The sequence below is a fragment of the Periplaneta americana genome, chromosome 6 (genome assembly GCF_040183065.1).
Source record: "Periplaneta americana isolate PAMFEO1 chromosome 6, P.americana_PAMFEO1_priV1, whole genome shotgun sequence".
Taxonomy (NCBI): Eukaryota; Metazoa; Arthropoda; class Insecta; order Blattodea; family Blattidae; genus Periplaneta; species Periplaneta americana.
The window spans coordinates 60574869-60705468 of NC_091122.1; the positions used below are offsets into that span (position 1 = coordinate 60574869).

At 35.2% G+C, this 130600-nt stretch overlaps 2 protein-coding genes across 4 annotated transcripts; one reads left to right on the forward strand and one right to left on the reverse strand.

The window, feature by feature from the left end:
• Positions 1–15913: 15913 nt before the first annotated feature.
• Positions 15914–109109, reverse strand: LOC138701362 (histone deacetylase complex subunit SAP130-A-like). 2 transcript variants are annotated; one of them, XM_069828181.1, is made up of 18 exons: positions 108987–109109; positions 104762–104895; positions 89380–89536; positions 87175–87345; positions 85777–85885; positions 77382–77602; positions 74135–74250; positions 66575–67711; positions 60450–60594; positions 56658–56945; positions 48492–48710; positions 48255–48353; positions 46934–47048; positions 44179–44451; positions 41691–41779; positions 39453–39685; positions 30796–30909; positions 15914–16281 (listed from the first exon to the last, which is right to left on the reverse strand). In XM_069828181.1, exons 2-18 carry the CDS (start codon positions 104876–104878, stop codon positions 16132–16134), a joined length of 3753 nt encoding a protein of 1250 aa, XP_069684282.1. In that variant the 5' UTR covers positions 104879–104895; positions 108987–109109; the 3' UTR covers positions 15914–16131. The 2 variants fall into 2 exon arrangements, with proteins under 2 accessions (XP_069684282.1, XP_069684283.1); XM_069828182.1 differs by lacking the exon at positions 48492–48710 and having other exon boundaries at positions 15993–16281.
• A 732-nt stretch (positions 109110–109841) lies between these two features.
• Positions 109842–119978, forward strand: LOC138701363 (ferredoxin-fold anticodon-binding domain-containing protein 1-like). Of its 2 annotated transcripts, none has more exons than XM_069828184.1 (3): positions 109842–109973; positions 117304–117503; positions 118403–119978. In XM_069828184.1, the coding sequence occupies exons 2-3, from the start codon at positions 117326–117328 to the stop codon at positions 119929–119931; spliced, it is 1707 nt and encodes a 568-aa protein (XP_069684285.1). In that variant the 5' UTR covers positions 109842–109973; positions 117304–117325; the 3' UTR covers positions 119932–119978. The 2 variants fall into 2 exon arrangements, with proteins under 2 accessions (XP_069684285.1, XP_069684284.1); XM_069828183.1 differs by having other exon boundaries at positions 109842–109942.
• Positions 119979–130600: the final 10622 nt, after the last annotated feature.

Genomic DNA, 130600 nt, shown 5'->3' on the forward strand with positions numbered 1-130600 from the left:
CCAAAGTTTCAAAATGCTTTCCTGTAAAATTATGATTTTGTGGCTTGTGACTATCTCTGACGCAACGCCTCAATTATAGAAACACAAGCAAGGCTACTATCTCGGAATAAAAGTTACTATTCATTACATATTATTCTAAAAAACAAAAATCTATCGAGAAAAGTTAAAACAAATGCATACAAAACTATAGTAAGGCCTAGTGTGATGTAATGGAAGCAAAACTTTGATGCTTACAAAGACGGATGAAATACAAATACATGGAAAAGGAAAGTGCTGGGAAAGAATTTTGGCCCAGTAAGCGACAGAGTCCCGCAACCTGTGCTGCACTGCTCAGTGTTTCATTATCCTCGCTCGCTCGCCTGCCGCCTGGTCTTACTGTCCCTAGTTCGCAACTTGTATTATCAGTGATAAATTACGTTCCATGCTTTTGGCACTTTTCCCGCTGAAACTCCCTTTGCTACGGAGTTTTATCTTTGGGGAATAAGTTTCTTCAGTAGCAAAGCGAACCGACAAGGGAGAGAGCAGCAAGAAAACACCTAGCGGCGACAGAAGTAAAGAAGAGAAAGGGAGTAGCAAGAATACATCTAGCGGCGACAGACTGAGTGAAACCAACAAGAGGAACAGCAGTAAGACGACATCTAGCAGTTAGGAGCAAATTCAAACAGCAAACAGATGAGCAGCACCACCAGTGGCCAACACTGATACTACGAGACAAAGAAAACAAACGAAGCAAGGAGATACAGGGGAACAAGAGGAGACATCCACTAGCAAAGAAAATAACATGACGAGATCAACAAGAATAAGAAGTACTATCAACACGTCGGATAGCGAAGATGACAGAGAAAGCGATCAAAATACTGTCCTACAGACGATATTAAAGAAATAAGAGAAATCAAACAACAAAACACACACTTCAGGGAAGAAACAAAAAATGAACTGGTGACAATTCGAACAGAGATTAACAAAAGAGACGAAAAATGGGACAACGACAGAAATAATCTAGACGCAAAAATCACGAACATTGAAAATGAAATAGATAGCAAAATAAAAGTGTTTGAGACAAAGCTACGGGAATATAGAAGAAAACTAGGAGAGAAGACAAATGCTTTATGCCAACAGAAATGAGTCGTAAATATGAATTTGGAGTAGTCTTCCCTGTAAAGAAAGAAATGAAGCTGTTAACGAAAGAATTTGTGTGCTTCAAGTCAAAACTAAATTTGGAAATCTCTCCATATTAAACGTACATGCAACTACAGAAGAAAAATACGACATAGATAAGAATGAATTTTACTAAGAAATGGAGAGAATATATGACAGTATCCCAAGCTGTGATATAAAAATGGGATATATGCAAAAATTGGACAAGACTGGGTAGCTAAACAGTCTTCATCAAACAGCCAGCAGTAATGGACAGAGATTCATCCAATTCATTATAAGAGCATGATAATCACATCAATAAGCTTTCCACACTAGAATATACAGACGGCAATATGGATCTCACCACATAGAAATTCATCAAACTAGAGTGACAAGATAACTGAATTAAGATGTATTGGGAATGTATTAGCTGTAATAAGTTATAGGAATGCCAATTGTGACACTGATCGCTATTTGTTATGTGTTAAATATAGAGGGAGGATAGTAAATAAAAATAATGGCAGTATTCACTTAGGTAAACTGAAAGATCCAGCAATATGTTCCCAACCATGTATACAGGACTAATGAAAGAGCATTACACATGATCGATGAGAGGAATCAAGAAATAGAAATGATGGAATATAGCAGATAATTACTGAGAAGGTGTGGGAAACCATTTAGACATACTCGGCACTGAAAAGAAAACTAAAATACAGAATGTGAGGAGATACAGTAAAACCTCGTTAATCCGGACCTCGTTAAACCGGATATCGCTTAATCCGGACAAGTATTCTTAAAAAATTATATTTGTTGAAAAAAAGTGAAAAATAAATGAAAATATTCTCGCATGGCGCAGCTTAAGTTTCAGGATACTATATTCGTATTTCCAGAGTTGTAAATGTATCCAATGACCTTGTCCTTGACCACCACTGCCACCCTCATCCGCCTGTAATGCAACTTTCACCCTCCACCCTTGTGCTATTACAAACCCTGTAAGACTTCGACTCAGTTTAACACTACAGTAGTACAGTACAGTATTCTCTCTTCTATACAGTGTTAATTTAAATTGGTGAATCAATTCAAGGTGGACAATGTCATTCAGTAAACCAGCTGCTTCGTCCGGAAAGCGAAAACATAAAGCTATATCTTTGCATGAGAAATTAAAGATCATTGAAAATCTTGAAAATGGTTCCGCTGTTGCCAGTGTTTGTGCAGAGTACGGAATTGCTAAACAAACAGTTTCCGATATACGAAAGAAAAAAAGTGAACTGTTGTCATTTGCTTTGAAGTGTAATGTGGATAAAGAAACTTGTCGAGTTAAGCGAATGCGGGCGCCAGCAGACCAAAAATTGGACGATGCAGTGTACAAGTGGTACGAACAATTTCGTGCAAGTGGAATAGCAGTGAGAGGAGTAGAAATTCAAGCTGCAGCCGAACGCCTGGCAAAACAACTTGGTGTAAATGGGTTTACGGCTAGTGCCGGCTGGCTGTTTAGATTTCGCAAATACCACAACATAGTGAACAGAAAAATGTGTGGGGAGAGTCTAAGTGCAGATGCAAGTGCTGTAGAGCCATTCAAGAAAAAACTGCATTCTATCATGAAGGAAGAAGGGTTAGGTTTAAATCAGGTGTATAATGCCGACGAAACAGGCCTGTGTTGGCGAGCTCTGCCTGATAATACACAAGCATCGAAATCCATAAGAAATACACCTGGTCGCAAGATCAGTAAAGAACGTGTCTCTGCATTGTTGTGTGCTAACGCCGATGGAAGCCATATCCTAAAGACTGTCATTGTAGGCAAGAGTAAACAGCCAAGGGCTATTAAAAACATTATGTCTAATTTGCCTGTCCATTACTACCATTCTAAAAATGCTTGGTTCACAGCAAATATCACATCTGATTGGTTCCATAACTACGCTGTGCCAGAAATAAGAAGACATCAAATGGATAAGTCAAATACTGAAGTGAAAGCCATAATCTTATTGGATAATGCACCTGCTCATCCCGATGAAAAAAAGCTTTGTAGTGCAGACGGTAAAATCAGATGTCCATTCTTATCTCCCAATACAACATCGCTAATGCAACCAATGGACCAAGGCGTCATCTATACTGCAAAGAGGTTGTATAGAAAGAGATTTCTGTTTGAAGTCTTTGAAGTTGAAGAATCTACAGATGGTGAAGACAGAAGAGCAGAAAAAACACTGCAAAATATCAAGTCATACAACTTCAGGTCTATGATTTTCAATTTTGCGGCTGCAGTGAAAGATATAGCACCTTCTACTTTGGCCAATGCATGGAATAAAATTTTGTGTGACAAGTGTTGAACTCGAGAGCAAAGGCACTGAATTAAAGGACTATCATGAAGCACTCGTAAGAGGTGGTGAGAAATCCGTCACAGTAGAAGAGATTGAGGACTGGTTAGACAATGATGAAGGTGATCCCGGCTACTGCATAATGAATGAAAACGAAATAGTGGATAGCGTAAACGACGATCGAGATTATAAATCTGAAGATGAGGATCCAAATATGGAACTGCCAAAAATGAAATTAAGTGAGGTGAAAGAACATTTGAATTCAGTGATTAATTTCATTAAACGAAGTGACAATAAACAAATATCTGCCTACTACTGTCACATGAGGCACCTGCATGAACTTGTAGTGAAAGAAATGTGCGAGAAACCTCAAAAGAAAATTGACAGTTTTTTTTAAACCAAAGTAACAACATTATAATGGATAACTTTTAATAATTACACAGGTACTGTTCTTTATTATGTTATTAGTGTATATGTACAATTTTTTGTTCTTAGTCAGGAAATATACAGTAATTTTTTCTCTTATTTCTGTTAATCCGGACAATTCTCAGCCCCAATTGGTCCGGATTAACGAGGTTCCACTGTACTGGGAGAAAAGAATAATGCTTATAGACTGTGGTTAGGAAGACCAAAGTGCAGGAGAAATCAGTATGAAAACTTACAATAAGAGGTCAACAAAATATATTGACACAAGAAAAGAAAAGTCCTGGATGAAAATATGCAAGAGATACAAGAGAATTTACAAGATAATAATTTAAGAAATGCTTTCTCACTAATTAAGAAGTTAAAAATGGAGTTTAAATCACAATTAAATCTATGTATGAGTAAAGATAATAAAGATTACCTAGAAATTCAAAAGAAGTTAAAACTGCATGAAAGGAATTATTGGAAGAGCTATTATGTCATTCACCAGTAGTATTCATTCACTGTTTTCTGCCCAAGGGCAGGTTTTTCACTATAAACCCAGCGTTTCCAATTTTCTCTTTTTTCTGCCTTCCTCTTAGTCTTCACATATGATCCAATGTTAATGTTATCTATCATTTCGTATATTCCTCATTCCCGAACTTCACTCCTCATCACCATTCCTTTCAGAGCATACCTCAGTATGCAGTTTCTTCTTAGCCAGTGACCCAGCCAATTTATTTTTCTCTTCCTGATCAATTTGAGCATTATTCTTCCTAGCGGAGCTTCATTTCTCATTCTATCTGTCCATTTCACACATCTCAATTCTTCTCTATATCCATACTTGAAATGATTTTGGTCGTTTCTCTTCATTTCGTCGTAATGTCCATGTTTCTGCACCATACAATGCCACATTCCACACAAAGCACTTCACTAATATCTTCCTCAGTTCTTTTTTCAGAGGTCCGCAGAAGATGCTCGTTTTTCTATTAAAAGTTTCCTTTGCCATTGCTATTCTCCTTTTGACTTCTTGCCAGCAGCTCATGTTCCTACTTATAAAGTAGTACTACTTGTTCTACTGCCTCACTTCGAATTCGCAAGTTTACCTTCTTTACTCTTCTTCCGGTGACCATGGTCTTCGTCTTGTTTGCATTTATTTCCATCCCATATTGCTCATAGCTGTCATTTAGCTCCAGTAGCATATCTCTTAGTATAATCATCTCTTCCGCTAATGTCATACAATCAGCAAATCTTATACACTTTATTCTTCTTCCTCCTACTATCATAACTTCCATATTTGAAAAACAGTTCTTCACTAAATCCTCCAAAAAGATCAGCCATTTTCAACTGGTTTGCTGCGAGAAAATTAAAATAATAAAGATTGTCGTAGCAAGACTGGAAAAATAAATGTAAAAATAGTAGTGAAAAAAAAAAGTGAGCCCACAAGAGTCAACTTTCAGTGAAAGTGGTACAAATTCAGTAAAAACAGCATAGATGTGCGATCGGCAGAGAATGACTGATGTGTAGCCAGGGTCTCCAGATCAGTAAAGTAGAATATTGTACCGACCTTGAATTGAATTTGAATTTAAGGAAGGGGGCACTACAACCCATCACTGTGACCTTATTAGATTTATTGCACTAATCCTCAAGCTAGGCGCATTCATGAACCCACAGCAGCTGACTACACCAAGGTTCCAAGCATGCAACCTCACTCGTCCTAAGGCCAGCTCCCTCCACGCACTGCCAGCTGATGCTATGGAATGATGACGAAATGGAGAAATGTTGACAGAATGATGTAGATGTCCAATATGGGGAAATGCAAGAAGCCACAAGTGTCACTATGGACCAACCTTAAAAAAAAAATTATTGTATTTTTCTTGTACAGTAAAACCCCGATAAGACACTGTTCAAGGGACCGGGTGTAAACCACATATTAGGCAGGTATACTAATTTTGACTTATATACAGTATCTATTAGCATTTTTCTTTATTGAAATACATTATTCATGAAAGGTAATACAGTATTACTCCATTATGTAATTACTGTACTTTACGTCAAAGACATTTACAATATGCACTGTACTTAATTCTTTTGGAAAAAAGTCATTTGTAGTTGTCTGCCGTATGCGTGTTCTCCAAGTCCTCATATTAGCACAATTCAGTTTCCTGCGATTATATTCTCCCAATGACGTCGCAACTGTAGTGATTGAGTCGCGATTTTTTATCATCGTTCTTAATTCGATGATGGATTCCTAATAAATCAGAGAGTTGTTTCGGAGTACTCGTCGTACTTTCGTAAGATTTCCAATTTTTCTGGCACAGGAAGCACTTTTTGTTTAACACTCATTGTCACTGTAATCACATTCACAGACACTTCAATACACTAAGGACAACAAACTGCCCAGCAAAAATTTCCAGAATTTTATTACGGCCGAGTGAGGAATGTTGCTTGAGAGAGAAGGTTAGCAAGAGGGTGAGGTATTGTAACTGTATGTAGGCTTTAAACGTGCAGGTAAAGAGTCGAATAAGAGAGTGTAACAAGAGGGTGGGGTATACTAAGGTATGAAGTATGAAGGTTTAAATGTGCAGGTAAAAGGTCGAATACCAATACTTTTCAGGTTAATGGCACCAGTGAGTTCAGTGACCAAGATGTTTCATTGCTGTTACAGTACATGGCTGAAAATTACATCGAAAATATTCCACAAAAACAGCGTATTGTGCGGGACTTGAGCGCAACAAACGGGGTATTTTATAACAGCGTTATATGTGAAATGTGCAGGGACCGGACAAAAAAAGCGTATTACACGGGATAGCATAATAAGCAGGCGCATCTTATCGAGGTTTTACTGTATTTATGAAAAGAATTCGTTAGGAATCAGTGGTTTAGGTTATGTGAGTATGCTGGGGGATTTTAAATTACAACTTTGGTGCGCCGCATGTTGGAAAATGCACAGGAGCTGTTAAATCTACTCCAATATCTGCAATGGAACAAATAGTTCATCAGTCTCCTACTGGATATGAACTACAAAAGGATGCTCTTATACAATTCGAAAAATTGATCAGACTTCCATTTAGCAATTGGGAAATAAGAAACTTCATAGTTAACTTTAAATCTCGGGAAAGTTTTCTCTGTAAAGTACATGAAATTAAGAAAAAGTTATATCCCCCAACAAGTAAAGAAAATCTAATTCATAAAACTAACCATACACAAGCAATATAAACACAGTATTATCTGGATCTGGTTGAAGATACCAAGAAAAGGGTCACTCCACAAAAGATGTCCTAAAATTGCTAGCATTGGAAACTATTCATAGTAGATTCCCTAACAAAGAATAGCTTCATATTTTCACTGATGGATCCCTTCTGTCCAATCAAAATAGAGCAGGTGCTAATGCTACATGTCCACTTTTCTCGTTTTATAAATTCCTAGATTATGGAGTTATAAATTTTTATGGAGAAATTGAAGTCATCTATTCGACACTGTTGTACTGGACCTCTCATTTTCCACAATTGTCATGGTCAGTGATTCTAAAGCAGTTTATTACTGATTACACTGATCGTTGGAAAATTATACACCATCTGACAAGTTTAACAAAAGGATAGTTTTTTAATGGGTACCACTACACTGTAGATTAACCGGTAATGAAGCTGCTGACCATCTTGCTAAGAAGGGAAGTAAAATCTTACAAAACCTCATGTAAACTTATTATTTTCAACAATTAAAAGATTTTTTTAGTAGATTATTTTACGATGCTCTATCAATATCTTAGGTTATTTAGCGTCTGAATGAGATGAAGGTGATAATGTCGGTGAAATGAGTCCGGGGTCCAGCACCGAAAGTTACCCAGCATTTGCTCACATTGGGTTGAAGAAAAACCCCGGAAAAAACCACAACCAGGTAACTTGCCCAAACCGGGAATCGAACTCAGGCCACCTGGTTTTGCGGCCAGACGCGCTGTTATTCCACAGGTGTTGATGTTAAAAGATTAATCAATTCGAAATATCAGGACATAAAAATCATACCATTTCCTCGAAATTTCAAAGAATAAAAGTGGGAGCGTCTCAATGTGCAACAAAATAGAATTCCTGAGTATCCAAACGAAAGTGCAGTTGCATCCTTTCGATTACTTGCAGAGCATGACTGTTGTTAAAACACTTGAAGAAAATTGGAATTTTTTTCACCACTTTGTCCACTGTGCAGTCTTAAGGAAGAAATGGCTCAGAATCATCTTTAGTGATGCCCAGCCCTTTCCTCTAAAGCCACTGTGTGTGAGAAATATTGGAGAGCAAGAGAGTTAACACTTTATCACAAAGAACTCGGCATTAGTTAACATAAGATTACTGAATAGTCTCCTCTTTTTTCAACACCAGTTTTCTTCAGGATCTCCGTAAGTTTATTCCAATCCACTCTGTCAAAAGCCTTTTCCAAATCCACAAATAACTTACTACATACACTTCTTTATTTTACTTTCACTAATTGTTTGCAGCAGTCCAATTGCATCTCTAGTAACTTTTCCCTTCCTGAAGCCAAACTGCTCTTCTTCCACCTTAGAATATAAACGTCGATTCACTATTTGTAAGAGAAGCTTTGCTGAGTATGATATCAGGTTTATAGTCCCATTTCTTGGGGTTATTTTTCTTCAGTACTGACAGCAATACTGTTGCCGTAAAATCTTCACCCAAGCATTTCACTAATTCAATGGACAAGAAATACGCAAAAAATATGGAAAGTTACTCTAATGAAGCAGTAATAGAATCACCCACACTTGAAGAACTCACGCAAGTCATTCAGCGGAAAATATTAAGAAGAATATTTGGACTCATACCTGATGTCACCAAGTGGTAGAGGACAAATATGATGAAGAATTATATGATCTATTTAAGGACCCTGGGTGAATGACAAACAGTCAAGTACCAGTCATTAGAAAAAAAAATTAAGGAGCCTGATATAACTCACATTAATCTAAAAAGACTACGGTAGGCAAAATATATAATACTAATGGAGAACAGAATAATTCGAAAGAATTTAAATGGTATATTCCATGGAAAAGCTAAAACAAAGTGGGAAGGTGTTAGTAGAGATGGCCGAGTATTATTGGGCCTATGAGGTTGGAGAAGGCAAATTGATGACAGAGACATCTGAAGATAAGCTACTGAAGAAGCAAAAGGCCTGATGAAGGCTGTAGTGTCAATGAAGAATCTATAATATGGTACAGCAATAATTATATATCCAGAACACAGCAACACAACACAGGCTATCAGCGTGGCTCAGTCAGTTAAGGCACTTGCCTGCTGGTCTGAAGTTGCGCTCGGGCACGGGTTCGATCCCCGCTTGGGCTGATTACCTGGTTGGGTTTTTTCCGAGGTTTTCCACAACCATAAGGTGGATGCCAGGTAATCTATGGCGAATCCTCGGCCTCATCTCGCCAAATACCATCTCGCTATCACCAATCTCATCGACGCTAAATAACCTCGTAGTTGATACAGCATCGTTAACCCCTTCAGACCTGAATTTATATTAAAAACAATTGAAAAAAAAAACTGGTCACATAATCATTCTGGGGATCCAAAATTCCCAAATCAAGCCTTCACAGAAAATCAAAATTTGGGGACAATTTTGATCCCTGGGCCCCAAAATTTTAAATTTATTTTTAATTCAGGTATAGAAATGTTTCAAAAATAATATTCTCCATTTCTATCACATTGAATTTTTTAAAATATTTAAAAGTATCGAAGACATTCCAAAAAAAAAAAAATGTACACTATAATGTACATCAGGCCTGAAGGGGTTAAATAACCAACTAAAAAAAAAAAACAGCAACACAGGGGACAGGCAGACAGATAGATAGACATAGGAATCCTGAAGTCAGGACCTCTCCAAAGCTAGTTTAACACTTTAGGTCTTAAACTACTGCAGCTACTGCCAGAAGGGAGAAGAAAGTAGGAACACTGAGTAAAGAGGTGGGAATCCACAACTTCCATGGTCAATAACTTTGCAACTTTTGAGGATTTTAAAATTTTTCTTTCCTATACTTTGCTTTATATCATTCACTTCCATTCGAAACAATATCATGAATATCAGCGATTCTAATGTGTATTCTCTCCTTTCCAATCGGTCACAATTTTACACAAGTTGTGTCATTTCACTTAATATAACTAATTAAAAGGCAATTAAAAACACATATACTGAAATACGAATAAACTATTTTTACAAATTCAGGCTGTAACAGGATACTGTTATAACAGTAATATTAAAATTGTAAAATATGACTCAAATAAAATAAATTGCTATAAATTTATTCGTACACTCTCCAACATAATGAAACATTCATGCTTACAAATGAAAAAGGCACTCTACTTCTTTTAAGTAAACAAGTAAATCGTTTATTTTATACTTTATCACGATGGTTATCTAGCATCTGAGTGAAATGAAAGTGATATTGCCAGTAAAATGAGTCCAGGATCCACTGTTGAAAGTTACCCAGCATTTGATTTTAATGGGATGAGGGAAAACTCAACCAGATAACTTGTACCAACCAGGATTTGAACCTAGGCCCACTCTTTTTTTGGTCAGGCATGCTAACCGTTACTCCACAGCGGTAAACTAACAAACTGAAGAATTTAGGTGTCTTGAGGACTATTTTTAATGCATACATTTATACAATTCAAAATTAAACAATGGGGGGAGGGAAGTAATTTTGACTAGCACAGAGATATGTTCAAACAGTCAATTTAGCAAGTATTTTATTTAATGTTTGAAACAAATATAATTGTAACAAAAACTATTAAAAAAAATCAGTGTTATTCCTGCAACTTAACAACCCTGTTAGAGATTATTCTTATTTCAACATAAGTTTAAAATGGAGGGAAGTTACAGAACAGGGTCATGCTTTCATAGTGACACAAAGTCATACTTCTACAAGAATAAACGTTCGGGCACACTGAACATATGTATTGTAGCTATCAGAATTTCTTTTTCAATAAAGAAGGGAGGGGCAGGAGAATTTGATGAGGTCGAGGTAAAGTAGTCTTCATATCTCAATCCTATCATTTTTACTTCTGAATACAACACACATTTCTTGTAATACATAAAACTTTGTATATTTTCTTCATGCATAAAATGGTTAATTACTGCTACACATGTGATTTCTAGTCACTATGGTTGCTCATTCTTTTAAGCATCCAAATAACTATTTATGTAACACGTTGAAAAATGTGTTTTGCACATGAGATGTGAAAATTGTAATACACACTTTTCACAGGTGCTGTATACAAGAATTTTTAGACAGCCGTCAAATAATAGTAACCCTTCAATTGTCATATCGGTTTCTTATAAAAGAATGATCCATTTGACGCTATTAATATATCATATATATTTTTTATGCCACCAGGTTGTCTTTTGACATTTCTGATCATATCTGACAGTGGCTTCTGACGTTGGAGCACCTGAAAATATTAACATGATATGATAGCACGACCATGTATGATTATGTGAAGCTAGAGAGGTCTTAAATCTAAACTTAACTTAAATTCCAGACCATGGACCAACACAGGAACAATTTTCTTTAAGAAAAATTGTTACCCTAACCGGGAATCAAACTTGGGATATCATGAACTGTAAGCAAAACTCTGACCACTAGATCATGAGGTTCATTGCCATCGGTCCCTTTCTTGAGCAAGATTAATCCAGTCTCTACAATCATAATTCACCTCCCTCAAATCCATTTTAATATTATCTGGATTCGCCCATACGTGCTACATGCCCTGCCCATCTCAAATGTCTGAATTTAATGTTCCTAATTATGTCAGGTGAAGAATACAATGCATTCAGTTCTGCATGTGTAAATTTCTCCATTCCCCTGTAACTTCATCCCTCTTAGCCCCAAGCACCTAACCAAGAAAATTATCTTGGAAAATGGTTGATTCAGAAAATTCTGCAGAAGCTGTTCTGTTTATGCTGATTCCATAGAAGTCCAAGAGATCATATGAAAGAACTTACGAAAAGTTAGGAAGTTGGTGTAAAGACAAAATTGTCTACTTTTACAGAAAAAGTGGTTTTGGCATATTTTTCGAAGGTACACAAGCCTTCTACTTAGTGGAGTATCTATTTGATGCTTTGAACTACAAATTATCTAAACAAAATTGTGGGTATTGATAAATATACCAATGTCATTGCATTTGTGAAAATAAAATTGGGTGGTTATAAATAATTACAGAAGTCTAGAACATTTTCGAAGAGAAGTTGAAGGATTCATGACAGAGACAGATGATGAAAGTAGTGTCCATACCTGTGAAGTAACGGTTCGCGCATCTGACAGCAAAACCAGGTGATTCGGGTTGGAATGCTGGTTGCGGAAAGTTACCTGGTTGAGGTTTCTTTCAGGGTTTGCCCTCAACCCAATATGAGCATAGTGCTGAATATTGGTGTATCTGGGGTGTGCAGAAGGGAGAAACTCAACTCTTAGCATGTGGATGACACTGAAGATGTTTCTTCTTTCATTACTATCCTCGATATAAAAAACCAATATGCAAAGATTTAATAATAGGGGAAGATATAGTTGGAGTGAATTTTTTGAAAATATGCAAACCTATGTACGTCTTTCCATTACACACAGATATTCTAAATGTTGTGTGCAACCTTTAGGCATAAATATAATTGGTTGTGCACCTAAAAAGTCGCTGATTTCCTCGCCTTCCCAATGCTGGTGAATTTACAGATCACTGCTTTCGACAGTGCTCTGATAACTTCTTGAATGATGAAGAAGCTAATCAGCGAATACTCAAGATACATGGAGATTGGTATTCAACTTCTGTTGCTGAAGGATACATATAGAATTCTATCGAAAACATGAGCCTAGAGAAAAAGGAAAATACACCCAAGAAATTAAAATTCGCTACAAGCAATAATGAGATGCAAGAATTATCTTCAGCTCCAGGTCATATTCAAGTGCACCAAGAGGGTGGGGGGAGGACTGTAGGTTACAACTCCAAATGCTCAATTCTCCATTTTGAATAACTGTATTGTGAATACTTAAAATATATGAATAGTTGAGAAGTCAGTTTCTTAATATTTCCATTTCTACATACTTTTAAGCATATGTGCATAAAATAATGTCATTTCGAAACTAAAATGAAAATAAGTCACTATTTTGGTATGGCTGTCTAAAAGAACTATATGTGATTATCTACAGTATCTTGAATACTGTGATACACATCTGAAAAAAATTATTCTGGGGGAGAGGTATAAAAAAGAGCAAATTTAAAGACTATCAGATTTCACTATTTCATGTGCAACAGTATTTTTGTGGAACGAAATAAGTCAACATCTAAAAATTCTTGAACTGAAGAAGGAAACAATTATGCCTTTAAATACATAGAGTAAGACACAAATAATTAAACAATATAATTTTAACTTTTACTAATTAAATTTATGTCATGTTTCAAATCTTACTTAATACACTGTACATATTTAACGTTGTTTAAATAAATAATTTTAAAATCAAATAAAAGTCTGCATTTTGACTCGTACAGATTGGTTTCTAACTGGAATATGGCATGTTATGCAGCGATCTACACACTATACTATAAAAGTAAGTCATAAAGAGTTACAGTTTTTTATATAAATTTACATTAATTGAACTGAAAAGATTGTTACCTCTTCAATTAACTGAATGCAAAAAACTAAAAATGACCTATTCCGTCCTGTCCCTTCTATGTGGCATATCTAAAAAAACAGATATTTGATTAAAGAGCTTCGACAAAATGTGAACTTGGAATTCTAATTTGTATTAATAAAATCGTCTTTTAACAGTTTCCCTTAGGTCACATTTTCAGAATTACAGATAAGATCAGTGCAATCTCTGCCAATGAGGGATAATGTATATAAGAATAGCGGACTTTGGTCCACTCTGTTTCGTCCACATACCATAAAACATTGTATGCAGTACTAAGGACGACAGAGAGATTCAAATACACAAACTGCTATCTTCATTGCATCCTGTTAAAACGGAAGCTAGCCTAACGACATTACTAAAGCTTTTCACACTATAGAACAAAGCATGTATTAAGCTATTCAAATGTTGTGTGTCTAGAAAATATCTTCAATGATATCTTTATGATTGCAAATGATACAATCCACAGTGACATGAGAATATGTTTATACTTATTTGAATGAAATATTCTTAACCCAATTGTTTAGTCACAGTAATTTTTATTTACGATATAGAAGAGCTCATATTTGTTTTGCAGTAGTGCAGAACAGCACTGTGTACAAAATATGAAATTTAGTAAAAAATGATTATGAATGACGCAAGAGTGGTGAAGAACTTTCAGGTATTTGAGAACCATAAAAAGGATAAGAAAAATCCCCTTTCATTGGAAATTCCCCATCATTATTACCTTAGGAATAATCACTATTTTTTTAACTCTCGTAAACATCACGTTGAACAATTGAAAGTACAAAATGATATGAAAGGGACTTTCTTATTTTGTATTGGATGCATTGATGTCACAGAGATGATTTAAGGCAAGAATAAGATTTTAGCTGAGACAATAGGCAATTATAGAAGAGAATGGGGAGAATATTGTTCAAGAACGGACGGGTCAAAGTTTCTGAAAGTGACCTCTCCAAATTGAAGAGATCTAGACCTAATCTTTAACAGTTTGATGTTGATGTATTGGTCTTTGATTCTTTACTCATATTTGAGATATTTATCATTTACTGTACATGAAGTTCATACTGCACAATAGTTTGCTCGTCAGAAAATAAAAATATTATTCTTTAAAAGGCAGTGTAATCAGAAAACGTTATGGTAACATTTGGGAAATTCATAAGAGATGGTAGAATGTTTTCTGAATGTAACATAATGAAGTCCTCAAAAACCCATGGTTTACAAATCTGTCAGTAATAGTGATATTGTACGTTCACAAAAGATGAGATGACCTGTATTTCTAGTGAGCAGAATAGGCCTTGAAGTGTCAGTCCTTGAAGAAAATAATAATCATGAATAGCTGTCATGATTATCTTTTTACAGTATTTTATCAGAAGTAACTCTTATATTCATGTGGCAGGGAAGTATTCTGTATCACATTATGTATCTCAAACCCAGTTTTTTATATCATTGTAGGAACTGAAATATATAATACATTTAGTTAAAATGGAGAATGATATCTTTACATGAACCTTTACTCTCTTCTGTACATAACAGGTGTGCATCCTTTGGGTTAAGTAATATTAACACAAATAAGTTCAACAGAGTGATATATTTCATCTGTGATCAAAATATGATAGTAACTGTTCCTATATTATTATTTTAATGTGAACTTAATATAATATATATAAAAGAAGACATTTGAAATCTACACACATACAAACTTTCATACACGCTATGCATTCATGCAGTAGATACAATGAAAGTTCAGGATATAGTGAAACAACATTAGTATATTTTTCATTAGGCCATTTCCACACTTACGATAAATTTATATGGTCCCAATTCTATTTCTATAAAATGTGTATATTTTTTTTAGATACTATTTATTTAGTTAAAATTCATTTTACCTTCACTGACATTAAAATATTACTAATGAAGTTTCACTATAGATAAAATTAGATACATACACAGATACATATGAGAATACTCTATTTGAACTTACACATTATTCTTTAAAATATCAAGGAAGATATTTAAATCTATGTGTAAAGATTAATTTCTAAATTATGTTATGAGTTGCCAAGCAATCAGTCATTCAGTGTATAGATAACTATATACATAAAAAAAAAAAGTTCGCTGTATAAATAAAATCTGTACTATCCTTAATTTCACATCTGTGGGACATTATGGCAAGTGCTCTCCTTTATCTTTTCTTTAGAAATATACTTACAGTATATTTTAACAAAACTACAATATAAAAATTACAGTGCTATAGTCTTTACATTAAAACCAACGTAAAAACTAGGCCTCTGAGAAGCATGTTATGTCACTTTCAGAGTAGTTCCCACAGTTTTAGTGATCTGAAGTTTCAATTTGTACGAGATCTGTCAGGTACAGATTGGTTAATTCTGAGCCTGATTTGTTTTTCTTTATTATTTTTAAATTATTATTCTTGAAATGTCAAGTCGAAAACTGTGAATAGTATTTCATTACACATACTAAAAAAGAACAATTTCTCATGACTAAAATTCTATGGTTCGGATATAACTGTTTATATACAATTATTAAACTCATGGTTTGCTGAAAATAAAACGTGTTCGAGATATAAACAACACTGATGCAGGAAAGCTACGACTTATCCCGCTTCTTGAGTGAGCGTTTATTTGCACACCGACTGATAATGTCTGTCACATGACTCTTATGGTCGAAGATCTTCATAACTTGGCTTTTGGCCTCCTGCATCTGATCTTTGATTACTTTGCTCCTTTGTATATTTCCCTGAAATGAATGGAATTACATCAATTAAAAAGACAAAGTGGAGACGAGTTATTATGGTATTCACGTGACTCTTCTGGTTGTAGCAACACAAATAACAAAATAACAATGTATTAAATATTTGTACAACAGTTTATACGGAAAAACTGAATTTTGTTTGAATTTTTTTTTCTTGTTAGGAGGGAGGGAACATGCCACGCACTACGACCTGAGGTCTATTGTACACCCCCTATATGAGATGAGTTGCGTGCCCAACGATCCTCTACGCACACCGACCTAACCACTTGATCCCCTTAACGACCGGTCCCTACAGCCAACAGAGTCCATGTACCACTCCTGCTTCGGCAACCCCCTCAAGGCTCCCTTAACGGTCTGAGGCAGAAGTCCTCCCCCGAGAAGGTCTGCCCTGGGTTCCTTTGCAGAAGCCATCCACCATCACATGAATATAATCCACGGAGGCTGGTCGAGAGAGCCAGCAGCTTCGGAGGGCCGCCTGTAGAGCGATCTGAAAGCCAGAAGAAGTAACGGGATGATGAATGACAGGATGATAGGTGAGGAAAGGAAGTGGCGAAGATGAATGGGGTTCCAATCGCCTGATAAATTTACCTGATATTCATCCATAGGATGAGGGAAAAACCCTGAAAAAACCTCACCCGGGCAACTTATCCCAACCAGGGATTGAACCCGGGCCTGCTGGGTTCGAAGTTAGACTCGCTAACCCCTCAGCCACAACGATGGACTTGTTTGAATTGCAATTTAGCCTTATTACATTCATTGCAACTTATTTTCTAAAATATCATTTTCTATTAATTTTTAAATTGTTAGATTTTTATTACCATTAATATTGTACAGTGCTTACATTTTATCTACCTCTGCTTCCTTATGGAACCTGTGTTACGCATACCTGCTGATAGACAGTGTGCAGTAATAAGTTGAGTTTCAGTGCGGTTAAGTGTGTTGTGTGCAGTGTTGACTTTATTACTCTGTATCTGCTGTTTGAGTCATGGTTCAGAGATTTTCATTTGCTGTAACTTTATTAAAGTACGAATCACCTGCTCAGTAATGGAGAGAATTTCAAGAAAGCTTTCCTGGGGTTGATTCACTTGATAGGTCTACAGTTCTTTTCGGAATATGTATTATATGACTTTCTTGTGTTAAATTCTATCGTACCTGGTTTACATGTCTCGACTTTTTATGGGTCATCTTCAGAACTGGTCACGACCAGTTCTGAAGATGACCCATAAAAAGTCGAAACATGTAAACCAGGTACGATAGAATTTAACACAAGAAAGTCATATAATACATATTCCGAAGTGATACAGTATTAAAAGTTGTGTAATCAAGATGTATATATCTACAGTTCGTTCAATAATATAAAATAAAATAACAGGATCAGTGTTGGACAAGAAAAGAAGACAAAGGCGCAAGTGTTTAACTGAGGAAAAGTTGAATGACATCGGTGCTTGATTAGAACAATCGCCGCTAAAATCTCTCACGAAGTTAGCACAATAAGCTGGGGTAAGCCATATATCAGAACATAATGTGACAGAATTATCAAAATTTCATCCATACGAAGTTACAGAAGTGCACGCTCTAGAGCCAGAGGATCCACATATGAGAATTAATTTGCAACTGGAATGACTCAAAATGAAGTGGTATTTAATAAAGGCAATGGTGCACTCACAGCGATAGATAAGTGCTTGAACAAATGGCAGAATATAGAGATAAAAAAACCTGTTTAATATTTATAGAGCTATGGTAGAATCGAAAATATTGTATAATATAGAAATTTGGGGTAATGATTTATCTAGATATGATAGAACTAGAGCTAAATTTTTTTTCTAGGAATCCCGTGGAATGCCTCTAACCTAGCTGCTAGATTCGAAATGGGGGTAGATAGTATTATGGGAACGATACTAGTAAGGGAAATAAAATTCTTAGGTCATATTTTGGAGAAGGAAGACAGTGCCATTGAAAAGATGTGTTTGCAGTTTCTTCGGGACACGAATTTGAAATCCAACTGGCTAGAAGATTTAAAGAATAAGGTGAGTAGATTAGGTCTAAGATGGTTATGGGAGGAAATTGGAGTAATGAATTTAAATGTAGGCCTAATTTGTAAAATGGTAAAAGAGAGGTGTAATGAAACTACGAGACAGGAATTATATCAAAATCAAAATGAATTAAGAACATTAAGTAACTATAATTACATTAAAACGTCATGGGAACAAGAAGAATATGTCAGAATAAACAATAGGAAATTGAGGATGGGCTTAGCTTGGTGGAGACTAGGAATATCGAAATTGAAAAACAGGAGGGTACCATAGAGATGGATATCTGCCTCCTTTGCGGCATGAGAGAAGATGCATTCCATATATTATTAGAATGTCAAGTAACTGCCAATACAAGGAAAAAATGGTTAAATAATACATTTTTGAATATGAATAGATATGTAGCATATAAGAAAATATGTAATATAACTAATATAAGAGAGTTAAATAAAATGGGCGAATTTTTAATGATAGTGAAGATGAAATGAGAAGAGAAAGTTATTTTTATTGTGTAAGCATGTAAATCATGTTTATTTATCACGTAACGCCAATATGTATCCCAATGTGTTGTTTTTTTATTATTAATCTATTTTTTTGTGTACATTTTATTCAATTGCCGGTTTCTGGTTTAATTATGTGAATCCTACTTAATTCTAATGTAATACTAATATGTATACTAATGTGTTTATTTTTATTTTTACTCTGTACATTTTTTATTGAATTATCGGCTTCTGTTTTTATGTGATTCGTATTTGATTCTAACAACATTAATAATATTCCACTACGTTTATTTTTATTTTATGACGTAAATTTTTATGTAACTACCTCTTTTGATCTCATTATGTACCCAAATTGTATCAGAACGCAATTACTTAATTCCGATCCAGTTGTATGTTCAGCTATGTAAGCAAGTTTTAATCCTGGTTGAGTGTAAGAGAAGGCTTTATGGCCTTAACTCTGCCAGGTTAAATAAAGCCATTATTATTATTATTATTATTATTATTATTATTATTATTATTATTATTTAAAAGTAATGGTGTATTAAATTGATCTTGTAGTGTGTATGTGTCTGGGGTAATATAGAATTGTAACAGGTCTGTCTTACAGATATATGACAGATGAATAAATATATATCATATCATATCATATCATATCATATCATATCATATCAATTTGCAACTGGTTTATTTTAATCTGTACATGATGGTGATGAGGCATGGTTTCATCTGCATGGACGAGTTAACACTCAAAATAATTGGTACTGGTCAGAAGATAATTCACAACTTATTCATGTAAGTCCATTACATGATCCTAAGGTCAATGTAAGATGTGCATTAAGTGCAAAATCGGCCCTACTTTTTTTTTTTTTCACAAAACAATTAATGGTGATCATGCATTCACATCAAATCAATCAATATTCCCATCATTTCTGCGTGGAACATAGGGCTCTCAGAAAGCTTCTCCATCTGACTATTTCTGGCCAACACCTTAATCTCACTCCATGTCTTCCCCATCGTTTTTGCTTCTATGAGAACAGTTCGTTTCCATGTTATCTTGGGTCTGCCAATTCCTCTCCTGCCCTGTGGATTCCAATCCAATGCCTTCCTGGCGGGGTCATCTGGAGGTCGGCAAAGTGTATGTCCCAGCCATCCCCACTTCCTATGCCGAATTTCAAATTCAACTGGTTTTTGTTTAGTTTTTAACCATAGGTTTTTGTTGGATATCTGGACCGGCCAGAATATTTTTAATATGTTTCTCAAACATCTATTAATAAAAACTTGTGGTTGCTTGATAATAGTTTTAGTTATTTTCCAGGTTTCACAGCCATATAAAAGCACGGATTTTACATTTGTGTTAAAAATTCTCAGTTTAGTATTTATTGTATAGGCAGCACTCTTCCATATAGGCTTTAGCAGCCCAAAGGCATATCTTGCCTTCTTTATTCTTACTCTCACATCGCTATCTGTACCACCATTCTGGGAGACTATACTGCCTAGATATGAGAATTCCTTCACATTTTCAATTACGCCGCTGCTTAGAGTTAGAAGAGTAGGTTGATTGGTACCTATGCGCAATTCTTTGGTTTTATTAATATTGATTTGAAGACCCACCTTCTGTGCTTCCTTTTCCAATTGTTGCAGTTTGGCTTTCATATCTTTAAAGGAATGAGCTAAGAGACAGATATCATCCGCATAGTCTAGATCTTCTAGTCTACCGGAGAGCCCCCAACGGATTCCTCTAGGGGAAACATTCACTCTTCTTAGAGTTGCATCTAAGACCAGGTTAAAGAGGAGGGGTGATAACACGCAGCCTTGCCTTACACCTATGCCGACATGAATGACTTCTCCAATGTTATTCTTATGAATTACTCTGCAGCTGGCATTCCGATATAATTCTTTAATGATGTTTATAAGTTTGGTGCATGCACATGCACATATATTATTATCTAGTCATCAAGTTTACTTTTTCAAGCGATATTTCTAGATTTTCTCTAAGCTTTACCACTTCTTGTGTGAATCCATTTTGGGTCTTTAGTGTAAGTGTAGATTCATTATATCTATACCATTTATTGAAATTTAGAATATGAATATGACAACTTATCTGCCCATCAAATTGTGAAGAAGTATGCTCAGTGAGGATGGTTTATCTCAAATGTGCAAAATTTGACTAACAAGATACAAACAACTGGCAACATCAACCATAAAGCTAGAAGTGAAAGACTTTGCTCTGTTCGAATTCCAGATACAAATTCAAATATTCACAAGACAGCATGACTTATAGGAGGGACCCTATTTTATGGTAATAGCGATATACTGTAAGTGAAATTTTCTGTAAACCCTGAATTTTTGCATTTTTGGGTATTTATTGTAAAAAATATGCCATTTGCAGTGAATTTATAAGCGTGAAATGAGTATTTAGGAAGAAATGTCGCAAAATAAGAATGCAATACATGCGAAACTGGCAAAAGAAAAATATTGTGATTTAGGTTTTTAAAATATTAGTTCATATAAATGTATTAGAGAGGAGCGCTTGTCAGTGTATCGTCACATAACTGTGCTGGTGACATAGGGTTGCCAACCCTCCCATTTCCCAGGATCTCCCATATTTGTCCCTAATTTTTAACTGTCTCTCGGCTCCTGTATTTTTCTTCTCTTCAAGCATGTTTCTCCCTTATTTTTGCATAATGTAAAAATTGTAATTCTAAACATTTGATTTTGCCATGCATGATAATGATTTATACGATAAATTTTGTTGTTCAAGAGATGCATTAAAATGTGCAGTTTTTATAGAATGTAATACTTGCCACCCGTTTAAAATCAGAGCACGTTAATGGTATAAATTTGGAAAAACTGACGAGTTTTGTTCTAAGCATACCAAGTAGTAATGCTTATACAAAGAGGATGTTTCACCTCATGAATAATACATGAATAATAATTGAACATATGTTCAAAATAGGAGCACGAAACATCTAATCAAATCAGAACTGCAAACTGCAGTCGACTTCAACTATTACAAGAGACAAAATCTGTATCAAAATACACTTAATTTAAGCCTAGCTGTCGATGTGTACAATAAAGTTCAATAACTTCAAGGGAATTGTTCCTGAACCGGGTGCTGATCCCGGGACCTTTGGCTGAATGCACCAATGATCTACTGACTGAGCTACCCAGAAACCTCACTCGACAATCTCAATTTTTTCCTTTATATGCACATAATTCGAGTGGTCTGAGAAGATGCCAGAAACCCACACTGAGTACACACAAACTCTGTGTGACTTGTCAGGCGAAGTTCCTGGGTAGCTCAGTCGGTAGAGCACTTGTGTGTTCAGCCAAAGGTCCTGGCCCCAGAACAATTTTTTTCTTAAAATTATTCAAGTCTTCTTCACAAGGAGCTTTATCTGAAAGCCAGATCTGCATGCAGAATAAAGTTTTTTTTTTTCAGTAACTGAACCGAATAATTTGTCTATTTTCTATGCAAAATTTTGTCGATTCCTTAGTCTCCCGTATTTTCTTCAAAAAAAGTTGGTAACCCTATAGTGACATCACACAGCTTGGTTTGTGGTTGCAGCATGCTATGGTGTTCCCAGATCATGTCTTTTTTGTCGAGTGTGTTTTCATATGGTTGTTAGTAGGTTTTTTTTTTCCTCCACCAGATACAGATTTCGAAATTTGATTGAAATACCGAAAAGTAAAGTCCTATGTAAAGAAAGTTGCAGGTATGACAATGATGATCTTGTATCTAATGTTTTTTAAAGTTTGCATGAAGATCTTGGAGTCTGCTCAGAGAAGTTTCTCAACTACTCTAACATCGTGACAACAAATAGGACAAATCTTCACCCTGAAAATGTGTTTATTTTTTGGACACAACATTTAATTCTTGCTTACAAAACTTCTTAATACTGTGTCTTATTTTATGATAATTAGTCATATTAATCTGTCAGCTTACTTTATAATATTTTTTATTTTTCTGTTATTCTACAGCATACAATTTAAGAAAAAGTTAAAAAAAGTAAAGGAGGTTAAAAAAAATGTATTCATTGTATAGTGACTTAATATCAAGAAATTAAGATATTTTTCTCTGTGGCTAGTTTTTGTTTTTAGTGACTTCTATCTAAATTTAGACATACCTATTTTATTTCCTAGTGCCAGTCGGATGAAATGTACAGGAACAGTCATTCTCCACATTAAATGTATAGACCATTTCAGATGACAATCTCAGGATAAGGGATACAAAGCAATTTTTTCATTTGTATAATTCTTCCTTCATTGTTTCTTAAAACTATCATAAAATACTTTTAGTTGTTTCACAGTCTGTGTAGTAACTTCTGGAAGGGAATTGTACTTGCGAGCCAGTTTTTCCCCCTAGTAGATTCTTCATGATGAACCGATATACACATATCATCGGTTGTCTTGTTTTTAATTATATTTGAATACTAGCCGTACCCGTGCGCTCCGCTGCACCCGTTAGAAATAAATATAAAGTAATTACATAATTAAAATAGGACATTTGATCCAGGGAACATTCGTGTTTGATAGAAGGATAAATCGTTTAATATGTTACTTAATTTAAATTGCATCCAAATAATTAAAATGCGATCATTTTGGTCCAGAGACACTCATTTGGTGCAATGACAATTCCTTTAACATGTTTCTTAATGTTTATTGCATGCAACCATAGTGTACTGAAGATTGACATCATTTAGATTTAATGTGTATATTTTATTTTACTTGTTATAGGTTTCCATTGAATTATGGTAATAACTTAATTTTAACCATTGTTTTCTACGTATTCAGTAAATGGCGCTTGGCCCACTATGGTTCTGAACCCTTCAAATATCTTAAATTATATTATATTATATTATATTACATTAAATCATATCAGAAGTTACTGTATTATGTCCATCTAGAGAAACTACACTTTCCAATGGTGGAATAATAATTAATTATACAAATCGGTTAATTTAGCTTCCGATATTACTTCATACAAACACAGAAATATTCTCTGTAGGCTATCTTTCATAGCTTTCGATTGTTGCTGTCCAAGGCCCCTTATAGACGAAGTCATTTGTTTTTAAATTCATTACACGGCCTTAGATGGCAGTTATTTTAATTTTAAAACTCATTTATCTCATTAAATATCAGTCCTATCAAACTTTTTCAAGGAATAAAACTTATCGCAAATTATTTTTAAAGAAACTTTTGTTATGTAACATTTTTCACAAAAATGAATAATAAACGAGATATTTCGATTCATTTAATTCAGGCCCCCATATAACCCCCCTTTTAAATAGTGTATTTTGAATGCCATATAGCCTAAAATCTAAGTTACAACGAACTTAATTTATATTCCAATTTTCATCGAAATCGGTTCAGCCATTATTGCGTGAAAAGGTGACAGACAGACAGACAGACAGACAGACAGACAGACATACAAACAAAAATTTCAAAAAAGCGATTTTCGGTTTCAGGGTGGTTAATTATATATGTTAGGGTCAATTATTTTTGGAAAATCGAAAATTACCAGAAACATTTCGGCTACAAATTTATTATTGGTATAGATTTTGGAAGCACATCTACAAATATTTCCGTCTCTATATTGATATAATTAAAGTTCCTAGCTAGTTTTATTCTTTCCTCCACTTTCTATATTTTGTAACCACATTCCTTCATTATGCAAATGATATAAACTGGCACTGAATTTATGATATAATAGGCTGTGGTTTCATAAAAATTTTGTGATATAGTTATGAAAAATTCATTGAACGGGTTTATTTATCCGTAATGAGGCAATACTTACTGTTCATTAAATGTTAAGAAAATATAGTTGGTGAACAGTTCACATTTTAGTAAATTGTTAAATATTTTATGGTATTTTGAATTGTAAAGATTGTTTAACAGAGGTGCATCAATGTAAATAAAGTATGACTAAACAGATTAGCACCTTTTATTTTACTCTTAACGGGCTACACAACGTTTCATTTAACATATCACTCACTGCCTTTTTTTTTCGTCATTCATTAAATAGTGACAGCTCCTTATAATATCGAACTCGCGATTTTCCTTGTATAGCTCTTTGCCTTGTTTGTTCTGTTTCTACCAATACTTCGTTAGGAATTTCAATGCGATCCATTTCTACAAATTAATCTCAGACAAAACCATTTGTAGTAAACACTTTTATTTTATTTTCCTACCATAGTAACCGATTATGACGTTTTCTCTATCATAAGGTTTGTTTCAGCACGGTTCAGAATCGATTCTGAACTGCCTGCTCATGCACAGTAGCCCAATGTGTTTTCCAACAAGACTAGAACAGATTCAAATAATGAATTCCCAGTTCCCTGCCCCAACATGCTTCAGAACTCGTTCAGAACAAGTGAAATTGGTTCTCGATTAAGAGCAGAACTGGAAATTCTGAACTGTTGATGCATGCACAGATGGTTTAATCTGAAGTTATGGTTAAAATGCATCGACTAGGCACGTTAAAATAAAAAAATAATCGAACATGAATGATTTGGAAGATGATAGTGATATATTTTATGATGAATTAAGTTCGGAAGATGAATATAATTTTAATATGAGAAGAAACTCTGAAGGCCTTGAAAAAACAGTTCAAGAAATGTTCCAACAACGTAAAATCTCGAACTACTGGGTGTTCAGTTCAAAATGTGTCATGGCTCGCTGTATGCCGTCATGTGGCTAGCCGATGAGCCTAGAGAATTCAATCTTCCTACACTTCCGCAGAGGTGTATAACCTGTGAGGCAGAGAAGTTGCCTAGCAAGTATGGCGTTCATTCTGAAGAGTACGTACCGATACGTATGGTAACACCGGTAGTGGCAGGAATGTGAACTGTTTGGAAATATGTACTGTCGGGATATGGGGAGAGGGTTAAGACGATTACTTACGTATTTGTTGACATTAACTTCGATAGTCAACATGGACACGGAGCATTTGATTTGTGTTGTGGAATGTTACCGTACGCAACCGATGATAACAAATACCCTGCGTACGACTTGCCGGCGCAAAACACAGTTCGAAAGAGGTTATGGTAGCACACAGACCGTACAGACCGCCATCTATTGCTACGACGTTCAAGTTATACCATACACGTTCTCAAGTTCAGATTGAAGAATGCCTTAGATAATAGGCAACTTCTCTGACATATAAGCTGAAACTCGCTTCAAATCGGTGACCCAACAACAGTGACGTCATGACACACTTTGAAATGAACACCCAGTAGTTCTGACACCCTACACAACTGGTACATGCATCAAAAGAAGTTCGGTATTAGTTCAGAATGCATTCTGAATTGCTTGCTGGAACAAACCTATACTTACTTACTTACTTACTGGCTTTTAAGGAACCCGGAGGTTCATTGCCACCCTCGCATAAGCCCGCCATTGGTCCCTATCCTGAGCAAGATTAATCCAGTCTCTATCATCATATCCCACTTCCCTCAAATCCATTTTAATATTATCTTCCCATCTACGTCTCAGCCTTCCCAAAGGTCTTTTTCCCTCCGGTCTCCCAACTAACACACTATATGCATTTCTGGATTCACCCATACGTGCTACATATCCTGCCCATCTTAAACGTCTGGATTTAATGTTCCTAATTATGTCAGGTAAAGAATACAATGCGTGCAGTTCTGTGTTGTTTAACTTTCTCCATTCTCCTGTAACTTCATCCCTCTTAGCCCCAAATATTTTCCTAAGCACCTTATTTTCAAACACCCTTAACATATGTTCCTCTCTCAAAGTGAGAGTCCAAGTTTCACAACCGTATAGAACAACCGGTAATATAACTGTTTTATAAATTCTAACTTTCAGATTTTTTGAGAACAGACTGGATGATAAAAACTTCACAACCGAATAATAACAGGCATAGTACCGGTAACTGATTAAGATGTTTCTCAATTGTTATCTTATCTACAAATACTCAATAATTTCTGTTCCAGCAACATGCAAAATTCAATTATTAATTTATTTTCTCTTAAGATATACAATTCAAAATACCATAAAATGTTGTACAATGCACGACAAGAACTCAACATGCTTATTTGGATAGTTAATATTTCATTTGGGTTGATTTACTGAAGCTTGGTGAGACTGGCCATAAGATAAGAGTTTTTCTATTATTACATTTCTCAGATTCTGTCACAGTTTCCACAGGAGTTTCAAATGAAGGAAAAACAAAATTATTTTCATTCAAAAGGGAATCAAGCTCAATGCAAAATCATACTATGGAGATGTCATAACTCAGATGTTTCCAGAAATAGAAGATGCCATGCCAAGTTATTTACTTTACGCAAGATGGGGTATCATCTCATCAGGCAAAATATGCTGTTTTCTAATGCCAGGCGTTTGATAATAAAGTCATTTGACCTCTTGCACTCCAATATTTTTCAAAGATATTATCATGGTCAGCCACTGAAGCACAGATTTTGAGGTATTCCGAATCCATTTCTTGGTTTGAGTTGCACAATGGGCAGTTAGGGGACTGATATATTCCAATTCTATGCAGGTGTTTGGCCAAACAATCATGGCCTTTTGCCAATCTAAATGCAGCTACAGACGATTTTCGTTGTAAATCGGGATCAGGGAAAATATACAGTGGAATACCTCCACATGAACTGTGGTAATTTCTCTAGTGCACAATTTATAGTCATCCTGTTGTCCAGATCTTAATCCTATGGACTATTTTGTGTGGAGTCAACTGCAGAAGCCAGTTTACTAGAAGACAAGAATTCGTGATCTTGAACATTTAAAACAATACTTTAAACTTAACAACGAACTAAGAAGAGAAACTGATAAAGGTGAAGGAAGATTGGATGAAAGAGAAATGTAATGAAATAGAGGATCTAGAGAGAAAAGGAAGATATGATTTAATGTACTGCGAAATAAGATGTTTGGACTTCAAAAATAAGAAAAGAAAATCCATGTGGTTGATAGAGGATGAAATCGAAAATGTAATAACAGACAGACCAGGTATACTGAACAGATGGACGAAATATGTAGAAGAGACAGGGATGACTTGACTATAAAAGACGAAGCAGCCATATCAGAAGACAAAAAGGATTTTCTATTTTAAGGGAAGAAGCTGAGCTAGCTCTTAGGGAAATGAAGAATGGGAAAGCAACAGGAGTTGATGAAATCCCCACTGAATTAATGAAATGCTTGGGTGAAGACAAGAAAGAAATTCTATCATTATGCAACGAAATATATGAGAAAGAGGACTGGCCTGAAGATTTTACGGACACAGTATTGCTTCCAATACCGAAGACAAATAATGCAAAGAAATTAATTGAGTTCAGAACTATCAGCCTAATATCACACTCGGCGAAGAGTTTTCTGCAAATACTGAATCGAAGTTCATATTCTAAGATGGAAGAACAGTTGAAAGAGGAGCAGTTTGGCTTCAGGAAGGAAAGTACGAGAGATGCAACTGGACTGTTACGAACAACCGGCGAAAGATGTCTAGAGAAGAATAAAGTGTATATAGTATTTGGGATCTAGAAAAGACATTTGATAGAGTGGATTGGAATAAACTGATGGGGATCCTGGAAAAAATTGGCGTACATTGGAAAGCTAGGAGGCTGTTCAGTAACCTTTATATGAAACAAGTCAAAGTCAGGATAGGAGAAGAAATGTCAGAAGGAATTAAAATAGGGAAAGGAGTACAAGGATGCCCTATATCACCAACACTGTTCAACATCTACTTGGAAGGTTTAGTGAAAACTGTTTTCAAAACATGGGAGGAGTGATAATAGGAGAAAGAAGAATAAAGTGTGTAAGATTTTCTGATGATATGGCATTGTTAGCAGATGAGAAGATGATACTAAGAGATATGCTACTGGAGTTGAGTGATAGCTGTGAGCAGTATGGAATGAAGATAAATGCCAAGAAGACGAAGACAATGGTCATAGGAAGAAAAGTAAAGAAGGTAAACTTGCGAATTCTAAATGAGGCAGTAGAGCAAGTGGACAGCTTCAAATACTTGGGGTGTACTATAAGTAGTAACATGAGCTGCTGCCAAGAAGTCAAAAGGAGAATACTGTAGCAATGGCAAAGGAAGCTTTTAATAGAAAAAGGTGCATTTTCTGCGGACCTCTGGAAAAAGAACTAAGGAAGAGGCTAGTGAAGTGTTTTGTGTGGAATGTGGCATTGTATGGGGCAGAAATATGGACATTACTAAGATATGAAGAGAAATGACTAGAAGCATTTGAAATGTGGATATGGAGAAGGATGGAGCGTATGAAGTGGACAGACAGAATAAGAAACGAAGCTGTGGTGGAAAGAGTGGATGAAGAAAGAATGATGCTGAAACTGATCAGAAAGAGAAAAAGGAATTGGCTGGGTCACTGCCTTCTGGACGGAATGGTGAATGGGAGAAGAGTTCGGGACAGAAGAAAATATCAGATGATAGATGACATTAAGATATGTGGATCATTATGTGGAGACAAAGAGGAAGGCAGAAAATAGGAAAGACTGGAGAATGCTGGGTTTGCAGTGAACGACCTGCCCTTGGACAGAACTCTATGAATGAATGAATTGACTGTTGGGACCAGCTCCATCAAAGACTTCTATTAGCAATGGAGAAGATGCCTACAAATGGTTGTTCAGGCAAATGGTGGCCATACAGAGTATAATTTTTAATTGTGTTCATTTGAAAATTAATTAATTCTTAATTAATAAATTCTTGTATTTCGAAGCAATAAACTGCCTCCAAAATGGATTTTGTTTTTGCATCACGTAATATTAACTTCCCTGAGATTTTAAATGAGCCTCAAATCAAGGTAATAAATATGTCTTGTTAATCTAGAAAGTCTGCTCTTTTCATTGGTACATTAATTATACAGAAATGTTACGTATTTCAGAAAATAAAGCCCACCACTGTGTATATATGTAAAAATGGGAGAATGATGGTATACATTTATGACGTGTGAAAGAAACCTGTCTCTGAATGAGAGAACTCCAGATGAAATCTACCGACCATATCTTTGACTATGTCAAATATCCAGCTCAGACAAAATCTCCCAACTAGGCCCATTGGACCCGTCGACCATCAGCAGGTGTGGTCCTCCAGACTTTCTGGGGGTTGTGTGTGGATGAAGTAGCCACCAAAACGTTAAAATATGGTGTTCACTTAAATCGGCTATAACTTGCCATTTAGAGGTCAAATGACTTTATTGACAAATGCCTGGCATTAGAAAACAACAACAACATATTCAGCTCAGATGGGTAACACAACGAGTGTACAGGTGATCTATGTGCATGTGAGATTTTTATTCATCCTCCATCTGTAATATATCCAAGGCTCCATATGAACTTGCAGAGCAAAACTATTCTTAAATATGAGTAGTTAAAATGTGTAAAATTCAGTATTTCAATAAGCAAGAAATTAACTTTTGGAATGTTTATAAAAACCTATCATGATGGAGGGAAAAACTTTAATAAGGAAATTCTCTTGTTTCCCACATACACGTGCGTTTTTCTAGTACTCAATTTTTTTTGGTAACTTTATAGCATCTATTAGATGCTTTATGGTTGTGCTAACAGATGGAGTTACTTGTCAACAATGTGACGCTGAAACATGTGTTCAGGTTACTGCCCAGAGACAGTCCTGATGTATTTTTATATTTGTGATGATTGGTTAATTAATATTAACCCGGCACACTCACAATCACACTCACATTCATACTAATTTCCAGACTCTAAACACCCAGGGAATTCCTCTTCAAGAAAAATTCACCGAGAGCTGAGCCCGGGAATCGAACCCGGGACCTCTTAATCTGGAAGCCAGCATGCTGACCAACAGACCACGGAGGCAGTCAAAGAACTCAAATATTTTTAAAAATTGTGACAATTTCTAAATATAATTTTCATTTAAATAACTTCATATACTGGTACTGTAAACTTCTCAAGGGTACATGAAGCAAGCTACGAAATAATGTTTATTTGTAAAAACTTACCTTGATAAGCTCATTGACTCTATTAACATCTTTATCAAGTTCCTTTCCAGTCTTCTTCTCCATCACTTTTAGCATGGCTGTCAGTTTTTCGAACACTTGCATCTCAAGATCAGACTGAAACGCATTAAAAATACAAGTGTTACTTACATCTTTGGCTCCACTCAATGAAATTTCAATTTAACTTTTCTAACTTTGCTTATGTGATTTCCTTTTCTTTCTCTTCACTTGTTTTCCACAATGAACACCTCTACATCCTGAATTTTGGGAAAGAGGAGAAATTATGCCAGCTTATATTATTTTACGCGAGTGTATAAACTTTATTTACTCAGCTTCCTCCAAGTGGAGACTGCCTAAAAGATAAAGTTTACTATGAAAAAGAGTAAACAAATACAATGGAAAAGCGAAAAAAAGAAAAAGGGGGAAAAAAATATATATATATACTGTAAATAAATGAAAACGATTAAACAAATCATCAATGATACCAGTAGAAACTTCAATTCTTCCTAGTATCTATCATGTTATCAAATGATTGCAGTCGTCTATTCAGTCCACATTGCAGGACCCAACTTATGAGTGTGCAGATCGCCACAGAAAAGAGATCAGTTTATTCAAATGTAGAGATGGTTTCTTAGGATTTCTATAGATCCCTTCACTTCACTTCACACAGAGAGACTTCAGTAACAAGAATTTGTCCTAGACCAAACTGCTTGCAAAAATGCGCCAATCTTTTTGCGAAGATCCCTCTAACCCCAAACAGATAAGCGTTAAATATGAATTTGTTCAAATGATGATTCCTCTGTTATCAATCATGTACATTATTGATTTATCAGTTTCAAGCATTTCCATTTATGTATGCAATTTGTTGGTATATGTTACATCCACTGTATATCTTAACACCTGGTATATAATGGACAAAAATAAGCAATTAAGTTCATAATAAATTACGTTCTGAATAAATTTTGACTCCTAAATAAATGAACAAATATAGTATCAACTATGTCTCTCCATACCTATCTTTCAGTAGAAAAAATAATTTACATTGTTAAGAAGAGGTACAGATTTGACCTTTCGCATGGCTCTTAATGAACAACGAATTCACAGTTCTAAGATTCAAGGGGGATGTCTATTCTGCTTGATTGACAGTAGAGTGCAGGATATATAGGTAAAGGATCGAAGATCATATCGTGGGGTTTCTGCAAAATCCCAGTAACTCCAATTTTTCTGAAAATGGAGTTATTATCTGAATATGTAAAATATTATGCTCCATCATCTGGAAAACCCCACTTACTCCTGTGAGATATAGTTTTGAAGTTGTAGTCTAGGTCAGTTTTCAGTAAGTCCTAAAATGACATTTTATTGCCAGGGAAAAACCTTTAAAATCACTTAGTGAATTTTTACAGAACTTTTATATAGTTTCCTACAGCCTCTTATACAGGGAGAATCCTGCAAGTCCATCAACACTATTGATATAATTAACATTATTAAGTTTTGCTTTTTAACAGAAATTGGAACGTGTCTTATGCATTTCTTGACCAATATTATTCCAGATAATAAAGTCAAATAGGTTTCCATGTTCTCAGATATTTGTGGAGGACAAAACCGAATTCAGCGTATTGTAGCACTTTTAATGTACAGTCTTAGAAAAAAGTTTTGTAGCACAGATACTTTAAAAGTCTCAGAAAGGAGGCAATGCATGTTTATAATCAAACAAAGTATATTTAGGGTAAGCAAGCCCTCCCTATACAGCCCATGTTAAATTTTAAAATTTCAGGTGCACTTTATTCTGGATGTATCTGAGGTACAAACTCCAATTTTTCAGGGATTATTTAATATACATTTATCTTTAATAATACGAACTAGTTTTGATCAAATGTTATTAGTTTTTTAATTATTAATTTTTTCTAAATGTTTAATTTTGTGTTTATGTTCAAAATTTGAAAACTCAGGTTCTAAGTAATTTACAAAAATTTCCTTTCATATTATTATTAGTTATGTTCTTCCTAATGTACATTCCAAATTTCATGCATTTATCTTTAATGGTGTTGATGTAACGTGCACCAACGTTACAAAAAATGTACAATTGAGAAAAATGGAGTTTAAAATTTTGGCAAATATTCTCATACTTAGGTGCACTGCTAGGACATTCCAGCACCATAATCTGGATCTTCTGTGTCCTCATGGCTTCTCTTCTTATTCCTCTTCAATTTTCTTCCTTTTTGATGCGAAGAGAGTCTAATTCCTTCAAGATGTTATGGTATTGAAGCCTGGTTCAATCCTTAACTTTTGTAAGACTTCGACTCTTCCAATATTTCCATCATTGGATCATATGATGGCATCTCTTAGTCCTAATCTAAGTGTACTGACACTACCAAAGACTGTTTTGGGGATCCTGCATCACAGAACACGGTTAAATGCTTCGTTTGTATTTTGAAACTTACTGTGCAAACATTTTTTTAGCAACTCTGGATGGTACAAGTCTCTATATATTGGTTTTATGGCAATAACAGATTCTGGTAAACCATGGTGTTTATAATGAGGTACCTTTCTATTATATTGGCACCACGAATTGTCACCTTTAGGGCACAGGTCATGTTGGGGATGATCGTCAGTGGAGAGTCCGTGAAAATATGTAGCCCATACTGCACTCCTCATATCCTGTAGACTATGCAAATTATTTCTTAGGGCTTGATCATAGTAATTTTGTAATTTATCTATCATCCCATCTGTAAGTCTCTTTGATCTCCCAACACCTTTGCCATCTGAAAGTTTCTTCCCCACTAAATCTTTCTTGAGTTTGAGAAGCCTGGAACCCATGCGCTTTTGTACATGTCCAATGCACTCCAGTTTCTTCACAGTACAATCGTCCCTGATTATATGGTTTACTTTCCACAACTTTTACAAAATCATTACTGTCTCCATCACCTAAGTACTGCTTTTATTTTACACCATGAGTCTGGTTGGAATGTTGAAAAATACATACAGCTCCCTTTGCCTCCATCAAAATTCTTTACACAACCTTCATGAGTCCCTAACTTTTTGCATGTATAACAATATTTTGATAGCAATTCTGAATCTAAAACTTTGCCTGTATGAACTGAAGTAGCTACCACAACTCATGGTTTGACATGTGGTGTCTCTTATGCCATGTTCCATCTATTGCAACTGGAATCTTATCATCACTGTCATTGCATTGCACTGCTTCCTTACATGCTTACATACTATCTTTGAGACACTATCAGCTGATTCTTGAATATGTCCAATCACCTTATGAAATTTTGAATGAGGCTTAGACATTCATCATGACACACAATCTACCAGCATAACCTTTTCCAATACAGCGTAGCCCATATATGAATCTTGTATTCACTTCATATCCACTAGCAATAACTTTTGATGTTTGAAAAGTGCCTTCCTTTCTGCACACTGCACACACTATTACTAATCATCTGGCAAGTCCTTTTCGTTTCTTTATGTCTTCTTGAATTGACAGAGACACATTCACATTTACATTTTGTTTTTGAGATAATGCTTTTGACATCAGTTCCAAATCCACTAGTACATAACCAGATTTTAACATGTTATTTTCACAAATATTAGACTGTTGCATTTCACACATCTCATCAAATAATTCTATGGAAGATGAAAGTTTCTTCTTCAATAAACTAGAATTTGTAACACACTTACCGGCTCTGGTAGTTGTTACATTTGCTTCACATGGTGTTCGGTCAAACCTCTTCTGCACTAAATACATTACTAACTTTTCCATTACTAATTAAATCACTAGTAACTTCCTTCTTTCTTGTATAAGTGTTCCCAGTAAACTTTCTCTTTCCAAACTTCTGATTTCTTCCCATTTTTTACCTTCACAAATACAAAATAACAAATATTTATGTTTACCTCGCTTCTCGTTTCCTTGGAAACCAAACCATAGATGACCATGACCAAAGAGAAAGTTGACAGAGGCATCAACAGAAAATATGAAATTTCTCGCAAAAAACAAGAGTTAGTTCATAAAAATATCTTCAACAGTTTAGGAAATATATCGAAAAACATTAATGTCTGCAAAAGTGGGCATGGTCAGAAAAGACATGCAATCAATTATATGCTCATTAAAAATCCAATTTTGGTCCGAATAGATTATAAACCGCATATTCGCATTCAAAACACTTGAAACACCAATAAACACCGGAAATCCAAAAATCCATATTTTGAACCATAAACGAAGGCTTGCTTACCTTCATAAACAATGCATTTGCTAAATATCCATGTCGGGGAAGTACGAAAACTGAGGTAGGGCCTAAATGATAATATAGTGCAAAACATGCATGAATTTCATCTGTGAGGAAATGTACCATACTGTATAACACCCCTGCACAAGCAGCGGGGAGCTGTACAGGTCGCTGCTAGTAGCTTCTGTATTATTAGATTCAAGGCAATATCCAATATGCACTTACCAGTACTTACTTACTTACAAATGGCTTTTAAGGAGCCCGAAGGTTCATTGCCGCCCTCACATAAACTCGCCATCGGTCCCTATCCCGTGCAAGATTAATCCAGTCTCTATCATCATACCCCACCTCCCTCAAATCCATTTTAATATTATCCTCCCATCTACGTCTCGGCCTCCCTAAACGTCTTTTTCCCTCCGGTCTCCCAACTAACACTCTATATGCATTTCTGGATTCGCCCATACGTGCTACATGCCCTGCCCATCTCAAACGTCTGGATTTTAAGTTCCTAATTATGTTAGGTGAAGAATACAATGCGTGCAGTTCTGTGTTGTGTAACTTTCTCCATTCTCCTGTAACTTCATCCCGCTTAGCCCCAAATATTTTCCTAAGCACCTTATTCTCAAACACCCTTAACCTATGTTCCTCTCTCAGAGTGAGAGTCCAACTTTCACAACCATACAGAACAACCGGTAATATAACTGTTTTATAAATTCTAACTTTCAGATTTTTCGACAGCAGACTGGATGATAAGAGCTTCTCAACCGAATAATAACACGCATTTCCCATATTTATTCTGTGTTTAATTTCCTCCCAAGTGTCATTTATATTTGTTACTGTTGCTCTAAGATATTTGAATTTTTCCACCTCTTCGAAGGATAAATCTCCAATTTTTATATTTCCATTTCGTACAATATTCTGGTCACGAGACATAATGATATACTTGGTCTTTTCGGGATTTACTTCCAAACCGATTGCTTTACTTGCTTCAAGTAAAATTTCCGTGTTTTCCCTAATAGTTTGTGTATTTTCTCCTAACATATTCACGTCATCTGCATAGACAAGAAGCTGATGTAACCCGTTCAATTCCAAACCCTGCCTGTTATCCTGAACTTTCCTAATGGCATATTCTAGAGCGAAGTTAAAAAGTAAAGGTGATAGTGCATCTCCCTGCTTTAGCCCCCAGTGAATTGGAAAAGCATCAGATAGAAACTAACCTATACGGACTCTGCTGTATGTTTCACTGAGACACATTTTAATTAATCGAACTAGTTTCTTGGGAATACCAAATTCAATAAGAATATCATATAATACTTCCCTCTTAACCGAGTCATATGCCTTTTTGAAATCTATGAATAACTGATGTACTGTACCCTTATACTCCCATTTTTTCTCCATTATCTGTCGAATACAAAAAATCTGATCAATAGTCGATCTATTACGCCGAAAACCGCACTGATGATCCCCAATAATTTCATCTACGTATGGAGTTAATCTTCTCAAAAGAATATTGGACAAAATTTTGTACGACGTCAACAAAAGTGATATTCCTCGAAAGTTACCACAGTTGGTTTTGTCCCCCTTTTTAAAAATAGGTACAATTATGGACTCCTTCCATTGTTCTGGTACAATTTCCTTTTCCCAAATAGCAAGTACAAGTTTATAAATTTCGCTATATAATGCACTTCCACCCTCTTGTATTAATTCTGCTGGAATTTGATCGATACCTGGAGACTTGTACTTTTTCAGATTTTCTATCGCAATTTCGACTTCTGAAAGCGTGGGTTCGGGTATAAATGGCTCAGCAGTTTGTGTTTCAATTTCGTCCCTATCATTTCTATTTGGCCTATGTACATTTAGTAGTTGCGCAAAATAGTTTTTCCATCTGTTTAGGATTGATGGAGAGTCTGCAAGCAAGTCACCATTCTCATCCTTGATCACGTTTACCCTTGGCTGATATCCGTTCTTAAATTCCTTTATACCCTTATATAAATCTCGAATGTTTTTATTCTTACTATTTGTTTCTACCTCATTCAGTTTTTCCTTCAAGTAACCTCTCTTTTTATTCCTAAGTGTACGACTTGCTTCCCGTCTTTCATTGAAATAATTATCTCTCTTCTCCTCAACTGGATCCTGTAAGAATTTCAATTTTGCCTGTTTCCTTCTTTCTACTACCATGCAACAATCTTCATCAAACCACGGTTTCTTTTTCTTAGTTTCATAATAACCTATGCTCTGCTCAGCTGCAATTTTGATACTATCTCTGACATTTTCCCACACGTTATTAACATCTAATTCTTTCTCAACTTCGTCGGAACTTTCTAAAGTGGCAAACCTATTCGAAATTTCGACCTGATAATTTTGCTTAGCTTCCTCGTCCTTTAATTTCAAAATATTGAATTTAGTAATATTAACTTGTTGCTCTACTCACTTGGCTACTGATAATCTTTCTCTTAATTCTCCAATCACCAAATAATGGTCAGAATTACAGTCTGCACCCCTGAAAGTTCGAATATCTACTATACTAGTATGTCTCCGTTTATCTATCAAGATGTGATCTATATCCAATATGCACACTTCTATCAAAAGAATTTTATGCAAATGATCGAACAATAGTATGATTGATCGTCATATGTAGGTGTGTGTATGTATAAACCAGTTCTAAGGATTATTAACATGTAAGTTATTAGTTCCCAGAAGCTTAATAATGTTATTGCGAACACATGTTCATAATAAATAACCCAAGTGAAAAAACTACAAGAAACTTTTTGGATTCCCAATAAAGTTGATACAGTGAAGTACTCTTTAAAACTGAACAGTTATGCATATAATCGACATTCACTACATTATGTTAATTGCACACTACATTATGACAGTGGATATTTCAACATTCCAATCTTACACATGTGGAAGAGGACACAATATTTTTTAAACTACATCTATGCCCTGTACATCAACATCAGTTAGTGTAACCACCGATTAAAATTGCCTCCTAATCCCTGGTTAAGGATTTTTACGGTGGATCGACCTCAGTTAGGACTCATATAGCAGATTAACCACGGTAATCTCTAACCGGCCATATTTGAACAGTTAAAGAAAATAACCAGTGATTAGTAGGCCAAGTAAAACAAAATGGCAGCCAGATGATTATTTCGAAGACGATTATTATTGTACAGTTCTTGAATTACTTGAATAGAGATGATGGTGAGCGTGAAGTTTCTTTAGTGGAAAGAGAATGCTTATGAGGAATAGCGACAGAAAATTTCAGAAGGGATTTTGTTTATCAAAATCTAGTGTCATTTCTGCTGCAACAAATAGGGCACTTAAAATAACACAGAAACAGTCTTATTTCTCCTATGGATCAGCTGCTTATATTACAATTCTATGCAACTGATCTTTTCTGTATTTTAAGGAGGAACACTCACGTAGGTATCTCTTTTTCTACATCACTGGCTGAATGAAGAGAGGTTATGGATGGATCTTAGGATAATGCACTGTTCCCTGTATGAATGGGGTTCTGGATCGTACATACATTCGTACTAATCTTCTTCATCCTTTTCCTTTACGGATATTCCATCTTTTTCATATGAAGAGTCCACTGCAAGAATAATGGATGTCACTTTCTTGTCGAAAATGAACCAAGACTGTCAATGCATAGCTTAAGACATATAGAATGTACATAGAGAGTTATATGGCATTAACACTGATAGTCATTGTTCAGTAATGATCGGAAAATTTCAGTTAAGCTCTGAGCGCTAAGCATTTCAAACTTTAAATTGCTTCTCTTGCAAAATGTATTCCAACTGACATCCATCATTCTTGCAGTGGACTCTTCATATATAATATATTTAATTCTATCAATACTTCAAACTCACTTGGGATATAGTCATAATTGCATTTAATTTTCAATTTTGTACCATTTTAACATAACAGCACTGAAAAACAAATAAATGCAACTCGCGAACATAACAGCACTCAAAGACAAACAAATGCAACGCGAAAATATGGGATACGTTTGTTTCCATGCAGAATGGAGTAAGCACAATCATTTTTACATGTTGACTATTATCTTTGCAGAGGAATGGATGCTTTCCTTTAGTCATTTTGTAGAAACAGGGTATCATCATAGACTTTATACTGGTTAAATGAGATGTCAGCAAACCATGTTTAAGAAATTGGTGATTATGAATGGTGCACAGAAATTATATTTTAACCACGGTTACTGTTTAACTGTCATTTCGTAATCTACGATTACTGTATTTTTAACTGATGTCGATGCACTTCACCACTGGGATGTTTAAAAACTGGAATTCATAATATAAACCTGGATCATATGTAATCTTTTCTAAACACATAGCATGCATCTTTCATAACATAAAAGAATCACAAATATGTTATTTCAATAAAGACGTCAATTATGTTACTCACAAGATCTTCCATCTGTGTGCTGAGATGATAGATTTTCCAACCATTTAGCTTTTGCAAAACTTGCTTTTGGTTAGCAAGGTCTGTCACTGTGGGTCGCCGTTCATCCTTGGGCTTCACATCACTATAGCGGAGATAATGATTATGTCTAGACTTCCATGTGTGTCTATAGCTATTAATCAGGGAAATGTTGGGACGTTTTGGTATGTAGATTTTCTCCTCGTACTCTTCTGACACTGAAATATGAAACAAAGTTAATGTCAGTAATGAATTATAAACTCACACATATATTATTATTACAAATATTTTAAACGTATTATTTATTTTTCAATGCAGAGGCAGACAATTAAAAATTTTGAAATAAAAATTTTGAACTGTTCTGAGATCACTGCCTCTTAACATGAATTTACAACAGAAAATACACACTTTAATACTGAGCTCACATATTATTACATAATGGTACATATGAGTACAATTTTTACAGTGGTTATAAACGTAGCATGATTTTGTTCCAAATATACTGCTAAGAGCTGACGAGAAGAAGAGTGGAAGGAATGCATGACATAATACTAGAGTCATAACATTTCTATCGCATGCATAGTAGTACTACATGTCCTGAAAATATTAGTTGCATTTCTAATTTAACATTTAATGCGAAAGAATATTTTTTTAACCGTTAACTGTTAACAATAAATTAAGTTGTAAGTTATTCTCAAAGCATTTAAGTACTTGAATTTAATTTTCTTCCATTACTTTATTTAGGAATTCGACAATTTAAGAATAATTTAATCTACAAAAAAATTGTGTACATTAATGTATTAATAGTATATAGTCAATAAGTTTACATTGTTATACTTTATTACATGAGTAACAAATATAATATATGCATAACATTTTAAACGAGTTTACATTGTACGAATTTCATATGCTATTTTTTTTGTACAACAGAATTATAAAAGGATATTGATAAAATGTAATAAAATAAATATTAATGAATTAATATCGATTTTATAATAGATAAATAAAATTCACTAAAGGTATCTCGAATTATCCTCTTATCAAAATCGTCCAAATGAACATTTCTTTCTTCTTGGCGTTTTTTGTGTTTCCCTGGAGTAGAAATGGAAGTCTCACCAGCATCAGCACCTTCTCTATGAATTCTTGTTACTGAACTGACTGAAATATCAGTGTAATGAGATATTCGTAAATTTGCTGTTTCACTATGTGGCTAAGTTTCCCTTGTCGTGCTTCATCACAAGCAAGTATAACCCTTCTAATAATTTCCTAGGCCTCACTGTGTATTGTTTTTCCTTTTTTTTTTTTTCCCTGTGGTTCCATTATAAAATACTGTACACCTATGCGAAATTAACTATACGACTACTAATATTACCATTAACTTAGTTATTTTGACAAATAAAACACAATCTTTATAAACACTGTGATGAAAATGAAACAATATCAGTAACTGCAACACATGGACGAATAAAACACAATCTTTATCAACACTATAATTAAAATGAAACAATATTAGTAACCCAACACATGGATTCATAATACAACTGTGCAAGAGCAAGAGCACAAGTTTTGTGAATGATTAATACAGTTCAATGCATAGTACCACATGTAGCAGGGATTCGCAGCGATAACAGCGTCCCTCTCCTCATGCCCCACTCTCCAACTCGTCAGCTCTAGGAGTACATATATTCTGGTGAAGGCAAATAATGAGCAATTTATAATGAACAGAGAACTGACCCAAATCACAACACAAATATGAGGGTGTAGCTTTGTGAACACAATAACTCTTAAAATTACGCAAATCATGCATCACTAAATAAAATTTAATGTATATCATTTTATCGAGATAAAATAAAAGTACTGAAGGATGCGCTGGAAAGAATGGTGAACAGAAGAAGAGTTCGAGGTTAAAGAAGATATCAGATGATAGACAACATTAAGATATATAGATCATATGAGAAAACAAAGAGGAAGGTAGAAAATAGGGAGACTGGAGAAAGCTGGGTTTGCAGTGAAAGACCTGCCCTTGGGCAGAACACTAAATCAATGAAAAATAAAAGTTCTTTTCTGAATTCTTACTAAAGTGATCATAATGATTTACTTTTAGCGAAATCTGAGTATTTAAAAGTTGAATTGCTTTAAGAGGACAATGAGACATGTACAGATGTATCTTCTTTCAGTATCAACAGCATTTAAATTTATTTTATTTTTCCAAACCATACTAACCTTCTTTAACTTCTTTCTTGATTTTTTCTTCTGAGATGAATTCCATTTCATCTTCACTAAATTTTGGTTCATGCAGCTCATTACCAGTTCTGTAATTTGATGAACACAGATTTAATTTATCGCGGTTTTATGAAAAGGGAATAGCTAAATTTTAGTAATGAAATTGTTTTAGCCAAAATATCAAGAATATATAGTTTATTTTATAATAAGTTGTATGCAACTTTTTATAGTCATCCTTTTAGATTGGATTTTAAAATATGTAGATTAATATTTAATTCTTACATATTTTTACATTTATGTCTTGCAATTGAGGCGGTAGCCGGAAAAAGGACCCATAAGCAAAAGTCATGTTTCGAGAAAACAATGATTGAAAAGATTTATTTTTATGTAATTGCGATTTGAATGCACTTTTATCAAAATAACAATTTGTATATTGTTACAATAATATTTTTCTACAAGTTTTTGTTAAATAATGCATTCTGACTTTAATAGTGTTATAAACATATATATTTTATTGGAGCATTTTATAGGCTCTTTTTCCAGAGAAAAAGTTTATTTAATCGAAATACTTTCAATATGATTATATTTTAGCAGAAATTAAACATCAGCATTAAACAACGCACATTACAGACATTTACAAGTTCGTAATTATTTTCGTAAAATATTTCTTACCTGTATCTCATAGTTACGTCATAAATTGTACTGAATATATAAAAATCAAGAATATCTGTTGTGTACAGAATGCAGATTATTTAGTATTAATCTAGAATGGATTCAGACTCATTTCAAAATTCATCTTCAGAGTGCAGTTTACACTTTAGTGCACATCCTGGATAGACTCACACTCAACTTTGAGGATCATCTTCACTGATGTTTGCTGTGTTCCACAACTACGCAAAAGGTGCATGGATTCATTCAATTAGCTACCCTGCCTTCTGTTTACAAAATACTGAAACGAAACTTCATAAGCAAGTAGATTTTAAAATGGAAAATCGAATTAAACATTCTCCTGAAAAAGGGCTTGTAGATCTAAGGACACATTTTTCGGCTACAGCTTCAATACATGCTGAACTTCATATTCGCACAACTGAGAATGAACAGTGTTTAAGTATGATTTCACGTAAGGATCCGAAAATATTAGTTCAACTTACTAACCTAAACTATAACAAAAGGTAAGTTATTAACTGAAACTAAAATAAAAATGTGCTAAACTGGAGAATTTGCTACAGTAGCTTTGAACTGTGCCGTTACGGTTATGACCAAATTGAGCTAAATACACAATATTGTCAACATAAGGACATGACGTTGATCTGTGGCATCGTTAGAAGAAGCAATTTGTTTTTTTTTTCTATCTACCTGCTTTGTTCTGAACATTACTGAGAGATTGCACCACTGTTAGCGACAAGATGTATTTGCTTAAATATTTCGAGTAGATCACGTGGCTTAGGTGAGGGTCTCGCGACAGGAACAGTTTTACTTTGGCGCATGCGCGGATCTCTCACGCAGTAGCAGCATGATCCTTATTTGAATTTATTTTCGTGTGTATATTCCAGATCAAATCAAGAAGATCCCTTCTTGCTCCGGTTACACATCTTGCATATTTTACCAATGTTAGGTTTGGTTAGTTTAGGTTTTTATTAACCAAGTCCACGTATGCGCAGACAACCAAGATGATCCTGTCGGTCATGACCCTTATGACAGTTTTTGTTTCATAATATTGTTAAACAATAATATGATGAAAGCGGTGAATAATTTCATGAGCACTAAACGTTTCCTTCGTAAAAGTCGAGATATTTCCTGTAAGCCACAAATAAAATGGCAACGAGGTAATAATTACATACTTAACACTTTGGTGAACATTAACCAGAAATTTACTTTCCTTTATTTGAATGATATTCCCTGAAACACATGTCCCCCCCCCCTTTATTTCGTTGTGATAACTTTCAGATCTTACTACATCTGCATTTTCTTTTGGTGCATTTAAAACACCACAGTTGTACTGCATAAACCTTACACTTGATTAATGGAGTGAATTATTTAAGAATATAGTCGCGAATTTTACTACCATCATTTCGATTGTCCTTTGTTTGACACGGCTCAGTACGGCCCGGTAACTAGTGGCCAGCGAACGTCTACTACCTATGTTGGTTTACCGTGCATATTATCCAGTTGTTCCTAAAAATGTCTTAGTAATCATTTAACCTGTTGGAATTGTGTATTCTCATTAACCAATGCTCCTGACGATATCAACTGCCTCTCAAGAAGGCAACTTAGAAGCAGAACACTTTACTTGTTAACTGACTAACTTAGAACTGGAATTCAACCAGTCAAATCTGCATATTATAAAAGCCATGCAGAATGTATAAAAAAAAAAAATATTACAACTTGTTTCTGTGAAAAAATCTTCCCTTGACATGCTGATGCTAACTATATTTAATATCTACATGCCAGTGTAAAGTATTAAAGGAATACTCTGTGATATACTTACAACTGTTGCTTACGAGGTTTTTTGCGGGGACTCATCTCAACTGGAGGCCTTTCCCCTTCTTCTACAGGTTCCTGCTTTATTGGAGGCAAGGAATCATCTCCTGCTTCACCTAGTCCAGGAGAAGAAGTAGCTGAAATGGTGGTAGAACCACCCGAAGAATTACCCCCATTACCACGGGAGTCAGGACGTCTGGGTGACGGAGGAGAAACTGGGGCCCCACTACTTAATGCTGCTAGAACTGGGGCCAAGTTCTTCTGCGCTTTCATAGGTGACCTATCAAAACATGTAATGTTTTGATGATATTATATACAACAGAATAATAAAGAATGTACACTTAAATAGTTTGTGAAAGCTCCCTATCTTTTATTAGAAATAATGTTAGGAATAGTTTTCAGATTTGTGTGGGGCATTATTAGAAATTTTACAATGCCATGCCGTTACTTTCACTACTGTAGTGGGGGGGAAGTAAATCCCGAAAAGACAAAGATGATTATGTCTCGTGATCAGAATATTGTACGAAATGGAAATATAAAAATTGGAGATCTATCTTTTGAAGAGGTGGAGAAGTTCAAATATCTGGGAGCAACAGTAACAAATATAAATGATACTCCGAGGAAATTAATCACAGAATAAATATGGGAAATGCCTGTTATTATAAAATATAAAAATTGGAGATTTATCTTTTGAAGAGGTGGAGAAGTTCAAATATCTGGGAGCAACAGTAACAAATATAAATGATACTCCGAGGAAATTAATCACAGAATAAATATGGGAAATGCCTGTTATTATAAAATATAAAAATTGGAGATTTATCTTTTGAAGAGGTGGAGAAGTTCAAATATCTGGGAGTAACAGTAACAAATATAAATGATACTCGGGAGGAAATTAATCACAGAATAAATATGGGAAATGCCTGTTATTATTCGGTTGAGAAACTTTTATCATCCAGTCTACTGTCGAAAAATCTGAAAGTTAGAATTTATAAAACAGTTATATTACCGGTTGTTCTTTATGGTTGTGAAACTTGGACTCTCACTTTGAGAGAGGAACAGAGATTAAGGGTGTTTGAGAATAAGGTGGTTAGGAAAATATTTGGGGCTAAGAGGGATGAAGTTACAGGAGATTGGAGAAAGTTACACAACGCAGAACTGCATCGCATTGTATTCTTCACCTGACATAATTAGGAACATTAAATCCAGACGTTTGAGATGGGCAGGGCATGTAGCACGTATGGGCGAATCCAGAAATGCATATAGAGTGTTAGTTGGGAGGCCGGAGGGAAAAAGACCTTTAGGGAGGCCGAGACATAGATGGGAAGATAATATTAAAATGGATTTGAGGGAGGTGGGATATGATGATAGAGAATGGATTAATTTTGCTCAGGATAGGGACCAATGGCGGGCTTATGTGAGGGCAGCAATGAACCTCCGGGTTCCTTAAAAGCCAGTAAGTAAGTAAGTAAGTGGGGGGGGGGGGGAAGCTTGTAGTAAAAATAATAGTAGTATATAGTGAGGGTCACACAAGAACAGTTCCTAAACAGCAAATATTGCCGTCTTGTCAGTGTTGCCAACTGTTACCAGATATCACATGATCCTACATACTAAATGACTTATTTACTTACTGTACTTTATGTTGGAATAAAAAAAAATAGAATAATTCAATAATTTGTAACATATTTTCGTAGGCAAACTATACGAGAAAGGGATCAACATGTCAAGTATTTTGTTTGGCAATATAAAATTCATTGGTTTGACTAAACAATTGACTCACGAGACCTAAGCTAAAAATGTATCTTGTTTGACCACATGAAATTATTGTACTTACTCCGAAAACTTACCTGACTATAGTCTTGAATTATAACCACAACACAAAACATTAAATAACTATTATGTATTAATATTAATTATTAGTATGTTCAAATTCCACTAGCTTCCAGTAACCGGCTCAGAAATCTAGTACAATTTTAATTTCATGGAACTCCAGTACCGACAAATATTGTCGATATTTGTCTCAGCTGCCAACATACCAGTTACAAAATCACTACCATTTGTAGTATTTGTCGGTATCGAAATTCGAAACGAAGTTGACAAAAGAAAATTCAATCTGCAAATTAGAAAAGCACCACAGTCTACTAGCATATGTAGTAATTGGGAAAAATGGTTAGGTTTCACCCTTAGGGTATGAAGTAAGCTGACCCAGACTATACACTAGGTTTCTTTGAGCAGTCAAAGGTCGCACCATAAAAGACAAAGTAAAAAAAATGACACAGAATTAAGTATATGAAAACTTTCCAACGAAAAGAAAATCTGGTGCAAGACTATTTGGTTTTGCAACAAATAATTGATGACTAGATAACAATTAAATGAAATGGCCTTAATCTGCAAGAAAATAAGAGGAAAAATTGAACGAAAGAAAACCTTTTAATAAGTACAATTTATATAATGTAAGATAATTTGACATGGAGAATTGTCATGGCCTACTTAAGTACACAGAGATTAATCTTTTCCCAGATGTATTTATTATACATCTACTGCAGTCAAGTTCCAGTCCGTTCTGCCAAAGGTGAATCACTCCTTCTCTTTTGAAATTCAAAAGAGAATAATCTTCTCACATCTCGGATATTGAGACAAGTTTAAGTGTACTTAAATATCGAAAAAAGGGATAACAGTGTCCATTTTCAATTTAGGAATTACTTTTCCTGAAAATTTATGAAACTACATTAATTACAAGTACATAAATATTTAAAAGTGCTCACCCTTCATTATCCCTCTTACGTAGTATACTCGGCCTTGGTGAAGCATTTGGTTTTGATGTTGGTTGAATTTGATTACTTTGACCCAGTACTGACCCCTCTGCCTGGACTAGAGTACCTGTAAAACAATTTGATGTGAACAAATACAACGAACTATCGTATGTACTTTGAAATGTGAAACATGAAAACAATACTTGTTAAACCATTTATAAACAATTAAATCAAAGTAACGCATTTCTTTTGAAATATATGGTGAAAGTGAAACAATGTGAAAGGAATTGTTCTATGTTTGATTTCTTAAAAGCTTGCCTTTAAATCAAATCAAGTAACATGAAGACATTTCGTTCAATCCTTTTAGAATTATTATATGTTAATGTATTTTAAAATCCTGAGACACACTTGCAATTAACAGAATTGCAAAAATACTCCTGCCCACTACCATTATTGTCATAAGACATCATTTTCTCGAAATAGTCAATTTACCCAAATAAACAATTTTATACATCGTCATTACATAACTTTTAACACTATATCACTTTGGAAAAGGTATTATGTGTCTTTCACGTGTTAAATTTTGTATTACATTGTTAACATGTTTCAGCCATCTTCAGAACTGGTTGTTGCTGGTCTTGGCATCTTTTGTTTTGTTTCCTGTGGGGATGTGTTTGTGTAGTGTAATGTGGAGTCAAAGAGTGTGTGTGTTCTGAAATTGAGTTGTGTGTTGAGAATTTCATTTGGATGTGTTTTTGTATGTCTGTATATTTCATATTGTTCTAATGTGTTTCGTTTCTGGCTTTTTGGTTGGATGTGTAGAATTTCCATGTCTGTGTTGATGTCTCTGCAGGTGATGTGTTCTGTATATGTGGAAGTGTTTTGTAAGTTTCTTATGGCTGTGATATGTTCTTTGTAACGAGTTTGAAATGATCTGCCTGCCTGTCCTACGTAGAAGTTGTTGCAGGTGTTACATTTGAGTTTGTATATGTCTGTGTGGTTATATTTGTTTGTGTGTTGAGATGTTTTTGTAGAGTATTATTCGTTCTGTATGGGATGTTGTAATTTAATTTCGTGAATGAGATTGCAATCCTGTGTGTGTTTTTGTTTTCGTATCTTAGTAGCCTATGATGTATTTTTTGTGTTCTTGTGTTTGTGTTGTATTCTTATGTTTTTTGTGATTATGTTTTGTCTTCCGTATTATATTGTCTATTATGTTGGGGTTGTATCCGTTTTCTTGTGCTATGAATTTGATTGTGTTTAGCTCTTCTTTGTAATCATGTTGGTTCATTGGAACAATTTTAAGTATATTCACTGTTAGGCAATTACTTACCTTCTGTTACAAACGATGAATGAACAGGCATGGAAGTTCTGGAAGGATCAACAACCATAACAGGATTAAATCTCACTGGCTGGGTTCCAGTTACAATACCTATCAAATGAAAGAATAAAATTACACATTAGTAAGCGGCTTAATTTTAATTCTTGTCATATGATATACTGAATAATGTTAACAGTGCGTGGTATATGAAGAAAGGAAAAGTGAACTCTTGATTCATGATAATTTTACCATGTACTTGATGTGTGGTGACACCAGGTCGTAATGCCGGTGTGGTGGTGGTCTGCACAGCATATGGGCTTCCAGGGTTGTAGGGTCGAGCCACCAAAGAGCTGCCCACACCTGCCACCTGATAGCCACTAGAGGTTTCATAATAATATGTGGTTGGAAGTGTGTATGTTGGAAGTGTTGTGTTGCTTCTATCAACAGATGCTTGGGTTGAGGTTGGTGCTACAAACATACATATAATCCTTCAGAAAATATGCATTTCGTGAGAAAAAAAATGCAAGATAGATGACTCAGATCCTTGCATTATATATTAAATTCTACTTTCTCTGTTGCCATTATATTTAAGATTTTTTTCCCTGCAATGCAGAATAAGAAGCTCGACTCTATCATTATCAAGGGGCGGATGTTGATGAAAAGTCATATTCTTATTTTTCATATTAAGACGATGCCTATTAATATAGAAATCCTTTCTATGTTAGTATCAAGTAAAACAGTAATTTCTTATATTGCATTTTTTGACGTTTTTGAACTAATAGATCATTTTTATATTTTTTTTTTCGGCATTCTTTGGTTATTTTTAATATTATGAAGAACTTTTAGATCATTTAGACTGCATTTTACTTACAGAACTCGACGAACACCTCAAGGTCAACACACCACTAATGGAAGATACAAACTCAGATAGATTGAACAAATATTTCTGTGAATCTCTTCTTAAAATTGCAAAAAAGCACATTCCACGAGGAAAACCAAAAAAATACACCCCATTCTGGACAGAAAACCTGAATTTATTGAAACAAGATAGAGATAAAGCAAGAACCAAAGCAGAACATTGCAAAACACCAGAAGATACTCAAGATTGGAGGAAGAAGACTGCCATTCTTAAAAAAGCAATCATAACAGCAAAAAAAAACAGTTTCAATAAATTTATTCAAAATATTAATTACAGAACCGATAGCGCTAAAACATATAAATTTCTGAAGAATATTTCCAATACACAGGAAAATACTAGCCAACCTATTATTCATAATAACAAAACACTAACAGATAGTAGAGATATAGCAAACGCATTTAATAAACACTACTCTAACTCTCACAGATTACATCCCAATATCAAAAAAACTGACAAATTTATCAAAAGAGAATTACATAAAAATAATAAAAACAATATTACTAATACAAAACCTGAAATATTTAATCAAAATTTTACTTCCAAAGAATTAACTCTAGCTATACAAAATGAAAAAACCAAGAAATCTCCTAGCCCCGACAACATTCATTCCGAATTTTTGAAACATCTGGGGGAAAAAGCCAAGTCTGTACTTTTATCCATTTTCAATTTATCATGGAACACCTCAATTCCTGCAGCTTGGAAAAAAGCAATCATTGTACCAATTCACAAAAAAGGGAAATCTGCTCATGATGTTAATAGTTATCGACCAATAGCACTATTAAGCATTATAGCAAAAACCATGGAGTCCATGATCTCCAACAGATTAACTTGGTATTTAGAATCCCAAAATCTTTTATCACCAAGACAAGCCGGCTTTCGACAACTACACTCTACCAACGAACAAGTCATACGCCTCGGCCAAGAAATAAAAGACAGTTTTAACAAGAAAGAAGATACCTTGGCAATATTTATTGACTTTCAGTTAGCATATGACTCTGTTTGGAGAAATAAATTATTACTAAAACTCCAGAAATTAGGTATCTCCAGCAATATGTTCAGATGGATATCAGAATTCCTTAGTCAAAGATTCATTGCCACTAAATTCAATAACTCACTTTCTAGTTACAGACAAACATATCGAGGTCTACCTCAAGGCGCTGTCCTTAGCACAACTTTATTCAATATTTATATAAATGACTTACCCTCCCTATTAGAGGAATCAAACATGAAAACAGCACTATTTGCAGATTATATAGTTTTGTGGATTTCCGGATCTTACAGACATAGAGACAAAATTCAAAATTTTGCTCTTAAAGCTCTAAATCAACTACATGAATGGAATACATCAAATTTGATGACACTCAATTTAAGCAAAAGTAACTACCAAATATTTTCACTCGGTAAAAAAGAAAGAGAATTCAATATCCAAAACAATGGCCAACACCTTCCTAGGACTTATGAATCCAAATATCTTGGAGTTATTTTCGATAGTAAGTTAACATGGAGCAACCATTTGAAATACATTTCTGAAAAAGCTCGTAAAAGATTCTCCCTTCTAAAAAGACTAGCAGGAAAGAAATGGGGATGCTCTAGGAATACTTTGAACACTACATACAAAATGTTTATACAGCCAGTGCTGACATACTGCGGAGAAATTTTAATTACTTCACCTTTCATAAACGACATAGAATATGTTCAAAACTAAGCTCTCAGACTCATTACTGGTGGAATCAAAACAACTCCAATAGATTCTATGAGATTCCTCACTAATATTAACAGCATCAAAATGACAATAGAAGAAAAAGCACTGATTCAATATGAAAAACTTATCAGATTACCAGGAAACAATTGGCATTCATACAGTCCTCTCTGTAGATTGAAAACTCAAAAAAGTTTCATATCCATTGTTCAAGAATTAAAACAGAAAATCAATATCCCGAATTTAAAACAAAACTTACAAATTGAACCAAACCCTTTAACTCTATTAAATATAGAATATAATCTAAATTTAACAGAAGAAATACTGAAATCAGAAGTAAACACTGAAATAATGAAACAATTGTCTTTAGAGACAATTAATATTAGGGACCCTCCACAAAACTGGCTTCATTTATACACTGACGGATCCTTGATCTCCAGAGAACAAGGTGCTGGTGCAGGTGTTACGTGCTGTCTCTTCTCACTTTATAGATCTCTTGGATATGAAACAACAAGTTTTGATGGTGAAATCATTGCAATAAGTGAATGTCTCAGGAATCTTCTATGCCACATCAATAAATTTAGGAATGCAGTTATATTGTCAGACTCCAAAGCAGCTATTCTATCAATCGTCTAAACACACACCTTCATCTCAAACAGCAGAAATAACTAAAATGCTCTCTCAATTAATATCACTCAATAAAAGAATTGTATTCCAATGGATACCATCCCATTGTGGAATCCTGGGAAACGAGAATGCGGATGCTTTAGCAAAGAAGGGCACCACTGCTACTTACAGACCTGTTACTAAATCTATGTATTACTCTGTGAAGAGATTTATTAAATCTACATACTTAGACTTCAACAAACAAAATTTGATAACTCAATCCCAAGGGAAAAAATGGAACTCTCTGCATCAAAATCCACAGTTAATTCCCGATTTACCACGAAAATCGTCTGTAGCTGCATTTAGATTGGCAACAGGCCATGATTGTTCGGCCAAACACCTGCATAGAATTGGAATATATCAGTCCCCTAACTGCCCCACTGTGCAACTCAAACCAAGAAATGGATTCGGAACACCTCAAAATCTGTGCTTCAGTGGCTGGTCATGATAATATCTTTGAAAAATATTGGAGTGCAAGAGGTCAAATGACTTTATTGTCAAACGCCTGGCATTAGAAAACAACAACTTTCTCCTTTACCAATAGATCTGTTAAATCATTTTCTAACCAAATAGATTAGTAGTAATTACCTACTGAATAAGTGAATATCAGTGAAGTTTGAGTTTTATAGTTTGGAACAGACTCTAACAGACTCTAAAGTTCATTCCTCATTCCACTGAAGGCTTCACTTCACACAACGGAAGTAATATAAAATGCTTGACAACAGCTTAGTTTAAGTGAGAATTTTGACCGCTACTGTTCTTTTGTCGGTACGAGGGTGTCTTTAGAATTTATGTTTGGAAGGAAGGAAACTTTCACCATGTCCTGGACAAGACGTTGTGTCCTCAACACGGTTTGGAAGAGATGTCTATTGTAGTACACAGTATTTTTAACACAAAGATTGCAAGAATGCATGCTCCGCCCACAATTTGCTATGTCATTCACACTCCCTCACCTATAAGATCTGGTAATAAAGTGAAGCATGGAAAGAGGAGGAAACGGAGAATGAAGGCATTGACATGGACCACCCCTGATTGAAACACATTGTAAACCCTCATTAAAATCTATAGTTTTCCCTTAAAACCTTTATTTTGTTGCATGTTCTTTTCCTTTAGCTTAGCCTAATTCCAGGAAGTTGCCTCCCCTCTCCGAGATTTGCAGGGCAGTCATTGAAACAAGGTAACTAATTTTTAAGAAGCTGTGGTCTGAGTACTGTGAATAATATTTAAATGTCATTTTCGTTTAATTATACGTAATTTTTTCATTAGTTTAAGGGCATTTTAATGACCATTTTAAGTATATTTTTAGATCAACAACATCCGCCCCTAGTCATTACTAAAAAAAATATACGAGACAGAAAAAGATGAAAATATTAAAATAGACGCTTCCTAATTTTACATTAATCAACAGCATTAATGCAATGATGTACTCTTTAATGTAGAACAGTTAAGCAAGTGTTCGGCATTTATTACATGTCTATTGCAAGGAAGAGAGTCTGAGACTGTAAAAATTACATCTTATGGAACTATGAGATAGGACATGCCTGGTATGCAGTCTAACCAGAGCAATAGCTTCTCTATGAGGGCTGTTAGGAATGATGAAAAGGTTTTTCAACGTTTTGTTTTTCATTCCATTTTAAATTTCTTTTAATTCTACCTTTCATTAACAATGTATGAAGAGTGAAAAAAGATCTGTAGGACACACTTTGTATGAACCTCTGTAGAATTTCGGCACTTTACTCTGCCAGCTGACCCTGCAGTCTCATTGCCTATTACATTACAGTGGGAAGGAATCCATTGTACTGTATAGCCACATAAGATATTTTACGAGATCTGTTTTCTCGTTAGTTAATGTAGTGCAAAATCCATATATTGCTTCAAATTCAGGTAAGTGGTAAGTAAAATGAAAATAAATCACTATAGACTATTCCTGCACACATACTTTTATAAACCTTAAATATGTCTGAATAAATGTACAACCATTTGAAAGATGTCACCAATCTTAATAAATCTCAGTTTCCTCGTTTTGACTAAAATTACTCTTACGATATTTTTAACACAGATTTGTTCTGCCAACTGACCTGCTATGTCACTGCCCATCACATTACAGTGGGAAGGAATCCACTGTATTGTATCGCTAAGTAAGATATTTTACGAGATCTGCTTTCTCTTAGTTACTGTAGTGCAAAATACATACAGAGTGATTCACGAGGATTTACACCCACTTTTGGAGCATATTTCTGAAGACATTCTGAGCAAAAAATGTCATGTAAACACGTGTCCTAATCTCAATATTTTCAGAGCTACACTAATTTAATGTTGTTTGCAAAATATCTTTATTCTTTAGTTTTAAGGGTAAAAGAATATTACAGATAAAGAATGAACTATTCAGGAGTAGGTATCATTTCTTCAATTAGCTAGTATTCTGAAACTAAACATGTGTTGTGAATTCCATAGTTGCTTTGTACACAATTTTTTTTTTCGATTTTTAACAGCAAAATTACATTTTTATTACTCATTTATCACAACAATTGTTACAAATCACGCCACTCTTGTAAATTCTTCAAGACTGTACACTGGGATGCATAATTAAACCGTAAACAATCAAGTTCCTAAAGTCGTATGATCTGTAACAATTTTTGTGATAAGTGCATAAGAATGATGTAATTTTTAGTTAAAAATTGGAAAACAAAATTTGTACAAAGCAATTAACAACACACTTTTAGCTTCAGAATACTAGCAATTAAAGAAATGATACTTCTGAATAGTTCATTCTCTATTTGTAATATTCTTTTACCATTAAAACCAAAGAAAAAAAGGTATTTTACAAACAACTTCAAATTAGTGTAACTCTGAAAATATTGAGATTAGGACACATGTTCATATGACATATTTCCTCAGAATGTCTTCAGGAATAAGCTCCGTAAGTGGCAGTAAATCCTCGTGAATCACCCAATATATTGCTTCAACTTCAAGTAAATAAATTATGGTTTATTTAATGACGCTCGCAACTGCAGAGGTTATATCAGCATCGCCGGAATTTTGTCCCGCAGGAGTTCTTCTACATGTCAGTAAATCTACTGACATAAGCCTGACGCATTTACGCACACTTAAATGCCATCGACCTTGACCAGGATCGAACCCGCAACCTCGAGCATAGAAGGCCAGCACTATACAAACTACGCTACCAAGGGCGACCAATTTCAAGTAAGTAGTAAGCAAAATGAGAATAAATTACAATACTCTCTTCCTGCAAACATACTTTTATAAACCTTAAATATGTAAAATTGATGGTGTTGATAATTAGTATTGAAGTAATATAATCCGACTCTATTTCTGCTCAGTACTCTGCCAAGAAAATTTTGCTATTATAATGTTTTGTTATACTGTAAAACACAACACTTCATTACTTCACTCCAGTGAGCTACTTTGTTTAGAAAAGAATTTCAAATCAACTGTTAAATATCACTCAATTCACCTAAGATCAAAAAGATAAGTCTAATCTAATAGCTGTTTTCTGTTTGGCCACCGTATCTAGAAAATTTAATAATACAAAATCGAATACTAGTGGGTAATTCCATAATTATGTCAACCAAATTCATTACTTTGTTTAGAAAAGAATTTCAAATCAACTGTTAAATATCACTCAATTCACCTAAGATCAAAAAGATAAGTCTAATCTAATAGCTGTTTTCTGTTTGACCACCGTATCTAGAAAATTTAATAATACAAAATCGAATACTAGTGGGTAATTCCATAATTATGTCAACCAAATTCCCATTTTCTCAAAGTGGTTCTAGACAATTCCTGAATGCTATACCAGAGACTTTAATGTCTATATTTTATGAAATCAAAGATAATTGGCCGTATTTTTGCATAAATCATATGCTGGCAGCACTGTGAACTGAAGATGTTTGGAAGTGAAGACATATGACAAGGATGATACACTTCATGTAAAATTCCTTCGGCATGAGAGGAAGTCCAAGAAATTCTTTTCGCCTCCTATTGGTGATGAGGCTGATATTGACAAAGACCAGGTTATAAAAATTCTACCAGAGCCACAATTTGATAATAGGCTTAAACTAAATTTTCAACATATCTAGTTTGATAATGATGTTCTTTAATTTGCAAATGCATGTAATTTTGTAAATCATATTTGGAATATGTAGTGTCTGTCACAGTTTGTATGTCGTGTCTGTCACGAGAATAGGGCTTAATATATACTTCATAAATGTTTCAAATGAAAAACTATCTGTAGCATATTAAGGAAGGATATTCTACCTTTCTATGATTATAATACTAACAAAAGAAGTTGCTAATATTGGAAGATATAGTACATTGTCGGACTTCCCTTTAATTTGTGTTCCTTTTTCTGTCGTGTCTGTCACAACATTACTTGTACTTAGATATCTGTAATAAATAGAGATTGATACTTGCTCCTTACATGAAAGTGTAGCTGTGTACATGCACTTTGTATCTGATATAGTTTAAAAGTCTGCTAATGTTATGTTGAAGTAGAAATAAATCTTTATATTTTTGTAGAGAGTCATTTGTCGTGTCTGTCACAAATGGAATTACCCTAGTATAAGTAACAAATTCTAAAAGACAATCAGATTTCTGGTCGAAAATTTATAAAATTATGGCCGAGAAAGACAAAGCACAATTTCTCAAACTTTTTTTGTTATTTAACGACGTTGTATCAACTACGAGGTTATTTAGCATCAATGAGATTGGTGATAGCGAGATGAGGCCGAGGATTCGCCATAAACTACCTGGTATTCACCTCACGGTTGGGGAAAACCTCGGAAAAAACCCAACCAGGTAATCAGCCCAAGTGGGGATCGAACCTGTGCCCGAGCGCAACTTCAGACTGGCAGGCAAGCGCCTTAACTGAGCCATGCCGGTGGCTAATTTCTCAAAATCACTAACTATAACTGAAATCATGTTTGCTAATTTATTATTATTATTATTATTATTATTATTATTATTATTATTTATTCAAAGAAAAGAGTACTAATTTAAATCATATTTATTAATTTATTATAATATGCGCAAACAAAAGAATATTGATTTTTCAGGAATTAGCCCAAGGTGTCTTACAACTACATGAATTAAAAACTAGAAATTGTATTACCAGGTGAAGTTCTATGTGAAGTTTGGATGTACACACTTGTTGCTTGAGAAATTGCTTGCTGAGTTGCAACAATGGTTTGTTGTGGTTGCTGCTGTCCTGTCTGGGGAGTCTGGATTGCGTGTACAGGCAGTGTAACTTCAGACACAGAGTTTGTCCCAATCTGTTCTCGACCCATGCCTACTGCCTGTGGAAACACTTTGGCCACAGGAATAGTAGATGTGGTAGCCACTGTGACAGGTCTAATACCCGACACGCAGGTTGTAACAGTAGTTGTTGCTGTGTACGCTACTGTAAAAATATCAATTCAATTAATTATTACTATTAGAATTACTACTGTTAACAATGACAACTAAGTAGTACTAATAGCAGTACTGTATTAGGAACTAAATGAGAAATCAGTCGGGTTTAGTTGGGTCTGATTTCCTGTACTAACAAAGGAATGATGCTAGCAATGAGCACGGCTCCATTCGCTTAGAACTAGGTAGTTTTTTTGGACAATATTATGACCATGACTAGCCACAATGAGTAAAATTCCGCCTTTTAACCTTCAAGAAAGACTTAAAACTGGAGAATTATTTCGCATACCAACCCTGTTTGCGAGTAAAAAGCAAAATTTCAGATCAATTTCATGTGTTAGAGGACAAAGACAAAACTGTCATCCCAGGATTCACTCTGTGTGTTAAATGTAAGCATTATAAATACAAATTTGTAATTTAAAGTGATTCGAAATTCCTTCTCAGGTAGGATATAGAAAGACTGAAAAACAGTCTCAAATACTACCATAAACTGGGGCGAAGTTGGCTGCCGGGATTGAAGTTCGTTACAAAATGGAGAGAATTATTTTACATGAATATACAGTGAAACCTTGGTAAGACGCTCTTCAAGGGACCACATAAAAATAGCATATTAAACGGGACTGCGCATTAGCGAGAGTGGGTCATTTTTGGATTTTTTAAATTTTAACACAAAGGTATGAATCAGCATAAACATTTGTTGAAGAAATTTGAGGATTAAATACTGTAATTATGCAGGATAAAAGGTTATTTTATTTTCTTTCCTTTCAGAAAATGTCAGAACAAATACACTGCCTTATCAATTAAAGTGCCCCTTTACTAAAAAAGTAAAAAATTGTTTTCTATCTTGCACTTGATCCAGCACTATGAATAAATTCCATTTTCCACACGATTTAAATTGGAAGTGACATCAGTAATTTGACTACTAGAAACATTAACGACTCTACGAATCACAGACACCACAGAAATGGCTTCGTTGCAAGAAGGATTTGGAATGTCTTACCGCTTCCACTTCCTCTTTGTCAAGTCTTCACTGACAATGCAATTTAAAACTGCCAGTAAGGACAGGCTCTGAATACAGTAGTCTTGCAGGTACTAAAGGGTCATATTCCATTGTATTATATTCACCAAAGACTCGTACAAATCCTTGAATATGCGGGCACTAGTGGTAAATGTAGAAGTCCAGGAAAATTTTCTCAGTATCTTTTAAAGTACGATATTTTTTAATTTTCAGCAGATGAAAGAGTGTATTAAACATGATGATGAGCATATTAAGTGGTGGATTTTACATGGTTTTATATAGGGATGTCAAGGGAATGGGCAAAAAGAGCATATAATGCAGGATAGCATAATAAATGGGCGTGTATTATCGAGGTTTCACTGTATTAGAATAAGTATATCACATTTAACATTTTCCTTTTGAGAAATTGTTAATAAAACATTTAAAACATTGGGGGAAAGATTATAAAGGCAAGACAATTATAAAGCAGCAATGTGAAATAATTTTTCAGCAATCTCACACTATTACTTATTGCAGAACACAGCAATGCTAGAGTCATATTTGAAGTCAGGTGTCAGAATTCGGTAGAGATATACCCAATTGGATATAGACCTGGCTGTGCCGTTGTCTTACCTGACAAAATCCGACTGATGCAGACCTTTGGTAAAGATTTCTGTGGTCAAAGCACTTGGACTAAATGACCTCAAACATTTCAATATCATCTGCATGACACTAAATAGTATGATGTTATAACACTTGTAACTACATGGTATACTAAAAAGAGCACTGCACTCTTCTCAGGAATCTTTACTGATGAGTAGAGCTTGGAAGTTCAGGCATTTATTTTGGCAAAAAAAAAAAGGGTGGGGCACTTTAAATGTGAGAAAGAGGCAATAAAAATGAAAGAATAGGCAAAATAAGATGAACATTTTATACTTTGAAAACTTTAGATTTTTAATTTTATTGATCGATCATCATACCAGTAAATCATCGTAAATCTGTGACTAGGAAATTAAGAGAGGAATTAAGAAATGCAGAATTCGAATCATGGAAAGTAATGCCTGGAAGAGGCAGAGGTGTAGAATTGTACAGCCAAGTAACTAAAGCCAACGCCTGGATTTTTAATAAGTCTGGACTATCTACATCTGAATGGGTAACCTGCCTCAAAATGAATGCCAATTTAGCAGCAGTTAGAGGAGTACCTGGTCGCTCTTTGGACAGATCTCGGTTAAGACATGGCTGCCCGGAGACTGAAACCCTTGCCCACATCCAAGGTCAGTGTAACAGAGGTTTACTCCTCCGAAATGCCAGACACCATCATATTCGATCCTTAATTGCAATTGCTTTAAGAAAAAAGTCTTGGATAGTAGAAGAGGAAGTTTTTTGCCTTGCTACTAATGACTCCTCTAGACGTATTGACATCATAGCATATTCCCAGACTACCAAGAAAGGATATATAATTGATCCTATCATAAGGATTGAAATGGGGAGTAGCCAGCCGGAGGATGTCAATAAAGAAAAGATCAACATTTATCTGCAACAGTTGATTACTTCAAAGCAAAATACCAGCTTGAAGACATTGAGGTGATTGGTCTTCTTATTGGAGCTCGTGGTGTCATTCCCAAGTTCTTTGAAAGCTTCAGGAAGACTTTTGAACTACCACAGACACTTACTGCTGACATCATAACTTCAGTTTTGAAATGCTCTTGCCAAATTTTGAGTCATCATATTCACTCTATTTATTTATTTTTTTTTTTCTTTTCTTCACTTTATAATTCATATATGTTTATTTTAATTTTATTTCTATAAAATTTATGTATACATTTAATATTGTAAAATTCATGTAGGAGAGTATACTGAGTCCTTCTGGGCTACCTCCAATGGGAGGCAGTTATTATAAAAAAATAAACAATTCAATTCAATTCCACTATGTCCTGAAACTTGATATTCCCAGCATTTTGGAACTACATACAATTTCTTCATCAGGGCAGATAGGTAAGATTACAGAGTCGCCTATTCTTTTGGGCTCCTTACACCTGGCTAATCCAGATGACTGAGCCATGTATAACAAGCCTAACAGAGTAGGCGACCTCTCTGGTCATATCTATCTGCCTGATGATGGAACTTGTATGTAGTTCTGAAACATTGAAATATCAAGTTCAGGACAAAATAAAATACTCAAAAGCATAAATTATTCTGATCACAGTCACCATGAAAGCCTAAAAATGTATAAAATTTACAGCAGTTTCTCCCTTACATAGAAATTCTACCTCTCTTATCATCACATTATCAGCATTAATGAACTGTGCCATACAGATAGTCCTATCTACAAAATGAAATTAAGCACTGCCAACAGAGTCTAGGAAAGTTTAAGTGATCATATCTGGAGGAAATGGTAACTACTTAACCATATATTCTACTAGATTTCATATAAATATAAGTAAATATATGTATTATCACTTGTATTGCAAAACAATGTATATAATTGATTGTTCTTACCAGTTCTAGTGGCTCCTGTGGTGATAGCTATAGCTGTCTGTAGAGGAGTCACATTATGCAAGGACTGTGGCAATTTTCCAGACACTGAACTCACTGGAACCTGTGTGATCTGAATGGGAGGTCCATGGGCTGGCTGTGTTATAACCTGCGATTAATATCCATTCTTAAATTAAATATGATACCAGTATGTTGCTAACACCAGAAAAAAAAGTTAGACTGTGAGAACATTTTTAAACATAAATCTAAAAACTAGTACAATAATTGTGTGTGTTTGTTCATTACGAACAAATTAAGCTTTTTATTTTTTATAACTGACTATATAATCATATTTCTTGTTAACACAGAACTCTTTTGCAAATCTAGTCTTTCAGGTGAAGCTCCCTGTAAAGCAGATTTGATTAATTTCAAGGGAAAAATTGTTCCGGGGCCGGATATCGATCCCAGGACCTCTGGTACGTTCAACCAGAGGTCCTGGGATTGATACCCGGCCCCGGAACAATTTTTCCCTTGAAATTATTCAAATCTGCTTTACAGGGAGCTTCACTTGAAAGACTAGATTTGCATAATATGTACGTTACTGTGTACGTTAACAGAAAACCACAATTCCAAGTCACACAGAGTTTGTGTGCACTCGATGTGAGTTTCTGGCATTTCATCAGCCCACGCGAGTTGTGTGGATATAAAGGGAAAAGTTGAGACAGTGTCGGGTGGAGTTCCCGGGTAGCTCAGTTGGCAGAACCCTAGTACGTTCAACCAGAGGTCCAAGGATCGATACCCGGCCCCGGAACAATTTTTCCCTTGAAATTATTCACAGTCCTCTTTTTTTTTTTTTCTTGGTATCTATATAATGTTTTCAATATATGCTAAACATACGAAAAGAAGATGGGTAACAAAATGAACGAAGTATGCTAAAAATATGCAATAGGAAATCAACATTTTCATAAATTTCCTGGCCTAGTGATATAAAATGAATTTTCCGAACACCCAGCACTTCAACAATTTAATACAATAATTTTCCTTTAAGGAAAAAATACTAACATTAAAAAAGCCCAAGACACTATATTATTCTTAACATCTGAATAACAATGATGCTGGTATCAAGCTTTCCAGAAACAAATTAGTTAATAAAACGTCAGTGTATAGGGACACTATAAAATGGTGAATAAAATAAATAAAAGTCGGTAAATAAAACTACTGTAAATCATGAAGAAAAAGTTTCAATTCAAACATGGACATAACTTTAAAAAAATGATAATAACACTCATTCTCCTACATTATTCCTTACTCTTCATTGCATACTCTTGCTGAAAATGTGGTATATATTTTTACACATTTCTTCTTATTGTGTTAGTGTGTAACAAATCTAAGCATTGTGTATGTACAACACAGAGATTTTCATTTTTCACAGCTGAGCAGCCATACTTTCCACATGATAAAACACGAGACATTTTCGTACTTATTTTGAATGTTTCATTGTCGAAAATAAAATAAAATAATGGAACTTCGTGACTGATGAATGTACGATTCATTGATACTTATAAAAAAAAAATTGTGTTAAACATAAAAAATTGTCAAATTCGTAAAAAGGGGGGGGGGGCAAAATTCACAAATTGTGATTGTAAAGTGTGTCCACAGAATGAGTCTCGTTCAGACCTATATAATTTTAACTTTCTCACTCAATTAGCAGAAATTTGCGAAAATTAGATCACCTTTGTCATATATTTTCTTGTGTACAGCTTGTCTTGTTGAATTCACTACTTTGCTGGAGATAGGGTTGCCACATTTATAGGTATGAAATAAGGAATGCTTTTTATCGACATCAAGTTTGCTGTATTTCTAACTTGATGATGCCATAGTTAGCAATTTTTTTGTTACAAAATCATTTTATAAAATTCACTACAGTTTTCATCATAATATAATTATATAAAGTGCGTTTTTTTATTAATTCTACAGAACTCCTATTCTTCCATTTCTCCACTTACTACCCATGATTGGAAATATTGTCTCTGTAAATGCATTTAATGGGAACATGCTTAATAAAAACTTAATTACAAATAAAGTGCTTTTCAATTTTTTTTTTTAACCAATTAAACCTACAAACTAAACCCACCTTTTTGGTACTGTCATAACTTTGATGTTTTCTTTCAGTCATTATGCTACCTCTGCCTCCCCAGAAAACAAATCCTTACGTAGGTAATTGACACAAACTTCATATACATGTTCATATTCATTTATGCAGGCCTTATCTTCTGGAACAACTCACGTAACTTATTTAATGTTTGCATCACTTTATAACCAAAAAATTGGTCCACCATTTCTTCTAATTGAACTTTCACATTTTGCATTACACTATACACTTCACAAAAGCCAACTGATTTTTTTTTACATTTAGAAATTGATTTGTGGAAAATTTCATGTAATAAAAAATGCAGATATAATTCTGTATGAATTTGTTGCTCGTTTGATTTTGAGGAACCCAAAAAGTGTTTCCAAATGAAAACTGGACAATCATCTACATTTTAAAAGTAAGATATTACATAGTTGGAAGATTCTTTAACAATCTTTCAATAGCAGGTTTTATAGATAACCATCTTGTTGGCACATGTCATAACAAGTTATATATTAAGTTTCAACAAACTCAAAGAACGCTTTCAATTTTACAAATCTGACTTCTTCAGGTAAAGCTAACTTGAATAATTTCAAAGAAAAAAATTCCAAGGGACCTTTGGCTGAGCACGCCAACACTCTATCGATTGTTAGATCCTGGCTCAATTTTCCTCTTGTATCCACATATCTCAAGTGGGTTGACAGAATGCCAGAGCCCAGCATTGAGTGCACAATGTGTGACTTATATTTGTGGTTTATTGTTATCGAAACAATAATGCGTATTACACAAATCTGGCTTTTTCAGGTATAGCTCTCTGTAAAGTTGACTTGAATAATTTCAAACGAAAAATTTAAGTCACACAGTAAGTGTGCACTCATTACTGGGCTCTGGCACTCTGTCAATCCCCTTCAGGTATGTGGATATAAGGGGAAAATTGAGCCGGAGTTTGGTATAGTTCCTGGATAGCTCAGTCGGTAGAGCATTGGCGCACTCAGCCGAAGGTCCCAGATTCAATACCCGACCCTGGAACAATTCCCAGGTGCTCATATAAAAGGGATTAAGTATGAATTGGCTAAAATGGGATAAGTACAGATTTGAACCCTCCACGATACTTCTACCTTGTGTTAATGGGGTTAAATCATTCTTCCATTGATGATGCAGTTACAGTGCTTAGTATTTTGTGACAAAGGGGTTATATTCAGTGTCAAAGGAGAGAAGTTTACATATCTTACAATTTGACTTTACACGAGCACCAGCGAATTTTTCCCTTGAAATTATTCAACTCTTTCAATTGTTTAACTCTTTTGGCTGAGTTTGAAAAATAATTGAATATTTTAATTATTATCATTTCAATATCAAAAGACATTGAGTTCGTGCCAGATTTATAAGCACTGTGAAGAATATGTGTGCAGCTTGATTCAGGGATTTTGGCCCTGCAAAAAGTAAGTAGATAGACTAAGAGCGAGTTACTCATCACTACTGGCAGGCTGGGTCACACAAGTCAGGCCGTGCATCATAACATCTAACACTTCCTTCGTATCATGTTGTGGTACACTTCATCTTAAAAACACAATATTCTTCCACACCTCCTGTTACTAACCACTACGTCTGTTGACTAAACGATGTCATGATGACTTATATTTTCTTGACATGAGTGTCCCTCAGCTATGAGCATAGATATTATTTCCATTCTTCCTCTTCCCCTCCTATGCACATTTGTGATTAAATGTCTTTCTTATGACGCAGCACACAGCTCACTCACTAGCCAAACAACAAAGGACAGGGGCCAATAATGTTGAATCGAGCTGTACAACAGTCTCATTTTACTAAACTAGGATTTTGTTTCCTCTAATGAATATATAATATACAGAGTTATTTTTCCCGTAGTTCGCATTAGTGTTATGTGTGGCATAACTTCAAATCTGGGATAATTTTGAATCATGATTTGTAATATGGGATAAAATTTATTCAGTCACTGCAGTTGCACTTTCATCAGGATCTTCATAAAAATCGAGAATCCTGTTACAAATATCTACTTTCGCAACACAATATCTAACAGCTACAGGAAAAAATTTTTGGTTCCCCTTATACGATGAAACAAAACCCATACCAAAATACATATTTTCTTGTAAATTATATTTAACACATGTTAAACTTTTGGGTACTAATATACGTATATTTCACCAAAGCCTCGCACTGTCTTTCCACAAATGACTATTTGTTATTGCAGAATCTATAAACAATTGTGGCAAGAGTTTCACAGTGCTATCTGTACTGACATAACTTAGATGGTGTTTTACAACATGATAGGCCAGTGTAAGCTTCGATGCACTGATCTGAAAGGCACATAAATTAGACACATTAACATCTGCTCATTACATTCTGTAAACCTATTTCAATTCAAAGAATATGAACTATGAGTACCTCGATTTACTTTTTCTGACTCTGAAGAGTTTTTCTTGAATAAATTCTTCATTAATGTGGCTTGCAGTGATGATTTCTGCCTTTCCTCACGTAATACACTATTGAAGCGCTGTCTGACATCTGTAATTCCTTCATGAGAAATAGAAAAGCCATCCCCTGCTTTTCCTACACAAATTACACATTTCACTTCATACTGGTTATCAGTTACTGAGCGCAATTCAGGAAATTCTTTTTCCCAGACAGCCCGATATTGTTGTAACCTTCTCTTTTTCTTTGCGTGTTCACTATTTTGACTTTCTTCATCATTATTTGTTCACTTGTTCAAGAACTTAACCATAATACACACACAATATTCATAAACTTCGCACATGGTAAACAGACACTCAGTACCTACACTTAGTACAAAGTAAGTACTTGCACGCTACCTCATGCTACTCAATCCACCAGCCAAGTGGACTACAATCATACTTTCACAGCTCTATGAATACCTATCTTGGTATTACCACTATGGATGTAACGTAAGTATCAATGCAGCACGGCATGCCTTCAATAAATTCTTGTGTGGGATATAAAAATGAAATATTTGGCATATGGTTTAAGACTTCCATTTTATACGGAACAAAAACAGAAACACCATATTGTTCCAGGTAAAACTGTAGCCTGGCAACACTAGCTAGAGAGTATTAAGTACCCCAAATCCATCTAATTGAAAGAAAACGTTACTTTACCATTTTAGTTAATTATAACTTTCTTTTTAGTGTATTCTGAAAGATGAATTTTAAAGCTGTAGTGACTATGGGGGAAAATATTATAGATGCCACTGTGTGGCATTAATTTTTCTTAAGTTCAGTCAGTCATGGCAGGTTGTGCCACACATGCAACCAAGTACATCAAACTCCTGCATACTTTGTAGCTCCTTCAATGACCACGTAATTTCCAAAGGCCTGTGACCACTCAGGTCACCAAATCTGACTTCTGTTTGGGGGATGGCTAAAGAATGGGTGTACCAGAAATCTTCTCAAAACAACAGTTACAAGAGGTCGAAAATTACTATTTTATCCATAAACACCACTGCATTCTGAGAGAATAGCAGTTTGGTGTAGGCACAATGTTCCTTGACACCTTTTCCTCGACAACATAATAATAAATACAGTCGCATCTTAAAAAAATACACATGCACAGTCTCTCTTGCTACGTAACCTTCTACTACATGGCAGGAGGCTGGCCGTTTTAGTTTCACCACTAATAAGGATATTGAAATGGAATTTGAATGGGAGTATGTTCGTTGTGTGAGAAATGAAGAGGAATGTGTTTGTAGTGTGTTTCGTGCTAATTGCAACATAGAGTAGTGGTCTGTCAGTTTGTTTTCTGCCACAGGTTTGATAGCAAGTGAGACACACCATGTATGTGCAACTTTATTTTTTCTACTATTTTATCTGTCCTGTTAGCTAATACTAAATTGAAATCTTTACTTCAAATTTTTTACATTTTTCACTTATTCTAGAAATGAGAATATTAAACACTGTATGTAACTAGTTTCCTTTGAGTTATTATCGACTTATTGTAACTCATAGGACAGAGAAGATCAACATACCTTAGGTCCTAAACTCTGATGAGCGGTGACACTTCTGTTACTAGAAGTCCCAAGTTGGTTGTGGGTAGAAGGTTTGAGAGGCAGGCTTTGATTTGTGTTCGAGACAACCACTGGGTGGAGTGACACAACACCTGCAGGGGGAAGGCCAGAACTGGGGACTCCGGATGTCACAGTCAATCGTGCTGGAGCTGCAAGCACCGTTGTGCCTTGATGCCCTGCACTGGGAGTGATGGAGGAGTTTGATGAGACAGTGAGACGAGCAGGAGCTGTAATCAGTGCACTCTGTCCTGAATTCGAAGCAACTGCAGAACTGGCAGACACTGTGAGACGGGTCTGTGTAGACAACACTCCAGCACTCTGTTGCACTGGTTGGTTGGCTGCTGGTACTGCAATACGAGTTGGTGTGGCAAGCACAGCTCCTTGCGAGGAGGAAGCTGCAATGGCAGTGGGAACAGTTGATGATACTGCTTGCAGACGTGTCTGTCCTGACAATACCGCATTCTGGCTTGCCACCGGGATACTGGAAGTCATAGTCAGTCGTGTTGGTCCAGTGAGAAGTGTCGCTGTTCCCTGACCAGATGCAAGGACCGAGCTAGGCAGTGTGGTGATGCGGGCAGAGCTTGCAATGATTGTTCCTTGGCCTGCAGTCGATGCAGTTGTGGTGAGACTCACCGTCTGACTAGAACCAGTAGCTGCTACAGTGACACGTGCAGTGCCTGGAGCAACTTGATTAGCAGTAGAAACAGCCAAGCGGGCAGGAGCTGCTAATACTGCTGTATTGGATGCCGGTCCTGGACGCTGGGTAGTGGTAGCAGTAAGGACAGCTCCTTGTGTAGGAAGACTCGTTCCAGGAATGCTGGATAGAGTTAGTCTAGCTGGAGCTGTCAGTACTGTAGTGGAACCTTGCCCATTGCCTGTCGTGGTCATGCCCTGTGACAGGGTCAACGGGTGGGGCTGGGCAGCGATCAGAGTGGTTGGCCCCTGACCTGCACCTGATGTGACTGGAAAATGAGCTGCTGTGGATGTCAGTGGATTGCTGTATGTGAGAGGAGAAGCCTGTGTGCGGGCTATTGATACTCCAAGTGATGACTGCACTGAGACGCTGGGTTTGAAATAGCTCTTATCAGCAATGTGCAGCTAAAAACAAATATACACATGCATATATCAACATCAAATACAATCACTTGCAGGACAATGGGGCTATAATAATTCCATATTAAGATTTTAGAATGTTAATCACATCATTTTAATGAAGTCTCAAGTTGCCAATATGAAAGTAAATAAAAATAATTGCAAGACAGAGAAAACTTAGTAATAAAATATAAAAATGGAAGCTAAATTCAATATAATTTCACACAAATAATGTATTTACTGTAATCTTTACTAAATATAATGTTTTAATCGAGATTTATAATTAAAGATCGCTCAGAACACGTAATCCTAGAGTGATCTTGAATTATAAACCTTGAAGCAACAGATCACAAGGACGTCCTGTGTAGAGATGGGTCAAAAACTTCTGTAGATCGTAACAGTTTTTATGCTCGACCATGCCGAAATGTAGTAATTATACACCTGGTAGCAGACCTTTAATGCATGTCATTAAAGTACACCTACTCATTAAAGGTCAGGTCTTTCAGCCAATGACGACTCAGGTTACAACTGTTCAGCCAATGACAGGTCAGCTTTCTACCGTTATAAAACCGCAAGTATCGATTATTCTCGGATATGCAATCGAAAGAGAATTAGCGAAAAGTCACGGAGGCTGGAAATCCAATACTGTCGCAGAAGGTTATGTTCTGTTACTATAATAATTAGCGTTAATTGTAAATAATATTCAAATAAATTCAATTTGTCATCTCATTTTTCAATGTCGAATTCAATAATCAAGGTTATAATATTATAATATTATCAAGTTTAACGGGACTACATCAAGGTCAATGACATTATTGTTCCTCGGAAAAAATCAATACTTTCGCGTCTGCGCACATCTCACAATTCACGACCTAGAACAAGGTCACTTCCGATCTTGTCAGTTACAAATAAAATGTATACATCTGAATACCGGTAATTTCAAGTTAGAAATATGGTCGAGAATAAAAAGTCGTATGAAACTCGCCTATAATGGTAATTAAGAAGCTCGTATGAAAATTATGAAACTCACTTGCGCTCGTTTCATAAATATCCATACTCGATTCTTAATTACTATCATTATAGGCTCGTTGCATAATGTACTATTATAGAATTATAACCTCTTAGTAGGATGACGATGATGATGGCAATGTTTTAAAAAAACATGAGTGACATTAATCATAGAGATATGTCTCGTTTTCATACAAAAGATTTATTTCAAATCCCAGCAGTGTCATATGAAATTTGTGGTGGACAAAAATTATAGAGTAAAACTCAGTCTTAATGTTCCCGTTTTTAAGAAATAATTTGTTCAGAAATAATCTGTTAAGTTTTTTTACTTGGTTATTTAACGACGCTGTATCAACTTCGAGGTTATTTAGCGTTGATGGAATTGGTGATAGCGAGATGATATTTGGTGACATGAGACTGAGGATTTGCCATAGATTACCTGACATTTGCCTTATGGTTGGAGAAAACCTCGGAAAAAACCCAACCAGGTAATCAGCCCAAGCGGGAATCGAACCCGTGCCCGAACACAGCTTCGGATTGGCAGACAAGCACCTTAGCCGACTGAACTATGTCGGTGGCTATCTGTTAAGACAAGCCACATTACCATAATAATAATAATAATAATAATAATAATAATAATAATAATAATAATGAATTAAATCCAGCTTTTAAGGAATACTTTTCAAGTAGATTTTGTGATAATGACGCCTGAAGTATCAAATCGCCTTTCAATAATCAACAGTACCATCATAATCGATAATGCATCTCAATCAATAGTAATGCGGCACCACGTGGTAACATTATTCTTGCTTTGCGTTGCTTTCAGAGTGGTTTCTTTGCTTGCTTTGTTCTCGCAAGTTGTGTAGATCCTGTTTCCAAGTTTTTTTTAATGCACTGTTATAATGGTGACTAAACGGAAAAAATTAACTATCAACAGAAAGTGAAAATAACAATAACAAGGGATGTCGAGGTTAATCCTCAAATAACATTTTCGTATATGGCAAAAGGCATGGTTTGTCAACTACTTCATTGTGAGAAATAATGAAGGAAAAAGAAGAAATTTTCAATTCTTTCAGTGTGGTTCGGGTTCAATTGAACAGAAAAAAAATCGTGCCTCATCATTTAAAGAGTTAAATATAGTGTAAATAATAATTATAGGCCTAATTATATAATTGTAATGTTTAGTGCCATGTTTGCAGTTTTTCTTGGAAAAGGTAAATGCGGTAGCTTCCCATTGCTTTCCGCACACCAGTCTCTCTTCCACATCTTAAAAGATCCCAGGGGGCCCCAATGTGGAGGCGAGGAGAGTGAATTTGGCTAATTAGGCCCTCCGAACTTCACCAAAATATACCACAAGGGTTAAATATCAGTTCTATCACGGTTTTTGACAACACCATATATATATATATATATATATATATATATCTATCAATGGCCAAACTCTTAAGAGGCTTAGTCTATTCAAAAAATTTGAGTTATTATACCTAGTAACAGTAGTCCTGAACTCTGAACTCTAGGTGTGATAAGTACATCATAATATATCAATATCATAATGTTTATATGTGTATGTTTTAATTCATTACTTTGTTTTAACGAATTTTAACTAATGTAAAAATAACATGTTATGTAATCCATAATTGAGCACATAATCATCTTTGTTAATAGAATACTTATTGTATTGAAACTCTAGTAAATTCACAAATACCAAATCTGAATTAATGCATTATAGGTAATTTGCATATAGTTCATTACGAAGTATATAGAACTACGCAATTTCAATTCATCAAATGTATGTTAATATGTTTTGAGTATTTCCAATTAATTATTTAACCTATTTGTATATGGGAACGTCCACCATCAGTAGTGTGACACATTTTTTATCACTGTATGAAATTTAACAAGTTATTTCTTATTAATCTCATTTACCAAATGTATATATATATATATATATATATATATATACTCTTTGAGAACTTGCAAAGTTGTGTACAATATTTTGTTAATAACAGTCAAACTTAATTAATCCTACCTTTATTTTTTTACATGTCAATAGTGTGACAATTTTTAGAGTCATATGAAATAGTAGAAAACAATGTGATATGTTACTGCAAAATTGAAAATGTTGGACTAATTACAGTGATTGAATACACAAATATGAGTCTTCCAATGTATCTTAGTTAATGTTTTGTTTAATTAACTACAACTGTTTTAATTATAAAAAATATTTCAAAATATAATGTGCGTCAGTAGTGTGACTTGCAATTGCATTTTCTATTTGATGTGCAAGACAAGTGTTCTTACAACCAGGGACACACTCTTCTTTACTTGTGATGAAATGGACGCTTTCTCTGCCTCTTACGGACTTCAGGGCGAAGATACTCTTCCAATTCACTGGAGTCCTGCGGAAAATATTTATATTTGATCTTATAGGCTGACACAGCAATCACATGATGCATTTTTTGCGTGCCCGTAACAGGTAGAACATTTTCCCAAGCTTTATCCAGTTCCTGCCTCACAGAATTTATTTCCTCACTCTTAACAAGAAGCACATTTACTTTGAGTGTGCTACAGGCTCGAGCAAATGTTTCAGCATCTCTCACAGTTACCTTTCTGGCTCTAACCAAGTTCCAAACATTTCGTTTCACTAGAGCACCAATACCATCAACGGCATCTTTGCCATGTGATGTGGCAAAGAATGTCCAAGTCTGATTGGACAGATTGAAATGTTCTTTGAGAAGAGTAATGTTTGAAAAGTTATATTTGCACTTGAATTGTCCAGCACACCCATCAGAAAATATGTGAACATTCTTCATCTCTTCATTTTTCTTTTGATGGTCAGAAAATATGACACGTAAAAACTGAGCAACAGTGTATCGGTCATGCGATTTATTGTCAGACACAATGGCATAGCTTTCACTCTTGCAATCACCATACCACAATACTGCAGTGAATACTGCTACTTGTAGATTATTCCAGTGTGCCGACTGTATTTCGTCCTGGTACTGACAGATGTAATTCTCAGCAAAGTCCACCTGCAGTACCACAGATGTAGCACTTGCATTCTGACGAGCTTCACTGAATGCCATCTGTGTTTGCTTTTGCAGGAAAACGTGAAGGAGAAATTTCGGAATCATAATTTTTAGCCTGGCTAAGGCTTCAGTCAGGTTTTCCTTAATTATACAGTTTTCATAACGATTGTCACTCACCATCCACTGTCGAAATTCAATATTTGGATCATCTCTAATTTCTTTATCCAAAAATGTTGAAAGTTTATTAGAACATTCACAAACTGAGTTCATGCATCTATAGTTGGATTGGTCACAGACATGTATTTGTATGAAGTCTTTAATGGATGCTCCAAATCCTGGCAGGACACCTGAAATCTTCTCATGAAAATTAGAGAAATTCTCATCGATGCGGCATACACACATATTATGTGGCATATCCCTATATGGTTTCACATGTGGACGGCGCAAAGAGGCAAACTTGCTACGACCAACTTTCTTGTTTGAATATTTCTGTATGAAAAGACTATGGACGTCCCTAATTGGATAGAGAAGGTGTCGTCGTGCTGTTGTGATGAATCTTTGTGATGAGACACCCTTCAGACTTGGATCAACACGACTGATCTCATCATTTACATAAAATTCTGTAATGAGATTAGTTACATCATCAGAAAGTCTCTCCCTCTTAATAGATAATACTTTATTTTCTAATGGAACACCGTATTTTGTAGTTAATTTTACAACCGTAGCCCTCTGCTTCCTTGGAGATCAAGGCATATTTCTATCAACTTTCTTGAATGCCTTTCCCAGTGCAAATGGTGAAACCTCACTCCTACCCTGAAGTAATTCTTTATTCAATTTGTCTTTGAGAGTCCTTTGACTCTTCTGCTTCCTAATCGCAGCCTTAGATTTTCTTATATTCCGTTCCTGGATAGTTTCTGTCGATTTTCTCTTCTCTCTATAACGCTTGTCAATGGCAACTCTATGGCGTTTGTAGTCTTCATCATTCTTATTTTTTTTCTGCATATGCCCTTTGTCTCTCAGCTCCAGTTTTAGCCATTCTAGAGCCTTAAAAATAATAAAAATAGGAAGTAAATATATTTAAATTAATCTACAATAACCTAAGTTGCTTGTAAAATTATGTCCAGTATGGATTCGAACTCAGGTATTTTAGCTTAAATATTGCAGACATAATATAATACAATACTTACTATTTGTTAGCTAGGATAGGAGATTCAATATCATATATATATATATATATATATATATATATATATATATATATATATATATATATATATATATATATATATATATATATTTGAGAGCAATTTTTCAGATGATACAGCACTGAATACACTTCAAACAGCAGCAGCGTCAGTAGTGTGACCAATGTTTGGACAATTATAAAAAAAAACGACTTTGCTAGGGAAACAACTTTTTGCACCATCTATGGACCACTCGATAAACTAGCATTTCCTAAAATTTCCAGTAGCTGGCACCAGTAATAATCTTGTTACGAAAACTTTTAAAATATTTTGTCAGTATTGTGACATGAAGACAACCATTTTCAAAATTAAAAATATTGATTTTTCCTTATAGTATACTTGCATAAAAGATTCCTTTTTTTAAATAGAAGATAGAATTGATATCTTGTTGCCTAAAAATTATGTGTGCCTTACATATTAGACTTCTAAACATAACGTGAAATAATGTTATGAATTGTCTTAATGCTAGGTGTTGGACCATGTGATATTTCTTATACCGTAATGTCTAAGACATTCTTAAAATGAAGAAAACTGATATGTAGCTTAAAAATAGTAATTTCAAGCTTTCATTTGATATATAATAAATAGACGAAAATATATTTTTATTATTTTCATTCTTGGACATTTTCTCATGGACGTTCCCATATATATAATTTAGTAAATATTAACAGTACACATATAACTTGTCTTCAATATATGATAGATCGTATACAACAGTTACGTTCATTTTCATTCTTTAATTTCTACTTACAAAATGACACATCAACTACAAACACATAATATAATTGTTATTGCTAATTGTCATCTGAAGATATCGTAATGACAAAATAATTTATATTAATGTAACAACAAATGTTACACATATAAAATTGTAATAGCTTGTTGTTGTAAAATCAATGTCATGTGATAAGTTATCCTGACTGAAAAATAAAGTACATATTAATTTCAAAATAGCCAGTTTATAGTGTTGACCGTTAATGAATGAGTCTGTAAGAACAATCCAAATATGTAATTAAATTTAATTTCTCTGTTTTAAGTTTTCTCTTCTACACTTATTTTTGTTATAAATTATATTTATCACTGTTAACTTATATGCTGTCTTTTCTATGGATACACTAAAATTGATTTTACATGGAGGTATGGTCTACCTGTGCACCAGTTTGTGTCGCTGCAATTGGTTTCTGTGAAGATGCATGAATAAGCTGAGGTCGTGGTGATTCAGACTGAAGTCTACTTCCTTGTGGTGTCAATGGTCTTGCAGTCACTAGAGAATGTAACGAAATGTAGTATCAATCAGTTTGAAAAACTGGTAACATGTATGATAAATTTAATCTCTACCAGATTGTATTACAAAAACAGACACAGTAAACTTAATGAAATATCCTTACAAGAAATAGTAATGCATACTTTTCACACAAGACAAACAGTAAAACGCATAAATTCTGGAAGTGCAAAGTATTTTACTCAAATTGGGAAAAAGAGAAAAGCAATAATGAAAAAGCAAGTTTATTTCAAACGAGGCACGTCCATAAAATAACTTTCCCACTCGTCTCACAGCTAGCAAACCATATGTTGCGCAAAGCGACTGAGTGTACATGATAGAGTGATGTCCTGGCATGGCACATGCGCTAGCGGAACTTCCCAAGTTCTATCAGTAGCTTCATTGCATTGGTTGAAGATGGACGCTCCTATTCCAGCTCCCGCAGCGTGTGCAGTGCGATCAGTGATAAAGTTTTGAAAGCACAGGGCATAGCGCTGATTGAAATTTATCGTCAGTTGTGCCATGTCTATGGGCCTAACGTCATGAGCAAGCAGATGGTGCGTTGCTCCACAAGGTCATCTGTGATGATGGTTGGCCTCCCACTGCGCTCCTCGTCATGCACATTTTGGCGTCCTGCTGAAAATTGTCTACAGCAGCAACGCACCATCTGCTTGCTCATGATGTTAGGCCCATAGACCTGGCACAATTGACGATAAATTTCAATTGGTGCTATGCCCTGTGCATTCAAAATCTTTATTACTAAGTGGAAGCTGGAATAGTAATGTTCATCTTCAACCAATGCAACAAAGCTACTGAGAGCACTCAGGAAGTTCTGTTAGCGCATGCATCATGCCAGGACATTATTCTATCACATACACACAGTTGCTTCGCGCAACATATGGTTTGCTAGCTGTGGGACGAGTGGGAAAGTTACTTTATGGACGCGCCTCGTAATACAAAAAAAACGTAACTAGTTCAATATGAATGTTAGATACTTTTCACAACCTACAATTTCTGTAGTAGTAATATTAAACAATTATTATTTAAAAGCACTATATAATATGAAGTTAACAGAATGAATTACTGCTATTGATAGGTAATGGCAGAATACACAAAGAAGTGTACTAAATAGTTAACTCCGCATTACTGGCATTTAACACACACACATTTCTTTACATTCTACAACTTTCGACAAGTTTTTGATCTGAGACATGTTTAAAGTTCACAATTATTACTATACACTAAATATTGCTGGAAACATACGACTACATTGCATTATTTCCGACTAGTAGGTAAAAATAAAAGGAAAAAGTTAAGAGTCAATTTAAAGCAAACAGCTTTCAAGTTTTTTTTATTTGATGTCTCCAAATGAAATATCAATTTTCAAGTAAAAATGTTGACATTTCATGTACATGTGAAAGATCAGCTAATAGCATAACAAAATCGGTCAGTATTAATATATTTTCTCTGCATTTCATAAAATGATGTATGATAACAACACCTGACTTATCAAATGTCAAAATTTTACCTAAGGCAGTGGTTTTCAAACTGTGTGGAGCAGCTCCCTGAAGCATCATAGTCTTCAGTCAGGGGTGCTGTCAAAAGTTTTTTGGCACGCTTACAATCAGGCACCATGATGAGATGCGCCTTAGTGACCTATAATTAATGTCTTCATAATTTCAGTTATTTCTACCATAGGCTTCAAGTCCCTACAACTTTATACATAAATTAAATAATTTTCATATCTGAGCCAACCAATACAAAGAATCTCCGTAAAAAAAATACATGCAAATGTAAAAAATTACCTACATTTTAATGTGAAAATCTTTTTTTATACAGATGTGCCATGGATATTTATTTATGCTGAGGTTAAGGGAACCACGGACCCAAAAAAATTGAAAACCACTAACCTAAAGTACAGCCATGCTCTTAAAAACAACCTTTCTCTAACGTTCTGCTTTCCTACCACTATAATATAATACTTCTCTCATGTCGTGTGATATCCTATGAAGAACATTACCGTATTTACTCGCAAATTTTGCGTACTTTTTAATCTATTCTGGCTGTTTGAAAAATTGGGGTGCGTAAAATACGCGAATTTTTTTAATTAGACTTCTTGATCTGGGTTTTATTCAAGTATATAGTAATTAAGAATACAATACTTTTGTCGCCTAAGACTATTGGAAATCTTGAATTATAAATAATAATTAAATTGGGTATGTGACAATCATAATGAATGCAAAGTACATAGCAGACATAGCATTCTCAACAGGCAGTCTTTAATTGAGCACACTGTACGAGTTTATAGGCCTATAGGTGGTTGATCGATGCATTCTTCATGTTGCAGTAACAACTGCACGATACCTGTTAAACAGTAAAACTAACATTACTTGGATTACTGGTATTGGAACCTTGAATCGTATTTACTGTTCTCAGACTTGTCACAGTCACTGCCCTTAGGGGTAATTTACAAGGACAAGCATCAGTGTTGAAGTGATGTTATTTAGGGTTTCTTTGTGAAGCAAATAGTTGAGTTGGGTACTGGTCAATGAACAATGCCGTGAAATTCAAGTATTGGCAATGGAATTTAGGGAAGAAAAATTCATACTACACTGAAAAAAAAAATTATACCTAAACTGTGTGCAGAAAATACACAGAGCAAAATTAAAGTTCAAAATAATCCTTAAAAAATTAGGGTGCATAAAATACGTGGTGGCGCAATGTATGCGAGCAAATACGGTAGTTGTAATTTGTGAACACAAAATCTGAAATTCGAAATCAACTTTAATTTATTAAATACAGCAAATCACAAAGCCTAAATGTATCTCACATGCAGATATTAAATATTAAAATTCAAAACTTCATTCATCCAACCATTAATAACAAAAATACATTACAGTAGCTTCACATGTTATTCTAATGTATTTATCATACATACCAGTACAAACAGATTTAGAAGGATGATCAACAGCAGATTGACAAATTATGTAGGATTGCGATATTGAAGTATGAATAAAAGATTAGCGAAAAATTGAGTAGTCTGGCTTTGAGTAGATAGTGCTCACTATGCTGGAATAGTAGTTCCCTCATAAGGGAAAAAAAAATTTGATCAGTAAGATGATCACTCGACACACCTGTCATGGATGAAGAACGTCCTTGTGTATATTGCTGGATTGTGGTAATGGAAGGAGCTCTGGGTGAAGTAAGCATCGGTCCTGGAGAGACACACTTTGGCACTGCTGTCGTTGCTGCAGATGGAGAGGACACACTTAGCCATGTTGCACTCTGAGCTGCAGGGCTTGGTGCACGTGGTAAAAGAGTGCTGGGACCAAGACCACGCAATCCTGATGTGAAACTGAAATAATACACAACTCGAAAAAATATAAACTTTGCTTCTCTGATAGAAAATAAATTTTATATGCTAAAAATACTGTAAAATATGTCGAAATTAAATATACAATTCAATATAGTTTTATATCAGATTACAGAAATACACAGAACGCTGAGTTACGATTTTATATAACACTAGTGGCTTGTGCCGCAAATGCTGCAAACTAAGTTCATTAGACGTTCAAATCAAAGACGTTGTAGTTATATGTCTAGACACACAATTGGCGCTGGTGTTGTGTACAAATCTGAAACCTCTCGCGCAGGTTCGCTCGACGCCATGTTTGGGGAGCACAAATGATTGTTTCTATAAAGCATTCGGAGTTTAGAAAATACCATTGAATATATGGGCGTTTTCTTAGTGGATTTCCTCCTTCACTGTAACATAAATAAACTTATTTACATATTTTCTAACGTATAATATAAACTAACAGAAGTAAATTTAAATACTGTAACTAAGCATTGTTTTAAAATATAAACACCTTATATTGCTCATAAATAGACTTATTAGTTTATTTCTATTTCCTATGACCGAATACATGGAATATTTTTACTTATGTTATTTTATGTACGTTAGAAAATACGTAAATAATTTATTTTAATTATATTGCAAAGAGAGGGATGTCCGCTAAAAATGTCTATATACCCAATGGTATTTTCCAAACACCTAACGCACTGTAATAATAATCCTCATGTTCTGAGAATCAGAGGCGATATGACTCTTCCACTGCAGACATTGATTGCAATTCCCTCATTCTTACATCATTCTCAATGACAAAATATTGTCAAAATCTGATTGTATTCATTGCTGGGTTAGTTGTTAAATCATTAAGAAAAATATGGTGCAATAAATCCAAAGACTCAATTTATGGTAATACGTAGCCTACCAGCAGTAAACAAAATCTCTTTTATTTTTTTAAAAAAAGAATAACGGAAATCTTGTCATACCATCATCTGAGATTATAGAAACAGGCCACTTAAGTGAAAGAGCGATTATACAGATGTTGACAGTTCAATGGCATATTACCACCCTCTCTTACATCGTGTGAAAACAATGTGCTCTAGAAGTAGAACATCCGTACAATCTTTCTGCACTTATAGGAACATATTTTAGAAAATGGATCCCAGATTCCTCCCGAGAATCATATTTTAAACTTGTTAAACTGACCATAAAAGTACATAAAGATCTACTGACGTAGCCCAGTGGGCTAAGGACTGTTGGTCCGGAGTAGCGCTCCGTCGCGGGTTCGATTCCCACTGATTTTATATCCTCAACCTTAAGGTGAATGTCAGGTAATCTATGGCGGATCCTTGGCCTCGTATCGCCAAATATCATCTCGCTATCATCAATACCATCGATACTAAATAATCTAGTAGTTGATACAGCGTCATTAAATAACCAAATAAAAGAAAGTACTGTACTACATAAAGAGCAGATGTTAGCACACAGCTTAAGGTTACCAGTACAACACGACTTTAAATAAAAAATGTTGTAAGACAATATTTAACGGAGTCAATAATAATAATAATAATAATAATAATAATAATAATAATAATAATAATAATAATAAGGAATCAATAGGCAAGATGTTCTGTACACTAGGTCTGAGTTCTATTATATGACTAATTGACTAATTCATGCATGTGACGTTCATTTCATATTACAGCTGTGATAATAAGCTATTGCACGGTAGGCCTACTTATATTTCTAACTAAAACATTAGGTACGTGATTGTATTTACAGGTGTAGGCCTATATTATGTGATATGGAAGTGAATAAATATTGTTCATTTCTCGTCCACATCAAAGCAAACGTGTTTACAATATAGGGCCAATGTAACGTCTTACACAGGCAGTGTTTTGTTAATAACAGTTAGTACTAATACTTTTCTTTTCATCTGAACTGTTACTACAACATGCATTTGTACTTCTGTTCGCTCTATATGTTGTCAAATAACTATACAATATCTTTAGTTACGGTATCAAATTGTCATAGTTTTCTTTCGTTTCATGTCAAACTAACGGTTTCTAAGCTTGATTATGTCTTTAACGTGGTCGCTTTAAATGTTAATAAGATTTTTTTTCATTTATCCATTCAGATTGATTTATAAGAGACACCAAACATATATATTAAACATTCAGCATTGTATAGTGCAGCCGTCTGCTAGCCGGTGCTTCTCCCAAAGTATGGAGCGGATGCAAGCTTCAATTTGTCCCTACTCTAAACTTCTGTGCAGCCTCGGCTGTAGGGGCTTGGTTCAAATAAACATTTTTCAGATTTATTTTTAATGAAGAATACCAGATATTTTGAAAATTATTTGCTTCCGTAATAATGAAATATATTCACTCTGAATGGTTTTCTTTATGCCAAATACTTTTTCTTGAACCTATCCACCTTCAGTTTTTGAGTTTCAACGCGAAAACGCAAGTAACAATGTCAGGACGATCAGTGGGTTTTTCATATGGGAGTAAAGCAATAGCATTTCAGGTCATTGTGGATTGTAGGTGGAAGTTAAAAAATGTCAGGTTTGCTATGCTTTCGAACAATAGACACAGCATCTTGGTGTAGCTGCTGTATGTAGAGCTTGAAATGTAGAGGGTAAAATCATTTTTTATCCTAAGAGATCTTGTTGAAATGATCAGGAGACTACATAATTTTGTAGGCCTCTTATTTTATCAGTAAGTCATACCTTTTGGTCTTTCCTTAGGAACTGTAATTTTTTGCGCACTCTCAAGCCAATACTGAAGAGAATGATGCATGTAAATATTCGCACCACACCACCATTAAGTATATGAAAAGGACCCAACCCCACTTGATTAACTGTAAAAATATTTGATTTTTAATAACAATATTATTATCTTACGTAAGTTTTGTAGTTATATATATAGCCGGCACTCAGTAAATTATAGAAATGAAGATCTAATTTAAGATATTCTCTACATCTACTTACATAACCCCAAAACGTTTCACTTTCATATCATCAATATAGCATTAATATGTATAGGCTAATTAATGAAAAATAGTCACATCATGGCATTCACTGTAATAATATTTCACTTCTAATGGTAATCAAATCACCTCAAGTTTTGTAGATTTTAATATGCAATACACTGCTGTACTCAGAAAATTACACTGCAGAATCAGACCTGTAAATTACAGTAGAACTTGGTTATAGCGACCTCGTTTTGTGCGACACCTCGCCTATAACGTCAAATATTCTGTGGTCCCAACTAATTTCCCATAAGACATATGCTTTTCTATCTTGCTTAATACGACAAACGTATATGCGTCTACCTCGCATATAACATCATTTTCAACCTCAATTTGGAATAAGATTTTCTAAGACCCAAAGTATTTTAAGATATATTTTGTTGAAATCTGGCCCTGACAAATTCTTTACTGTCCCCTACTGTCATAGACCTCTGGAATGCAGGCGGATTCCCAACCCCATTGTAATCTACTCGAATTCATGTGGTATTAGTCAGTTTCAACAGGAATTTTTCACTAAGTGCACGCATTTTAACGCAGTATGGGCACTAAAAGAAGTGAATGTCACTTTAGAAGTCATTAGAACTATGAACATGTTCTATGACGCTAGGAAGGGAGCAGTGAAAAAGCAACTGAAATTATGAACATAGAACGTAATTTAGAAAGTGTGTATTGGGCAAGTAGAAGACAACAGAGTAAAATGACTGATTACTTCACTCCTAAGTAAAATAGTTTGGTGAGTACTGAACAAACTGTTTTAATACAGAATACTGTATTTATAATTGTAGGCCTACGTGTATTTTATTATTTTCATGATAGGCTTAAAAGTCAATACATAAATCTAAAATACATCTAATTATTAAGTTTGTTATTTTTCATTTTCTACCTAACTGGATTGATAATGTGAATCTTGGTTACTACGACACTCGTTTATAACAACATAATTTTTAAGATCCCTTGGATGTCGTTATAACCAAGTTCTACTGTATTTGTAGTAAGTCTTGAAGTTTTTAATAACCAACTGAATTTGAGCTCTAAATATGTCAGCAATCCTGTAGGTCATGGCCTTCGTATAATAGCCTATTCTTTATTGTAGTGTGTGTTTTGTTTTATACTGAAATGCAATTAGTTCTCAAAACTGACAAAAGATGGGTTTTGGAAAATAGGAAAATTATGTAGGAAAACTAACGCTTCACTGAAAGTTACTATTTTTCTGAAAATCTTTGGATGCCAAGCTTCAAAATGAGGGGTCATTTATTAAAATCCGTTCCGCCGTTTTCCCATAATTTCCATTACCAGTTCAAATTATTTATACAGTAGCGTGCAAATTAATCCGAACAACGTAATTACTTATGCAAAAACACTCAAACGGGATAAAAAAGGATCTAAGACATACCTCAGTAATCTATGTGGCCTCCCTTGTTCCTAATAACAGCTCTGAGACGATTTGGCATGGATTCCACTAATTTCCCACACATATTCTTCATTTCTTCATCGCGAAACCATACATCAATGAGGGCAGAAATCATCTTCTCCTTTGTAGAAAAACCCATTTTTTGCATTCTTCTTTTGCAAATTGATCACAAGTTCTCAATGGGGTTGATGTCGGGTGGGTTGCCTGGCCAGGAGAGTACCTGAATATTCTTCTTGTTGAAGAATTCTGTAGTTTTTCGAGACGTATGGCATGGTGCCAGGTCTTGTTGGAACACACCTCTGCCATCCGGAAATGATTTTTGCAGCAGGGGTACGATTCTGGTTTCCAATAAGTGAATATATTTGTCAGAATTCATCATTCCCTTGACAGGTATTAATGCTCCAGGCCCTTCATGTGTAAAACAACCCCAAAACATTACTTTAGGGGGTATTTGGGTGCTTGTTGGAGATGAGCTGCTGTTACTTTTTTGGATCCTTTCCGTACGTAAGAAACACGGTGGCTGTGGACCTCGAAATGAGACTCATCGGAAAAAAGTACATTCACTGTCCAGTGTTGTAATTTTGCCCACATTAAGCATTTTTTGCACATAACAAGGGTTAGCAGTTGCTTCTTAATAGGCTTACGAGCCCTTCGTCCACCTTCCAAAAGCCTACGCCGCACTGTTGTGACGTGAATATTCGCCCCAGTGGTAGCCATTAACTCGTGACCATCTGCAGGTGAAGTCTTCCTTTTCCGGCCACAGTTTCCTTTTTTCTGGGGTGTGATGGATCCAGTCTCCCTGTATCGTTTTATGATCGAATTAACAGTAGCCAAACCGATGTGACATTCTGCAGCAATTTGCCTCTGTGTCATAGAAGAATGCTCTGCTAATGTTATAATTTTAGACCGTTTTCATGGAGTTGTAGCCATTTGTGAAGATGACAGAATCTACACAGGATTGCAGTATTAAGTCTTCAACACAACTGAAATGCTTATAAGTACAAAACGACAGACAAAATGTCACATATTATAAACAAAATAATGACAGACCTTCAACAATGGAATTACACGTACTACAGATGTCAATTAAAGCGGTATGAGCAGCTGTGAGGCCAACAATGACAGAAAATGTAAAAATATGTCGTGTTCGGATTAATTTGCACGCTACTGTTGATAATTTCAGAAACAGTATATATCAATCAGTGAAGTATGAATTCTGAAGAAAAGAAAATCATAGAAACTAAATGCCACACGCATATGAAATTCCTTCTCCACCTCTTCTTTCTTGGGCCTAGAGGCCTGTTACAGTCTCATTCCATCATTTCAGCAGACAGTCCAAACATCTTTATCCTAGAGGATAACAGTTTATTATTTGACATGGTATTCTTGTAGATGGCATTCTGAGTATATGAGATTTTCATTTGAATTCACATCATTATTAAGACTTTCAAGATTGGTCCACAAAATGAATCATGCTATACACGAAAAATTATAAATTAAAATTAAGTTTTATTTAACGATGCTTGTAACTACTAAGATTATATCAGCATCATCGGTATGCCAGAATTTGTACCACAGGAAACATTTTACATGCCAGTAAATCTAATGATATAAGCCTGCCGCATTTAAGCACACTTAAATGTCATCGACCTGGGCCGGGATCAAATCTGCAACCTTGGGTACAGAAGGCCAGCACTCCACCACGGTCGACGAAAAATTATAAGTATACAACATACTTAAGATGAAACTCAAGAAATGGGTACTACAAAGAGAAAAAAAAATCGAATACTGACCCAGGGACAGGAAATTCCTCGCATAAGTAACTCACAAAGTGAAGACTTTTTTGCACCATCTACAAAACAACCATTCCTGTTGTAATTACAGTAGAATCCTGTTACACCATTGATGAATATATTGCGGTTTCGGATATAACATAGTGGAAATTATGTTCTCACTGCCACTGCCGCCACCATCACCACCATAATCATATTTTTATCTTTCTATTTTAGTTTCTTTACCCCAGAAAAACTGCCTTAACATTAAGAGTGCACCTTACACAGAGGAGCATCTTACATACCAATACATATGGTACCATCACCATCAATGATTAATTTAATGGCAGAATAGTGATGATAAGTTATCACTCTCCACTTGTCTACTGGCTGTATTGACCAAAGAGCTACTAATGAAATGCTAGTTGTTGTAGTCAATTTTTATGATTCCCACCCAGAGGTTATTTAAAAGTGTTTAGTAAGAATTCTACTTTGCTGAAAATGCCAACTTTCTCTGAATATCAATGTTTCACTCTGCCAATTGTAAGAATCTCAACAATATACTTAACAAAAAAAGTGGTGAAAGAGCCAACACTTTTTCTTAATGTCGATATATTTCTAAAAGTAACATAATATTCAAACAGATTTAACATTATTTATTTTTAGAGATGAACATTAAAAACATGACCAAGAACACATTGAAAGACACTCTTTCAGTTCTCCCAATGACGGGACTGCCTCATTGGACAAAGCATAATAAACATATTGAGTGAAAACAAAAACAGACCACAAAAGAGAAATGAGGGGAACAAACAAAAGGGAAAATTAAGTACAGGAAAGATAATAGCATGCATATAACAGGCTAAACATAGTAAACAAACAGATTAGACAATCGAGGAAAAGTATCCCTTTTTAGGAAACAAAGTACAGATGGTATTTTAAAATGACAAGTGATCCTCTAATAGCGGCAAGGGAAACATCATTAATGAAGTCGTTGTTCAGCTGGAACTTCTTGCAGAAACTGGCAAAGAGGCAAGGTATTGTGCCCCTAGCGCCAACCATTAGCCCAACTACTTCAATGGAGGTGAGGTGATATTTCTCCAAATAGAATGGAACTGTGGGCTCATAAATTCTGCATTTTTCTGCGTGGACGTCAGCGGGCTGTTGTTCCTGTGCCTCGAACCTGACTGTCGGGTCGATAATGTAGGCGGATGTAGAGCCTGGTGGAATGGCAAGCATGTCAATTCGCCGACAGGATCCCTCTTGAGAGATGCCATGGACTTCTTCGTGCACAGTGAGACCTTTCTTCCTCAAGGCTTCGGCAATCATGGACCTGATTCTGTGATGTCTAGAGTTCCGCAGTGTCTCGCTGAAAGGACAGGTACCCAAAACATGGCCAAGAGTTTCAATCTCACTGACGCAACGACGACAGTGGTTTCCGTCTCGGGACCTTCCTGGTATAGCATGCAGCGGACAAACATTAGCTGTCATTTTAAGAGCTTGTCTCCATTCACTGCTAGTGAGGCGATCAGGTTGTCGGATCCATTTATTGGCGGGAGTGAACTCCTTATAGAGGATGACGCCTTTCCCTTTCTGATTTAAAGAGCACCAAGATTGAAATGCTCACTCCCTGAGCTCTTGTCTCAGCTTTTTCACTTGAAGTGAATCAGAAGAGATGTTTTGAAGTCCAAGTTTATTTAACCAAACCCCAGTATTAGGGCACGATTTTACAGAAATAAAATTTAAGTAATATTAATAGCTTTTCAAAAGAAATGCAAAGACTTTCAGTCTGTAATTTAATTTAAACAAACCAATTTCAATTCCTATATGTTCAAACCTTACAAAAGATAAACTGAGGTCCAATATACGGTAATTTAATCCTTGGAGGAGGGAAAAAATCATCATAATGAATTAAAGTGAAACATCTGGTGCTGAAGATAAGACACTTCATTAAATGTGCTACTCACCTGTTCGTGTGCTGTGTACTAGCTGTAGATTGAAGATTTGCTGTTGCTCTTACTATAGGTGTAGCAACTGCTGATCGAGGGGCTGCTATATTTGCTACTGCTGCAGCACCTGTAAAACATCTCAATTAAAAGAAGGTCCATATGCGTATGTTGGTATGTTGTTTTTTAATGCCTCCTGTTACAGTGAAGCAAGACCTTTTTCGGATTCTACTGTCTCGACGAAGTTCATTTTTCATTTCTAGAATGGGGACCCCGAGAAAGGAAGACAGAAAAATGGACGATTATGACTAGCTACCCTTGATGGTCTAGCTGTTTCCACACTTAGAGGCAGAACACTTACGCAACATCTCTGTATGCTAGTTAATGTATCTCAGTAGTTTGCAGGGGGTAGCTAGATGTGCAATAATGTATGTGCAGTGGTCATTCCTTTTTATGAACTGTTACAGGAAACAGAGTAATTACGGCCCGGTTTCTTCAACCTTGTTAAAATGCACCTAACATAATGTTAATTAACTGTAAGTTAAAAATATAAATTGCTGTTAAAAATATTGCATTTCTTCAACTTTATATTTCACATTTCAACATTCTGTTTGTTAACTCTGTTAGGACCAGAGACTCTAGAGTTTAACCATAACCTATAACCAAGTATAGGCTCAATTCTGTTTTATGAACTCTGACAATTGGGATTCTCACTTGTTTCAGTTGTTTGATTCAGAGAGGATAGAAATCTTTCTATTCTCTCAGGTTTGATTTCTGCTTCTTTCTGTCATCTGTATCACAGTAGCATGAAGTGGTGTATTGGTGTTGCTGTTGAGAAATGGAAAACACTGGAAGAAAAAGAAATTGTGGGACTAATTTCTCTTAGTTCGAGAAAAGCCTTCTGGTGGAAATAATTTAGCAGTATAAACCAATTATTCAGAAAAAAAAAAAAACAAACGGATCTACGTTAATAGCGAAAAGTGAGGCTTGGCAGAAAATAGCCTAAACCTTTGTATTAACTTCTGTTCTGTCAAATCACAGAAATCATCTGCTCTGTTTATGTATCCATGGATATCATTTTCTAAATAGTCAAGATATAAAAGTTCAGCATCTAACGCACCAGCCATATTCAATACTTCTAACAGAGAGTTAAATGATTTAACTGCATGAAATTGGATAGTTAAATTAACACGAGTTTTAACAGCCTGTTATTACTAACAGTAGTTGAAGAGATGCTTTAACTGTTAAGATGACAGTTAAAATGGAATTACACACTGTTATAATTTAACAAAGGTTGAAGAAACCGGGCCTAAGTGTTCAAGTATTTAAAATTCCTTATTAAAATGAGGAAAAAAATCTTAGAAGTGACTTTTCTGTATATATTGAGTGCTTTTCTATTTAGATAAGACAAAAACTCACCTCTAGGTACATGATATGTAGTGGAGACATGGGTAGCAGATGTTGCAGAATTTGTTTGATGAGGAAGTGGAGATGTTGCAGGCACAATAGAAGGTCGAGTACTTGCCACTGTTCCACTATGTGCTGAGGCAGACGCCGTGCACACTGGAAGTGCACTGCGCTGGACACTCACTAGAAAATAAATCTTAATATGTATATACTATTTCAGGCATTAATAATATATAAATTATTTTGGTATCTAAAATTCAAAGAAATAGTGGCCATTACAATGGTTCATCAACTTCATCTCATGCAAAGCTGGCCACACTCTATACCATTCATTTGCTGGTACAACCATTCTGCAGTCTCAGATTTTCAGGTATATTTTTCACCTAGAAAATAAGACGAACAAGGAGAGAATATACTTTATACTTTCAGCATCATCGACTTTAATGATATTGTTTTGGATAGATGTAAATGATACAAAACGAAGTGCAAAGATAAAAATATCCCTTATACATGCCATGAAGGCAATTGGAGGGGGGGGGGGGCATGAAGGCAGAACACCATGCTTTCTTGACCTCTGCAATAGAATGAAATGGTGTGATTGTCTTTTTACTCAATTTGATATTTATTACAAATGCAAAAAAACTCACTTCACCACTGGGGATAGAATCCAGGACCTTCAGTTCTATGTACTGAGTGCTCTACCACCGAGTTATGCTGGCGCTCCATCCACAGCACCAGATCGAACATCTCTTCTTAGTTTTTTTTCATTTTTGGCCTACTCCATGTTTTGACATAACAGTATGTCATTACTTGTTATACAGGAGCGCACTCATATATTAAGTGACTTGGACAGCCAGGAACTAACAATTACGAACTATTAGATATTTTAGATCTATATGAAAATAGTATTAGTTTTCTAAGCCTAGACAATTCTCTATTATGGTTATTATTTATTACTAGCCATACCTGTGCACTTTGCTGCACTTATTAGAAATATTATTGACTTAAATCTATTATATTTTCAAATACAGTCCTACAATTATTATAGTAATAGCTTATTATAAGCTGTAAGTCGTTTGCTCCCAAATTATTTTCAAAGTTACATTTAAATCTATGAATGTAACTGTTATTATCATGAAATACTCTCTGGAGTCGTTCAGAAAATTCTACTTTTAAGCTTAGTACTATATCAGACCTATTAGATAATTGGTCATTGTCTGAACCAAAATATACTTGAAAAAAACTGAGGGTTGTTACTTTCAACTGGAAGAAGACTTCCAATTAAATGATAAGCCTATGATTGAACTTAAAATGATGACATAAAATTGACTTCATGTATGTCATTTGTCCCAAACAATGTCACCTGAAGTAAGGTGTTTTATTGTCTTTGTATTGTTTAAAAAGTGTACTAATAACAGATGTACTCCTATAAGTAAGTTTTTAATTGGTTGTGGGGGCTCTTGAATTTTAGGAGGAGGGAAGGAAAAAAATTGTGTTGTGACATGTTTTACATCTAGGAGCTGCTTTTCTGCAAATTTCTTTTTAAAGCATACTTCTCCTTGTAGTGTTATCTTAATCTTCTGAATCAAAAGTGATTCCAGCATCGACATGTTCAATGTAAGTCTGAACTCTGCACGATTTTTTCTCACAACACTGAAGACTCTTTCTGTACGACAGTCACTCTGGGGCACATTTAGTACTGCGAACACAACTTTAGTTAATATTTTATACTCACTGTCACTTCTGCAATCCACACCTTAATTAACCAAATTTGGGAATCTTTGAATAAAATATTCAAGAGACATTTTTCACACGCACGCACGCACACACACCTATCTTTTCTTCTGGAGAAAAAGATGATAGAACTCTGTGTAGAATATACCATAGCGGACGGGAGATGATTACTCTCCAGTGCATGGGAATTTTATTGTAAAACCTGCTTTTCGTCCAATTTAAAACTTTCAAGGCCTAAGTGGAGTTCAAAGTAAAGTTATGTTAAAAACATACTACTAACACATTTCTCGGTTACATGATGAAAAATGCAACAAAAAGATGCTGGAACACTGTTCCGACATGTTCCGCCAGAAAAAAGCACTATATATAAATAGCCATAATAGTGGAGGGGAAGTCCATAATAGTCAGCACCTCTGATTTTATATTCTATACCACTCACAACTAATGAAAGTAAAATGAATATAAAACACAAATTAAACCCACCTTGTTTCAATGACATCTGTGAGCCAGATCCAACATGTGAAACCTGACTGGTTGTGCTGCTGCACGTAACGATAGTCTGAATACCAGAACTCTGCACCCTTGCTGCAGGATGACCAGCAGTTGTACCAATACTACGGAGTTGACTAGCAGCTTGTATCTAAAAGAAAAGACAACATTTTATATTCATTTTATATATATATATATATATATATATATATATATATATATATATATATATATATATATACTGGCTTCATTTATACACTGACGGATCCTTGATCTCCAGAGAACAAGGTGCTGGTGCAGGTGTTACGTGCTGTCTCTTCTCACTTTATAGATCTCTTGGGTATGGAACAACAAGTTTTGGTGGAGAAATCATTGCAATAAGTGAAAGTCTCAGGAATCTTCTATGCCACATCAATAAATTTAAAAATGCAGTTATATTTTCAGACTCCAAAGCAGCTATTCTACCAATAATCTCTAAACACACACCTTCATCTCAAACAGCAGAAATAACTAAAATGCTCTCTCAATTAATATCACTCAATAAAAGAATTGTATTCCAATGGATACCATCCCATTGTGGAATCCTGGGAAACGAGAATGCGGATGCTTTAGCAAAGAAGGGCAGCACTGCTACTTACAGACCTGTTACTAAATCTACATATTACTCTGTGAAAAGATTTATTAAATCTACATACTTAGACTTCAACAAACAAAATTTGATAACACAATCTCAAGGGGAAAAATGGAACTCTCTGCATCAAAATCCACAGTTAATTCCCGATTTACCACGAAAATCGTCTGTAGCTGCATTTAGATTGGCAACAGGCCATGATTGTTTGGCCAAACACCTGCATAGAATTGGAATATATCAGTCCCCTAACTGCCCATTGTACAACTCAAACCAAGAAATGGATTCGGAACACCTCAAAATCTGTGCTTCAGTGGCTGGCCATGATAATATCTTTGAAAAATATTGGAGTGCAAGAGGTCAAATGACTTTATTGTCAAATGCCCGGCATTAGAAAACAACAACATATTCAATACACGATATTTTAACAGACAATATAAAAATTTATTTTTAAAACAACAAATCAAAATATCTCTATCACTGCATTAATTTTCAGTATTCTGATAGATGTGACATTAACTACAATAAAATTATTGTAAAATCAAGCCCACAAACAAAGAAGTCAGCTATGAAACAAAAATATAGCAATACAACAGTTAAAACCGATGGTGATGAATGCGAGCTCTCTATCATATTATTTATTAGTATCTATGAAACCAATGTCCTCATTGGCGAAAGCTGTCTAATACAATGTAACAGCTATTCATCATTGAATGATGGCCACTTTAAACTTATTGTATTGCCTGGTAGACCTACATATACAGGATGAACTGTAAGTAATGTCATTCATTTCAGGGAGTTATTCTTTGAGATATTTCAAACAAAAAAGTTTAATACGATTTTGCTCGTTTTTGCTTCCTTTTCGAGATAAAAATTGTTTTATTTTAAACATTTCATAGTGTATTTTGGGAAAGCCATTGATCGAATTCGCAATATGCTGATTCAATTTAAGAGGGCAGTATATTATGATACTGTGGCGCCATGCGGGAATATTCTGGTTGCGTTGGGGAGTTGCGCACACATCTGGCGAGAAGGAAGGCGCGAGGAGACGGAAATTCGAGCTTCGGTAGGAGCTGTAGCATGGTACGGAACGAGGGGAGAAGGCTGCGGTGACAGCGCCGATCGGAGAGAGCAAGGGAAACATCGAGAAATGGATCTCTTCGAAGATTCTGAAAACCACGCGAATCGAAGATTCCAGAAGTTGTTGTTGTTTTCTAATGCCAGGCGTTTGACAAAGTCATTTGACCTCTTGCACTCCAATATTTTTCAAAGATATCGAAGATTCCAGAAGTCATGGTGTAATAAATAAAAGCGCTAGTGTCGACAAAAGAGTCAGTCAGTCTTCAAGTCTTGTCTTGGACAGCAGCGAGCGACGGGGATCTGAGTTCGACGTGTGATGGACTGCAACTGGAAAGACCTGAGTTCGACGTGCAGTGAACATGAGTGAGTGAGTCCGTAACTGTGGCAGTATGCAGGCGAGTGCGACGCATCCGGAAGACCTGAATTCGACATGCAGTGAACTTTAACAGTGAGCTAGAAGAACTGACAGTTTTGTTCTGCACATAGTGCATTGTGAATATTAACTGAAATTAGGAGTATTGATACATGGTGTTCTTCTCAATAATACAAGTCGTGTATTGCCATTGTCGTCGTGTGGAGTGCAATAACGACTATTGTGTTGCTGTGTTGAGTGGAATATCTATTGTTGTAGGGTGAATTATTAAGAATAAAAGTCACATTGTTGCCGGGTGGTGGTTATAGTAAAATAAAAAGTTACTATACGTTTGAGATGGGCAGGACATGTAGCACATATGGGCAAATCCAGAAATGCATAGAGTGTTAGTTGGGAGGCCGGAGAGGCAAACACCTTTGGGGAGACCAAGACATAGATGGGAGGATAATATTAAAATGGATTTGAGGGAGGTGGGATATGAAGATAGAGTTTGATTAATCTTACACAGGAAAGGGACCAATGGCAGAACTTATGTGAGGGTGGTAATGAATCTCCAGGTTCCTTAAAAGCCATAAGTAAGTGTATTATGATAATAAAAAACTGAAATAATTTTATATTTGTCCTTTAAATGTACAGAAATTTGATTGAACAAATGTGACATTGTAAAATTTCTTTTCAGAATGAAAAGATACATTTGTTTCGATCTAAACTTAAATTATTTCAATCACTTATTATCATAATACATTGCTCTCTTAAATTGACTATCATATTGGGAATTCAATCAATGGCTTTCCCAAAACCTGCTATGAAATGTTTCATATAAAACAATTTTGCTCCGGAAAAGGAAGCAAAAACGAACAAAATTGTATTAAACATTTTTGTTTGATTTATCTCAAAGAATAACCCCTTGAAATTAATGACATTACTTACAGTTCACCGTCTATAGTTATATCTATCATATTTTTACTCAGATTAAAATGCAGCAAAAATTACCTACATCATTTAAAATTACAGTATTAACGAATGCATGTATTTGCTATCAATCAAATTAAGTAGCTGAAATAATGTATTATTATTATTATTTTATTTGATGGAAGAAAGAATACAGTTCCTGGATTTTCTAAATATGGAGCACTGTGCTATTTGGCGACGAGCAACAAGGATTCAATGACACGCAAATGAGAATTACGATCAGAGTTGTGTTACACCTACATAAATGTGGAAGTTCAATTATGGTGAGGGATTGCATTTATGTAAAAGGGGTAGGAAAACAATTTTCACTGATGCCACAGTGAAGTCAGAGGAATATATGGTATAATAATGCACTGCTATATGTTACTATCAAAGAAATTACAGGAAGACGAAAGGTGTAGTTATAACCACAAGACAAACTTCACATAAAAGTAAGGCATGGTTTAGTCACACTGATGTCCCTCTACTTTCCTAACCAGCCTGATCTTAGCCCTATAGAAAATATCTGGAAAATTCTTGAGAAATCTATGCATAAATACTATATCTCGAACATTCAGAATCAGAAAACACAACTGAAAACTTATTCACTCATTCGTAGTGTTCTGTCCAAGGGCAGGTCTTTCACTGCAAACCCAGCATTCTCCAGTCTTTCCTATTTTCTGTCTTCCTCTTTGTCTCCGCATATGATCCACATATCTTAATGTCGTCTATCATCTGATATCTTTTTCTGCCCCAAACTCTTCTCCCATTCACCATTCCTTCCAGTGCATCCTTCATTAGGCAGTTTCTTCTCAATCAGTGACCCAACCAATTCCTTCTTTTCTTCCTGATCAGTTTCAGCATCATTCTTTCTTCTTCCACTCTTTCCAACAGAACTTCATTTCTTATTCTGTCTGTCCACTTCACACACTCCATTCTTTTCCATATCCACATTTCAAATGTGTCTATTCATTTCTCTTCATTTCGTTGTAATGTTTCTGCCACATACAATGCCACACTCGACACAAAGCACTTTACTTGTCTCTTCCTCAGTTTTTTCCAGAGGTCCACAGAAGATGCTCCTTTTTCTATTAAAAGCTTCCTTTGCCACTGCTTTTGACTTTCTGGCTGCAGCCTATGTTACTGCTTAGTACACCCCAAATATTTGAAGCTGTCCACTTATTCTACTGCCTGATTTAGAATTCGCAAGTTTACCTTCTTTACTTTTCTTCCTACGACCATGCTCTTCGTCTTGTTGGTATTTATCTTCACCCCATACTGCTCACAGCTGTCATTTAGTTCCTATAGCATATCCCTTAGTATCAACTTCTCTTCTGCTAACTCCTCCAAGTAGTTGTTGAACAGGGTAGGTGATAAAGGGCATCCTTGTCATACTCCTCTCCCTATTTCACTTCCTTCTGACATTTCTTCTCTATATAAGAAGAGTGTCAGCAAGAGTAAAAACGAGCTTGTTTTGATGCCAAAGGAAATCTGACAAAATATTAGTGTAAAAAGTCTAACAGTGCATACAGGAAAACTTTTCTTTTGCAAATTTTCCAAAAAATAATATTTTTGTGACTTATTTTTTGTTCATTTTTAGAGTATGGTTTGAAAGAACGTGATGAGAAATTCTCTTACTTGTTATGGGTTTTGTTAACTGAGGACATAACATAATTTTTGGTTCCTTGTAGCAAATACTCTCTAACATTAATACTGGAAAGTTCATGATAAGAGAGGCGAATGACTCATCAGTGCTATCTAGCGGCAGGGAATGTTGACAGTGAGGATAACGTGACACGTAGCGCGGTAAATTGCATCTAACAAGAGTTTTGTACTTCAACACGTGGTGTAAGTCGTAAGGATTATTCTCATGGTTGTTCCACAAAATGTCAGGGAAAAGTGGGATTGTTTGTTCTGTGTTCTTCTGTAAAAAGTGCGCTTGGCAAAAAGATGCTAGATCGTTCTTCAGATTTCCGAAAGATACAGATAGGTGAGTGAGTAGTCATGTAAATACGAGTAGTCTATTACTTTTCTGCCACAGGATTATTATTATTATTATTATTATTATTATTATTATTATTACAGTAGAGGAGACAGTAGATAACTTGTTCTGTGACCTTATCATGTGTTCTGGCTATCACCAATGGGTATGGAGAAGGAAGATAATTAGTCTGAGATGAACTTTCGTGTCAGTAGATTCGTATAATTTTAATCATGAAATAAACTCTCTTTCTGTTAGCTCATTCTTTCCCCACTCGCACGATTCACATGACAGGTCTCGTGTCCTCACCATCATCATCATAATATTATTATTATTATTATTATTATTATTATTATCATTATTATTACTGTTATTTGTTTTTGTCATAAAGATGTGCCATATGTGTAAATAAATGTAAAAGACAGGACCTAGACGAAACGTTTAAAACTAGAGGAACAGAGTATCTGTACAAAAATCACAGAATATGTTCAGATCACTTTAGATTATCGGACTTCAATAACCCTAATTTGAAAAGTCAGGGGCAAGTAAAAATAAGGTGTAATTGGAAAAGTACCGAAGTTTCAAATGAGTCATAGACCTGTTAATTTTTAATATTTTTTTTTAATAACAGACTGAAGAGAACAGCTTATCCTTCACTGAATTTAACAGCTCCTTCTTCCGAAAATATGGGTCAAAGTACGATGAAAGAAGCGCGAAGGTCCCCAAAGAAACGCATTAGACCTTCCATCGAGGAGGCGACGGTTTCTCCAATTCCAGACAGAAACGACGATAGTCCTCTACCAGGTACCTCATAATCAGATAGTACATTAGCAATAATATGTTCTCTGTGCTAAGTGAATCAGTTATTAAACCGCATAAAAGTACTTTACTTCCATCATACCAAACACAATTTCTTTATAGTTTCTCCATATAAAATACTGAACGTCATGACTTTTTCAAACTAAATAGACGCATATTGTGATACGTAACATAAAAATACGAATTATTGATTTTGTGAAGAAAGTGTGTGAACTCATGTTTTCTCATAAAAACTGATTCAGTTAGTTATTCGCAAAATATTATTTACCTAGCCCTAGACTTTCAAGACGTTATTAATATTTCACTAAATTAAGTCCCTGTTTATTTTTTAAGATGCAAGAAATCCTAAAAGGTCAAAGATGGCTCAAGATCTTCAGATAAAGACACTTTCTAAGAAATTGATTGCAGCTCAAAAGTTGGTATCTAAACAAAAAAAAAAATATATATATATATATATATATATATATATATATATATATATATATATATTTTTCATCTCTTCGGGCGGAAGTGAGAGCTTTGAAGACAACCAGTTCAAATACTGATTTAATCAAAATTGTTTCTAATGATGAATTCATTATGTCACAAGTGCGCTTAAAAAGAAAGAAAAAATGGGAAGGCGGTATTACAGATGTCTCCGATTTGGATGTAACTGTTGGTGAGTTGATGACAAAAATGTACAGCATACAAATGAAGAAACCGTGTTGCAAGAAAATGCAAGGGCTTATGTTGCAGGTTGGGTGTGTAGCAGAATAAATCACGAAATTTGTCGAAGAAATTTATCTTGTAAAGAAAACCCCAACGATGACGTAACAATGCACATCGCAAATAAAAAATACTGTAAAGATTCAAAAATTGTTTTCCCTAATGATGTTTCTCTAATGCTCAGCCAATTGTGTTCTGATGTTTTCAAAGAAATTGATCATGTTATTTGTAAAACTAGAATTGGTGTAAAAAAAAAAGAACTAGTTAAAATGGTAATGCTCCCTGTTAACATGTCCATTTGCAGTGACTGTGCCAATGTCTTCATTGATAAATATTTCAATGTGTTAATAAATTGTTACATCAAAAATAAAATGGACAACCATACAGCTAAAAAACAAAACAAGCGATGTATGAAAGCTGCTAAAGTCATGCACAACTAGATTTCATCAAATTTGAAAATATGAGAATTTATCAATTCATTTCTATTCTAATAACTTTGTAATTTGTTATTAATTAAAAATGTTATGAACAAAGTGACTCTAAAGTATACTATTTATTGCTTTGCAGCTTCTTATTGAAATCAAATGCACACCTCTCCTCTTTTCTTCACATAACCCAGCATGACGCACGGAGTGTGCGAACGTTTCAAGCCGCTAGATGGCAGCACTGTTACTTTTCGCTGCCGCTTGCAATGCTAAACAGGAAAGCTTTCCAGTATTAATGTTAGAGAGTATTTGCTTGTAGTTAGTTTAGAAAATATCTATTACTACCATAATAATTATTCAGAATTAAAAATGTGCAATTAAACAAAAGTGTGAAAAAATTAAAATATGAGATTCATACAATGGTAAAAATTTTTTTTTGAATATTTGAAAATGTTGTATTTCTGGGCATGTCCAATTAACGATGTTGAATTTTGAAACGCATTACATTTGCTTTACTACCAATGTGCTCGCTCATTCATTCACTAGAGACAGAGATAGTGATCAGTTGCGAGGGTGAGCTGAAGGAGTGCAGTTGAATAAGGAGTGAAGATTCTGTTGTTGTTTACAGTACTATACATATGGCAATGCCACGGCACATACTTTCAGCAGCAGAAAGAGTCCGAATAGTGACTTCAATGCAACATGGTCATATGACAAGTCGAGGTAGCTCAAGGGGTGTGATGCAATCAAAGGGATGTTTTCAGAGTTCAGCAGAAATTCCAACAGACACATGCTATAGCTGATAGACCTAGGATAGGTCAACCACGCAAAACAACCACTGCACGAGACCGATACAACTGTATTTCCCTTTGGAGACACCCTAGGATCACTGCAACCACCTTATGGAGGGAGCTTCAAGCGGCTACAGGAGTCAATGTGTCTACACAAACTGTTCGGAATCAACTCAACAATGTAGGACTCGTTCAGGGAGCCATGCCTCGATTATAATCACAGAGTTCAGCATGTACAATGGGCAAGAAGATATGAAAATTGGATCCGGGAACAATGGGCCCAAACTTTATTTACAGGTGAAATATGCACTGCATTGCATCCAGATGACAAGAGTATTCATGTCTGGAGGGCAAATGGTTAACATTTGAATGAAGCTTTCATTGTTGAATGCTACCAACAAGGTGGTGGTTCAGCACTCTTCTGGGGAGGAATCATGATGGGCCGCTGCACACCACTATAGCTATCTTTTTTTTTTTTTTTAAGATGGGACATGACAGTTAAGCGGCCGAGCTTGTAACTACAGCGCTATGTTGCCAATATGGACTACCACGCTGTCAGCTGACAAGCTAGCAATTGACATTAGATGGCTGACGTTAAAACATTCATTGACAATTGATGTAAAGGTAAAAAGAAAAAAAAACAATACAAAAATCGACAGAGAATCAAAGATGAAACGTATCAATGCTAACACTGTGTACAAAATAAATGTCGCCAAGAAAGCTATTAAACACTCCCACATGGGAACTGTAACTTTGGCAACTCATAATTGTTACCATAGCAACAGGCCTATCAGCTATGTGACATTCAGTTATTTTTCCAATCACAATGCTACTGTCATGTTTCATCTTTAAAAAAAAAAAAAACAAGTACAGTTCACATCCAAGGGAATATGAACGCACAGCAGTATGAGAACAACGTCCTTGAACCCATTGTTCGTGGATTTAGAGATACCAGAAGAGCAAGTTTCACTTTCGTAGATGACAATGCTCGTGCTTACCGCGCCAACTCTGTGAATATATACTTGGAAAGACATGGTATTCAAAGGATTTTCTGGCCACCATCATCTCCTAGCATGAATTGTGTGGAGCATGCATTGGAGATTGGTGAAAACAGGAACTGCTAACTGTCCCCAACCACCACAATCCCTATGGGACCTCAGATCCATTGCCATAGAGGAATGGGACATTCTTCTGCAAGATGTACTGGATAACCTGGTATTGAGCATGCCAAACCTGTCTCAGGGCTCATGAAGACATTACTGAATACACTGAAAATTGACTTTAATTTTGGTTTAAGGAATAAGTGAGATTTTGGTTGAATTTGTGCATAACGAAAGAATTTTTTTTCTCATTCATTCATACAGCATTTGTTTATTTGTGCTTTACACTATTATGGGATATAGAGCGTTGTTATATTTGGTGCAGAAATACAAAATTTTCAAATATACTGACCAATGTAGATACGATCTTATCACCTTCATTTCTGTACAAAAATGACTCTTTCTGGTCGTCATTTGGGATTTAAGAGTACACAAAATCTGCCTAAAATTTACCTAATATATACACTTTCAGAAACATGTCCTAAACTTTTGACCACCTCTGTATAAGGTAATTTTTCGAAAATGTTTTACTATAAACTCAAAACTAAACCACAATCTAACAGCTGACCTCTGTGATCAAGTAGTTATCATGTTTGCCATCAAATCTGAGGTCAAGAATTACAGATTTTATTATAATGGCTTTCTTCAGAATTAAATTACAGCTTGAAAGTCCGTGTTGTAATTTATGATACATAAAAGAATCCTGCTTCTGTATAACAAGGGCTCCAGACAAAATTCATTACAAATTTTTCAAATACAACCAAATTCAACTCTGCAGGTTATTATCCAAACCCAACAGGGGTAATAAATTCCATCATATAAATGCATCCAATTCATAAATGAAATTCTTCGTTTCAACACTTTTATAACCATACTATCAATGTAAATGTATATCAAGATCTACATTATAGATAACAAAATTTCATAATCATTTAAGTTTACACTGCTGAACTTTTCTCTACATCAACTTCACAACAAAGATACAATGCAAAAATCTTCATACAAATTACCAACATTATCATCATCTTTGCACATGAATGAATAAAATGAAACAAAAGACTAGCAAAAACAAAGAAACTTCACTTGTCGCAGGTTAACAGCCAACTGCGAACATGTTTTGAAGATGATCTTCCATGAAACCATATGCATATTAAAGTAACTTGCTCAATTTCCATACAATTGACTCTGAATGTTTCATATTAAATTTCCATTCCAATACAATAACAAAGGTTACAGACCATCAACTTCATTTCACTTGTGTCACTCTACTTCTATTTAAGGAAGTCTGAAATAAGTCATCAACACGCCACTAACTTGTGCAATAATTTACTCGTATATCTAAGTAAATTGTATTGGGACACCAAAGAGAATATGGATTAATTGCTAAGCTGTCCTAGGAACAACATTTATACCCAAATAGAAGTATAGTACTGCTGTAATGTTTCTTCTATAATGATTGCACGTTCAATAGCTGTATTTTTCAGTTATCACTTTTGTTTGTGACCATCATTGGGAATTTCGTTGTATTATGTTGATGCAAAAGTTCGTAGGTAGCATTTTTCGTCGTAACAGAAGTTTTCGGAATTCAAAAAATATCACTTTTATTGACATCGTACAAACTTTTGTCCAATATTCTTTTGAGAAGATTAACTCCATGTGTAGGTGAAATTATTGGGGATCAACAATGTGGTTTAAGGCACAATGGATCGACTATTGATAAGATTTTTTGTATTCGATAAGATATTGGAGAAAACATGGGAATATAAGGGCACAGTACAATAGTTCTTCATAGATTTCAAAAAGACATATGACTCGATTAAGAGAGAAGTTTTATATAATATGCTTATTGAATTTAGTATTCTCAAGATACTAGTTTGATTAATTAAAATATATCTCAGCAGAGTTCATACAGGCAGTTTCTGTCTGATGCTTTTCCAATTCATTGCAAACTAAAGAAAGAAGATCCACTATCACTTTTACTTTTTAGCTTTGCTCTAGAATATGCCATTAGGATAGTCCAGGAAAACAGGGAGGGTTTGGAATTGAACGGGTTACATAATCTGTTTACACAGATGACATGAATATGTTAGAAGAAAATCCACAAACTGTTAGAAAAAATGGTGGGGAATTTTACTTGAAGCAAGTAATGGGATAGTTTTGGAAGAAAATCCCGAAAAACAAAGTATATGATCGTCTCGTAAGCAGAACATAGTACGAAATAGAAATATAAAAATAGGAAATTTATCCTTTGAAAAAGTGGAGTAATTCAAATATCTTGGAGCAATAGTAACAAATATAAATGATACTCGAGAGAAAATTAAATGCAGAATAAACATGAAAAATGTCTGCTATTAATCGGTTGAGAAGCTTTAGAATTTAGAAGTTAGAATTTATGAAACAGTTATATTACCGGTTGTTCTGTAAGGTGTGAAACTTGGACTCTCACTCTGAGAGAAACAGAGGTTAAACATGTTTGAGAATAAGATGCTTAAGAAAATATTTGGGGCCATGAGTGACAAAGTTACACGAGAATGGAGAAAGTTACACAACACAGAACTGCACGCATTGTATTTTTCACCTAATGTAATTAAGAACATTAAATCTAGACATTTGAGATGGGCAGGGCATGTAGCATATATTGGAGAATTCAGAAATGCCTATAGCGTATTAGCTGAGGACTTGAGGAAAAAAAATCTTTGGGAAGGCCGAGACATAGATGGGAGGATAATATTAAAATGGATTTGAAGGAGGTGGGATATGATGCTAGGGACTGGATTAATCTTGCTCAGGATATGGACAAATGGCAGACTTATGTGAGAGCAAAAATGAACCTCTGGGTTCTTTAAAAGTAATTTGTAAGTAAGAAAGAAGACAGAAATTAATCAATAATATATTCTCTTACATTATCGATGATTCTCTGCCAACACTGGGGTAGTTTTTCGAGTCTGTCTGAAAAAAATCTGCTGGTTTTGAGTTAAAGAAGTCGTCAAGCTAAATTTGTAAAGCTTCTTCATTATGAAAGGAGTTCTCTTGAAGATTGCTGGATAGAGAATGGAAAAGGTGGAAATCTGAGGGTGCAAAATCGGGAGAATATGGGGGATGTGGAATCACCTCTCAACCAAACTCCTGGATAACTATTTTCATCATGTTAGTAGTGTGTGAGAGTGCATTATCGTGTTGCAATAGGACTTGATGCAGTCTTCTCAGTCGTTTTTCTTTAATTATGGCTGTAAGGCATCTGAGTTATTGGCAATAAATGTCAGCGGCTACATTTACATTCCTGGGAAGCAATTTGTAGTACATGATGCCTTCTTTATCCCACCAGAAACATAACATCGTCTTCTGTAGAGGGAAACTAACTTTTATATGGGGTTCATTTTCTTGCAGTCCTTCCTCCGATGGCAATCTTCCCATACACAGCACAAATGTTTCGAACCACCTCCAAAGATTAAGAGTTCGTTTTTTTCTACTTGACACTCCATCATCTTTAGCCCACAAATAGCATAAACTTTCTTCAAATCCGCAAAAATCATCATCATCATCAGCCTTCAAGTGTTAGACCCCAGTGGATCTGTTACAGTCTCTTACCAGCGATTCAAGGGTCTTCCTAAATTTCTTCGACCTCTTGGGACATACGACAAAATCTGCCTGGGCCATCTAGAGTGATCCTTCCTCTTAACATGTGTATGCCACTGAAGCCTGTATTGCTGCAGATAATGGACAAAAGTCAATTTTTAATTCCTTCAAAATATCTACATTCCGATGATGGTCGAGAAGAGAGTATCCAGCAGTTTTTCGCATGAATCTAATTTCAGCAGTTGTTAGCAATCTTTCGTCACATTTTCTTAGTGTCCATGTTTCACTGCCATAAGCCAAAACTGGTCGTGCGAGAGTTTTGTAGATTTTCAGCCTTGTATGTCTTTGTACTTGGAAAGGTTTGAATACACTGTTGATGGTTCCAACAATTTTTAGAAATGTTGAGATTTTGTTGTCTATATCATCATCCGTGATGTATGATAGATAATAACCTAAATAGTTGAATGAATTCACACGTTCTATTAATGTGTCACTTCTAATGATTTCGGATGGAACTGGATTTTTTCCTAAAAAGGCCATGTTTTGGTTTTTTCAGTTGATATTTCCATATTAAATTTTGAAGCAGTTATTTGTAAGTTGTGGACGGCTCGTTGCAGTTCATCTTCTGATGTTGCAATGATAACTTGATCGTCAGCAAAAACAGAGCGTCGAGACAAGTGTTCCGGCTCTGGAGCTGCTAACTGAGAAGTCGTGAAAACAGCTGCAAAATGTTCACATAATGTTCCAAATTAACTGTTTCATACAAAAATATGGCCCAATTAGTCTTCACATACTAACTGCATTTCATATTCCCACTTTTTCATCATTTACTGGGATTTCGTGAGAAAACTGTGGATTTTCAGAAAGTAATTAACGAGTACCATATTTGCTTGTATATCACTTGCCCTTGCATATATCTCACACCCTATTTTCTCAGCGTGTAATTTATGGGGGGGGGGGGGGACGCATATACCTCGCATTAATTCGTGACTGGATTATATAGGCATGGACTATGGTCTCAATGGACATCGTTGTAAAGAACTTTTTTTTTAAAACAAGCATCGCAAATGTACTCTATGGAAGTCAAAATGACAACAAGGAATTTGATACACACAAGGGCGAGAGTAGCTCAGACGCTGCTACAGTAACAATGTGAGATTAATAAGGTGAGGAAGCTTTGTTTTCCAACAAAACCTTTCCCACAAAAAAAATTACTGCATACAACACGCACGTAAATCCCCCTCCCCCATATTTTCGGTAAAAAATACGGGTTATATGCGAGTAAATATGGTACCTATTATGGATGTTTATAAAGCCAATTCCGTCAGTGAAAAAAAGAAATACTGGATCGACTTGGATTCAATTTCTGGACTGAAGTATCATACAGATGAAACTTGAGGAAATTCGAAGTCCTTACCACAGAACATTATATGTTCAATTCTTGTGTTAAACTTAACTCCATTCTTAGATGCCTATCTCCAAATATCTGTTTGATTTGAGTACCGGTATGCTCCAGATGTTTCCCCATGTCAAGAACTAGACCTATTTCTTTTCACTTATTAAATAATTTGGGATTCTTTTATTATAGGATATCGCTTAATTTTCGTCAAGTTCGACAAACGATGACGTCACAACATGGCAGTAGTTATGTCACAACGCAGTGACGTCACAACATCGCCGACGTAAACCAATACGACGAGTAAATAAAACTATCTGAAAAGAATAATCACACAAATTGACGATATCCCATTCTGGAACAGAGCCCATCCGCTCTTATCCAAAATAGGATATCAGGAAAACAATTTCGCAACATCCCATTCTGGAATACAACCCATCTGCTCTTATTCAAAATAGGATATCATCAACACGATCCCATAGGTGAAATTTTCGCAATTCGATACTATACACGGCAGAGAAAATGCACTTAAATCATTGAATTCACAGTATTCGACCTCATGTCACTGAGATATCCCTCAACTAACCCACTAACCTTCTCACATACGTCGACTTCATGTCACTAAGATATCACCTCAACTAACCCTCTAACCTTCTCACATACGTCGACCTCATGTCACTGAGATATCACCTCAACTAACTCACTAACCTTCTCACATACGTCGACCTCATGTCACTGAGATATCACCTCAACTAGCCCACTAACCTTCACATATGTCGACCTCACGTCACTGAGATATCACCTCAACTAACCCACTAACCTTCTCACATACGTAGACCTCATGTCACTGAGATATCACCTCAACTAACCCTCTAACCTTCTCACATACGTCGACCTTGTTTAGCCCTCCATTTCACTGCTCTTGGGCCAGCAACGCACTCCATAGCCAAACAAATCACCAGTAGCATAACTGCTCACGAATTGAACAAATAATAGAATGATTTACATACCATCCAAACACATGCTTTACCGGTACGCCATTCAAACCTCATCAGTACCAACCACCAATAAAATTTACACTTACACCAACCTAACCACCGGAATTCACAGCGACCTCTATATTTACCCGCAAACACAAAATGTAACCCTACTAACCGATGATGTCAATCTTATGACATCACCCCATTCCCCAATCTAGCCAACATAATATTCTCATAAAGATACTACCGATATCCTATAGTCATAGAGACCCAATAATTTAACAATACACTGTTTTGATGGCTGTCTGGGAAACGCTGCTGAAATTCATGTAAACACAACTTTCATGACCTAACATGCTGCCCATCAAAAAACAACTTCGTGGGTCAGTGAAAATACCTGCAACTTAGGTTTGATTTCTCTGTAGTAATGATTGTAATGTATGAAAAAATCAATTATTTCACACATAGGTTGTTTTTAAATGTCATTATAGGTTACATAATGAATTTATGTCATTTAATGAAAGATAACTGCCATATTACAAAACGTTAAAAGAAAATGTGACTTACTAACCGAAGTTGTCCTTGTAGAGTCAACAGGAGTTTTCAATGTTGCCTTAGCTGCCAAATCAACTGGATGCCTCTCTTGGTTTGCTTCTCTATCTCCTCCTGAGTTCCCAATGGAACTCATTCTGATTCTGCTTTTATCTAATAGAAAGAAAAAAAATTCTTTCACATTTTCAACAATTTCATTTTGTTAAATGCTTTGTGGATATTGTAAAATATTCTCTAAAAACATAGGCCTACTTGAAAATTATTTAAAATAATATACAACTAGTATGAACAAATATTTTAACACTGAAACAGTAGTACCATACTTAGAGTTTGAAAAGGTTTTTCTAGATTTTAATATCTGAAGTATCTATTTATAAAGTGTTTGAACTAGAAAGTGAAGCAGTGTATTTAAATACACAATAATATGTGATGGAACATCACCAAAAATTCTTAGTACTTCTTGTCTATTGCCGTCTTTCAAATTCACAAATAAAATATTGCCATATTATCAAATCTATGTACATGAAAATCTACCTGTAATTAAATGTACAGATAAAGTCTAGAATCCGTATAATGACTTGACCCATTATTGCATACAATGATCTGCAGTTGAAGTTATTTCTTAAACAAATGATTAGGTTAGCTTGGCTTGGCTTGGCTTGGCTTAGTCCCTAGTTCAGTGACGAGGCTAGAGAGTGTAGTGAGTTGATAGTTAGCCCTTGTAAACAATTAGGTTGGCTTGGCTTTATTAGAGTAGTTCTCACTTCAGCAACAAAGTTAAAGTTAGTGGGGTTTAAAATGGGCGCATCAGCTACTATGGCTATTTGCGCCCTTATCTAAAATCCTTTACAAAACAAAAACACAATACTATAATCAGGATGCTTAAAAGAACAAAAAAAAGCGTTATCACGGTTAAAATGAGGTACACAAATGCAGTTTCAACAAGGTGATGATACTTAAAAATCACAAACGTGAGCAGTTCTCACACCCTAGCTAGTATTTAAAAAGAAACAATGAATCTTCTTAATGTATCCAGCTGTTTGCTGACAACAAAGTCCACTATAGTCCAATATAGTCTATTCAGTTGTTTTTCACGAGAAATGAGGGGTATTTTGATCGGTATTCATTACAGATGCCTGTTGCTAGTAGCCAGAGTTGGGATGTAGTCAATATATACTGCAGGGCTGTGTCTTCTGCAACTGGTACTGATGATTTTAATTTACTTCTTTTGCGGTTTATGGATGGACAGTATAGAAGAATGTGTTCCAGATCTTCATCATGATTATTACACCACAGACAAGTAGGATTATCAGAAATGTGAAATCGGTGTAGGTACAATTGAGTGACAATATGACCTGTTCTGGCTCTTGTTAAAAATGTATGAACATGTCTGGGCAAATTTTTGTACATTTCCAGGTCATTTGGTTTCTTTTGTACAGACTGTAAAATTTTTCTTTTGTCAGAAGAGAGCCAATTGTTGATCCATAGATTTGTAAAATGAGACTTTACTGAAGCAAAAGCACTGGATAGAGATATCACTTGAAGAGGTCTTGGTTGCAAATAATATGTTGCCTGTTTTGCAATATTATCGACTTTCTTGTTTCCAGTTATACCACAATGACTAGGTATCCAATGAAATGTTATTTCCTTTAGGAGTTCTTTAAGAAACAATAAAATAATAAAACAAATGCCACCAAGAATAAATTATCTGGCGCATTTCTAAAATACTCGGATGTAAAAGCTCCGAATGTCAAGTTTGTTAAAAACATATACCAAACAACAAATGTAACCTCTGGATATAAAGGGTTGAAGGATTAAGTAAAATGGGTCAATAAAAAACTAAATCACCCTGTCAAGTCCTTTATTCAATAAAAATCTCAGAACTGCATTTGTACAATTTAAATCATTTCCAAGAGTGTCACGCTGAGTCGGCCAAATTCTATACAATTCTATACAATTCTATACACGGTCATATTTTCTACAATGCAATAAAAAAATGTTCCACTGTAAGTGGAGGCTGAGGCTTGACACATAGGAAGATGTCAGTGGCCAATCCTCAACTGGGTGAGTAAAACCTCTTCGTACACAAAATTAAAAAGTTTGATCAGAGCATAATATCTCTTGTACAACATTTTTTTGTTATTTTGGCTTGGCTTGGCTTAGCTTAGCTTAGCTTCTAGTTGGCAGGTTTAGAGGGTATGGTTATGAGATAGCAATATTTCTTGGAAGAAAGTTTAGGTTAGATTAGCCAACATTACTTTGGCATAGAATGTGATGGAGTGGGATAGGCTATTCATCAGATGTACAGGGTGTGTATACAGTGGCAACATCTTCCAGGAAAGTTACGAATCTGTAATTATCACAGGCCTACACATTGTAGGCCTATGTCAAATTGGTTGAATTAAACCAAGAACTCTTTCAGGTACTTTGTTGTTTTACATGAGGATTAAGACAATCTCCGACATGACAGTACAACGTATAGGTCTACCTAAATTTTAGATCCGACATAGGAAATCATTTTATAGAAGCTCAACACTCTAGGCAGCGAAACCAAAGACTTACAATAGCTTCACTACATTTTTAGTATTTTGGCGCTACACCACTAACCTTGATAAGAACCAGTAATATCACGTATCTTCAGTAACTGCCACAACTCATGCTGGCTGTTGCCATTGTATCATGTGTGGCTTACGTTCAACTCCAGCTGTGTTGTTTATAACTGGTATTTTTACTTATTTCTCCATTTTTTAATATCAAGTTTGACATGTGATTTTAAACTTATACATCGGTTGTGACATAATGTAAAATAGACAATTAGGTATAGTTTACTGCGATTTCCTGAACTGCCTTTGTTGCTTTACACTTTGGAGTATCTTTCAGAGTACAGGCAGTGTTGCTGGATCGAATCCTACCACTTCCAGTGGTAAGTACAGTGAGGAACAGAAATATTGAGCGATTCGAGTATTTTCTAAGTCAAAGAATGCCACACTGTGCATGCTCCAGCCCAAAAGCCTGGTTCATACCATGAAGAGATATTGGTTTCCCTTTTCTGTTTAAATATTACATATCTATGATGGAGACATTAAAACATGGGGGTTACTATATTTAAAATACGTATACAATTATACAGACGTGAAATGCTGTAGTTTTTGTAGAAAAAAACAAACCTGAAATATGCAGACGAGCAGGGAGCATTCTACCATGATATGAAAACAGCTAAGTAATGCTTCAAGGCAAGCGTAGAGGTCCTTCAATCTTAGAATATAAATGTCGATTCAGTATTTGCAGTTGAATCTTCGCCGAGTGCGGTATCAGACTATTATTTTTAACGACATTCTTATATTTTAACGAAAATACCTCAATCAATATACCACGTAACTTTGTGGACTAACAAATCAATTTCGGTATACCTCATTCTCCTTTGTCGAGTGACAAGGAATGAAATTCTGGCGTTTAAAAGGTATCCAATAACATTTACAAGTTTTATTATTCGAGACAATTTATTTCAATAAAAAATGTTATGATTGCAATAATTAAGGATCCGGTACTAATACCGTTTTAAAAATAAGTAAAACAATTAACAGTAAACAGGAAACATCTGGCATTGCCTTACCAATGGCAATGTATACCTAAAACTGTATATAAGGGTGCCTTCTTAATTACTGAAAATTGCAAAATATTATACAGTAAATTAGAAATTTACAACTGTATGAACACAAATAATGATACAATTTAATTAATTATACCACAAAGTGAACATATTTAGGTTCAATCATCTCATCACTTCATACGTGTAAAATGATACTCGGCGACTTATAAATTAAAAGTCCATTATTTTCAATAGAAACAAAAACTACGAAGCCATTCATATTGCTATTACCACAATGTTTACAAAATATTTTGAAAAATACACACCCGGTAGAACGCTTGGTCCTCAATCCACAAACATACGTAGGCTATTTTCAACATCGTACTTAATTTCAAGTTCCTGCCTGAGTAACATTATATTGAGCAATAACATATTGCAATGAAATTTTAAGTACAATGTCTACAATACAAGCATAAATAGTACAGAACCACTTATTTTACCAGTAAAAAAAATAATAATTTAAGAATTCACAATTTGAACCAAAATTGACGTATCAGCTTCAGCAGAAATAAATACTGGAACGACACGTTAATTCGAATTTGACTTTAGCACATTCCTTATACAATCAGTACATTATACAGAAATTATTACTTACATGATTTTCTGTTCAACTTATTCCAAAAGCCAGAAAACTTCTTCGATAGCCATTATATCGAATACCAGAATGCATAACAACAAATAACAGCTGTACGTACGAATAACACCATTGAAGTACCACACTTTTGATTGGAGTATATGTTATTGACGTAACTTCCTTCAAATCTACGATAGGTTGAAAATCACGTGTCACTCTTGGCAGTAACAAATTATTTTACTAGAAAATACGCGCCATACTAATGTAATAATACAATTTCCAATCAAATGTAAACAATGTTATTTTACAATTTGAAACGTAACGATTTATATATGTCATAATTCGAAATTATTATAAGCCGGAATTTATACGAACTGCAGAGAACATTACATGCATGCTACAAGCAACTTGAATAAGAAAAAAGGTGCCAACAAAACATGGTTGCCAAATCGTGAGAAATTACCAAATGGCGAAAAATATATATGTTCGTCTTGTGGTCTGGTTCCCTTTTCAAAACAATAATTGTTTTATAAATTTCATAATGTTTATTTTATAATATCAGTCGAGTAGAAATTTAAATTTTTATGGTGTTTAAATTTTTATTTCTCATTCTATTATTGCATTCGTATTATTATAGCTGATTGTAACGACCCAAAACAACAATTCTACCAATAGCAAACACCAACACTATTTTTATTTAATTTGTTATGAATTTAAGTAATTGAATTGGTTACATGCTGTTCTTGTTATTGGCTGCTTAATATATCATTGCGATCTTATTTAATTATATAAAATGTTCTTACAAATTTATGCTAATAAAATAAATTAATTGTCGAAATTATTATAGGAACTGGTATCTCATCATATTGGCAACTATGAATGGCCTGTCTGTAGACGAAAGGGAAAGCGAAATTTTTATTTGACTTTGGTGGTTGGAATTTGTAGGGTTTACAGTGGAATATATTATATAAATAAATGTATGTTTGTATTACTAATTAAATAGTGCATGTGAGTTTATGGTTTTACAATTATGTAAACTTCAGAGTAGCGTAATTAGCATTTCTTTGTATATAGGCCTATATTATTGAGATAATTTTCACAATGAAAAAAAAGAGGAAGTGAGGGATAATGGGCCTTACATTCATTTGTGTCAGTTTTGTGCGAAACCATCACAGATATATTATATCCTCATGAAATACTACTTAACTCTGCCATTGATAGTGGAGTTGCCCATCTCATCAAACCTAACCTAATGTTATCACTGACAGTAAAACTGTGAATCTAAATACTCATCGAACTTTACATAACCTTGTCACAGACAGTATGCTACGGGTTGATAACCTATTTCATCAAATCCCCTCTAACTTTATTGATTTTTAATTGGTTTATTTTATGACGCTTTATCAACTGCGATGGTTATTCAGCGTCTGAATTAAATGAAGGTGATAATGCCAGCGAAATGAGTTCAGGGTCCAGCACCGAAAGTTACCCAGCATTTGCTCTTAATGTATTGAGGAAAAACTCCAGAAAAAACCTCAATCAGGTAGCTTGTCCCGACCATACCCATCCTGGTCGTATCATAGTCACACATGCCAATCATTACCCCACAGCGATGGACAAATCCTGATATCCAGAGTTCCTTAATGTCTTGGTATTTGGATGTATTCATGGTGTTGACAATTACTGCAAAGTCTAAGATTTTTTGTTATGACTCATCAAAGGATAAAAAATTACCATGTCTGTAACTTCAAAATTCGTATAGTTACAGAGGTGATTTTAGTGTCATTTTAAAGCTCATGGTGTAGGCTTTCATTTGAAATCACAGCAAAATTATGCTGTGATATTTTTCATTTTTTTAAAAACTCCTAAACATCCCTTCAATTCCCATCAAGAAAATACTTTTTTTTTTCTTAAATGTTTCTACTAATTGTTGCCAAAATTTGAAGATGGAGAAAGAATGGATTCTTAAGGAAACGGATTTTTAATATGGTACTGCAATACATTGATTTTACTTTCAGGAGAACTATTGTACACTACAACGAATGGTAATCTGAAACAATTAACAAGTCAGGGATTTTCTTGCAGTTCTTATTCATGTAGTTGGAGAACATTGTTGTGATCCAGACATGCCATGGCAAGCATATCAGAAAGTTTGAATTAATTATGCTTAATAGTCGCTGAGAGTATTCAGACGAATGTCACTACAGCTGTTTCTGAACTCACTGTTATTATTAAGCGTGATGTGATTGCTTAAAAGTAAGTGATTCAGAAACATTACTAACTTATACATTTCAATTTTCTGATTAGACAGATCTGTAGCACATATTGCGTGTCGTCCACACCTGTGGAGTAACGGTTAGTGCGTCTGGCCGCGAAACCAGGTTCGATTCCCGATCGGGGCAAGTTACCTGGTTGAAGTTTTTTTCCGGGGTTTTTCCTCAACCCAATATGAGCAAATGCTTGATAACTTTCGGTGCTGGACCCCGGACTCACTTCACCAGCATTATCACCTTCATCTCATTCAGACGCTAAATAACCTAAGCTGTTGATAAAGCGTCATAAAATAACATACTAAAATTAAAATAAAATATTGCATGTCCTCTTTTCGTAGCAATAATGGCAACATACCCTAATAGCGAAAAAAAAAAAATATGTTATTGTTTTCTAATGTCAGGTGTTTGACAATAAAGTCATTTGACCTCTTGCACACCAATATATATATATATTTATTTATTTATTTTTATTTCTGCTAAGTACTGCAATCCACTCAAAGTCGCAGGATATCTAAAACCGGTAAGAAGAATCTACGGAATGGAACTGTTTGGATGTGCTCTTTAAGGTGTAATAGAAAGGGGCATAAAAATATGTGATAGATGCAGACTAAAGCTATCAAAAGAATTTAAGAAGCCTAAATATTCCAGAAAAAAACACAGATATGAAACTGCTGATATTGTAGCAAGAATAAGGATGAATTGAGGACGTCACCCTTATGGGCGTATAGAGCAAAATGTAGTTCTGATATAAACTAATTTCAATGTTTGTAAGCTGTCAGGTTCATCATAGTTGTGTCAAAGTTTTTCTTCACTGTTAAATTTTACTTTTTCGACAGAACTATGATGAACCTGACAGCTGACAAACATTGAAATTAGTTTATATCAGAACTACATTTTTCTCTATATGCCCTTAATCAGGTGACGTCCTCAATTTATTGATGCTGATACATTTGTTAATTATTTAAATAAGTCTTTGGAACTTATTGGTGAATCACCTGTAAAAAAAAAAGAAAAGAACTTAATATATGCAGTCTTATGAGAAAGTAATAAGGGATACAAAGATACAAACGAGAGGAATGATATTCTACAGATTAAATCAGATACTAGCATTTGCGGACGATATAGATATCATTGGTAGAACAGAAGGAGATGTAAAAGAGCTTTTACAGTACTAAAAGTTGCTGCAGGTAAAATGGCCCTAAAAATCAATGAGGATAAAAAAATATAGGGCTATATGGTTGTGAACAGTAAAAAGTCCAATGACACTGTAACACATATTTTGGTTGACGAATTTAAATTTGAAAGAGTTCGCAGTTTTGTTAATGAAACCAGTGACATCAAGGAGGAGATAAATAGAAGAATACTGATGGCGAATAAATGCTACTGTGGATTGCTAAGACATTTTAAATGGAAATTACTTATCTTTAAATCTAAATGTAAAAATATACAAAACATTGGTAGGGCCAATGTTAATGTATGGATGTGAAACTTGGACCCTGTCTCAATCTGACATCAATAAATGGAACTTGTTTGAAAGAAAGATATTGCGCAAAATATATGGACCCATAAACGAAGGGGGAGAATGGAGAAGTAGATACAATCATGAATTGTACCAACTTTATGGGTATCCAGACATTGTTACAGCCATAAAAGTCGCAAGATTGCGTTGGGCTGGACATGTATACAGAATTGAAAATAGTGAAATCCCTAAGCGAGTCATGGAGTATAAACCGGAAGGAAGAAGAAGTGTTGGGAGACCCAAATTATGGTGGATGGATGAAATAATTATTGAAGATGTGAGGAAGCTTGGAGTCAAGAGCTGGTGGATGGTGGCAAGGAATAGGGAGTCATGGAGGAAAATCCTTAAGGAGGCCAAGGCCCGAACAGGGTTGTGGTGCATATGATGATGATGCAGTCTTATGCTTAAAAGTATTTAAGATTGGATGCCTAAAAACGAAATTAATACCCTCTAAATGTTCAGTGTTTCAAACTTCAAAAGCTAAGGACGAGGAAGGGAGTGTGTGAAATTTTTAATCAGCTTAAAGAGAAGTTTGTCATTCAGAGAGATGGAGTGAAAAAAATACCTGTACTTAGTATTTTGCCACCATGTTGGACTTTTAAAAGAATGTAGCAAAATTTCGGAATTCCAAAGTAGCTATATGGCCCAAACAACTAAAAAAAATAATTTAGGGAAAAAAGTATTCTCTGTGTACTCTAAATGCTAAGCATGGGAAAACACTAGACACCAATACAACAAAACTAGTGGTAGAATCTTATAATAGAGATGATATTAGCAGAATAATACCAGGGAAGAAAGACTGCATTTCAGTTAAAAACAAGGATACAAAAGTTAATTTATAAATATATTTTGGCTAACTTAAGAGATTAATTTAACTTTTCAAAAGTGAAAAAAGTGAATGTCTGACACATTATATATAGGTTTTTCAAAGTTTTGTGAACAGAGGCCTAAAAATTGTATTTTAGCAGAAAAACGGGCACATATACTATCTTTGTATTGTGCACCAAAACAATAAGTTAATGATGAGCAGTGCTGATATGCAGAATTTTGTCTTGAATGATGGTGAACCATTGAAAGGTTATAATGCATGTCTAGCTAACATCATGTGCAATCCCTCAACAGTTGAGTGCCAAGAATGTTCTGGAGTAAATGAACTTAAGACATAGACTAGTAAAAGAATTTGATGAGATAATTGACCAGGTAACATACAGAAATGGACTCAAGTAGACAGATATACACTAGAAACTAAATAATAAAATAAAAATGAGTTTACTGACGAATTCTGTGAAGTACTAATGAAATCCCAAGGTTCTCTCCTAATTAGAACTATGCAGTATTATTTCACAACTTCCTGGGTCGTACCCTAGCATTGCTTTCTTATGCATTTGACTGAAGTTAATTTTTTATTAGTCAATAAAAAAAAAGGACATCAGTGATAAATGACGGCTAAGAGTGAAATATGCACTTTTAAAAATTATTTATTTATTCAAATGACAGGTACATAGATAACTTATCTTTTACCTAAACACAACCTCAAGATTAAAAAAATTAACTTAAAATTAAATCTAAAGAAGGAACTAAACAAAATCCTTCAAGAACTAAAAACTAAGAATTAAACAGAGGCATGAGGCTTCTTGCTTCCCAGTATCTGGCACATTCAGTCAGTGATTTTAGAGCTGGGCAGTGTTGGAGATGATCCCTATTCATCGCTTCTTGAAGGTCACAAAGGGTACAGGTTGGATGTTGTTAAATACCGAAATGGTGGAGATGCTGCGCCAAGCAGTCATGACCAGTTGCAAGGCGGAAATGCGCGACTGCCAATCTTCTTGGTCCGTTAGGTATTGATAGAAGGCCCCTTCTCCAGTGTTTGTCATATGTTCTTTCGGCAATCTGATGGGAGTACACACCACAACGGGCAACTTCTTTGATGTATAATTTTATTGTCTGGAAGGGTGTTGGTTTAGGAGATGTTTGTAAAATTTTAGCACCGTTTTTTGCCAAGGCATCGGCCTGCTCATTGCCAAATAAGTTGCAGTGCCCGGGGACTCACTGTAGTACCACAATTTTGTGTTTTGCTTGTAATAGTTGTATGGCATTTTGACAGTCTTGGATTGATGACGACTCGGAGTCTGAGGAACCTACAGATTCTATGGCTGCTTTGGAGTCTGACAGGATGACGACATTCTTGAATTTAGTTTGATGACATATCAGTTGAGCTAAGGCTACCCTGATAGCTTCAATTTCACCATCATAAGCTGACCTATGAGTGCCTACCGCTGTATACACCAGCACCAACATTAATATCATCCTCCGATTTGGATCCATCTTTATAAACACGAAGCCACTCAGTTTCTGGATACTTGAGGTTAATTGTTTCAGGAGCCAGGGATCTTAATATATCTACTGGTGTTTCTTTTTTACAAACATCATCTTCCAAATCTATGGAGAATAAGATGAAGTTAGAAAGTATTGGATTTAAAAATTGAGGAAGAGGTTCTGGAGTATTACAAATCTGATATATTTCCCTCAATTCCATGACTCTTTGTATAAATCCGTGCTGTGTTTTCAACATTCTTTCGACATGATAAGATTGCCAGAATTGGTCTCCAGGAATTCTCAATAGCTTTTCATATAGAATTAGTGCCTTCTCTTCAATTAATCTATGAATTGGTTTAAATCCTGTTAAGAGGAGCATGGCATTAATTGGAGTGGTTTTGACTCCACCTCCGCACTTTTAAACAAAATTACAGTTTTTGGGTAAAATATGCTGTTTTAATTAAAAATCGTAAAATAAGCAAAAAAAGTTTTCCTGCGAAATAAGCATTTATAAGCACTAACAAACATAGTTAAAACTGCTTACCTAGGTGTGTCTTACGAAGTATAACCTTTCTGCGTACCTTTAAAAGTGTGGAAAAGAATATGCATTTTACTTAGTCATAACCAATGGCAACAAGTCTCAAACTTGGTGGCAGGTCGCTTGTATTTTTGCAAAAAATCTTGAATCTAGGAAGTTCAAGTTTCGTGTTTTTCATCCAAAAGGACTTGCTTCATTTTTTTACCCAACACGACATCCAGAAATTTTGGATGTGCCAGCAGATTCTCTCCTGAAAAAGGGTGAGCCCAAGACGCCAACTGGAAGAGTCTGCTCATTGACCAAGGATGAAATATCATCATCAACATCACCATCCTCACTTCTTCAAGAAAAAAAAAAATTGAACAAAGTTTGTTTCTAAATCTTAATTTTTGTATAAGTGAGACTATAATATGTAATAATTAAAAAGGGAATATTTCTGTGCAGTTTATGCAGAAACTATCCACTGAATAGTGTTGTGTTAAATGTATCGAAGAAAGTGTACTTAAAAGTTCTTCTCACAAGATGCAGATGATGGCTATAAAAGTAATTTCAATGCAGCTATTTCTCTTTCAAGTAAATTTAAAAAAAAGATATTTTAGATTATCTCTATAGGTTTACAGGTACAAGTTTTATATCAACTGAGATTACCTGTGGTGAGCATAATACTTAAACTTTCTTTAAAGGGAAGTGATATGAATACTCCTAAATCATGAAATTTTATGCAATATTACATTTAAAATTTCATTTCTCCTGAACCCATTCTTTTGTCCATCTTCAAATTTCTACCACAGTTGGTCAACATGTGTAAGAGAAACATGCATTTGTTTAAGAAAATTTAAATGGAGTGTTCCTGAGTTCAGAATTAAAAAATATCGAATTTTGGAAAAATTGATCAAATATTACAGCATAAATGTGCTGCAAATCAAATAAAAGCTTATAGCATGAGTTTTAAACTGATACCAGAATCAGCTCTAACTTGCAGCTATGATAGTTTTGGAGGTACAGAGATTTTTATTTTTCTTATTTTTAAATTAAAAAACACACCTTTGGGACCAAAAATTCTGAACTTAGTATTTTTTTTTTACTCTATAAGCACAAGCAATAAATAAAAGAAATCATGAATGAACATTTGAGAATATGAGGTCTAAACCTATGATTCATTTGACATGAAATGACAATAGCATCAAGTGTTCAATGAATTGTTAAGTTATTTTCATCCAACATTAGTATTGTTATGTGAAATAAATTACTTATACATAATAAGAAAAAGTAAAAAGAAAACTTTAAGAATATATTTTGCAGTAGAATCATTATTAGAAGCAAAAAGAAAAAATTTTTAAGATAAACTGGACACACTGTATTACCTTTAAAGTAGCTTGAAATTACTTAAAAATTATGTAACAGCCTATCCACTGGATTCCTCAAAGAAAGTTACTTTATATAGTAGGTACATGTGTACAGGTAGGAGTATGGCTTCTCAAGGTGTTCATCATTTGCCAATAGCACATTCACGTAAGAAAAGTTAAAATTAATTCTCTAAATTAAAATTTTTGTTATACTACAGTTCCTTGGTCTGTATTTGATAACAAAAATGCAATAAAACTGTAAACTTTCTTATTAGACTGTATCTAGACTCGATATTTAGATCTGTCTGTGATTTACTTGCCTAATTTAAACTGATTTTATTTTCAGACTATGGAGTAAATAAAGAAAAATGCATCCAGATACATTTTCAACAGGGGATTTGATATTACTTGTTGGAGAAGGAAATTTTTCCTTTGCTGTTGGCTTAGTAAATTTGAACCTTCCCATTACTGTAACAGCTTCTTGCTTAGAATCTGATGTTATGCCCAAAGAGACAGAAGAGAATATTGCATATTTGAAACAGAAAGGTAGGCTATATACATTATTTCATGTGCAGTAGAATCTCTATTGTCCGTGGTAATGAAGGGGGTGGACTGAATGGTTAATCGAAAAAAATTGGATAATCCGTACCATAAAAGATGTGTATAACTTAAGTTCATAATACACAATTTCGTAATTTTCTTCGTGGTCTTGTGTTTAACGTACTATATAGTGGATCAGGAGTACATTAAAAGTTTGGTTGTCAATGACAGGTTCTTAAAGATCAAGAGTTCATGATTGATGGTTGTCTGCGGAAAGATAGGAATACTTGAAGTCTCATGTTGTAGATTTACACTATATATACTTTATCCTTGTTTTTTTTTAAATCGTGTACAGTAGTAACGCCAATCTCCTACTCTGAAGCAGCATTAACCACAGTTTCTTATTTCCTAGACCTCTCAATTATTTGTAATTTTTTAAAATAAATAAACACAATTCGTTTTCTTTTGACAACTGTGGAAGACATTTAGCATAGAATAGTAAGGATAAGGACTGAATTGTACATGGGTTTGTGGAAATTCTTGGGGTAATTTCTTTAGAAGCAGGTAGTGATTATTTTTACAAGTAACTATTTTTGTTGCCGACAGCTAAGCTTTTCTACTATGTACTTTGTAGTAAGAGTAAAGGTTTGTAATAACCTTCTATAGAAAAACTATGTAGAAACATAATGTACAGTACTACATATATTTTTCTGCAGCAAAAAGAAAATAGGAGCTAGAAAAAAAAAGTCAGATGATCTGACAATCGATTAATAGGGTGACGGATAATCGGGGTTCTACTGTATATATATTTTTTAGACTAGCTTTACCACGTAATGGAAAAATAACTCTTTATGTGATCTTTGAAGTGAAATAATTCGTATCTAAATACTCACAATTTATTTCAGATGTTCGAGTACTTTTGGATGTAGATGCTACAAAAATGGATCATCATCCTGTTCTTAAAAATGAAAAGTTTTCAAAAATCATATTTAACTTCCCTCATACTGGAGGAAAAATGAAAATACATCTTAATAGAGACCTGTTGAAACGTTTTTTTATAAGTTCATCAGAATTGATTCATGTAGATGGAAAGATACTTGTGTCTTTGTGTAAAGGTCAAGGTGGTACCAGAGCTGATAAACCAGTTCGTCGATGGGATGATACATGGCAGGTTGTGGAGATGGCTGGACATGGTGATTTAGTTCTAGTGTCTGTTGAACATTTTAGAAGTGATATTTTTCCAGGTTATAAAAGTGTCGGATATAGAGGTGGAAACACTGCTTTCCATACAGATGGTGCTCTTGTACATACTTTTGTGAAAAGGGAACCGCTTTATTCTAGTATGGAAGTGGATGTATTATCACAGTGTCTAGAAAATCAAATATTAAAAACAGAATTTGGAAATTTGACATGTTCAGGTATCTATAGTCACATGTACAATATGAATCCTATACAAGAGAAGGGCTCTGCACTGCATTACTTATGGGAGCAATTGAGACATTTTGTTCAGTGTAATGTGTCTACAGCTACCAAAATCAGTTGTATCTCTGATGCTCATATATCGCTATACACAGACACACCAACTGGTGGACCTGTGTGCTATACAAAGGAAAATAAAAAATGTTATTTGCGTCATTCACTTTTAGATAAGCTTGACGAAGTTTTTATGTTGAGAAATACAGATTCAGATGAAATTATTATGTTTCCAGGAATGGTTTTCAATGAATTAGGGGAAGATTTTTCATGTGCACCAGTATATTGTCACGTTTTGCTAACAGGACATAGAGTATCTTATATTGTGGAACAATTTTGTAGAAAAGTTCTTCAGTTATTTAAAAAAGATTACATGTATGTATCTGTATCCAATTCTGAAAAAGATTCAACTCTGGATCAAATATTCACATCCACAAGAGATGTAGTTATCAACAGTAATGGTGCATTAAAAGAGTTATTGAATAAAATGCAGACTCTGATTGCAAAAGAATTTGCAGGTGGTGTTGGAGGCAATGAAGATTCCAGTAGTGTTTCAGTATGTGTGATATATCTCAATAAACTTGCAGAACTGTTGTTTGATGTTACTAATTGGAGGCAATTATGGGTGAAAAAATCTTCAGTTATTTTAGATAAGAATATTCCAGTGTTAAAACATGCCTGTTTTGAATCCATAATGTACACATTTGATATATGTTTCTCTGACAATCCTAACTTTAAAGAAGATAAGTTCTATACCATGTTATGGAACATGGCTGCTGACATAATTATTGATGTAAAATTATTGGATGTTTATGAATCTCCAGATGGCTGGCGTAGTCGATGTTACAGAATCACATATCAGTCATATTATAAAGCTTTGTCAAGGAAAAAAGCCATTCACATCCAGGAAAATGTTATAGGAAAAATGTTACATGTAAAATTTGGAGTTCTCATAAAATAATTCAGTCTTTCGTTATTTCAATAAAATTATAGCCTATTTGTTTTGTATTTTCATTCTATATTTTTCGATTTATTTCCATTAATCCATTTGTGCCCAGAACTCTAAACTTTGTAAATTTTTGCTTAAAATACATTATAAGCTATTTACTTACTTACTGGCTTTTAAGGAACCCGGAGGTTCATTGCCGCCCTCACATAAGCCCGCCATTGGTCCCTATCCTGAGCAAGATTAATCCATTCTCTATCATCATATCCCACCTCCCTCAACTCCATTTTAATATTATCCTCCCACCTACGTCTCGGTCTCCCTAAAGGTCTTTTTCCCTCCAGCCTCCCAACTAACACTCTATATGCATTTCTGGATTCACCCATACGTGCTACATGCCCTGCCCATCTCAAACGTCTGGATTTAATATTCCTAATTATGTCAGGTGAAGAATACAATGCGTGCAGTTCTGTGTTGTGTAACTTTCTCCATTCTCCTGTAACTTCATCCCTCTTAGCCCCAAATATTTTCCTAAGCACCTTATTCTCAAACACCCTTAACCTATGTTCCTCTCTCAAAGTGAGAGTCCAAGTTTCACAACCATACAGAACAACTGGTAATATAACTGTTTTATAAATTATAACTTTCAAATTTTTTGACAGCAGCCTGGATGATAAAAGTTTCTCAACCGAATAATAACATGCATTTCCCATATTTATTCTGTGTTTAATTTCCTCCTCATTTATATTTGTTACTGTTGCTCCCAGATATTTGAACTTCTCCACCTCTTCAAAAGATAAATTTCCAATTTTTATATTTCCATTTCGTATAATATTCTCGTCATAAGACATAATCATATACTTTGTCTTTTCGGGATTTACTTCCAAACCTATCTCTTTACTTGCTTCCAGTAAAATTCCCGTGTTTTCCCTAATCGTTTGTGCATTTTCTCCTAACATATTCACGTTATCCGCATAGACAAGCAGCTGATGTAACCTGTTCAATTCCAAACTCTCTCTGTTATCCTGGACTTTCCTAATGGCATACTCTAGAGCAAAGTTAAAAAGTAAAGGTGATAGTGCATCTCCTTGCTTTAGCCCACAGTGAATTGGAAACGCATCTGACAGAAACTGACCTATAATAAGCAAATTATTTAACATATCTATCTACCAATTCGAGAGTACCAGCATCAAAACAAGCATAAAATCATATATATGAATCAACTATAATCTAAAAATACGTTTTGGTGCTTACTTTTTTCACCTTCTGATAGAAGCAGGTGCAGGTCGTGCTATGTGTTCAATGGTTCACTAAACCCTCTATAATTTTCTTTTGAAAAATCTTATTCTCATTCACTCCTAAAAACCGATTATATGTTTTAGCATTAATCTGTATACGAAAATTTGGTTGAGTTCTCAAATCAATGCGCAAATTACTTGCCAAGTAGAAATCGCTAAAAGTAGGATTGAACACCCTGGCGAGTGGTTTCAGTGAGGGGTGGTATATGGCTGTTATACACAGTGAAGTCGCTACAGCGTACTTGTAGCAATAGCAGAGACAAGACAGGAGTGAAAGTTTCTCTTTATTGCCTCTATGACCTATACAGTCTGCATTTAAAAACTGCAGTGCTGTGTATTTAAAGTACCGTAAGTATAATAATGCAGAAAAAATATAAACTTTTCCAAATCATTTGAACACCCCAAAAAGATGTTAACGAGCCACCAATGGATGGAAGAAACAGTGCATTCTGAAAAAATATACTCTTGATATATTTAATTTATGCACCATAATTAACTCTAACAATGCATATTATTAAGAACTTTATTATTTTACATGGTTGTACAACCATTCATAACATTTCATGTTACACTGAGACTTAAAGGATATTTCAAGCAAAATAAGGGTAAGTTTCCTCAGTTTTACTTATGAAATTTTCATTTTGAGGTTCAGGCTGTTGCTGGCAACATCACGAATCGCATACTCTTAGCTAGACATACCAGCATATTAGGGAATTATAAGTATGGACACTTTGCGTCGGTACCTGTAGCATGACTGATTTCAATGACCTTCAAACCAGCGTGAATGCGAGATTCTGGTTTTTCCCTACGGTTGGGCTGACATCACAACAGCTAGCAGTCGACACGCAGAAATATAACTAGGGTTTCCAACTTTTTTAAGAAAATATGGGAGACTAAGGAATCGACAAAATTTCACATATAAAATAGACAAATTATTCGTATCAGTTACTGAAAAACAACTTTATTCTACTCTTTGGCAGCTAGGCTTAAAATAAGGGTATTTTCAGACAGATTTTGTCTTGCGTAATAGTTGAAGTTGACTGCAGTTTTCAGCTTTGATTTGATTAAATGTGTCGTGCTCCTGTTTCGAACATCTGTCCAATTATTGTTCACGAGATGAAACATCCTCTCTGTATGAGCATTACTACAAAACAAGCCAGTTTTTCCAAATTTATAGCATTAACACGGTTTGATTTTAAACGGGTGAGCACTAAAATCCATTTCTGGCAAGCATTACTTTCTAAAAAGACTGCATATTTTATTGCCTGTCATGAACAACAAAATTCATCATATAATCCAGTGGTCGTCAGCACTCGCTGAAATGTGTAAAGTTGTTGTTGTTTTCTAATGCCAGGCGTTTGACAATAAAGTCGTTTGACCTCTTGTACTCCAATATTTTTCAAAGATATTATCATGGCCAGCCACTGAAGCACAGATTTTGAGGTGTTCCGAATCCATTTCTTGGTTTGAGTTGCACAATGGGCAGTTAGGGGACTGATATATTCCAATTTTATGCAGGTGTTTGGCCAAACAATCATAGCCTGTTGCCAATCTAAATGCAGCTACAGACGATTTGCGTGGTAAATCGGGAATTAACTGTGGATTTTGATGCAGAGAGTTCCATTTTTTCCCTTGAGATTGTGTTATCAAATTTTGTTTGTTAAAGTCTAAGTATGTAGATTTAATAAATCTTTTCACAGAGTAAAACGTAGATTTAGTAACAGGTCTGTAAGTAGCAGTGCTGCCCTTCTTTGCTAAAGCATCCGCATTCTCGTTTCCCAGGATTCCACAATGGGATGGTATCCATTGGAATACAATTCTTTTATTGAGTGATATTAATTGAGAGAGCATTTTAGTTATTTCTGCTGTTTGAGATGAAGGGGGGGGGGTGTGTGTGTGTGTGTGTGTGTGTGTGTGTGTGTGTGTGTGTGTGTGTGTGTGTGTGTGTGTGTGTGTGTGTGTGTGTGTGTGTGTGTGTGTGTGTGTGTGTGTGTGTGTGTGTGTGTGTGTGTGTGTGTGTGTGTGTGTGTGTGTGTGTGTGTGTGTGTGTGTGTGTGTGTGTGTGTGTGTGTGTGTGTGTGTGTGTGTGTGTGTGTGTGTGTGTGTGTGTGTGTGTGTGTGTGTGTGTGTGTGTGTGTGTGTGTGTGTGTGTGTGTGTGTGTGTGTGTGTGTGTGTGTGTGTGTGTGTGTGTGTGTGTGTGTGTGTGTGTGTGTGTGTGTGTGTGTGTGTGTGTGTGTGTGTGTGTGTGTGTGTGTGTGTGTGTGTGTGTGTGTGTGTGTGTGTGTGTGTGTGTGTGTGTGTGTGTGTGTGTGTGTGTGTGTGTGTGTGTGTGTGTGTGTGTGTGTGTGTGTGTGTGTGTGTGTGTGTGTGTGTGTGTGTGTGTGTGTGTGTGTGTGTGTGTGTGTGTGTGTGTGTGTGTGTGTGTGTGTGTGTGTGTGTGTGTGTGTGTGTGTGTGTGTGTGTGTGTGTGTGTGTGTGTGTGTGTGTGTGTGTGTGTGTGTGTGTGTGTGTGTGTGTGTGTGTGTGTGTGTGTGTGTGTGTGTGTGTGTGTGTGTGTGTGTGTGTGTGTGTGTGTGTGTGTGTGTGTGTGTGTGTGTGTGTGTGTGTGTGTGTGTGTGTGTGTGTGTGTGTGTGTGTGTGTGTGTGTGTGTGTGTGTGTGTGTGTGTGTGTGTGTGTGTGTGTGTGTGTGTGTGTGTGTGTGTGTGTGTGTGTGTGTGTGTGTGTGTGTGTGTGTGTGTGTGTGTGTGTGTGTGTGTGTGTGTGTGTGTGTGTGTGTGTGTGTGTGTGTGTGTGTGTGTGTGTGTGTGTGTGTGTGTGTGTGTGTGTGTGTGTGTGTGTGTGTGTGTGTGTGTGTGTGTGTGTGTGTGTGTGTGTGTGTGTGTGTGTGTGTGTGTGTGTGTGTGTGTGTGTGTGTGTGTGTGTGTGTGTGTGTGTGTGTGTGTGTGTGTGTGTGTGTGTGTGTGTGTGTGTGTGTGTGTGTGTGTGTGTGTGTGTGTGTGTGTGTGTGTGTGTGTGTGTGTGTGTGTGTGTGTGTGTGTGTGTGTGTGTGTGTGTGTGTGTGTGTGTGTGTGTGTGTGTGTGTGTGTGTGTGTGTGTGTGTGTGTGTGTGTGTGTGTGTGTGTGTGTGTGTGTGTGTGTGTGTGTGTGTGTGTGTGTGTTTTTTTTTTTTGTTTTTTTTTTTTTTTTTTAGAGACTATTGATAGAATAGCTGCTTTGGAGTCTGACAATATAACTGCATTTTTAAATTTATTGATGTGGCATAGAAGATTCCTGAGACTTTCACTTATTGCAATGATTTCTCCATCAAAACTTGTTGTTCCATACCCAAGAGATCTATAAAGTGAGAAGAGACAGCACGTAACACCTGCACCAGCACCTTGTTCTCTGGAGATCAAGGATCCGTCAGTGTATAAATGAAGCCAGTTTTGTGGAGGGTACCTAATATTAATTGTCTCTAAAGACAATTGTTTTAGTATTTCAGTGTTTACTTCTGATTTTAGTATTTCTTCTGTTAAATTTAGATTATATTCTATATTTAATAGAGTTAAAGGGTTTGGTTTAATTTGTAGGTTTTCTTTTAAATTCGGGATATTGATTTTCTGTTTTAATTCTTGAACAATGGATATGAAACTTTTTTGAGTTTTCAATCTACAGAGAGGACTGTATGAATGCCAATTGTTTCCTGGTAATCTGATAAGTTTTTCATATTGAATCAGTGCTTTTTCTTCTATTGTCATTTTGATGCTGTTAATATTAGTGAGGAATCTCATAGAATCTATTGGAGTTGTTTTGATTCCACCAGTAATGAGTCTGAGAGCTTGGTTTTGAACATATTCTATTTCGTTAATGAAAAGTGAAGTAATTAAAATTTCTCCGCAGTATGTCAGCACTGGCTGTATAAACATTTTGTATGTAGTGTTCAAAGTATTCCTAGAGCATCCCCATTTCTTTCCTGCTAGTCTTTTTAGAAGGGAGAATCTTTTACGAGCTTTTTCAGAAATGTATTTCAAATGGTTGCTCCATGTTAACTTACTATCGAAAATAACTCCAAGATATTTGGATTCATAAGTCCTAGGAAGGTGTTGGCCATTGTATTGGATATTGAATTCTCTTTCTTTTTTACCAAGTGAAAATATTTGGTAGTTACTTTTGCTTAAATTGAGTGTCATCAAATTTGATGTATTCCATTCATGTAATTGATTTAGAGCTTTAAGAGCAGAATTTTGTCTATGTCTGTAAGATCCGGAAGTCCACAAAACTATATAATCTGCAAATAGTGCTGTTTTCATGTTTGATTCCTCTAATAGGGAGGGTAAGTCATTTATATAAATATTGAATAAAGTTGTGCTGAGGACAGCGCCCTGAGGTAGACCTCGATATGTTTGTCTGTAACTAGAAAGTGAGTTATTGAATTTAGTGGCAATGAATCTTTGACTAAGGAATTCTGATATCCATCTGAACATATTGCTGGAGATACCTAATTTCTGGAGTTTTAGTAATAATTTATTTCTCCAAACAGAGTCATATGCTAACTGAAAGTCAATAAATGTTGCCAAGGTATCTTCTTTCTTGTTAAAACTGTCTTTTATTTCTTGGCCGAGGCGTATGACTTATTCGTTGGTAGAGTGTAGTTGTCGAAAGCCGGCTTGTCTTGGTGATAAAAGATTTTGGGATTCTAAATACCAAGTTAATCTGTTGGAGATCATGGACTCCATGGTTTTTGCTATAATGCTTAATAGTGCTATTGGTCGATAACTATTAACATCATGAGCAGGTTTCCCTTTTTTGTGAATTGGTACAATGATTGCTTTTTTCCAAGCTGCAGGAATTGAGGTGTTCCATGATAAATTGAAAATGGATAAAAGTACAGACTTGGCTTTTTCCCCCAGATGTTTAAAAAATTCGGAATGAATGTTGTCGGGGCCAGGAGATTTCTTGGTTTTTAAATTTTGTAGCCACCAAAACGTTAAAATATGGTGTTCACTTAAATCGGCTACAACTTGCCATTTAACCACTCCAATATGAAATGGGTAAAGTGTAATGAGTACAACGTAATATGCTTCATCATGCAGAAGGGAGAGATAGAAAGCATACCTACCAGCAGCCATGGATGCAAACCAGTCTTATGTGCAGGTAAGAGACGCTATAGTAGGGAGCAAGAATATTGGCGGATGGAGGTATACCCCTTCATACTACCCAACCCATGTTCCACCCCTACTTTAGCTGTAAACGTTCTTCGAAGGGTCGCTTCTGAAACATCTTTCACTTCTTGCTACGTAACCTTGTAACATCGAAATAGTGTTTATATATAAACACTGTCTGTGTGTCAGTATTTAGTGTAATTTCTGTGTGTAGCATTATAATTATTTCATTAAACAACAGCAATGTGAACACTTCATTTGTTATCATACAAACTACTGGTATACAATATGCGACATGATTTTATAACTATTATACTGATATCGAATAGCATTCGTATTTTGAGGTGAATGAAATAAGAAAATTAGTTGAATTCATATCTTCCAAGTTCGACAGTCTTAGAGAGGAATTGGCGCACACAAGACATGGACTCAACTCCACGCAGGAGGAGATGAAGAGGCTAGTGCAAGAAAATGACCATCTCAAACAGGAAGTGAGTGATCTGCAACAGTACACACGCAGAGACAATATAATGCTATTTGGAGTTCCGGAGATCGATGAACAATCAACTTATGAAGTCATTGACCAAATATCGGAAGTCATAGGCGGTAGTGAATTAGTGCAACATCCAGGCCAGGGAAGATGCGTCCTATTGTCATCCGCTTCACAAAGAGTAGAAGTCGTGATGAATGGCTCCAGCTGTTCAGAAATGAGGCCAAAAATGATGGCAGCGGTCCTGGGATTGCGACAAAGAAAGTCAACAGGGACCTTCCGGCAGGAAGAATCACAGCAGGTGACCAACTGACAGCAGTGACCAGAGACCTTTTGAACAAGACAAGGGTTGCAAGAAAAGATGAAGCCAGTCCCGTGAGTAAAATCACTAATGTTGACAATGTAAATAGTATTGTGTCGGTACCCAGGTTTCATTTTATATAATATAATTGACTTAACAATGGCTAGTAATACTATATTAAATGAAATCCATCAGTGCAAATTTAATAATAATAATAATAATAATAACACAATGGTTTTTACTTCACTGCAATGATTATACTGCCAATATACTATCAGATCTTAAAATATTTCACTTAAACTTATAGTGACCTAATTCCTGTTTTCCTCTTTCTCTTAATAACCAGAATTTCAATCATATTACGAAAATTTTAATTTGTTGTATTAATTAAAATTTTTTTTAAGTATTCGTAAAAACTATAAATAATTCCTTTCGCTTGGCTCCGCGTATCCGCTCCCTTTCTAGACATGTCACTCAACTAGGCACAGAAGCAATTCCACTGTTAGTGTTGAAAATTACTGTTTGAATATGTACACAGTGAACAGACAACAGCTACGATGACTACACTCTCAATACACAACGATTGGCTTGCAAGCAACTACACCCGAACGCATCTACACACTGCCAGTAAGTCATACCAATGGACAGGTCAGAAGAGAGGGGGTGGTACGTGCAAAAATGTGCTATGTACGACCCGCCAATATCTTTGCTCCCTACTATAGCCCGAGGGTGCTCTGTGCTGATGACCACTGATATAATCAATCATCATTCATGGCAAAATCAAATATTAAAATACACATTCTTACATTATGCAAAAATAAGGGAGAAAAATGCTCGAAGAGAAGAATAATACGGGAGCCGGGAGACTTAAAATTAGGGGCAAATATGGGAAATCCCAGGAAATACGGGAGGGTTGGCAACCCTAAATGTAACACATACAATAATTAATACATCTAGGTACATTATGTACTCAAAATAAATTGGACCAATGAAATAATATATCCGTCATTATCTGTAATGTCTAGACTCTAGAGTTCCTTTATAATGAGATTTGAGAAGTTGACCCCATCAACATTAAAATATGTAATGATTTGATAGCGCCAAAATGGAAAAACTCCCATGAGAAGTAAAACCGTATTTCTATATATTATATACAAATATTAAACGAATTTGATATATAATTTAATATATATAAAATATAAAATTATTATTACAGCTAATTTATCACTGAAAAATAAGGAAAAGCTGTTAACTTGAATTTATTGAAGGCAAAGCCGTTACTGGATTATGCAACAAGGTAGGCGATATTTGGATCACGTGTCTCAACTCTCATATTCAATTTTATAATCGAAGAACCCTTGCATGTGCTCGATTACACTGATCTGAAGTGCTTGAAAGTGAAACTAAACGCCAACATAGCACAAGAACACAGAAAAACAGAACAGGAAAATACACTCTATGTCAATTCTACATAATGCCTATTTGCTATATATATACATTTTTTTAAAATTGATCTCGTTAAAGCATGCTTGAAGATAATTGAATCGGTCATTGCAAAAAGGCCATGAGTCAACTTTTTTACGAAAATGAGTTATGCATTGAAAATTGTGCTGTAGGGGTAGCCCGACCAGTCTATGTAAGAAGATCATGAATATACTTTCAAACAGTGCTGAAATCGAAGCTTGAAATTTCCACTTCTTGCAGAAAGGTCATGAGTCTTTGACTCGTGACCTTTTTGCAATGAGTGACTTTAAACCTGTAGTCTATATTCAAAATGTTCATTCGCGGGAATTAATAGTGTTTCCTGTATCTTTTTCATTTCAACTTTAATACTCATATTTGGAGTTAAGATTTTGTTGTGGAAAGATGTCAGAATCCGATTCTTCAAGTTTTACCAGCTAAAATACGCAGTTCCCATCTTGCAGTCTGTCAAGCGAGCTGCAATAGCAGAATTGATGGTTCACCATAGAAGGTCCAAAAATTGTATGCCAATATTAATAAAATTTCTGAACTTAGTCTAAAAGGGAATAATGTTTGTGGATTGACCTTTGATTTTATGCAAAATTTGCCGCTGCCAAATATTCCTGTATAAAACATTTTTTATTTGAGACAGTTATGTGTTTGGCATACATAATCAAAAAACTAATCTCTCACATTTTTATGTATATCATGAAGAAGAAGCACACAAAGGTGAAAATGACGTATGTTCATTTCTGTTTCATTACATCCAGAAGCATATTCCACAGAATGTAACTGAGCTGCATCTGTTGTCTGACAGGTGCGTCGGTCAAATAAAAACAACACAATGATCCGCTTTTGTTTATCCACTGTAACAACAAAGTGATTCCAAATTATATAACGTTACTCTTTCCAATAAGAGGTCACAGCTTCCTACCAAACGACAGGGATTCTGGCACTGTAAAGAAACTGATAAAAAGTTACGAAAGGGTCTATCTACCTAAGGAATATGTTATGATTAAAAAGGTGTCATGTAAGTTCTCAGTAGAAACACTGATGCTTTGCCAGTACTGGACTTTAAGTGATGTTGGTCTATTTATTACAAGAAGATTTTTCTCTCTGAATCAAGTACGGAAAAAATTCCCAAGGTACATAAAATGTCTTTTTCTCCTTCTAAGTGGATGGAGTCCACACCCGTGGAGTAACGGTCAGCGCGTCTGGCCGCGAAACCAGGTGGCCCGGGTTCGATTCCCGGTCGGGGCAAGTTACCTGGTTGAGGTTTTTTCCGGGGTTTTCCCTCAACCCAAAATGAGCAAATGCTAGGTAACTTTCGGTGCTGGACCCCGGACTCATTTTACCGGCATTATCACCTTCATCTCATTCAGATGCTAAATAACCAAAGATGTTGATAAAGCGTCGTAAAATAACCTACTAAAAAAAAAATAAGTGGATGGCGTTTGAATACAACTCAAACTGTCCTGGTCAAATAAAAACTTAATAGTTCATCGATGGTACCGGCAAAGAGAAATTCAATCTCCTTCACAGTTACAACAAGAATCCTGTACTTCCTACAGAGTTGGCTTATCCTTCAAAACAGATGCTAATCAATGAAAAAAGAAATGGGAACATTCTTAAGGTGAAGAAGTACATATATTCAAGCTGAGTGTACAGAGTTTTACGATCAACTTCAGGAAAGGCGAAGACAAGGAGGAAAAGAAGCTGAAAATGATCAGGAGGACTAAAAACAAACAAACAAAAAACTACTTTCGCAATCTCTCTTCTATCCAAAGTGTGTAGATTTTCATTAGAGTCCATTCTTGTCCTAAATAAAATATAGCTATACAGGGTGATTCACGTGGATTTACCGTCCTTTACGGAGGTTATTTCCGAAGACATTCTAAGCAAAAAATATCATACAAACATGGGTCCTATTCTCAATATTTACAGAGTTACGTTTCGTTATTGGAACGCATTGCTGTGAACGCGTGATCTTG

What these genes read in the sequence shown, in the direction of transcription:
- LOC138701363 (XM_069828184.1), top strand. Translation starts at nt 117,326, where the DNA reads ATGCATCCAGATACATTTTCAACAGGGGATTTGATATTACTTGTTGGA. An exon ending in TGCATATTTGAAACAGAAAG is followed by an intron (nt 117,504 to 118,402) that starts GTAGGCTATATA and finishes AATTTATTTCAG; the next exon opens with ATGTTCGAGTACTTTTGGAT.
- LOC138701362 (XM_069828181.1), bottom strand. Translation starts at nt 104,878, where the DNA reads ATGAGTTCCATTGGGAACTCAGGAGGAGATAGAGAAGCAAACCAAGAG. An exon ending in TACATATCATGTACCTAGAG is followed by an intron (nt 85,886 to 87,174) that starts GTGAGTTTTTGT and finishes GATGTTTTACAG; the next exon opens with GTGCTGCAGCAGTAGCAAAT. An exon ending in CGACACAAACTGGTGCACAG is followed by an intron (nt 67,712 to 74,134) that starts GTAGACCATACC and finishes ATTTGTTTTTAG; the next exon opens with CTGCACATTGCTGATAAGAG.